Raw genomic sequence first — 108,220 nt, 5'->3', positions numbered from 1 at the left:
TGCGTCCACAGGGGCGAAAGGTTCGGCGCCAAAGGCAAGAGTGAGAGCCCGAGAGCCAATAGCGGGGCTTGCCGGTGGCCACGTGACCTCGGGCTGTTTAAAAACGCGCACCCTGCGCGGCTCCTGCAACCTGCAGGGTCTGGGAGACCCGGGGCGCGGCGGGTGGGGTCCCTGTGGCTCCGCTAAGCTCGCTCCGCGCTCTCTTGGGGTTTATGTGAACCTAGAATGGCCTCATCGGCTCCGAGCGCGCTCGCAGCACAGCCCGGAAGGGACGTGACGCTCGAAAATGTGTTGTAATACTGTGAAAATTAATACCCTGGGACTTCTTCCTTTCGTCTGCTGAAAATCTAGGCAGATTTGGACAATTGCAACAAAAAGATTTAGATAAGAATAAAAGCTTTTTTATTTTCTTTAACAGCCTGAAAGATATTAGGTGCTAGCAGCGCCGTTTAGATGTATCTAATCTGATCACTTTTAGGAAGGAAAAAACTTTAGTTAGAAATTGGATCTCTGGGCCGCTGTAAAGTTACCTGCCCCTCAAGTCAGTCGATCCTTGCTGCCCCTCCCGCTGCTGTGAGCTGTTCCAGCCCTAATTATTTCTAGATTGAACTGTTTTTAATGACCTGCTAACTTCATCCTTTTCACCCTTGGTGCTGGCAAGGTCAAATCCTTTGCAGCTCTTGGAATTTAAAAAAAAATAAAAAGGAAAAAAAATCTCTCAAACATTTCTCTGGGATTAGTGTCTCTACAGTGTCAATTTCTGTGGGATTGGAGGCATATTAATAATTAAAGTTGAAAGCCTCCATTTCCTATTCCATAACATAAGGGTGATAAAAATCACTTCATTTTTAGAATTAAAAATGGAACGTATAAAATAATTCTATTTACTCAAATTACAGAGATGTATGCCCCTGAGACTTCTATGAAATTGCAGTCTGGCTGACATCTTGTGATGAGACCTGGGGAGAGGACCCAGTTATGCTGTACCCAGGCTTCTGACCCTGCTTCAAAAAATTCTGAGGCTGTAGACCTTTCAGAAAAATTCAACCTGGTTTACAGTATCTGGAGCAATAAAGACTCCAAGAACAGGGAAGCTGAAGTATAGGGCAAGGACCAAGTACACATATGATATAGACCCTGGAGGTCATAGTTTCTCATTCTCCTCCTGATACTCCTTCCATTGTTAAGACAGTCCAAAATAAAGCCCTATCTCTAAGCTATTTTCAGTTCACAATCTTTTATCATCCCTGGAAGGGATCACAAATGATTTTATCTCTAAGTTACTTCTCCCGACCTCTTAAAAAGGACTTTTTTTAAAAAATGTGTGCCCTATCTATCTTCATTCTTAGGGTGGACAGATTTTCCATGGGTACCTCCCAGTCCAGTGATCAGGAAGGAAATGTCTCATTATCACTCAGTTTATATTCAATTCTTATGGTCCCCAAGAGATAGAACTGGCACAGCAGACGTGATCCCAAAGTATAGTTTTCTCTTGGTGACTCCTGGTACCGTCAGGTCCCAAATCACCTAAGAGAAAACCTAGAAAATTCTCATCCATGCAAGATAGAACTATACCATTTGTGGGAAGATGAGACTCACAAAAGAAATACAAAAATTTTTATTACTTCCTTCATAGATATATAGGAGATACTGCAAAACTTTTGGGGGGAAGTTTAGGGGAACTTCGGAGGAAGCCTTTTCAGATATCAAGTCCCAAAAGCCAAGATAAAGCCCTTATACCTCATAGGAAGTAAGGATCTTCATCCCTGTACTGGATGATGTTGGGGAAATTGTCATTATTGGAAAAACTCATTCAAAAACAACTGCCTGAAAAATCGCCAATAACCTTCACTTTGCTTCCCTATGTGTGTATCTTTACGCCATGGTAATCTTCATGTTTTTATTTTTTAAAAACTCAATCTCACATAAGCATGTGTCAACATTCTACTTAACTCATTAATGAGAGACTCAGGAAGATGACAAATCTGGTTTAAATTTAGATAGTCATTGAGAGAAAAAAGAATGCTAAAATATTATTACTAAATCAGTCACAAAACTGGTAAATGGACACCTGGGTGGCTCAGTGGTTGAGCATCTGCCTTTGGCTCAGAGTGTGATCCTGGAATCCCAGGATCAAGTTCCACATTGGGCTCCCCTCATAGAGCCTGCTTCTCCCTCTACTGTGTCTCTGCCTCTCTCTCTCTCATGAATAAATAAATAAATTCTTTAAAAAAAAATTCACGTTCAAGTTTTTGTGTGGAAATATGTTCCATTCTTCTGAGTATGTCCCCAGATGTGGAAAGGCTGGGTCACATGGTAACTGTCCATTTAATTTTTTGAAGAAGTGCCAAACTAATACCCAAAGGGGCTGTGCCATTTTATATTCACACCAGCAATGTGTGAAGGTTCCAGTTCTCCTTTTCAAAATTTGTTATTGTTGTCTTTTTGTTTAGCAATCCTAATGGATGTGAAGGATTTCACTGTGGTTTTGGTTTTCATTTCCCTAATGACCAATGATGTTGAGCATCTTTTCATGTCCTTCATGTTAATTTATATATTTGATTTGGAGAAATACTTGGTCCATTTTAGAATTTGCCTTATTTTTGCATTGTGAAAGTTCTTTGTATATTCCAGACACTAGACCTTTAGATCAGATACAAAATTTCCAAATATTTTCTATTTGTTTGGGTTGTCCTTTCACTTTCTGGATAATCTCCTTTAAAGTACATAAGTTGGGATCCCTGGGTGGCGCAGTGGTTTAGCGCCTGCCTTTGGCCCAGGGCGCGATCCTGGAGACCTGGGATCGAATCCCACGTCAGGCTCCCGGTGCATGGAGCCTGCTTCTCCCTCTGCCTGTGTCTCTGCCTCTCTCTCTCTCTCTCTCTGTGACTATCATAAATTAAAAAATTAAAAAAAATAAAAATAAAAAAAAATAAAGTACATAAGTTTTACATTTTAATGTCATCTGATTAATCTATTTTTTCTTTGGTTGCTTGTAGTATTGGTGTCATATGTAAGAAATCATTGCCTAACTTTTAGTCCAAATTTAATAACTAAAATCTATGAAAGGAGTCACTTCACTACTTCATACTGCCTGGAAAACATTTCTACTAGAAATCTCCAACACTCACCCCTCACCTCATTTAGGCCTTCACTCAATTGTCAACTTTTCAGAAAGGTCTCCTTTGACCATCTTATCTAAAGTAACACTTGGTTACTCACCATATTTGATACTGCTCATTTTCCCTAAAACACTCTCTGTATGACCTTCCCTCAGTCTCTGTCTCTCCTCTTTTTCATTTCCATTTATTATATACCTCACTCTCACACTGGAATATATGTTCTTGGAAAGAAGGAATTTTTGTTTACTTTGTCAACCGAGTAACTGTTGGTTACTCAGTGTCCAGCATAGACTAATAAGAGGTGATCAATAATACTTTGTTAAGTAATGATTCTCCACATCTCCAGTGCAGTGTTAACAAACTTTTTCATCTTTGCCAACCTGAAATGTGAAAAATGGTATTTTAACATCTTTCAAATCTGTGATTCTATTTCTGTGAGTGAAGTTTAGCACTTTCTCATATATTAAAAAATAATTGGGGCACCTGGCCAGCTCAGTGTGTAGAACATGTGACTCGATCTCATGGTCATGAGTTTAAGGCCCACATTGAGGGTAGAGATTACTTAAAAATAAATAAATAAAGTGATTTTTAAAAATTCATCTTTATGTCGTTCTATATAAATATCATTTTCAATAGATTCTATTGTAATAAATGAAGTAAATATATTTCTTGAAAAGGGTTATAGATGTTGTAGTAGAGTTTGGTCTTTCTGTACTTCATCAGAGTTTGAAATGGTGCTTGTTGAATGAATGAAAAATGACTATCAAAGAGACAAGAACGAGAAGGTGAACACAGGCTCTGTGAAACTTTTTGAGTCCTCCTAATTGAAGAGGATCCTGTAAGCTAAAATATGAAGAAGAAATGGTAAGCTTACTTGGCAGCTGCTCATGGACCTTATTTTAGTTTCCCCACTAGCAGAGCCTGAGAGTAGGATTTGGGGGCAGGGAGTGATCCCAGGGAGGAGAAGTGATAGAGTAGGAAGTGACAAAATAAGAAGGGAGAAAAGTAAGCCTGGGTGGCTCAGCGATTTAGCGCCTGCCTTTGGCCCAGAGTGGGATCCTGGAGTCCCGGGATCAAGTCCCACATCGGCTCCCTGCATGGAGCCTGCTTCTCCCTCTGCCTGTGTCTCTGCCTCTCTTTCTCTGTGTCTCTCATGAATAAATAAAATCTTAAAAAAAAAAAAAAAAGAATGGAGGAAAGTGGATAATGTGTGCAACGGTGAAATTTTTGCTCATATAGGCACAATCAATCCCACTGGGAAACTCCTGAGGAAATGTGTACAACATGCCTCAGGATTGTCACACCAAAGGACAGGGAGACTGAAGCATTCATCTGCCAGTTCCCATCTCCCATTGATTGAAAGTCACCCTTGGAAGCATAACTCCCCCATGCTTGGGAACTGTACTTAGCTGTGCAGGCTTTCCCAGCTTCCTAGATAGAATGAAGGCAGGAAACCAGATAGCTGTACTGGCACACCATTGAGGAGGGAGTGTGTTAACTGGAATCTCTAGTCTCCTGCACTGAGAGCATGTGTATGGCCTTTGTGTTGTTATTCTTTAGTCTTCTATTGGCTTTGACCATTTCCACATGCTTTTGTCTTATTTCATCATCTGTTTTTCACACTCTTTAAACGCTAGACTATTGGCCACTCCAAGGTGTATCATAGAGTCCCTTGGAATTATATAATGACACACACATTTGTTGATTGTTTTTTATTCATTCATTCATTTGTCACAAAATGTGATGATCGTGGTTCTGCAAAAAAGGAAGGAAAATACACGTGAATTTATACCTAGCTACCTTGCCTTTTGTTGTCCAAAGTCCTGGATTTGCCTTCATCCCTGCATTTGTGCATCCCAGAGAAGGAAACTAGATAGTCATCAGCCCTAGACCAGATATCCAGGTAAACATTAGCTACAGGGTGTATTGAACCAAAGAATTAGAAGTCAGGAAATAAAATCTCTGCTGTCTACAGATAATGTCTGATATATGTTACCTTCTGAACTGATTTGTTAAAAGGAGAAAGAGGGGATGCCTGGGTGGCTCAGTGGTTTAGCGCCTGCCTTCGGCCCAGAGCGTGATCCTGGAGTCCCGGGACTGAGTTCTACATCGGGCTCCCTGTGTGGAGCCTGCTCCTCCTTCTGCCTATGTCTCTGCCTCTGTGTGTGTGTGTGTGTGTGTGTGTGTGTGTGTGTGTGATGAATAAATAAATAAAATCTTTTAAAAAGAATAAATAAAAGGAGAAAGGAGTGGTCATTGGGGTCCTGATTATATTACTCAAGCTGGCTTTATAGTCTCAATGACTTCTGTGGGAGGAAGGCTGGTGAGTAAATTATCTGCAAGAGGACTGTGTCCCTGGGCCAAGGTTTGGTCCTGATTGGTCTAGACAACACCACCAAGTACAACTATGTAGAATGCACTGCACAGCTCCTAGGGGTACCATTCCCATAGTTGTACAGTATGGAGAACTATACATAAAAATCTCAAATGGAAGTTCTTCCTCACAAGAAAGACTGTGAGGAGAGAAAGTTGGTAGATGTCTGTGCTCATTGAATGGTGCCAAGCAACTGACCCCTCCCCACAGGACTTTGCCCTAAGGAAGATATCAAAGGATAGAAATCTGGTGGGTGACATACTAGTCTTCCTTACACCAGTGAGTTGAAAATAGTAGTTGTGGCATCAACTCTATATGGACTCTGTTAAACAATTCATGGATAATACCAGATAATTCTCTCAACGGCCCATTTAAAGATGAAGAAATTGAGTTAGAACCTTGGGCAAGTCACACAGGTTTTCAGGTCAGTACTACTCCAAGAGCACTCATGAATCCTTGCAGCCTTGAACTGCTTGTACCAATTCACAAGGAAAGCAGTGCAGAATTGAGAGTAGGTTTTTTTTTTTTTTTAACAGATTTTGTTTATGTATTTGAGAGAGAAAGAGCATAAGCAGGGGGAGGGTCAGAGGGAGAAACTGACTCCCTACTGAGCAGAGACCTTGACTCTGGGCTCTATCCTAGGACCCTGGGATCATGACCTGAGCCAAAGCCAAGGGTAGGCTTTCAGAAACTATAGTAATTTAATATCCAAGTGCATGATCAGGGAACTTATCTTGTTGAACAGGCATAGACCAAGTGCTGTCCATGAGTCATGTGTTTGAGAGCTGTGTATGTAGTAGGACCATGTTACCATGTGTGATATTCAAAGTTAGTTGGTCAGTTGTAAACTGAATGTATGTAAAAATCTGAGAAAATAAAAATATTTCTTCAGATTAGTTGTTATTTTTACCTATTAAAAACATATTTTTGTGAAAACTGTCTTTAAAATTTATCATTTAAAATATATTAGCTAAAAAAATATATTAGCTAAATTTAGGAAGCAAATTTTCATAGTAATATTTAACTATGATTTACAGGTGTCAAACTACACTCAACTACTTTTAATCAAGAAAGAAAACATACTTTTCTTACCATGTAAGCAACAGTAATACAACAAATGATGACTAATGAAAGTGGTTCTGAAGAAATTAAAATCAAAAGAATTTGAACCAGTTTTACTTGGAAGTATGTTTCCCCACATGTTGAGCTCAGTTTTGTAGGCAAAATTGATACTGAAGTCCTGAGACTGTAGTGTGTTATCTGCAGAGATATACTAGCTGATAAAGCTAATAAATAAAGTCATCAAACTTAGGTAGCATTTACATAAAAAATAAAAAAAGTAAGTTCAAAACCTTAAGAACACTTTGAGAGAACCATTGAATTTAAAAAATTGATAGAAGCAGAAGTTCAATACATGTAAACATTGGAAATTTGTGTCTTATGAGGTAGCATTTTGAGATGCTAAAATTAAAAAAAAATAGACAAAGACTATCTTAAAAATCTTGGAAATTATGGCTGACTCTGTACCAAAGAAGGTAAGTCAAGTATTATTTTTCATGGCTGGACAAATTTATCAACCAGCTAATGACATGGCAGATTAATTCACAGAAGAAATACAGCTAGTAAAGTATTTTTCATTCCAAGTTGTTGAATGCACACATATGCTAACATGATAATTACTTTGGTATGTAGGCAATTTGAACATGATGGAGATATGAGGGAGAATTTTTTTTCAGCTTCATTGATGACAAACACAACTAGCAGTGAGTGGTATAAAATTATGAAGAATTACATTGTTAATGAATGTGGTTTAAGTTCAGTGTAGGAATATGCTGAACTGTAGGAATAATGGTGCAGCTGCAGTGACAGAAAAACATCCTGAAATTATTACCCAAATTAAATAGATTACATGAGAATGTAAATCAATCAAATGCTTCATTCATCAAGAAACTTTTGCAATAATGGGGGTGCCTGGGTGGCTCAGTAGTTGGGCGTCTGCCTTTGGCTTTGGTCATGATCCTGGGGCCCTGGGACTGAGTTCCTCACTGGGCTCTCTGCGGGGAGCCTATTTCTCCCTCTGCCTGTGTCTCTGCCTCTCTTTCTCTGTGTCTCTCATGAATAAATAAATAAATAAAATATTTTTAAAAAGGGTTTTGCAATAAAAACAATTCAGTTGAATTAAACTGTATCTAGCTCATAGTAAAAAGTATGAATACACAAAAGCTAATGTATTAAATTTAAGATTATTCTCTTTATTATGTGATAACATGGAAGCTGATCAACAATCGTTGTTGCATAGTGAGATATGGTGCTTTCTAAAGAGGAAAGTCCTATTAGGAATGTTTGAATATAAAAGAAACTTTTGATGTTTCTAGAAAGTAAAAAGCATCCACCTTTATAAGGGCCCAATCTTTTGGAAATGTGTTTTGAACAAAGACTTGTTTATTTATGTGATATTTTTGGCATCTTTGATGATGTTACTACCTCTAAGCAAGGAAAGACTACAATATGATTTTCAGTGGCAGATAAGATCAAAGAATAAAAATAAAAGCAGCTTGGAAGAATGGAGTTTCACCGGACTGTTACACCATTCTTCATCATGTAGCAGCAATTGCCAAAAATGTAGATGATGATCTTGATAATGCACATCTGTAGAATGATTAAGTCATAAGACTTACAGATTTGACAAAATTGTTTAAATTTTATTTCCACCAAACCATTGCTTTCATTGGCACTAATAACAATAGCCAAACTATGGAAAGAGCCCAAATACCCATCAAATGATGACCAGATAAAGAAGATGTATGTATATTTACACACACACACATATGTACACACATACACACATACAATGGAATACTACTCAGCCATCAAAAAGAATGAAATTTTGCCATTTGCAATGATGTGGTTGGAGCTAGAGTATATTATGCTAAGCAAAATAAGCCAGAGAAAGATACCATAGAATTTAATTCAGATGTGGAATTTAAGAAACAAAACAGATGAACATTCAGGAGGTAGGATAAAAGGAGAGAGGGAAACAAATCATGAAAGATTTTTTTAAAAGATTTTATTTATTTATTCATGAGAGACACAGAGAGAGAGAGAAGAGGCAGAGACACAGGCAGAGGGACAACCAAGCTCCATGCAGGGAGCCCGACGTGGAACTTGATCCCGGGTCTCCAGGATCAGGCCCTGGGCCAAAGGCGGCGCTAAACTGCTGAGCCACTCAGGCTGCCCAGATTTTTTTTTTAAAGATTTATTTATTTTAGGGTGCAGAAGGGCAGAGGGAGAGGGAAAGAGAATAGCTAGCAGACTCCTGGTGAGTACAGAGCCCAATGCAAGGCACCATCTCATGACCTGAGTCAAAAATCAAGATTTGGATGCTTAGGGACTCCTGGGTGGCTCAGCTGTTGATTGTCTGCCTTTGGCTCAGGGTGTGATCCCAGAGTTCCAGGATCTAGTCCCGTATTGCGCTCCCTGCATGGAGTCTGCTTAAAAAAATAAAGTCTTAAAAATCTTTTAAAAAATAACCTTAAAAAAGTAAAAAAGGATTGGATGCTTAATTGACTGAGCCACCCAGGTACACCAAGAGAGACTCTTAACTACAGAGAATAAACTAAGGGTTGATGGAGGGAAGTGTGTGGGAGAAAAGATAGATGGGTGATAGGTATTAAGGAGGGTACTTCTTATGATGAACACTGAATGTTCCATGTAAATGATAAACCACTGAACTCTACTACTGAACCAATATTGAACTGTATGTCAACTAATCAATTTTTAAAAAGATTTTATTTATTTATTCATGAGAGACACAAAGAGAGAGGCAGAGACACAGGCAGAGGGAGAAGCAGGCTCCATGCAGGGAGCCCAATGTGGGACTCTATCCTGGGACTCCAGGATCATGCCCTGGGCAGAAGGCAGGCGCTAAACTGCTGAGCCACCCAGGTGTCCCCTAATCAGAATTTTTAAAAAAGATAATTTAAGTGTCCAATTGACCCTTGAACAATAAAGGTTTGAACTGTGCAGGTCCACTTATATGCAGTTTTTTCAGTAAATACAGTACTGTCAATGTATTTTCTCTTCCTTATGATTTTCTTAACATTTTCTTTTCTCTAGCTTCCTTTTTTGTAAAAACACGGTACATAATACATATACAAAATATATGTTAATTGACTGTTTATGCAATCAGTAAGCCTTCTGGTGGACAGTAAGCTATTATTAGTAGTTAAGTTTTTGGGAAAGTCAAAGTGATTTTCAACATCAAGCAGTTCAGTGTCTCCAAACCCCATGTTGTTCAAGGGTCAGCTGTGTAACTTTACAGGATAAATTGATGGAACTGGCAATGGATAGAGAAGTGAAGATGGATTTTGAAAATCAGAATCATTTGCTTCATTTTGAATAATAGTAAAAGATGAAAATCCTGAGCTTCATGAAATTGCTTTAAAATTTCTTCTTCCGGGGATCCCTGGGTGGCTCAGCGGTTTAGCGCCACCTTCAGCCCAGGGTGTGATCCTGGAGTCCCGGGATTGAGTCCCAGGACAGGCTCCCTGCATGGAGCCTGCTTCTCCCTCTGCCTGTGTCTCTGCCTCTCTCTCTCTCTCTCTCTCTCTCTCTCTCTGTCTATCATGAATAAATAAATAAATAAATAAATAAATAAATAAATAAATAAATCTTTAAAAAAAAGTTTCTTCTTCCAGAGGCACCCAGATGGTTCAGTTGGTTGAGCAACTGACTCCTGACTTCAAATCAGGTCATGATCTCAAGGTTATGAGATAGAGTTCCAAGTTGGGCTCTGTGCTCAGCAGGGAGTCTGCTTGAAATTCTCTCTCTCTCTCTCTCTCTCTCTCTTCTCCTCCCCCAGGATACTTAAGGGCTCTCTCTCTCCCTCTCTCCAAACTAAATACATAATCTTTTTTTTTTGTTGTTTTTAAGATTTTACTTATCCATTCATGAAAGACACAGAGAGAGAAAGGCAGAGACACAGGCAGCAAGAAAGCAGGCTCCATGCAGGGAGCCTGATGTGGGACTCAATCCCGGGACCCTAGGATCACACTCTGGGACAGGGTGTGAGGCAGACACTCAACCACTGAGCCACCCAGGTGTCCCAATAAATAATCTTTAAAAAAAATTTTCTTCTTCCATTCCCATCAACAAAGCTCTGTGAGACTGGTTTCTCCACTAAAGGTCTTACTGAGACAAAACATAAAAGCAGTTTCAACAGCCATTATGCCTTGCGAGTAACATTATATTCCATTCTGTCTGGATTAAATAGGCTAACAAGGTATTAGCATGTGTACTTGTCCATTAAAAACCCATAATTATTGATATGCTATTTATTTGAAGTAGGGAATCACTATATTTCACTTATAACTTTTTTGTTTAATTGATTGCAGAGCAACAAGTTATGAGGGCAATAGCAATTCTCTGTTAATCTGTAATATACACATTGAATGGACATATATAGATTTTGCATTTATTTTACTTTTTTCCTATGTTGTGTTTTGATTATATTTATTGAAATGTAATTTTGTCTGTTGTATCTAATAATAAAAATTAGGTTTTTAAAAATTTTGTAAGTAATATAATTTATCTAATAATCTATTCTTTTGAATTTTACAAATGGATCGATTTGCAACAGATAATATTTTTAAACACTAATTTTTCACCATAGTTTGAGAAGCTCTACGTGCCACCTTTATCTGTAAGGTGAGGATAAACTTCCTACTTGGATCCATCACAATTTTGGATGGTGTAAAGTGCAATGAGTTAGGAAAAAAAGGACCACTCTGTCTACAACCATACCTTCCTGAATGTGTCCGATCTCGTCTAATCTGGGAAGCTAAGAGTATCAGGTCTGGTTAGTACTTGGATGATGGAACTCTGCCTGGGAATACTAGGTGCCTTAGGCTTTTTTTTTTTTTTTTAAGGAGCACTTCCTCTCTGCAGAAAAGAAAAGCAGTTTGGAGTTTCACTTTTTCATCTTTCCCACTAGGGGGCAGTCAAGAAGTACTTATAATTGTCAGATCATCGTAAGCCAAAATTGCTCTTAAATCAAGACACTGAAGCATGTAGGAAAGAATACAACAGACCAAGAGCAATTACCCAGTGACCATTCATTAAGTGTAGTTAGCCTTATTGAACTGTGTAGTTAGCACTATTGAACTGGACTTTTAAAAATGCTTAAGATGGTAACATTTGTATTATGTGTATTTCACCACAGTTGAGAGAGAGAGAGAGAGAGAGAGATTGAGAGAGAGGAGCCTGGAGTAAGCAGGAGCCGTCCACACCGACAGTTCCAGCTCTCAAGATGTGGAGAGAAGTGGAGGGACACAGGCTGGTGCATCACAGGGGTTGTTGAGCATCTTTGGGACACATACATATACGCACACACATGTACTTTTATTCTGGTATTGCTCTACCCCAGTTTTCCAAAGCCAACTACTTTAGCACCTCACTTCCCATAATTAGTTCTTTCAACATTTGCTGACTACCGCCTTGTTCCAGCCACTTTGGAAGGGTCTGGAGTATAGCTGTGAAGGAGCTTCAGCTCTCAAGGGGTTTAGAGAAGATAGCTCGGCCTCTAAGGTCCTGCATCTCTTTCAATCATTGGGAAGTGGGCTACTTGGAGCTGTTTCTCAAATATTCTCTTGAAAAGGTGAAAAGACAAGGAAGCAAGAGTAAGACGAGTCAAAGAACTAGACCGATCTAGAGTTGCCTTGACAACTGTATCAGAGGAAATGGCCAAGCCCTTGAGGTGCCAGGGCTGGACTTGGCCAACTGTCCGTGGAAGGATATCACCTTTTGACTCTAGCAGAACTTCACTGAAGTGAGTCTTTGAAATCCAAAGGAAGTGGGGCCCACGCTTTGAGGAACTCATCCCACATCTACTCCAGCCTTGTTCCGATTCTGTAGGAACACAGGATGTCCTCATTAAAGGCTGGCTGAGAACTTTGGGGGCAGTGTAGGGTACGGATTACGAATCAAACAAGCCTTAGTTAAACCTCAAGCTGTGCCTCATGGTAGCTCTGTAACTTTGCACAATATCTGTCTATATCTCTGAGCCCCAGCATCTTCATTTTAAAAGTAGAAACAATAATATTAGTAGCACCTCAAAGGGCGTTGTAAGGATGACATTATAAAATGTATGTGAGGATGCCTGGGTGGCTCAGCGGTTGAGCATCTACCTTTTGCTCAGGGCGTGATCCTGGGGTTGGGGATCGAGTCTCGAATCTGGCTCCCTGTGAGGAGCCTGCTTCTCCCTCGGCTTATGTCTCTGCCTCTCTCTGTGTGTCTCTCATGAATATATAAATAAGATCTTTTTAAAAAATATATAAAATGTGTGTGAAGTTCTCAGCACAGTGCATGCAGTAAGCAAATGATAATGCTGGCTTAAAAAATAGAAGCTGAACTAAAGTTCAGAGTGCATTCTATCCAACTCCATTCTAAGGATGGGAGAACCGAGGCCTGGTAGCCTAGTAATGGTGTGGAAAGATGATAGATTTTGGAGTTAGACTTGGTTTGAATCCTGGCTCTATCAAGGAAGAAGTTCCCTTAATCTCTTTAAATCTTAGTTTCCTCATCTTTGCAATGGGACAATCAGGTTGTTCTGAGAACTAAATAGGAGATATCTTGTAAAGTACCTGGTACTTGGGCCTGGCATATAGTACTTGCCCAATAAAATGTTCCTTTGTGTTCTTTCTTTGGTTGTCCAGCATATCATATTTGGTCCTGACTTTCTTTCTTTCTTCCTTTCTTTCTTTCTTTCTTTCTTTCTTTCTTTCTTTCTTCCTTCCTTCCTTCCTTCCTTCCTTCCTTCCTTCCTTCCTTCTTTCTTTCTTTTTCTTTCTTTCTTTCTTCCTTCTTCTTTCTTTCTTTCTTTCTTTCTCTCTCTCTCTCTCTTTCTTTCTTTGTTCTTTCTTCATTTTAAGTAGAATCCAAGTCCAGGATGGAGCCCAACATGAGGCTTGAAGTCATGACTCCGAGATCAAGACACAAGCTGAGATCAAGAGCTGGATGCTCAACCAACTGAACTACCCAGGTGCTCTGGTTCAACTTTAAAAATGCAGGCCTTCGGGAGTTCATGGTGACATTCATGATGCAAAAGTGAAAGTCAAGCATATCTCAACTCCGATCCAATTCCAGACCTTGGACAAGTTACTGATCCTTTTTCTGCTGTATTTAACTTGTCTGTAAGATGAAGATAATTATAGTACCTCACTGCTGGTGCTGGTATGAGGATCAAGCTCTTTTGACGTGTCCCATTAATGTTTATTATCATGTCCTATAACTATATCTCTGATCTATAAGACACTCTCAGATAGATAACTAGTAATGCTTATATTCAATCATTCATTCATTCATTTTTTGATCATTCGTATGCCAGGCTATTATCAAATCTGGGATTCACATAATTAGACAAGATGCCCTGCTCTTGAGTTGCTCACAATCTACAAAACTGGAACAATGGCTACCTGATTGTATGTCAAGAGCTCTGAGGAGATACCAGATCACAAACAGTTGAGAGTATAGACTCTATGGTCAGACTTCAGCCCTGCCACTCTGTGATCTTACCAGAGTAACTTAACCTCTCTTGTGCCTCTATAAAATAACATAAAATAAGAATTATCAATCCATTTCATTCATGGGGTTGTTACGCAGGTTGAATGGTTCCGTGGCTGCAAAGAACTTGGAGCAGAGAGAACAAGTGAGAGATTGGCACATTGTGAGAACACGACGTGGGCTTCTTCAATCAATAGAAGCATAAGCAGAAAAGACATCGGCAACATTCAGGGGAGAAGGTAGAGTCCTAGGGGAAGAAACAGGGAAACCCAGAAGAAATTCAGTGCACTTTCTACACTTCAGCTCCCCTATATTTCATATCAAAATATTCCCACTAGCCAAACCTGGAAGGGACCCTGGAGAGTGTTTTGTCAAAGACTCACAGTTTACAGATGAGAAAACTCAGGTCATGTGAGGGGAACATAATAATGGACCCCTAAATATGTTCAAGTCCTAATCCCCAGAACCTATGATTATGTGACCTTACATGGCAAAAAGGAACTTTGCTTTTGTGATTAAATCGAGCATTTTGGGTTGGGGAGATTATCCTGGATTATCCAGGTGGGCCCAGCCTAATCACAAGGGTCCTTGTAACGGAAAGAAGGAAGCAGGAAAATCAGATAACTCAATGTAATGACAGAAATAGAGATTGGATGATGTGGGGCCAATGAGTCAAGGAACCCATGCATATATGAACATGAACTTCTGCTTTCCCCAGGCTCCTTTCCCCCATGGGTGCCCTTCCATTGATCTGAGCCTTCATTCCCTGGTGATATTTCCAGGAACCAAATTTGCTACTTTCAGGTTCGATAAAGTGCCCTCCCCCCATTCTTGCCTTTAGAGAAAAATCCCTGGTGATATTTCCAGGAACCAAATTTGCTACTTTCAGGTTCGATAAAGTGCCCTCTCCCCATTCTTGCCTTTAGAGAAAAAACCAGAACTTTTACTCTCAGAAGTGGAAACTAGGAGTGCCGACAGGAAATGAGTGATATTAGCTATCTGGAGATCTTTTCAGGAAAGAAGTCACCGTAGATGAGATTTGTGAACAAAGCGGAGGAGATTTGGGAAATGTAGCCAATAGCAGATAAGCTATTGCCTAACTGTCATGGGTCCTTCGTGAGAAAGACGTGGTGGCTGAAATGGAAAATTGGTGGGAAACAGTAGTCAGAGCTTGTGCCTACAGAACTAGACACAGCAGAGGAGGCCTTGAGAGGCTGGGAAACCAAATTTATACAATTGGACAGGAATATCCCTGGAGCGGAGAAGAGAAAGTAGTCAGGCTACTGCTGCTGGTTCACCAGTGATCAAGAAAACAGGTGCTACTGGATGTGGTAGGTGGGAACATAAATCGACATCAAGTTTTTCAAAGGCTCTTTGTTAGTATCCACCAACCCTCCTTTAGGAACCTCATCATAGGAGGCTAATAAAAGACGTTCAGCTGCTAAGATGTTCATTTTAGCTTTGTTTATCATGGTGAAAATGCTCAACAGTAAGGAATTGGTTAAATAAATGATGGTATGGCCGTATATAGTAGGACACTATGCAAAACATTTTTAAAAAATGGTGGTGTCAAAGACTATTTCAAGACATGAGATGTTAATACACACTCATAATTGCAAAGAATGGGTTTGGGACCCCTGGATGGCTCAGCAGTTAAGCTCTGCTTTCAGCTCAGGGCATGATCCTGGAGTTCAGGGATCAAGTCCCACATTGGGCTCCCTAAAGGGAGTCTGCTTCTCCCTCTGCCTATGTCTCTGCTTCTTGCCCTCTCTGTGTCTCTCATGAATAAATAAAATCTTAAAAAAAAAAAAAAAAGAAAAGAGTGGGTTATAAGATGGCATGGGAGTAGGATCCCATCTTTGTTTTGTTGTTGTTTCAAGCAGGCAAAGCCTGGAAGGGCACATATTAAGATGTTACCAATAGTAACATTATGGGATGTTCTAGAGTTTTTTTTTTTTTAAAGATTATTTATTTATTTATTTATTTATTTATTTATTTATTTATTTATGATAGACACAGAGAGAGAGAGAGACAGGAGGAGGGAGAAGCAGGCTCATGCTGGGAGCCCGACGTGGGACTCGATCCCGGGACTCCAGGATCGCGCCCTGGGCCAAAGGCAGGCACTAAACCGCTGAGCCACCCAGGGATCCCCGGATGTTCTAGTGTTTTACCTTTTCTCTTATAGAATATTTTCGATATTCAGTAATTAACATGAATTACCTTTGCAAATGCGTTATCTATAAAAAATAATTAACAGGAAGTGACCACTTGGTTATATTTACTTTGTGCCTGGGTCTTCCCATATGTTCTGTCACTTATACTTTATTTTATTATTTTTTAAAGATTTTATTTATTTATTTATTTGAGAGAGCACAAGAGGGAAGAGGGTCAGAGGGAGAAGCAGACTCCCTGCTGATGTGGGGCTCCACCCCATCACACCAGGACCATGACCTGAGCAGATGTTTAATGGACTGAGCCACCCAGGCACCCCTCTCACTTACACTTTAACACAGTATGAGTTAGGTGTTATTGTACCCATTTTATTTACAGGGAAACTGACACAAAGATTTTAGGCAACTTGCTCGAGGTCGCACAGTTAAATAAGCGCCAGAGTCACATTTTCAAACCAATTCCTTTGCGCGGTAAGGCCACCTTCTTTCTACGACACATGTCCATTTGCGTCCCTATAAAGAATTGCCGGGTCGCTCTGTGCTCTTTCTGTGTTCTGAGTGACCTTCTGCTTATGTGGTAGCCTTAGCTTGCCTTATCCTCAGGAGGGAGAACAATACTGCTGTTGTTGGGCAGCCCGGGTGGCTCAGCAGTTTAGCGCCACCTTCAGCCCAGGGCGTGATCCTGGAGACCCGGGACTGAGTCCCACATCAGGTCCCACTTCGGGATCCCTGCAAGGAGCCTGCTTCTCCCTCTGCCTGTGTGTCTCTTTCTGTCTCTCTCTCTCTGTGTCTCTCATGAATAAATAAATAAAAATCTAAAAAAAAAAAAAAAAGCCGCTGCTGTTGGACTCAAGGAATTGCCTTATATAAATGAATACCTTCATTTCCTATTTCATTATTCCCACTCTTGTTATGCTTTAGGGTAAATTAGTCCCTCCAGGCCTGATTAGGGCTGGGGGAATTGGTGGGTCAAGGCCCAGGGTCCATGCTAGCAGGATCTGCTACACTGACTGCTCTCTACCTCAGTCTCCTTCACTCTAGCTCCTAATGGGTCATTTGAAATAAGCTATGGCTTCTCTAAGTACCAGAAGTTGGGTGACCCCCCCACATGTGTTAACCCAGGGCATGGAGATAAATGCTCAGTCTCCATTGTGCAAGTTGACCTGGGGAGGGATGTATCTGAATGGACTCAGTATCCACACCACTTAGCACAACGCTTGGCATGGAGAAGACACTCTGTCACCATAAAATGTATCCATGGCTACGGGAAATCAGCCAGGTCACTCTCCTTCCCAGTAGCTGCCTCTTCTCTCTCCTTAGGTCAAACACTGTCCAAGTGGCAGAGAACTGAGCAAGACCTTAGTATTTTCTGAGGACCTCCAGTATGTCCTACTATCCAAAATGACTAAAGGGAGGGTGACAGAATTGAACTATCGAGTGCCTGCCTGGGACCAGCATACTGCGCTTTCCAGTATTCATTCATTCAACAAATATTCAACTTGTTGAATGTCTGTGAGCTAAGCCTTGTACTGGATGCCACAGAAAATAAACAGGGATATATAAGGAGCTTCTTACTTGAAGCATAGGATTTTTTAAAAAATTATTTTAAAATTATTATACACTAAAAAATTGACTTCTTTTCTTCTGATGTATGTATGGTCCATGCATCACTTGGATTCATGTAACTGGCATCACAATCAGGATGCAGAACAACGTGTAGGAAGTTTAATTTCCATTTGGCTATTGAGGAAATTGAGGTCCAGAGAGCCTGAGCAACGCTCCAAGGACAAGCACCCTGGTGTTAACACAGATGACAGAAAGAAATAGCGATTTTGCTGTGGAGTCTGAGAGAGGCTAAGTAAGGGATCTGGTTCCAGTACTGGTCCTTGAAGTGGAAATTTACACTTTGTCAGGGATGATTGCAAACATCAGTGAAGTCTATTCTCAAAACTTTGAGAAAGCCATTTGGGAATTTAGAATTTAGCTGCGTCCAGTTATTTCCTCTCTGATTACCTGCCTTAAGGTAATCAGAGCTTGTCTGGAATAGCTGATTTTAATTATGAAACATTTTGACTCATTTTCTTTAAAAAATATGGATACATAGAAATCTTTTGCCAATAACTCCTGGTCATGTCCTTAACTGTCACTTGATGTACCCAAAATGAAACAATCGTTTTTTTGACTCCTCTCTTGGCGAAAGTGTACTTACCTGCCCTCATCACAAGCCCACTTTTAACTTGATGTGTTTAATGAGTGCCATACTGGAAACTAAACATGTCACTGTTGTGAAAATTGTAAATTAAAAGTCAATAAAGTTGATTAAAAGGTCGAGTCTCTTCTAAGGAGTGTCATGCACTCACAACATCTAATACTTCTATTCCACCTCTCAAATCACCCCCTATGGTTGCTGAAAGCACTTTGGAAGTTTTTTCACCCAGTGTTTTAATTTTAGTTTATGTAATTAATAAATACACATGGTCAAAAATGATATTAAGCGACAAATAATCTCCCTCCCAGCCCCCGATCCTCATCCCTTGGCCTCCCTTTCCAGAGGCCAACATGATGACTGGTTAACTGTGTATCCTCTTGAAAAGTTACTAAGCAATCAAAGGTATTTTATTTACTGTCTTTAGAATATGTATTTATATATTGCCTAAAAGAAATACACCATTCCATGTTTCTTGAGTCTATTGGTTCAAGTAATTCAAGAGTAGGTATCAGGGATTCGAGGACAAATAAAGCAGCTGCGACTTTCAAAGAGCTCATAGTAAAGCCAAGGGGAGCTTATGTGTAACCAGGACTGAACACAGAGTTTTTGGATTTGCAGCCCACATGCCCCTTGGTCCTGCCCATTTGGTCCTGACCTACCCACCACTGCTGCCATCTTGTGGCAATGGCTGGTTTTCCAGGTGTATTTACAGGGCTTGTCTCTGGCCTCTAAGGCAGGGCTGGTTTTCCAGGTGTATTTACAGGGCTTGTCTCTGGCTTCTAAGGCAGGGCTCAGCTCACCTTCCCAGTGCAAAGGGAAATTTTTCTCCTCAAAGTCCCTAACAGGACCCAGGAGCTCCACTTCCACAGCTGGTGACCTCTAACCAGTAAGCGGTGGAATAAGCCTCGTGAAAAATTTCCTTCCAAATTGCTTGGAATTCCCACCATAGCATGCTTGGGTTGAAAGGGACCTGCGTGAATGACCCACCTCCATTCCAGACTTCACCTCCTACACATCCTTCCCCCATTATGGGGTCTTCCGGCCTCTGTAGGTGTGGGAACACACCAGTGAACAAACACTCCATCCCTGGGGCAGCCCACTCAGTGGTCACCCAACACAAAGCGTTGGAAAGATCTTTCCTAGATTAGCTGACATATGTGGCCCACGGACATCGGCCCACTGTTCCCACAGCAGGATTATCCAGCACACAGACCCAATATAGCTTATGGAATCAGCAAAGTGGAGGCCACTGAAAAGATTATTTATTTTTTCAAAGAAATTGATAATTGATAAAATAAAAAAGGAGAGAGAAAAAAGTTCTAAAATGGCCATCAATGGAAAAATCAGAACTTTACTGAACTTCCTTGTATTTGTTTTTAGGATTTACATTGTTTATTTTGTATTACTTATGAGGATGGGAGTGGGCAGGAAATATCATAATCTTTAGAGGTTTAAGGCTTCTAAAGATCTTAAACAGGCCCCATGGTCCTAGATTCCACATTTACCCAAAGGAAGTCACCTCCTCTGATAGCTTTTCAAATATTTGAGGACTTCCTCCACTCTTACACTCAACTTTGCTGCAGTTTGTCAGCCTCCAGGAAGCCCTTTCTGAGCAATTGAGAGAGAACTGGGGATTCCCCCAAGACATACAACCCCATCTGTATTTGTCTAACTCGGTGTCCTGACCCACGTACAAGGAGACAACTATACCCCTGAGAGGGTGCCCACACAGCGCCCACAGAGTCAGTGACTACTCCTTTACTTCATGGCTGAAGCTTGAACATCCTCCCACTTGTCCCCATCAGCCTTACATCACCAGTCTGGAGGGATGGGGATCATCTCTTCGCCTCCTTACACATCCCCAGGAAAACCAGGCTCTCCCATTAGCCATAGCAGGACTGTGGAATGGGGCTGAAGTTGAGAGTTGGTGCCCTCAGCCTGGTAGGATGAGGGTATAGGAAGGGGTGACTAAGCCTCTCTAGCAGCCTGGGGGGTCATAAGTATGATGGCTCTTATTACTAAACAGGGCATGGCAGAGAGAAGGCTCTGGAGAACAGGGGACCCTGAATGGAACAGGAAGTGGTCACTGTGATTCAACCACAGAGCTTTTCCCTGAATGTCATCTGTTAAGAGTGACACAGCTTTTGGGGAAAGTCACTAGGCTGAGGTGGGGGTAGGGGTGGGTGGAGAGACGTCCAAGTTATGGGCTGGTGCTACCACAGAAACTGGGTAGCAAAATCAGGAAGGAGAGCAGCCTCCTGCAGCATTGGTATCTCCAGGGAGCCACTGCCAGCATGAATCCCAACCCGGCAGGAAAATGCCTCTCTGTAGAGGGGGACAGCCCCCAGGATCTCTCTACCTTCCTGGGGTCAGAGACCCTACTTACCAGAGCTGCCATCTGGATGGGTTACTTTACTCCTCTGAGCCTCTATTTCCTTATCAATATAATGGGAATAATAATGGAGCCTATTACCAGGGCTGTTGTGAAAAATCAAATGAGATGTTATATGATTATCACTGAGAAGAGAGATTGACATAAGGTAGGTGGTAAGAAACAATAGCTGTTATTATTTTGTGTTTATTATAACCAGGGATTCCCAGAGGTGAAAGCTTAGCCTGAATAATACATTTTATTTTTTCTCTTGCTGCATTTTATTTTTTAAATTTAAATTCAATTAATTAACATACAGTGTGTTATTGGTTTCAGAGGTAGATGTTAGTGATTCTTCAGTCTTATATCATACCCAGTGCTCATTACATCATGTGCCCTCCTTAATGCCCATCACCCAGTTACTTCAACCCCTCACCCCTCTCCCCGCCAGACACCCTCAGTTTGTTTCCTATGACTAAGAGTCTCTGATTTCATCTTGTTTTATTTTTCCCTCCCTTCCCCCATGATCCTCTTTTTTGTTTCTTAAATTCCACATATGAATGAGATCATTATGATAATTCTTTCTCTGATTGACTTATTTCGTTTAGCATAATATCCTCCAGTTCCATCCATGTCATTGCAAATGGCAAGATTTCATTTTCATTTTTTGGATGGCTGAGTAGTATTTCATTATATATATATATATATATCTCACATCTTCTTTATCCATTCATCTGTTGATGGACATCTGGGCTTTTTCCATAGTTTGGCTATTGTGGACATTGCTGCCATAAACGTTGGGGTGCAGGTGCCCCTTTGGATCACTACATTTGTACCTTTGGGGTAAATACCTAGTAGTGTATTGCTGGGTGGTAGGGTAGCTCTATTTTCAACTTTTTTTTTTTTTCAACTTTTTGAGGAACTTCTATATTGTTTTCCAGAGTGGCTATACCAGCTTGCTGAATAATCCATTTTAAATAAAATAAATCTGAAGTGTCAAGAGAGGCAGTGATGTCTCCACTGTCTCAAATAGCTAACCAGAGGCACAGCTGTGCATAGAGCCAAGATCTACTGCTTATCAGCCCCTTTGTCTCTCTTTCCCTTTCCCCACCCCTCCTTCTTCATCACACCATTCACTTTATCAACCATTTTATGTATATCAGTTAACTCCCATAAAAGTTAAGCAAAATTGTCCCATCTTTCAAATACTGTGTCATTCAGAATGCTTCTATCCATCTTCTCATCAATTTCTTTAGAACTCTGCCCTCACCACCCTCCCCTTTCAGGGAGTTCTAGATTAAATCTCCCCCAGAATTCTAATTCCTCTTAGACACTGTGTCCTCTCAGCGATTAGTGGACAGCTTGATATAGCAAGTACTTCTGCAACCATCAAAGATCAACACAAACATATGGGAGAGGAGGACAATATAGGTCAAACATGGGTCTTTCAGGAGCGCCTGGCTGGCTCAGTTGGTAGAGCATGCAACTCTTAATCTCAGGGTGGTGAGCTCAAACCCCACGTTAGGTATAGAGCCTACTTAAAATAAAAATAGAATAAAATATTTTTTTAAATGGATCTCTCAAATCATAAATCATAATTTTAAAAAATTATTAAAAATACCTTTTTAATAAACATAAAGTAGTAATAACCGCACCTGTTTTTTCGAGTGTTTATTTTATGCCAAGTTTTCTTCTGGGTGACTTACAAGGAATATTTGTATTTTAGTTTATTTTTATTTTTTAATTTTTTTTTTAAATTAATTAATTTATTTATTTATGATAGTCACACAGAGAGAGCGAGAGAGGCAGAGACACAGGCAGAGGGAGAAGCAGGCTCCATGCATCGGGAGCCTGACGTGGGATTCGATCCCGGGTCTCCAGGATCGCGCCCTGGGCCAAAGGTAGGCGCTAAACCGCTGCGCCACCCAGGGATCCCTATTTTTTAATTTTTAAAAAAGATTTTATTTATTTATTTGAGAGAGAGCGACAGAGCATGAGCATGAGCACTATTCTCAGCATGTGAGGAGAATTCCTCAACAGCTTCCATTATTCCAGGGTTTTCCCTGGCTGATGGCAGCTTACGCAAGCAGTAGCAGCTTGTGGGCAGTTTCTACTCTCAGGAGATGTGCAGTCTCAAATAAAGCCACAGAACACCAAGATGGGGGGCCAGGTACATCTGAAGACAACTAGTCAAACATATTCATTGTGTTGTTTTTTTTTTTTTCATTGTGGTTTTAAACACATTTCTGAGAGGATACCTACCCTTTCTGGTTTGGGTCTGATCCCCTCAGTTTCAGTGTGAGACTGAAGGTAGTTGGCCAGGTCTGCAGTGTCAAGTCTAAAATCCTAAGGGGACATTCTCAGTCTGGGGGAAGAATTGCCCCCTCCTCTCTCTCTAATCTCTGAGACCTGGTCACTCATCTCTCCTTCCTCTGGCTCCTGACCCTGTCTCTCTTACACCAGCAAGCTTTGTTGCAATTTCCCCCAATAAACCTAGGCATGTCATACATCTGGACTTCATATTTTCTCCCCTGCCTTGAACACTTCTCCTGTACCCTCTACTTGCTGTCTGAGGACATTCCTAGGGAATTAAATACATATTCCATTTGGGTCTGTCTCCCTAGACAAACTGTGACTGGAATTTAGTCTTATTTATGAAAATAGGCTGCAGGCCTACGGGCTGTAGTTTGCTGATTTGATTTTTTTTTTTTAATTTTGCATTAAAATATTATTTATCTTGGTCACTGAGTTTTTCAGCACCCCCTTTCCTTAGGTTTTTGTACTCAAAGCAAGTGCCCCACTCTCCTGACACTATTCCCTGCCCTGTTTGTTTGCAACCCTAAAGCCCCAGCATACTACTTGATAAATGAATGAATGAATGAATGAAGTGGAAAGGACACCAGATTGGAAATTGAGAGCTCTGAGGTCCAGGCTCTGCCACTAATTATGTGATCTAGGCATGTTCTTTAACTCTGCAGACCTCAGTTCTCTCGTCTGTAAAATGCACAGACTATATTAGATGATCTTGCAGGGTTTTTTTCTGCAAACACTCAAGAAACAATTCATAGGTAAAATTATGGATCAAACATAAAAAGGCAGACAGCTCCTTGCCCTGGAGGTACTCACACTTGAATGAATTTAGTAAATCTCTGAGCTGTACATTTTTCCTCTGGATAATGGTGTGCTGCTTGCCTCAGGCTGCTGTGAGGCTCAAATGAGAAAAGGTGAGCATCCTGCATTGTATTACTCCATAGCCTCTCAAACCTTGAACCCCAGGACTTGCTTTCACACTTTTCTGTAAACCAGTAGGCAAAAGTACTAACATCACACGCTTGTCCTGCATTGTGGGGAGTGGCTGAGTGCCATGATTTCAACCCCACCAGGCCACTTATCGGCCTTGTGTCTTTGGGCAAGTTACCAAACCTTGCAGAGCTGCCATTTCCTCACCTGATGAGTGGGAATGACCTTTGAGGAGTCTCCTATCTCACAGCCTTGCCATGAAAGTGAGTGGAGACTGGCACTGCTGGGGCATTGAAAATTGACAAATGCCAGAGCTGGGAAGCCACACGGGGACCCCTCCTGCCACGAGTAAGTTTTATGTCCTCCTTCCCTCCCGCCCTTGCACCTACTCTCAGAAAAGCGAACAGAAACTGCTTCTTGCTAACATGGGAAGTGATCCCTGCCAGGGGAAACCTTATAGCAAAGGAAGTGAAGTGGCATTTCAGGTGCTGCGGGTCGGAGGCGGAGGATTTGGGGTTGGCAGAACTTTCCTGACTCATTGATCCCACATCCAATAAACAAGGCCCCGCACGGTGTTTCTGAAAAGCTCGGGCCACTCTCCTCATTGGGTCATTCCTTACAAGAATCTTGGGGTAGAGCAATTCACTTCTCCTCAGGCCTCACGATCCTCCGGCATGAAATCAAGGAGTTGGACAAGCTGCCCTCTGAGCCTCCTGCGCCTTTAAGATTTTCATGGGGCTTTGGAAGGGAAGGAGGGGAAACACTGAGTATTTCATTTCCCTTTGCCCTTCCTCCATAACCTTTCTGGGCCCTGGGCAGGCCCAGGATGGATCCAGGAGCATGTGGGTGTCCGGGCCCAGGAGACTGGGGAGATAAAGGTAAGCGCGCTGGTCCCTCTGGGTTGGGGAGCCCGGGGAGGCTGGGGCACACCCCCTGCCAGCCCCACCCTCGGAGCCGCCCTGGCTGGGCGCAGGTGCCTATTGCACAACTCCTGTCCAGGGAATGCAGCCCGGGCAGTTCCCACGGGGCTCTCAGCTCAGGGTGGGACCCCCCCCCCTCCTTGGCAGGTGATCAGAATCACATCTCTGCAAAATATTAATTATTGTTGCTTCCAAAGCCCCACCACTGGCGGTGCCAGGGCCCTGCCCAGGAAATACAAATAATCAACATCATTGGCATTTTAGTCACCCCCGGTGGGGGAGCCAGGCCACGTGACACACACACCCCCAGCTATTTTTTTGAGCCAGATCCACTTCCTGGAACCCAGCTTGAAACCCACAAGTGCCAGGAGGCTGGTGGGGGCCGGGGTGGGTGGGAGTGAGTATGGGAGCAGTGGGGAAGATGAAACTCTAGGGGATGAGAGAAGAAGAAAAACTTAACAAGATTCTCATTTTTGAGAAGAGGTTGAGAGATGTAAGAAAATTGCCCCAAGTCCCAAGCTGGGGCATTTTCAATGACACTAAAGGCAGGTGATTTCATAGGCAGGATTAACCACGCTGGTCTAATCAGGGGTTAAACATATTGGGAACGTGAGAAAGCAGTGGGCAGGCCAGCGGTGGCAAGGTGGCAGTGCGACTGTGGGACTCATACTCTTGGTGGCAGTGAAAATGTCCCCTCAAAACACAGTGAGGTGGTGTGCATCCAGGAGGGTCATGCCCCCCCATGACCTGCACCAGAATTGTGGGAATTTTAAGAGACAGACTCTTAAAAGTTTCTTGAAACAGAGTGTTTCATTGGTGTCAGTTAAGCATCAGTTATTATTCCAAAGAAACATTCCAGAATCAGAAACAGTTTTTGAAAAAACATTCATAATTTATAAATGCATACCACTCCGTGTCCTTTCCTGCTTCCCCAAATGATGGAAGTAACACTTGGGGAATAATTCTATGCACCCCACAGGATATTTTGCTGTTCTTAAGAATAATGATTATGAAAAGTGCTTATTTTTTTTTAAAGATTTTATTTATTTATTTATTTATTTATTTATTCATGAGACACACACACAGAGAGGCAGAGACATAGGCAGAGGGAGAAGCAGGCTCCCTGAGGGGAGCCTGATGTGGGACTCAATCCCAGGACCCCGGGATCATAACCTGAGTCAAAGTCAGACACTCAAACTCTGAGCCACCCAGATGTCCCCCAAAGTGTTCAATAACATAAGGAAATACATATGCTATAAGGTAGGAGGCACAACTGTACACACAGGACAATCATAGCTGTTTGAAAGGAGAGAAAGAACACAGACCAATACATACAAAACAGACTAGCAGGAAACACCAAGATGTTGACAGCGGGTTTTCTGTGGGTGGCAGGTGATTTCTTTTCCTTCTTTCAACTTTCTAGTATTTTTCAACTTTACTGTCTATGGCGTATATTACTTTATAGTAGAAACTAGCTATACTTTAAAAGAGAGAAAGTGGATGATAATAGTAATATAACAATAATTATAACAACAACGGTAAACCAGCATTTACTGAGCATGTACTGGGGGTCAGGCACAGTGCTAAGCATTTTACTTGCTTTTAAAAAAATCCTCATAGCACTACTGTGAGGTGGACATAATTAATGTCTCTTATTTTACAAAAGCTCTGAGATATTAGGGCATGCCCTGGACATTGAGTTTTTGGTTGTTCTGGATCCAAAGTCCCCTGGCTAGCATGAAAGACTTGCCCTTGTGTGCAGGCTTGAAGGAAGGAGACATGCCCCCCTGCCCCCTCCTATCCCTGAGGTCCAAGAGCAAATCCTCCCACCTCAAGCTGACGATGGGTATGGGGACCTGACCAGGATGCTCCTGCTTAAGGCCTGGACCTTGGACCCTTGAGTGCTGAAGGGTTAGAACTCTGCTGTGATATCTGGCTGCAGTGACATCAAGATCCTAATCAGACACTTCCTGGCCAAGGAATGATTTTGTGCCTTCTGCTGCTCTGAGCCTTGAGAGCTGCCTTCACCTCTGCTCCTTTCCTGAGACTAGTGCCTCTTGAACCCCTGCCAATTCCATTGCATTTGATTCTCTTCTTTGTTTAAAACATCAGGGTCTCTTTTTATGGCTTCTTATTCAAGAGCTCTGACTAATATCAGTGATTCTCCAGCAGGTCTAGAGCAAATGGTGGAAGCAGGACTCTAATCCAGATCTATCCATCTATAGCCCAAGCATTTAACTAATCCTCTTGTACTACCCACGCTTCCCCTCTGAGGATGATAAATATTTCTTGAATTTCTAGAAAACAAACCAGAAACGTCATTTTGAAATTTTTCTCAAAAAAGAGGGGCCTGCCACCTACCCTCCTGCCACTGGGGCCTGGCAGACCAGTCCTGAAGGGCACTAAGCTCAAGGCAAAAGCCAGGTCAGGGAGGAGACAAGTCACGTCTCCAGTGACTGCCCTGCAAAAGGATCTGGGGAGGAGAGGAAGCAGAGGCGGGTCAGGCCTCATAGTGCCAGGGAACTGACTCAGCATAGGGTCTCCTCCTCCAGAAACCTTCTTTGACCTTCGGCGTCTGGGAGAAGAACCCCAGGTTTGTTCCCCCCATGGCACCCCCACCAAGTTATGATAGTTTGTTTACATATCTACCCCCATGCAACTGTAAAGCACTGGACCTTTCCCCCAAAATCTCTTCTCTATCCACATCAACGGTATTGGGATGAATGAGGGAATGAATGAATGAAGGGCTCTTCCCATCCCCATGCCCAGCAGTGGGAAGCCTTATTAAACCCTGGAATTGGGATTCCCTGGATGGCTCAGCGGTTTGGCACCTGCCTTCAGCCCAGGGCATGATCCTGGAGACCCGGGATCCAGTCCCACTTCGGGCTCCCTGCATGGAGCCTGCTTCTCCCTCTGCCTGTGTTTCTGCCCCCCCCCCCATGTCTCTCATGAATAAATAAATAAAATATTTTTTAAAAACCCTGAAATTTTTCCAAGGCATCTTGGTAAAGCAGAACCACCATGGGCTTTGGCATTGACAAATCTTGCTTCAAGCCATGGCTCCCTTACCTATAAGCACATTCTTCCTTGACGGACCTGGTCCTGTAATTCTTCATCTGCAGCAGGGGGATAGTACCTAAACTCTCACCCCAAGTGAGTGGGAAAACAGAAAAAGTGGTTGGCACACAGCAGAAGCCTTAGTCTATCCTAGCTCACTTCCTCCTTCCAATATCAGTTTTGATTTGCTTCCTTCTTCCTGCCCTTCACCTGAGTAAATATCCAACAGTAGGGAAAAGGCTAAATAAACTGTGGCAAACCAGTAAGAGAAAATGTTAAGCAGTCAATAAAAATGCTGTTTAACTAATACTTTTTAACGGAATAGAAGATGCTCATGTACTCATTTGAAGTGAAGAAAAGGCCAAATTATTTATACAGTATGACCTCAGCCATGTGAAATGAGTATGTATATACATGCTTGTACATGCAATAGGCAATTTCTGGAAGGATAGGTAAGAACTTCTCTAGAGAGGTTTCTTCTGGGTGGGAATAGAAAGTTGGGTTGGACTGACTTTTTCTCTTTATAACCTTCTGTCCCATTTTATACATATACAAATAGAGAATATATAATCTTATAATATAAATAAAAAATTTGCCATGATTATGTATTAATCTACCCCCCAAGATGCAGAAAACTTAGAGAGGAAATATTACAGGATTTCAACAGTGGTTATTTGGGGAGTGGTGGAATTATGGAATTAATAAAATATTTTCTCCTTGATATTTTTCTATATTTCCCAAGTGTTCTGTGATGAGCTTATAGCTCTTCTATAATCAGAATTAAAGCAAACATAATTTCAATAGCTTCTCTGGAATAGGAAGGAGGGGGAGGAGGAGCAGGTGACTGTGTCCAAAGGGCCAAGGGAGCCTGAGGTGGAACTGGGCAGAGGCAGTTGTATTTTTGGAGACCTGTGGTTCCTGCTGAGTCAAGTAGCTAGTTGTTTGGCCCCAGCCTGCCAGTGGAAGCAGGAAATGCTCCCACTCCTGCCCTGGCTCACTCTTAGTCATCCTCTGGGAAAGCAGGGTAGAGGAGGTTGCAGGAGGGTAGTTGGGAGTCTCCATCTGCCCCTAAAGCCTCCTAGGCAGAGAAGTCCTGAAAAGGAATCTAAGACCTGGCATCTTATCCACCTGGCATTGTCACCTTGGGGTGGGCAGCAGCTGGGAGTGAGTAGCAAGGTTTGGGGGAGGGGTGCTGGGGAACTGCCTTTCTGGCCTTTGGCAGGCAGCGCTGCATCCCCCTGTGGAGCTGCTGTGAAAATTAATTAGCATTTGTCCAGGGCTTTGAGATTCCCCAGATGAAAGACGCAGCAGAGGAGTGTCATGATGAACACATATTTACGGTATGGACTTTCATCCCAAACACTCATCATGACAATCACGTGCTCCCCTCCTAATCTTCCCCTGCCCTGACATCCTGGCTTCAGAACACCAGACGTTAAACATCAATATCAAATACTGCTGAAGGGGAGGAGGGACGGGCAGGGGACCACTGATGCCCCACTGTCCTGTATTTCAGACAGGTAAACTGAGGTGCCCCATCCCCCTCCTCCACAGGCTGAAAGGAGGAGATTATGACAAGATTGAGAAAAGGGAGGTAAGAAGACTTGGAGAGAGGGGTTGTGGGTTACTCTATCCCAGAACCCAGAACTCTGCCCCCCTTGTGGCCTGGTGCTGAGGGATGGAAGGAATCATAGAACTCTCTGGCTCAGGGCATGCTGTGCCAGGTAGGTTCATCCCCTGATGTGCAAGGTAGACAGACTGCACTCCGACCTCTAATTCCTTCAGCAAACTGAACGATTCTCTGTTGATTGCTCCCTAACACTTGACCACGGTGAATTCTGTCATCTGGCTCTGGGAATTTAGGTGGAAAACTCTTTGGTTTTCTGGATTCTTCCTATTCTTTCCTCCCAATTTTGTGCAAGATAATTGATTCCCAAAGCTGCTTAATGTGTTTCTGGGCAGGTGTACAGAGCAAATCCAATGGAGAAAGAACCAGGAAGGGGCCGGGCCCTCCCTCAAAGAGACTGCATTCTTATTGGAGAGTTGGACTTTCCCTTGCTTACGAGACATTTAAACAACATACGGGGTCAGACAGATGAAGAGAAGGCCTGAACCTCCAGAGGAGTAGGACAGTTGTGGACTAGAGAACTCGGGAGACTTTCCTAGGACCCACAAGTAGGGAAATGCAAAGGGACATGGCCTCAGTGGAGACAGTGAGGAGGCCAATGAGGCCAGAATGGAAGGTGCAGAATGGACAGGCAGTTGGGCGGGCTGGGTGAGATTGTGAAGGGCCCTTGAACGCCAAGCTAAGGAACTGGGATTTTTGTCCAGAGGGTAATGAAAAGCCCCTGATGTTTCTGAGCCAGAGAATGAGATGATGCAGTTTGAGAAGAGGTTAAAATGTTTTCATCAGGAGGTGAATTTTCACATCTCTGAGTCAGCTGCCCTACCATGAAATTCACCATTTTCATGTTCAGTCCAGCCGCTGAATTCTATTTCAGCTAATGACACACGTAAGCACAAATGTCACCTCCCCCGGTTGCTCTCTGACACACTACCTGGTGTTATTTTCTTCATAGTACTTATCACCTTTGGAAATAATCTTGTTTAGACACTTGTTTACTTCCGTTTTCTCTTGTTGTCCTTAGAATGTAAGCAAAATGGAGTAGGTGGGGTACTGTTTCCTATTTTGTTTGCTGTTTCATCTCTAGCACCTAGGACAGCACTGGGCTGGTGGCAGATGCTCAATGTGTATTTGTGGAATGAATAAGTGGATTGATAAATGGTACTCCCATTTTCTCAGCCATCTTGGCCCCAAACCCCATGGTGATTCCTGACTCATCCTTCTTCCTCCTCTGCAGAATTCGCTTGTTCTTTCCCATGTCTGTGGATGGTGTCTCTCCATCTTTTCCTCTCCTCATCCACCACCTTTGCACTTTATGCCTCTATCCGCTCAAACAATTCTAGACTCCTTAAAGGCAGAAGCTCTTCATTATCATTTCCCCAGGGGACTCAGTACAGGACCTGGGCAGTAATTCCCACTGATCCGGTCTTTAAAGTTTTCCAAGTGCTTTTTACATGATCCTGCTATACCTAGGACCGGAACTTCAATTCTCATTTCTCAACTGCACTTATTCCATTATTATTCAGATTTATGCATAATCGTTGAATGAATGATTGAATGAATGAACTCTGGAAGTGCTCAAGATCAATTGTAGAGGGAGAAACTAGAAGCAGGAAGGCCTTTTGAGGGTAAAAAGTTGGTCCATATGGAGAAAAGGAGAATGAGTGAAGGAGGTGTGGTGAAGGGACAGCCAAAAGCTGGGGCTAGAGAAGGTTGGCTCCTCTATTACTCTATCCTATGTATTAAATACCCTCTCCCCCTTGTCTTGTTACTTAAGATGGAAAGACATGGAGCCAGAAGAAGACACTAGAGATGAAGCTAAAGGGACAGAGAGATTCTGAGTCCAAAGAAGACATTATTTATTGGTTTGTGAGCTATTGTGATGATAAGCAATAAGTGTTAAATATATAAGCAATTCCACTGGACAGAAATTGCAGAGGACAGTGGTGCCTGGCAGGCTCACTTGGTGGAGCATGTGACTCTTGATCTCAGAGTGAGTTCTAGCCCTACACTGGGTGTACAGATTACTTAAAAATAAGAAAAATAGGAGCACCTGGGTGGCTCAGTGGTTGAGCGTCTGCCTTCAGCTGGGGTTGTGATCCCAGGGTCCTGGGATACAGCCCTGCATCAGGCTCTCCACAGGGAGCCTACTTCTCCTTCTGCCTATATCTCTGCCTTTGTCTGTGTGTCTCTCATGAATAAATAAATACAATCTTAAAAATAAATAAAAAAAATAACTAAAAAGTAATTTTAAAAATTTTTAAAGAGAAATTGCAAAGGACAGAATGTATAAAGAAAAAAGAAGATGAAAATCACCAGTTTTTCCACCATCCAGAAAAAGTCATTCTAACATTTGATGTACATCCTTTTAGACTACATAAATTTAAACATCAATATAAATATAAGTATATATACACTTATATTTACATAATTGTATTATATATGTTTATATATTTTGTTGTATATATTGTGTATACAGTAGATGTATTTTATATATGTAACTAGACACTCACATTTGTTTTTTTAATAAAATGGAATACATACAGTTTTGTAACCTGCTTTTTGTTCACTTAATAATACATAGTGAACACAAAAGAAATTTTATAAGCCCAAAGGGCAGTTTGAAAAGATAACCTCTGGGATAAACAGGAAGCCAGAGAAGATATATGAGCATAAAGTGAGTGGCTAGGTTCTGTGGTTTTGATAAATATTATTAAAGCAAATAAATCTTAGATGTCCTGCCAGGTTAGGTAATTATTAGCTCCCTATCAGCAAGGTCACTAATTCATAGACTCACAGGATGTTGGTCTTAAAGAAGCCTTTGAGATGATCTAATTCCATCCCCTTGACTTAGGTATTGAGAAACTACAAACCCAGAGACATTAACTAATGTGCCTAAAGAGGCATGACCAGTGAGCCATGGAGCTGGAATGAGAACAGAGCCCTGACTCCCATTCCAGTGCTCTTACCACTAACCCCCATTGATCAACAGTGGTGCTCTTCAGCCACAGGCCCTGATGTATTGAAAGGAACAGGGAGAGATAAGGCCCCAAACCCAGTGATTCTCCAGATCTATGATATCATTAGAACTGTGTGTTAGGAGGGTGGCAAAATGTCCTCAAGCAGGTCACTGGGGAGTCATAGAATGTAGTACTTGAGAGTGCTTGGTTCTGATGTCAGACCAAGACACCAAACAAACCTTGGTTCCTTTATTGATCTCTCTGCGTGACTTTAGGCACTTTATTTAAACTTTCTTGCCTCCATTTTCTCATCTGTAAAAAGGGAATAGTGGCAGTATCTACATCAGATTGCAGTGAGATTGCAGAGATAATGCACACAAAGAGCTCAGCCAGGTGTTTGTCATATAGAAAGAGTCCAACAAATGTGAGCCATCATGATTATTAATGTTCTGGCATAGGAGGTCAACACCCTCGTAAATTTTAAAGAGCTTAAGGGCACATCACACTTGTCCTTGACTGTGGCATCTGTAGGGAAAAGGGACATAGAAGCCCACCTACAGAGCTGCGTGAGCCCTGGCCACTATGAAGGCAGTCACCAAGAGACACTGTCATCCAAAGGAGGCTATGTGGCTTGGAGTGGAGCTGTAGGCAGCTGGGGACTCAAGGACTTTCTGGTATTCTCATTGAAGTCACCCCTGAGATATAACAGTGAGGCCATCCTCAAATGGGTGAGCCTATTATTATACAAATAAAGGATCCAAACAAACAAACAAACAAACAACAAAACAAGAGGATCCATTTTTTCCCTTTATTTTTCAATCTATTTAAAAGATAAGCAATTTTTTTTCAAGCAGAAAAAACGACAAGTTATTATGAGGTTTATCACTTACAAAGAATTCAATTCACTATGAGAGTACAAAGACTAGGGAGGAGGACATGTAAATGTATTATAAGTTCTTTCACTATATGCAAAACAATAGTACTATTTGAAGGCAGTGATGCATTAAAGGTGTGCATTTTAAGCCTTAGCACAACCATTAACAACAACAAAATGAGTATAACCAGTAAGCCAACAGCAGAGAAAATGTGAAACTATAGGAACTATTCAATTTGTCTAAAAGAAATCAGGAAAAGAGGAAAACAGGTATAGAGAACAGAGAGGGCAAGTAAAACACAAACAGAAAAATAATAGATTTAAGCTCAACATATTGCTAATTACATTAAAGGCAATTTAAAAGAGGTAGATTGGACAAGAAAAGCAAGACTCTACTACATGCTGTGTATAAGAAAACACCTCTACATATAAATACACAGATAGGTTAAAAGTAAAATAAACAGATGCGCCATGCAAACACTAACCCAAAGAAAGATAGAGTAGTGATATGATATTAATATCAGGCAATATAGACTACAGAACGAGGAATATGACCAGAGATAAAGATGGACATTTCACAATGATAAAGGGGCGAATTCATCAAGAGGACATATCAGACCTAAACATTGCTACACCTAACAGAGCTTCCGAATACATGCAGCAAAGACAGATGGAACTGAGGGGCTGGCTCATCTAGCTGGCTCAGTCGGTGAAGCGTCTGAACTCGTGATCTTAGCTCAGGTCTTGATCTCAGAGTCAAGCCCTGCAATGGGCTTCATGCTGTGTGTGGAGCCAGGTAAACAAACAAATAAAACAAACCGAAGGGAGAACCGGGTAAATTCCAGGCACAGTTGAAGACTTCAACACTCTTCTCTCCGTAATTGATAAAAGAGTAGACAGACTCAGGAGGATAGAGAGGACTTGGATAACATGATTAATCAACTTGGCCTGACCTTTCATAACACTCCACCCCAAAACAGCAGAATGCACATTTTTTCCCCAAGGGCACATGAAATAGTCACCGAGTCAGACCATATTTAGGGTCATAAAATTACTCTCAATAAATTTAAGTGATCAAAAATAAATAAATAAATAAATAAATAAATAAATAAATAAATAAATTTAAGGGATCAAAATCATACAAAGTATGTTCCATGACCACCACAGAATTAAACTTGAAATCAAAAACAATGATACATGATAAATAGATAAAAAAGGAAATCGGAATATGTTTTGAACTGAATGAGAATGGAAACACAACCTATCAAAATTTGTAAGGTGTTTACAGGAAAATTCATGGCTCTAAATGCTTACATGAGAAAAGAAAACATAAATCAACGACAGATTCTCACCTTAAGGAATTAGAAAAGATGGGGAGCCTGGGTGGCTCAGCGGTTTAGCGCTGCCTTCAGACAGGGCCTGATCCTGGAGACCCGGGATCAAGTCCCATGTCAGGCTCCCTGCATGGAGCCTGCTTCTCCTCTGCCTGTGTCTGTGCCTCTCTCTCTCTGTGTCTCTCATGAATAAATAAATAAAATATTTAAATAAAGAAAAAGAAACTAGAAAAGCGAGACGCCTGGGTGGCTTGGTGGTTAAGCGTCTGCCTTTGGCTCAGGTCCCAGATTCCTGGGATCGAGTCCTGCATCAGGCTTCCCTCCGAGAGTTTGCTTCTCTCTTTGCCTGTGTCTCTGCCTCTTTCTGTGTCTCTCATGAATAAGTAAATCAAATCTTTTTTAAAAAGAAAAGAAAAAGAAACTAGAAAAGGAAGAGCCAATTGAACCCAAAGTTTTAAATGAGAGGAGGGAAAAATAAATATGTGTGGTCATCAATGAAGCAGAAAACAGACATGTACAGAAAAATCAATAAAACCAAAGAACCTAGTTCTTTGGAAAATATATATAACATTGATAAATTTGTAACCAAATTGATCAGGAAAAAACAAGGAAGGACAAAAATTACTAGTATCGAGAATGGGAGGGAGAGGGAATACTACTCTAGATCCTAGGACCAATATGATCAAAAGGAAACATTGAAACTTTATGCTAAACAATTCAGCAACATTGATGAAAATGAACAAGTTGTTTGAAAGGTACAGACTAGCAAACCTCAGGTAAGAAGTAGGTGACTGGAATTAGCTCTATCTCTACTAAAAAAAAAACTGAATTTGTATAGCTAAAAAGCTTCACAAAAAGAAAACTTTAGGCCCCAGTGACTTCACTGGTAGATTAAGGAAGAAATAATACCGGTTCTATTCACTCTCTTACAGAAGTTGTTTATATCCCTCATAAACACAGGTACAGAAATCTATAATAGAATATTAGCAAGTAGAACCCAGCAATACTTAAGAAAGATAATATGTCATGGTAAAGTGGGGTTTATCCCAGAAACACAAGGTCTGATCAACACTCAAAAATTGATCCATGTATGGGCACCTTGGCTGGCTCGGTTGGCAGAGCCTGACTCTTGATCTCAGGGGTTGTGAGTTCAAGCCCCACAGTGGGTTTAGATATTACTTAAATAAATAAAATCTTAAAAAAAAATCAATCCTTGTAATGAAATTAAGAAAAGAACTCCATTTACAATGGCATAAAACATACTTAAGAATACATTTCATGACAGAAGTACAAGATGTATATACTGAAAACTACAAACTCTTGAAGTAAAGAAGGTTTAAGTAAATGGGAAGATGCCCCATGTTCATGGACCAGAAGACTTAACATCATGATGGTAGTACTCCCCAAACTGACCGACAGATTCGACACACACCTTAAGAAAACCCCAGCGATTTTTTGGCAGAAATTGACAAATTGCTGCTGAAATTCAAAAGATCCAGGATAGCCAAAACAATCTTGAAAAAGGAGAACAAAGAATTGAAAGACTCATACTTCCCAATTTCAAAAATTATTACAAAGCTAAAGTAATCAATATTGTCTGGTAAAGGGGTGCCTGGGTGACTCAGTGATTAAGTGTCTGCCTTTGGCTCAGGTCATGATCCCGGGGTCCTGGGATCGAGTCCCACATCAGCCTCCCCACAGGGTGTCTGCTTCTCTCTCTGCCTATTTCTCTGCCTCTATTGCTTCTCGGCCTTTTGGCTAAGATCAAGTGTACTATTTCTCTGCCTCTCTCTGTGTGTCTTTCATGAATAAATAAATAAATAAATTTTTTAAAAAGTTGTGCGGTACTGATATCAGGATAGAAATATAGATCAATGGAATATATAACTAACTTTTAAATCTCAATAAAACATAAAACTCATTTAAAGAAAATTTTCAGTAGATACTTTACTAAAGAAGACCTATGAATGGCCAGTTAGTATTTAAAGTAATTGTCAACATCATGAGTAATTATAGAAATAGAAACTAAAAAATCCAACGGGTTACCACTACACACTACCAGAATTGCTAAACTCAAAAAAACTAACAATACCAAGCATAAGCTAGAATATAGAGCAACAGGTACTTTCATTCATTAATGGCAGGAATGCAACTTACCATTTGACCAGAAATATGTCCACAAATGTCCATAGCAGCTTTATCCATAAAGCCAAAAGCTGGAAACAACCCAGCGAATGCAGAGGCACAAAGAAATTTTGGATATCAACAAAGTAACTCACATCTTGATAGTGGTGATATATGTGCATACATTTGTCAAAACTCATTTAGCTGTAAAATTTAAAGGAATTTCATGCTATGTAAATTATACCTTAATAATATAATGATATGGGCAGCCCCGGTGGCTCGGTGGTTTAGCGCCGCCTTTGGCCCAGGGTGTGATCCTGGAGAACCGGGATCAAGTCCCATGTCAGGCTCCCTGCATGGAGCCTGCTTCTCCCTCTGCCTGTGTCTCTGCCTCTCTCTCTCTGTCTAATAAATAAATAAATAAATAAATACACAAATAAATAAAATCTTTAAAAATAATAATATAATGATATTAATAATATTATAATGATTTTTTAAAATAATAAACATCATTATTTAATCGTTCTGAAGCAAAGGCATAGGTACCAGGGGAACATTTAGTATGGAATCCTGAAATCTGAGAAGATTTCCCTGAAGAAGTGAAATCCTGAGTGAGGTACTAAGGAGATCCATAAACGAGCAAGTGGGAAAAGGAAAGAAAAAAGCAGAGGAAGGAATGTATGCAAAGGTCCTGAGGTTTGAATCCTCTCCACAGTAGCCTTTCCAATAGAAATCCACTCTGCTTGCCCAACCCTCACACCAGTGGGTAGTTCACTGCTGCAATTATTGTAATTAATAACATGACCACTGTTCATTGAAGACTTATTGTGTCTTTGACTTCATACCAGGCAATTATTCTTCATCATGTTTAGTCTTCAAAATTGTACCCATGAGGTAGATTCAATTAGTATACCCTTTTATGGATAAGAACTTCAAGGCTGGTAGACATGAGGTAATTTGTCCATGTCCACACATCTAGCAAATGCCAGAGCCAGAATTCACACTCAGGCTTGTGAAACTCCAACCCCTGAGTTCCTAGCCACCACCCTATATACCTTCAGTCAGACAATTCACTGGCTCTCCTCTGCAGGCTGCACATCTCTACCTCTCTACTAGCTCTACTTCTTAAAATCTAGTTTCCAATCCCTTCATTATCCATTATCTGTAAACACACCAGGTTGTCCACATCCTTCTTGAAATTCAGCTCCCAAACCTAACAACTCAGTAATAATGTTGGAAGAGAAGGCTGTGGCTGTCAAGTTAATGAACTATTGCAATAAGATCTCTTGAAACCCCGTTCGAAAGAATAAATAGATTCCATAACCGCATTTACGGGACATGGAGACACACAATTGAGATGCTTTTTAATTTCGTTTTCTGGAAAAATGTGGTACAGAGGAAAGAGTATGGCTTTGGGAGTACGATGCAAGTTAGGTACCTTGGCTCTGACATCTGTAAGCTCTAGCTATGTAGCCTTAGGTTGGGTATGTAACCTCTCAGTTTTCTTATCCATAAACAGAGCTAACAGTATCCATTCTACTGGGTGTTTGTGGCCATTAAGTGGGAGAACATATGCAAAATATCCCGCATCCAGCCTACCCATTGTAAGTGCTTTTTTAAAGATCTTTTAAAAGATTCTAAGTAGTTAGTTTCCCTGAATCTGGCAGCTATGCTTCCTTATTCTAAGTCTACTGCTCTTTGACTTGAAGGCTGGAAATAAACACTTTTCGTCTTCCTACCATAGAGATATATTTGAGGCTTCACTATCTGAGAGGTTGTTCCTCTCAAGCAGCACATTTTCTCCTGGCTGCTAGAGAAGCCCGGAATGAAAACTGTACAGATGCTTCAAGGGTCTATTTTAAGTTCCCACCTAGTGGCTTCTTGGTTTCTGCAAACTTTATAAGTTAATGGTGGTGGGTGTGTGGGTGTGAAGCAGTTTGATCTACTGCTATAAATAAATACTACCAGAATATTAAATTTAGGTACCATAATTCATCACCTTAGGGTGCTCACTGGCAGTAGGACAAGACGAGTAGGGTTGAATTTCATTGTGCCCAGGCTATATAGCCGTCTCCTGGGCCTTCTTAGCTAATACTTAGTTGGCTGGCTTTGAGTCCTTTACATGGCATGTTAGTCCTTCTAGCTGAAACTGCCCTGTCTATAGCCCTACTCAGGGAGTCTGATCTAGGCAGGTCTCTGACTTTAGTGGAAACTGATTGGTCCCAAAATGGATGCCTGACCTATGGGCGGTGTGGTGACATGAACTCTGACCAACGGGGTAGCAGTCATTATACCCAGGAAATTGTTTCCTTGAGGATTGGGAGGGAACTGGTAAATGGCATGGGGTAAAGGAGCTTGTGTGTAGAGGATGGCACAGGGTTTGAGGGAGATGGAGAGCCCAGCTTCTGGTTCTGACAGTTTCTCATTCCCAGTTTTCTGTTTATTCATTCCTTTACTCAAGCGACGCTTAACTAAATACCCACTGTAAGTCAGGCTCATGGTAAGTCCTCTCTCTCACTCTTTCTCTCTCTCTTTTCAAAAAAGATTTATTTATTTATTTATTTATTTATTTATTTATTTATTTAATTTTTGAGAGAAAGAGAGAGAGAGAGTGCTGGGAGAGAGGAGTGGAGGGAGAGGGGAAAGAGTCTCAAGCAGATGCCCTGCTGAACATGGAGCCTGATGGCAGCTCGATCTCACGACCCTGAGATCATGACCTGAACCAAAATCAAGAGTCTGATGTTCAACCAACTGAGCCACCCAGGGACCCCCTGGGTCCCTCTTGAAATGTAATGTAATCTTTGTTTTCCTGGTGCTTCTAGTCTGGAGGAGAAATATATTAATAAAATGATCACAGACAAATGAATACTTTTTAAACTTTGGCAAAATATGAAAAAAAATATAGATAGGGAGCTATGAGAGATGAACAGAGACATCTGACCTGATCTGGGACTCTGGGAGGGCTTCCCTGCAGAGGGAAAGTCTGAGTTCAGACTTGAAGACCAGGGGGAGTTATTTAGTTAAAATTTGAATTTAGGGGAGAAACATGTTCCAGGCAGAGGGGGGAGCATGGATAAAGGTCCTGAGGCAGGAAGGAATGTGGTGTGTGTAGTGGCTGTCAGAACGCCAGTGTGTGGAGAGCAAATAGACATTATTTTCCTTAATGTGGTCTGAGAAGACTGGGCAAATACAAGCCCAGTGGACAAAAGCATCGAGTATACATACATCTCAGGTAGGTGCTCGGAGGGGTATGAGATCAGTGACATAACTTCATCTTCACTCTACTGTTTACAGGCTGTGTGACCTACCTTGGGCAACTTACTCAATACCCTGACGCTGTTTGTACATCTGGAAATGAAGATAATAAAAAAATGTTAGTACAGTTGTGGTGAGGATTAAATCTGACAATGCCTCTGTGCCTGCCTAACTTGGTTTGTGGGGCATGGTAGGTGCTTACTACACACCTTTGGTTGGCCAAATGACTGAGAAAGGACTGGGCTCAATAAAAACACTTTTAAAAAAAAAGATTTTATTTATTTATTAATGAGAAGCACACAAACACACACACACACACACAGAGAGAGAGAGAGAGGGAGGCAGAGACACAGGCAGAGGAAGCAGCAGGCTCCTTGCAGGGAGCTGGACGTGTGACTCCATCCTAGGTCTCCAGGATCACGCCCTGGGCCGAAGGTGGCGCTAAACCGCTGAGCCACCCGGGCTGCCCAATAAAAACACTTATTTTTTCGTATTCCAGTGAGGGTGGAAGTGGGGGTGGGGGCCAAGGCTAATACAGCATTCAAAACAAGTTAGGAAACAATACAAGAGAAACTACGGGATGCACCACACCAGAGCTCAGCTCTTCGCACAGGTGAACATGGCCACGTGTACAGGCTGCTATATGCAGGGAGCTTGCATGAAGTATGCTGGAGCCAGAGGGGAGAGGTTGAAGCTGGAGTCTAGGAGAAGGGAGTGGGGAAGGGGATTGTGTGGGGCCTCAAAGACCAGCTCCAGTCTGGGGCTGAAAGTCACTAATACTTATGAAGTCCTTAAGTGTAGGGCCACTTGGCTCTCATCCTGCCCTACTGAATCCCAGGTGCTGGCAGGTGCTCAGTGCTAAATGGATGGAGCAGCGCTGGTTATCTAAGCACAGATCACATCCCTCACATCGGGTGTGTAGACATCAGGAGGGGCTGTGTTGTGGCTTGGAGCAATCTGTCCATCTGTTCATGGGTTCTCCCTATCAGAGCTTACTGGCAGCAGAATGCCAGGTTGAAGTGGAGGGCAGTCCCAGAAATTGAGAGACAAGGACCGAGGGCCCGAGCCATGGGCCTTGGAGTCTGTACAGGATTTATTCCAGAAAGAATAGACCTTGGCAGAGTTACTGAGAAGGCAAAGGAACCTAGTTGGGTGGATGAATCCTCCAGAATGAGATGGAGTAGCAGCACTGAACATAAACAGGCTTCTCTCCACATGTACTCATACACCACTTCATTCCATAAATGCATATGATATGTCTCAACTTTACTACCCAAGGGTTGATTTGTATTTTTTTTTTTTTGTAAGTCACTGTGGAAATAGAAGTAAAAGAAAGTTGGGAAGTTTTAACGGAGACAAATGCCATAACGTCATTGTGGACAATCGTATAATTGTCACAAGGAAGGTGAAAACTTTCATTCTGCGCTGCCTAGTAGGCTGAGCAAGGAAGGAAACAGGGCAGGCTGAGCTTTATGGTGTTCAGAAGATAAACCACCAGCAATCCAGAGATTGCTTAGGGTTTTGAGGCCTGGACAGTATTTTTCCAGGTCCTCGCACAAAGGAGACCAGCAGGTACACAGGGCTTCTGCTAGCACGCTGGCATGGGGCTGCTCGTACATTTCCTGCCCCATCAGGCCCAGCTCAGGAACAAGGGTGGACCTCAAGGTGCTCACCACAGACCCAACTGGGAAACAATTGGGGGAGAGCTACTATCTCTATTCTCCCAGAACTGTTGCTAGAGACTAACAAAAGTGTTTCGTCAAAATCTGGGGATGAAGGAGCCAGACAGCACCAGCTTCAATTCCCCACCTGGCACTGGAAGCCAGTGTGAAGTTGGTCTTGACACAGATGGAGGTGTAATTAATGAGATTATTAAGGGAGTGAGAGTCAAAAGCCATCCCCAGCTGTGGGGCTTCACTTGGCTTACCCTTCAGTGACTCACGGGCTTATGAGCAATCCTCATACGCCTGATTTAGAGGACTTACTCACCCTTCAGAGAAAGACTTTAATGCAATAAAGCAAATGTCAGCAAGTGGGACGCAGCTTAGCACATCACCCCAGCCTGCACCCAGCTTCCCACCCCTTGGCTCTCCCTGCTCCAGGTCCCTGTGGCCACTGCGCACCTGGATAGGCTTCCAGGCCACATTCCAAGGCGCGAGCAGAGGCTCAGGGATTTGAAACCCCGGAAGGAACTAGCCCAAGCCCTGGAGCATTTCAGTCCAGCAGGGCTGAGATTAGCTCCAAAGGTGTTAGGGTTAGGGGTTATAGGGCAAGGGCTAGAAGCCAAGACTTCAACGCTTCGTGGCCAATGTTCTTCATTTTGTGAAATCCCCACTTGGATTATGCAGATTGAGGCGCACAAGGTGAAGGAAATGCAGCCTCTCTAGTGCGAATGGAATTCTTTCCAAGGCATCTGTGGAGGGAGTGGTGAAAACGAAAGGCTTGCAGAGAGCAAGGCCTCAAGCCAAGCCTTGGAGGTGACATGTTTAGAAAGAGCCAGGCTCCCCTGGGCTAGGCTGCCATCTTGCTATTTGTGGACATGGTGCCTGAGAGGGGAGCTGGCCAGCTCTTTGGGTCCCCCAGAATTGAGGGGTATGTTTAGAATTCCCACATCAGGTCCTGATTAGGAAAACAGGCCCCAAGAGTTAGGCTGGGACAGAGGCCTCAGCAGGTGTGGGAAGAAGTCAGTATTGCTCCTACCTTCCTCCAACAGAGGAAAACAACTGAGTAGGCAAGTTGATACAGCCTTGGACTTAAACCTACTCACTCACTGAGGGAATTCCCTGGCAGAATTAGTTCCAAGGGTAAAAAAGAAGGGGAAGAGATAGGCCTGTATGGTGAACTGTCACCTAGTTCACTTCTCTGTCCCTCGGGCATTTTTCCAAATTTTACTGAGTGTTTCTGCCATGTGCCAGGCACTAGGAGGCTGACCACAAGCTTGGCACTCGGGTTTGCTACAATCAAGGCCTTGAGCTTTAAGGGACCTTCGGGATCCTCTAGCTCATTTCATTGATGAGGCATCTGAGGTTCAAGGAGACCACCTTGCCCAGGTTTGTGGGAGTGAAGAGCTGTGAGTGGGTGGATGCTCTGACCACCTCTTCATGTGGCCTGCGCCTAAGGACTCCTCCTACAAGGGAGCTTAGGGAAGCCTCTCAGTTGGAAAGCAATATTCTGTATCCCTAAGATCACCAGCTCTCAAGCAGACACGCAGACTCACGCCTACAGTAGCATGTCCACCATCACCCTAGTGCTCACCTGGAAAGAGTGTTTGGATCCAGTGAAAGAGGCTGGGTCCTCACCTAAAGGTACTCCTACCTTATTATCCCAACTTACCAGCATGAAGAAGTGTTTTCTTTTAATCTTTTTATTTTGCACTATAAAAAAACAACACCCAGTAACATACTGCTTTTCTTCACATTCATATGGATTTTAGGAAATTATTGCCTTTTCCCCTGGAGAGAGAAACTACAGACAAAAAAAGTACCACATTACAAAATCTGCAAACCCCAGAAGTCCACAGCCTGAAGACAACCCCCAGGGGTAGGGAAGAAAACATGTGTCACAAGAGACAAGACGAGCACACATTAAGGAAAGCAAGCTGGGGAAACGACCAGTTCAATGCCAGTGACCCGGACACAGCGGGTCCCTTTTACTCTTGGCACCCACAGCCACCCCCTCAAAGGGGTGATTTTTGGTCTAAGGTCTGAAGAGCTCTTTTCGAATGACACAAGAGATGCTTTGAGGAGGGGGGTGACGAGAAAGGTTCAAGTATGAATAAGAATCATGCGAAGTCCAAAGTTAGGGAAGAACCCCCAGTGGAAAGGACACCCAGACAGGTCAACGTCTTGCTACTTTAACCACCTGCCTTCACACGGGACCCAAGAGGGAGTCTCAAAACCATGTGAGGGTTCAAATAAGCATCTCGATCTTGTCCCTCCACACCCTGGAGGGGTTATTTTCCTGACTGGGTGGTGATCAGCTTATGCCCTGAAGCAAGAGACAGATGCAGAGACTGCCAAAGTTAAAAAAGTAAGGTGGAAATTGTGCTTCCTTCAGAACAACTTGGCTTCGTAACTGCCTTTTCTCTTGGTCTAGCAACTGCTCTCTCCCACGTTGCTGTGGGTATTTATTGCCTTGCGCTTGAAATGAAAAGGCGAGCTTGGAGGTGCAGGGCCTGGGCGGTCCTGAGAGGGCAGGGGGTCTGGAAGTACAGTAGTCGGCACGTGCTGTGCTCTCATAATGGCTTGGCCTTCCTTCGGTCCCCAAAACCTATCCCCACTGTACATGTGAAGTTCGTTTGCAAGCCTGGTGACCACTCACTGTCCCACTGGGGTGGCGGGCCAGTGAGGTGTTCAGTATTGCACAGGTATGAAATGTCCACGAGTTTAAAAAAAGCAGAATCACAGTTGTTCTTGGGGCTCAGCTGCTTCCCCCATCCTGGTTTTAGCAGGATGTGGCCGTGGCCATGGGGCTCCTGCCGAGCTCTGAGACTGTCGAGTGGGTGGGCATGGGTGCCAGCACCGAGGTAGGGAACGTGCAGTAGGAACCCTGCATGTCAGGGCTCAGTGTCTGCAAATGGGCGAGGAATGAAGAGCCGGCTGCCTCCCCTTGGCAGGAAGGAGCCTGAGGCGTGGAAGGTAGGATCTCAGACTCATACTGCAGGAGCTGGCCCATGAAGCCAAAGTTGGGCGAGACCACACTCCTCCGCTGCTTGATGTAATCGAAGGCATCCTTCAGGCGGAACTGCTTGGCCTTCATGAGGTAAGCCATACAGATGGTGGGCGAGCGGGAGATCCCAGCCTCGCAGTGGACCAGGACCTTGCCTCCCTTTTCCCTGACACAATCTAGAAGGAAGAAAAGACAGTGAGGAGGTGTTGGGACTGAAACCCAAAGGCAATGCCAAAGATACAAGAATTAAACACAAAAGTGACCTAGTTATCAAAACATCACATCTGCCCAAAGGTGGAGGTTCCCACAGAGTCTAATGCTCATTGGCAGGGACAGAGCTTTTGGGGTCCCAGGAGAGTCTATCCCCATGTGGGACCTCTCTAATCTTTAGAGGTGCTTCCCTGTTCTCCAGGATACTTGCATAGATTTTGCCCCTGAAGGTGCTAGACTGGAGTAATAATCCCTTCCTGGAGATGCCATCCTAACTTGGTTCCTGAAATGGGTTTCAAGAGGCCACTAGAAAATCCTTGACATTGCATGCAAATCTACTGGGTATGTATATTTTCCTGAGATGGTCGCAGGTTTAAAGACTGGCTCAGAAAAGCAATTCCTGCCTCTTGGGATCTGATTCTCATAGGAAGCACCTAGCCCCGCCCGTCCTGCTAGAGGCCTACCAGCCTCCCTGGGCACCCTATCTGGCTGTGCCAGGGCGAGATGTTTGGCTCAGCTCCCAGAGTTCCCACCACCGAACGTCCAATGAATAGTGCACAGCCACTAATTACAGCCCTGGCTAAGTGACGCTTACTAGACCAGGGGATTGAGATGGCTTTCGCAAACTCCATCTTGCACAACAATGGGAGACACTGCTGTAAATCTACCACCACGAGTTAGCATTCTTTAGCTCAATATGTCAAGGGGGTGGCCTCCTTTTCTGTTCCACTCCTCCCCCCACCCCGGAAGAATTACAACAGTTAAAAAGGAGGGGCAAAAGGTTACACATATATGTACACATCAATTAAAAACCACAAAAAAACAGTCTTTCCAATTCCCTGTCTTGCTAGTGAGGAAACTATTACAACATCACAACACAGGAAGTCTGATGTACCTGGCACTGTGAAAGGCCACAGTACACAAAAACATGTAAGATTCTGAAGGGCAAATCAAGTCAGCTCCCTTACCTCCCTCCCTCCCCAAGTTCACAAGTTTGAAAAGATCAATTTGGATCAAGTTAGGGAGGAACCCTGGAGCTTCCCCAACAGAACCCAAGTCCCAAAGGCCATACTCAGTGGAGCTCATTAGAGGTACCCCCAATTTAGTCTGACTCAAAAAAACTTCCTGTAAATTTGTTCAACCCTCAACCCTTAGGATTGTAGGGTCAGGACTCCCGATTTCCCTTTGCTCCTTGTAGACTAGCTTTTCATTGCCCAGTGACATGTCCAAGAAAGCAAAGGGCCTAGAGTTGCTTCTGTTCTACCCCTCAGGACCGGTCTTCCACGTGGCCTTCCTAGGAGGGCCCTGGGAAGGTGCCAGTGCATGGTATGGGCTCAGTTCCCCCTTTCACCAGCAGGGCAAGGAGTCTGGGGAAAAGCATCCTGTGCTTTCAAAAGGCTGTGGGGGTTTGTGTGGTTGTGTACATAATACACAGGATGGGGAGGGAGGCTTCTGAGAAATGGATGGGGGCGGGTTTCATGAGCTCACGCAGTAGCTATCTAGGTAATTAAATAACAGGCAGAGAAGGGCAAGGCATTCCCAGGGTCAGGGAGACAACGTCAAGGGTTTCCCATTCTGAACCTATCATTTGGGCTGCCTCTCAGAGATCCAAAGGAAACCTCTCAGCCCAGAGGCTCAGAGCCCCAGGACAGGCTTAGCCCTCTGCCTCTGGTGACTTTCCCAACGGGTTTCCTGTAGAGGAGAAACCACGTGTGATGAGCACAGGGCTCACCATGTGGCTGAAGGGCTCTTCTTAATTGCTACCTGCCCTAAATAGTTATTGCTGTGCCCAACACCTGCATTTCTGTGTTTCCCCCTCTAAAAGCCCTCAAGTCAAGGTAAGGAAAAAATCACGTCTCAGCTTCAACCTCCACGCATGTTAAATGGAAAGGGGAGGACAGGACACAAGGTTGGGGAGTGGTGCTTGCAAATCAGAAATGGAAAAAAGTCAGCCTAGCCACCGAGGTGGGAGGAATTGGGGGTGTGGGGGAAGCTGTCAAATAAGGGAACAATCCAGGCTAGGCTGAAGAGACAGAAACCCAAAGCCCAAAGCCCTTTCCAGGCAGAGACCAGAGGTTTCCAGGCCTGCACAGGGGAGCGAATGATAACTGCCTAATACAAGGTATAAGAGATGCCAACTTCTCTGTGCACAGAGCATGGAGCTTGATCAAATGCTATCCTTAATCCAAAATTAGCTGAAAATGCAAAACAAATTGCCCCTAAAGCAGTCTGCCAAAAACTGTGAAAAGCTGCCAGGGCCCTCAGGGCTCAGTGTGTAACTGGTGCTCTCTCAATCCTTCTGTTTGCTTTTTAAAAATACCCCAACCTACGTAGAAGCACAGTTAGGATGGTTCTTTCCCTCCCTTGCTTCCCTGGCGTGGAGCATTACGCACGGACACACTCTGCTTCCCGCCCAGCTAGGGAAAATAACAAGAGCAGCAGTGAGTGTTGCCATAAAATTATATTAATTCATTTATCTTGCAAATTAAAGCTCCTATTAATAGTAACTTGAATCCTCCCCTCTGCCTCTTTGGTGGCTGCATCTCTTCCTGGCCCCAACGCCTGGTGGTTGCAGATACGAGACACTTTTCTTCTTGGCAAAGGGAGCCTCCATCAGTACCTCAAAACCAAGAACAGGTGCCCCTTTGGGACACCCCCAAATGACTGAGGGCGAATGACCGAACCTACCAATGAAGTCAATTGCTTCTTGAAAGTGGGAGCTAATGTCGGCTGTGTGGCTGTCTTCCACAGGGATCCATTTGTAGTGTAGGTGGGTCGTGCAGGACTCGGAAATCCGCCGTGAGACATTCAGCAGGGCCGTGATGTGCAGGTTGGCGAGGAACTCGCACTTGGATGCATGGTAGGCACTTCCAAGGTAGAGGAATGGAAGGATTTCGACGGGGCCGCCCTGGAAAGAAGGGCGAAGGAAACATTGGATTAACTCACTCCTTTAGGAGAGGAAACAAAACAACCCTGACCTACTTGTCATTAAGGTGGGAGGTTCCCTTTCTGGTTTCCAGGTAGAGTTCAGAGCCAGGGTAGTTGAACCAGGAGTGTGGGTGGAGCCTCCATCCTGGCCGACTTTCTACCCGACATTGCTGCCTTGTGACTCAGTGATGGCAAAGCCCACACAGCAAAGATTTTCATTTTCTTATACATATTGAGGCGAGAGGACATGCTAACAGCCTTCCTGTGCTGATAAGGATGAGAAGATGTGCGTGACGGGAAGAACTGAGAAGCTTACATTCAAGTTCTAGCTGCTCCGACAGCACCAGGGCAAGTCTTCTAACTGTGGGGCAGCCTCGGTTTCTTTCTAGATGAAACAGATGTCAACAAGACGAGTACCTCCACTTTATAGCTCCGATGTTCCTACAGTGTTATTTCATCAAACCTAGAGTATGGATGATTGGTCCTAACATACATGTGGGTTTCAGAGATGTTAAAATGTGCCCCAAAGGGGTGCCTGGGTGGCTCAGTAGTTGAGCATCTGCCTTTGGTTCAGGTTATGATCCTGGAGTCCTGTGACTGAGTCCCACATCAGGCTCCCCATGGGGAGCCTGCTTCTCCCTCTATGTCTGTGTGTCTTATGAGTAAATAAAATCTTAAAAATAAATAAATAAAATGTGCCCCCAAGAAAGGATGCTTCTTGGAAGTGGAAATGACCACTGTTTTACCTAGAACCCTTAAAGAAAAGCTATTTAAGCCAAGGGGAGAGGGGTTTCTCCTACCCCTGATCTTCCTCACGTGGGGCTGAGCATTTGTGAGAGATGCTGACATCATCACCCTTTTGGAAGGCCACCCACACACCAGGTTTCCAGTGAAGGAGGATCCCAATTAGAAGCAGAGACCATCTACCCTGAGGCAAAGTTAAAAAGAACAACAGCTTGCCGGTCAGACTCTGGCAGTCTTAGCACCTCCAGGGTGGCAAGAAAAACCCAAGTTAACTGCAACAATGGGAGAGTCTAGAAATTTAGAAACACTGGGGTTGGGGGGACAGTGGCTGTGTCTTTGGGAGCCTTTCTCCCCTCATCCACCCGCTTCCCGTATTTCCATTTCCTGTCCTGAAATAAAAGCAGAATGGAAACTGCCAGACCCGTAACAGGGAAAGGGGCATAGGACGAGGGGAAGGTAGAAGAAGGTACCCCCTTCTTCTCCTGCCAGCAAAACGCAATTTGCAAATTACCTGGCATGCGGTGTGTGCTTTTTCTTTCCTGAGAAAAAGTGTTTAAGCAAAGGCCAGTTTGGCCACTTGGGGGAAGTTATAGAGGAGTTTACAAACTCCTCTGTAACTCTAGTTTACAAAAGATAGAGTAACAACCAGTATATACATATATTTTTTTAAGTAGACTCTGCACCCAGTGAGGGGCTCAAACTCATGACCTTGAGATTAAGACCTGGGCTGAGATCAAGAGTCTGATGCTTAACCGGCTGAGCCCCTCCAGGTGCCCCATCTGGACTTAACACTTCAGATGTACCTACATGGATGTCTCCCTCTCTTTAGTGCCTGGAAAACACGGACACAACAGGCCTGGGATCTTATCCAATTACTTCTAAAGCCTAAAACAACAACCCCCTGAAACCATGTATCTTTCTTTTTCTGATCCCTCTGTTTAGACTCCAGAGGAAGAAACCAACGGCCTTCAGAAACCCCAAAGGTTAATGCGAGCTTGCCTGGCTTCTCTCAATGCAGACGCGCTTCTAAGAAATAGCACTCATAGCACTCGGGGGTTCCCCAGATGAACCCTAGAGACACATCAGGGCCTCCCCAGTCCTCTCTTGGCCAAACGTCTGCTATGCCTTTACATCCTGACAATTCTTGTTTCTCTTTCACTTTCTGTGAAGCGAGGGTAAACCACCCAAACAAACAAAAAACAGAAATCCAGTGAAGCCACATGCCCATAACTTGAATGTTAAGGGTTCAAAAATTAAAAAGTAAATAAATAAATAAATAAATAAAATACACTGTATTTTTTTAATAAAGGAAAACAAACAAAATAATAACCCTGGCACCTTGCCAAGCTAACAGACTTCCTAACCAAGGATCCCATTCAAGGAAAGCCACTTGGCTTTACTGGGAAGTTTATTCCCAGGGGCAGAGCTCTGCTCATGACAGGCAGTCATTTTAGACAGCATCCAGGCATCTTCCTTCTTTAGGATTGTGATATGCAATTATTTTGGGGGGAAAACCTGAAAAGATCCTTCTACCAACTCAGGTGCCCAGAATGGCCCCTTTCCAAAAGGAATTCTGCTTCTGTGGAAAACAGAACAAGGCCCTGAAAAGAATCAGAGTTAAGAGAAGGGAGGAGTTCTGGGCCTACTGTTACCAGGAGCCCAGCTACAGGATTCTTTGCAAAGAGATCATCTCTGCTGTGAGATACATTTTTTCCTCCCCCTCTGTAAAATAGGAAGGTGGGCTTCGCGCTCTGGTTTCTGCCAGATTTAGATCCTTGCCCGCCTTTCCCTCATCCTCCAGCACTGGAGGGAAACCCTGATTGAGTCTTCCACATTTTCAGCCTTTAAAGAGTTGCTGGAAAGTAGAATACTTTGAAGGAAAAAACCCCACATATTTGTAGGAGCTTGAAATTCTCTACGGTGTCTCTTGATCTTCTCTGGGCTTCAGAATTTATGGAATTGTAAGCACCAGAAACCCTTGGGGCCTGCTTCGCCATCCAAATAGCCATCCATTCCCCCAGCCCTGTTTCGGTTAAAAATAACAATAAGACACATCTTGACAGGTCCTAGGTTGTTGTGCAAAAACTGCAGAGCATGAACAATTACAAAGATTAACACAGGAAGCCTGAAAGTCAGCTCTGAAACATCTTCAGGGAAACCTAAACTAGTATTTTGAAGCCTCTCTGCACTTCCGAGGCCAGCTAATCATAATGTATCTTTCACTTCCCCTTTTCTCCAGAAGCTGTCAAGCATCCTGTGGCTCGGTTTGCTCTTGTCAGCTTGTTTGCTGGAAAGAAGCCCATTTACTCTTGGATGGAAACTCAACTTGGCAAGCCATAGCTCTCTGAAGCTAGAGGGCTCTGCCAACACTCTGATCCACAAAAGAACGAACCAGTGCCACCGAGCGAGTGGGGAGAGGAAGAGCCAGGGGGCCGAGGAAGGAACAGAGTCAGCAGCCAAGACAGCACTTCCACACCACTTACCTGGTCGTAGGCTGGCCTGTAGCTGATGCTGAGCACTGGTTTCCCACACTGGCTCATGAGGGCTTTCTCAGTGTCAACCTTCTCTTGTGAAATGGGTTGTACATCCACACAACACTCAGGATATTCAGAGTAGAAAGTCTCATATCCCCCTGCAAGGGGTTAAAAAAAAAAAAAAAAAGATAGATGTTAAGCATTGATTTCTCAGGCTTTCAGAAAATGTCCAGAATTAATCAATACCCTCAGTGTGGAAGAGTCAAGAATATTAAGCTAACATAGATTCTGGTCTTATAAAATAAAAATTGAGCCCAACCAATGAATAGCTTTAAAACAGAAATGGGCCACACACACACACACACACACTCGCTCTTCTAAAAAGTTATAGTTCAGAGAGGCAATCATTAACTTTTTGTGTCTATCAGAAGCAGCTGAAAGGAAATCTGACATCTGGCAAATATTAACCAAATCCCTCCAGAAAACAAAAGCTATTTTCACTCGTTTGTCTAAAATGCAGGTGTGATTATGCAGAATTTCATTCATTTGCAAGAGACGCCTAAATTGGTCAGTTTTATCCCTGGCCCATTAGCTCTGAACTGGATTATGGATGGAACCCCCTCTATTCATAAGGGAATGGGGGCTAATATGAGGTTTAAACTAAGAGCAATTAAACAGCCCTGCCCTTTCTCACTCCCAAGGTGCTAAAGAACACTGCTGATAATCTTCTCTATAGGTCCAATTTTGAGTAATCAATCTAATTACCCTCCAAACCAAACTAGAGGCACGAGGCCCTTAGAACTTAATTCTCAGTCCCAATAAGTAAAAACTCTCTCCCCCTCAAGACTACCTACCCTCCCTTTCTACCTTATTAACTTTCCCTTCTGATCTTCCCCAAAGCATGTCCTCAGATAAGAACTACCGGCAGGTAGGACTCTGTAAAAATCCTTTATATTACATTTAAACTTCTCCAGATGGGAAAGTTCAGGTAAAAGCTACTGTGACCAAGGCACACAAACTTGGGTATATTAAAGCAATCTCAGGCCCAGCACTCAGTAGGAAAAGAACCAAATGAAAAACATGCCAAGTGCTACCAGGTGAATAGGCCAGCCGTCACTTGGGGAAACCCTCACTCCCAATCCAAAAGGACCTAAGGGGCTTCTGAGAGCCCCCAAAAAACCCTTCTATATTTTTCTGACCCGAATAATTCACTTAGGGTCAAATCATTGATTAAATATGCATCCTGAGACTGTGTATTTTCCACAAAGTCCCCTCTTTCTTCTGTCTCTGGGTGTTGTGATCGCCCCACAGTGGTTTTAAACCCCTGCAGTAGACAAATGGTTAATGGATAGCATGGCGGTCTCCAGCTCCCTCCCAGAAGCTGCAGCCAATTCCTAGAATGAGTCATCTTGCCATTACTGCTTCCTCCCAGCTTGCTGGAACTGCCCCCGCCCCCATGAGTACACTCCAATCTCCTCTGTGGTCACTTCAACAAAAAGCCCAATGGGCCTCCCCAGATCAGCTTCTGGTCCTCCCAGTCATGACAGGAGCCCACATGTCAGAGAATGACTGAGGTGGGAGGCAGTAGTGTTTGTGGCTTAGCTTCCCCCTCCCCTCACTGTAGCCCCTCGTCCCTTTCCCTCCTGGGCGGCCCTTTCCCTCCTAGGAGGCAGAGAGAATGTTCGAATTAGTGACCCACAGCTTTGTTGAAAGAGGTGACCCTCGTTAGTAAATCACTTCCTGTGCTTGGGCCTCCAATGTTTTGGGTTCCAGGAGACAGAGTGATATGGGATGGGAATCGGGAGTAAGAGTGGCCCAGGCCCTCCCCAACTTTCCCAAGAATGAGGCTTGGGAAAGAGAAGCCTTCAGGCCACCACATCTCGTCTTTAAATAGCACACTTAAGAGATGGCTGTCAGGACAGACAGGAGGTGCGGGTGTGGGCTGGGTTCCGCCTGCCTGTTGACAAAATAAGGCAGGCAAGCCAAGAGTCTCAGTGTAGTTGAGGGACAGATAAACAGGATCCTGTCTCTTCAAGCTGGGGTCAGGAGTCCTTCAGATTAGGTGGTGGTCTCTTTCACCCAGTCCCCTCAGAGGCATGGACAGACAGATCATTCTTCCTTGGTGCCTCACTCTTGAGTTGCCAGAGCTGTGGCAATTCTTTCAGCTGCTTCAACCCTCTTCAGAGTGATTCCGCTTTTGATCACTGCTGCATGACCAGGGGAACAGAGAAGGTGTATGGACACTGTATATAAATACACAGTGACAATGCCATTCAGTCATCTCATTTTAGTGTTATTTGGGGACGGGGGGGGGGGTGCGGTGTGTGGAGGCTAAAGGAAAGTATGAAAGGCATTGCCCCCAAGATCTGAAATGCCATTAGACTAAAACCTGAATTCATATCTGGCCATGATGTAGAAAAGTAAATAAAATTTTTCTTGGGCAACGACTTAAGTTTTGTATTGTTGAAACAGTGAGTATCCAGCAATTTCTACTGAAATTTAAAAGGCACACAACGATCAACCTGGCAATTCTCAGAATTTTACTGAAAGATAGTACACACACCAAGCGTTTGGACAAAAATATGCCCTACCACACTGCCTCAAATAGTGAGGTTGAAAGAAACCTACTGGCTACCAGTAGAGGACTGGTTTAAAAAGTAAAATGGACATGTATGCTCGGATATGGACAAGTCTCCCAAAATCTAGTTAAGTGAAAGAAGCAGGAACTGGAAATATACAAAACCATCCTTTTTTAAAGATACTCATGGAAAATTAGCTTGTCTAAAGATGAACAAAAAAAAGTTGGTGGCTGTCTCTGGAGAGTGCAACCGGGCCCAATGGTGTGCAGAAGACACTTTTTTCACTTTTTTATAAAAGTGCTTTTATAATATTACTTGTTTATGTTACTCTCAAAAAAATTTTTTTAGACATGAATTTTCCCAAGATGTGAGTCTATAGAGCTCCTTCTTTCCTGTGGCAGTAACTTCTACTAAACAGTCAGCATGCCCCCCCCAACCCCCCCAGAGGGGTAGGGAGCAGAGGCAGGACCCGGAGGGGTTTCCTGGAACATTTCTTTCATGCTACAGGGGAGGCAGTAGCTTTTCCTGTACCCGTTACTAAGAACAGGACACAAAACCACATCAGGAAGAAAAAGAAATCCCAGGCTAAGTGCGAAAACTTCTGCAGAGCTGGGAGGGCATCTCTCCATCCCCTGCAAGCTGAGATGACCATCTTCTGCTTGTCATCTCCCTAACAGGAATCAACAGGGGACAGTCTGTAAGAGGTGCTAATGGAGGTGGGGGCTGCACGTGTGATCTCCTGGCCTAGAGTGTGTGAAATTCCCCAAACTGCATGGTTTTAAAACAGGGCCCTAATCCTCAGCTCACTGCATCCGAGTTCTGAACCACATCCCTGCTGTGTCTCAAGGAGTCCGCAACAGGGTTGGCAGGGCCTTGGGGCACAGCTCGGCTGAACTCTCATCTCTGCACTGTGGACTAGGTCTTCTACACATCGGAGATTACAAAGGACTCAAGACAAGGCGCGAGAAGTCATAGGAAGGGATCCAGAAATCAAAGCTCTGTAGTCTGAAAGTAAGTCACCCGCTCACTACGAGGCTCAGAAGTCAAAGTCCTCTCTCCAGCAGGTGTAATGGGCGGACTGGTGGGGCACCTTCTGGGGCGACTCAGACCAAAGGCGACGGAGTCCCTTTGGCCACCAGCCCGCTGCGCCTCTCCCAAATCCCGGCCGCCCCCCACCCCTGGCAGCCGTCAGGGAGCCAGCCCCGGGGATGACCTGGGGGCCAGGGGCGGGGGGCAGTTAAGGGAAGGGGTAGGAAGGGTGGGAAGGCTGTCGGTTCCAAATGGAGCTAGAGAAAGACCTGGGAGGGGAGACGGGGAGGCCGGAGGAAAACAATAAAAAGCAGTAAAATGCAGTGGAAAGGAAGGGGAGGGGCTGGCCAGGGTCAAAAAGGCAAGAGGGGTCGGCGGAGACTGCCAGGCACACGTTAACGGTGCGGGCGGGAGGAAGGGGGACGCCGCGGCGCCACGCTCCGGGGGGGGGGGGGGGGGGGGTCGGGGGCGCGACCCGCCGATCCCGCCAGATGAGGCCCGGAGCAAGGCTCGGAGCCCGGCCCCCGCGAGGGCGGCTACGCCGGCGAAGCTGGGCGCGCGCGGCACGAGCCGACGGCCCCCGCCGCGGGACCCCCCCCCGCCCCGGGCCGACCGGCTGCCCGGAGCTTTCGAGGAACGCGGGTGGGAGGGCGAGGCTGCGCGGCTGGCACGGGCAGCGGCCTCCCCGGCGCGCGTCAGCCCTGGGTGCAGACTGCGGGGGGCGGGGTGGCGGGGGGCGCCCCGCACGAGGAGCGCACCGGAGCCCCCCCCCGGGCCGGCGGGCGGGCGGGGAGGGCGGGGGGGGCGGGGGGGCGGGGGCCGGGCGCCCCGACGCGCTCACCTTTGAGGAAGTAGACCCGCGGGCCGGCGGGCAGGCAGGCGAGCAGCGAGGTGAGCACGACGCGCGCGGCGCTCTCCTCGCGCAGCTTCTGCCAGTGGCGGCTGCCCTGGTCCAGCACCACCACGGCCGCCACGCCGCCGCCGCCCTCCTGCAGCAGCCGCGCGCGCGCCGCCTCGTCGGGCAGCACGTAGCGCGCCGACACCGCGCCGCCGCGGGCCCGCCGCAGCACCACCGAGTTGAGGTTGACGTTGAGCGAGCCGCGCACGCTCGAGGCGGCGAAGGCCAGGTAGGGCCGGCAGTCGAGCACCACGCAGCGCGCCGCCGCCTCCTTGCGGAGCATCTTGCGCAGCTGGCGCCCGTCGAGCGACGTGACCTTCATGCCGCGCGCCCCGTAGGTGCCCCGGCGGGGGCCGGCCGGCGAGGCACGGGGCGGCGGCCCGCGAGGCTGCGGCCGCGCCACCGACCGCCCGAGCCCGGCGCCGGAGCCGGAGCCGGAGCCGGAGCCGGAGCCGGAGCCGGAGCCGGAGCGGCCGCGCAGCTCTTCTTTCCCGCGCCGCACGCTCGGCAGCCGGCCCGGCCACTCGCCGCCCCAGAAGCCGGGGATTCCGCCGGCAGCGCCGCGTTTTATGTGAATGAGTGTGCGCCCCGTGACGTGGCTGCCCATATAAGGCCGGATGGGCCTCGCCCCGCCCCCTGGCGGCTGGCCCCGCCCCCGGAGCGGGCCGGAGGCGTGGGGCGGGCGCGCGGCCTTACTCAGCCGGCAGGAGAGGAAGTGGAAGGCGCCTCCCTCGGCTCTGCGGCCGGCGCGGGCTCACTCACTCGCGCATCACCGGGGCCGCCGGCGGGTGTCAGGAGCGCCGTGAGGCCGAGGTGACCCACGCTGTGCGGGAAGAGGGGGCGGCGGGGGGGCAGGGCCTGGCGCCGCGCGATCCGCCTGGGAGTCTCCTACACGTCGGTGCCGAGGCTGCTGGGGCCGAGCCGGGGCACGGAGCGAGCCGGCGCCGAGGGCAGCCCCCCCCCCCCGCCCCCGCCTGTGCCCCCGGGGCAGCCGGTGCGGGAGCCTGGGCTTCCCCGAGGCCTGACGCGGGAACGACGTGCTTCGCGCTTCGCCTCTAGGCATGAGTTACGGAAGACTCCAGATTGGGTTGGTGTCGGTGACCCTTGGAGTGCGGGCACGGCCACCTTCTGCTGGGTTCCTTATACTGTTTCCTCCACGTTTCTGTGCGCTTGACGTTTTCTGTAATAAAGGTAACCTCGGGGATCCCCGGGTGGCTCAGCGGCTCAGCGCCTGCCTTCGGCCCGGGGCCTGATCCTGGGGTCCCGGGTTCGAGTCCCGCTCGGGCTCCCTGCGTGGAGCCTGCTTCTCCTCCTGGGTCTCTCATGAAAAAATAAAATCTTAAAAAAGAATAAAATAAAGGCAACCTCAAAGTCAAAATGGAGAGAAGAGCCAGCAGTTTCTCTCCCCAGATGGATTCTGCCCTCAAAGGATGGGCAGTCCTTTTTTCTCTGTAACACTTAACAATAATGAGAATAATTGGTTTTTTTATTTTTTATTTTTGAGGAGCCGTCTTCTGGCCCCTGGAAAATCTATCACGGAATCGGCGGCAGCGTCAACGTGCATCCGTTGACGGAGCTCAGTCCAGGCAACTGTCCAGGTGGCTTCTGGATTTGGGGGATTATCTGTGGATCAAGCCTAATCCCAGGCTGTCTGCTCCCCAGCAGTCCCCAGCAGCTTCAGGCTTCCCATCCCCAATCTTGGTGAGCTGGGCACGTTCACCCATTCAGCAGGCATTCGTTGAGGGCCAGCTTCGTGCCAGGGCTCCGCTGGCTGCAGGAACAGGTGTGAGGGAACCTGCCTCCACTCTCCAGCTTGGTGACCCACCATTTTCGTTTTATTAGCTGGAGCAGGGAGGGAGCTGCTCAGTACAAAACAGCCTGCCTCCACGAGAAAGGTGCTTGTTTACTACAGACACAGGAGAATGAGGTTTCTAGAAGGAAGCAGAGATCAAATTCTGAAATCAAATGCAATCAAACCGGACGCTAGATAGTTGTTATTGGGTCACAGCTGCATTCAATCTGAGCACTGTCCTGGCCCTGCCCCTGGAGCCCTAAGGAAGATGTGATGTAGGGGGGTTCTCTCTCTTTGGGGTTATTCCTGCCAGCCTTCCCTGCAGTTTGCACCTGCCTCCAGTGTCACCAGCAACATCCACCACCAGATGTTTCAGCCCAGAGCCACACATGTATGGAGCACCCACATGGCCCAGCTCCATGTTGGGTGCTGGACACCGGAGTGAGCAAGACTGGTTGCCCCCAGCCCAGAGAGGAGGCTTGGCACAGCCACAGGCCTCTTTAAGGTCCCGCAGTCAGTATGGAATAGCATCCAGGGTGTGGGGAGTGGGGGGGCCTGAGAGGGCCTCCCAGAGCAGGAGAGGAGAGCTGAGGGAAACTTCAAGGAATGAATTGAAGTTAGCCAGGCCACTGATGGGGGAGGAAGGAAGGCATTCCAGGCAGAGGAAACTGCTAGAGGTAAAGAAAAAACAAAATGCTGGCTTAATGTGTGCTGGAGGTTTGTGAGAGACTAGGACACTCTGGCATTTATTAGAAAATTAAGCAGGGTCAGGTGACAGAGGGCCTTGTGTGTCATTTAAGGCATTTGGATCTTACCCTCTGGCTGGGGCAGCCCTGGATGAGGTGTCTTACAGTGACCTGGTCGGGGGGTACATTTATTTGGGAACCTCTGTGAGGCAGCACTGTGGAGGATGGATGTTTTATTTGAGAGTGGGGGTAGGGGTCCAGACTGGAGTCAGGGAGCCAGATAGGAGGCTTTTGTGGGTAATCCAGGCCTGAGCTGATAAGGGCCTGCCGGAACTTGGCAGTGATAGCAGCGATTGGAGAGGCCACACAGATGGGAGAAACATTTAGGAAGTAAATTGCCGGAAGGGTCGGGATGGGGAGACAGAGGGTGACGCCAAGGTTTTCAACTGGGGTAATTGGGTGAATGGTGACACCTTTAGATTAGGGAACCTACAGGAACAGATCTGGGTGAGTAGCAGCAGGAGGAGAAGGGGCTGAAATTCAGGCATGTTAAGTTAGAGGTGATCAAGGACTACCCAAGGGGGTGCCCAGTAAGCAGCGGGGTGACCTGGCAACTAGTGCAGAAAAGTCATCTGTCAGCCTCTCCACATCCAGCATGATCACCAGATTCCAGGACTCTGCCTTCCAGATTTCTCTTCTGACTTGCCCTTTCCAGTCCTGGGGAAGGGCTTGCTTCATGGGTGTCTGACCTGCGCAGCTACACAGGGCCCCTGCTTACTTTAATGCTCTGCTGTCACTCTTTTGAAATTCTTAACAATTTTTGGACGAGAAACCTTGCATTTTATTTTTTGTACCAGCCCCCATAAATTATGTAGCTGGTCCCACCCCTGGCTGTAGTTAAAGGGCCCCATTATCTCCCATGCTGGGCTGTATAGTCGTGTCCTGTTTCCCAATCTCCAAGCTCTCTCCTTGCTCTCTCATCCTCTACAATGTGATCTTTTTAGGCATAGATCTGAGCATAGAGCCCACCTGCTTTGCTCTAAAACCCTCAATGACACCTACGCACTGTCTGATAAAATCCAAATTCCTTAGTGGAACACCAAGGTCCTTCTCGTTCTGGCCAGTTGGCCATAACCCACTTCTAACCTTGTTTCTCTCCTTCCTTTCTGCCCCTCCTTCCCCCCACAACCCAGGCTCTAGTTGCTGCCTATTTCCCAAACTTGCCCAGCATTTTACTGCCTCTTCCCTTCCTACAGTACTATAAGGCCTTCCCCATTCCTTCCCAGAGGGATCCTTCCCCTTCACACACAGCTCCAGAGCTACTGTTGAACCTCCAAGAAGCTACCCCCTCAATCCCGAGCCTGTTAATCAGTTGCCCTCCTAGGCAGGGGGTGGTGGGGTGGTGTCTCACCTTTGTGCAGTTTCTCCCTCCCCCAACCTGACAGATGAGTGTTATCTGTCCTGCCATTAACCTGCAGTCTCCCAGGCCACACTGAGAATTTATTCCACCAACTGTGACTGCGTCATAACACCTAGCACATGGTAGGAGCTGGATCAGTGTGGTAGAATGGAATTCAGTGCTTGCTGAGACTTGCAGCTGGCTTTTTAGGAAGCACCTGGGAAGAAAGTTGGCCACAGTATGGAAATCAGAGGCTTAGTCCCTGGGTAAGGAGACCAGATAAGAAGCTGTGGACACACTGACCCCAGGATCAGAAACTGTACTTTATCAACTACAGGCCAGGCAGAAAGAGGAGGGTGTCTGAGATTGGAGCTGTAAATAATTATGCCTGTCCACCCTACTGCTTTGAATGGGGGAAAGGATCGGTTCAGGGGGAAAAAAAGCAGAATTCAAATTAATGCTGTGAGATGTACATGAGGGAGGACCTTGTTCTATTCATACTTCTCTTACCCTTGCCAGGTACTCTCAGAGGGAGACAAGATTTTTTAGGTTTCTTGGTGCTTGTTTGAGCAGTCATCCCAACCTTGAAGCTCTGGTTCATCATTGTGATCTGGGATTCTTACCCTTTGGAGGGTCATGGGTGCCCCTTCTAAAAAAGATGTGGGCGCAGCCCGGGTGGCTCAGCGGTTTAGCGCCACTTCAGCCCAGAGTGTGATCCTGGAGACCGGGGATTGAGTCCCGTGTTGGGCTCCCTGCGTGGAGTCTGCTTCCCCCTCTGCCTGTGTCTGTGCCCCCCACCCTCCTGTCTCTCATGAGTAAATAAATAAAATCTTTAAAAAAAATTTTTTTTTAAAGATGTGGGCCTACAGCATTCAGCTTCCAATGTCAGGGTGTTTCACGGACCTGGGAACTCCTGTGTCTGTGTCTGCTCACTTCAGTCTCAGTAGGAACTTCTAGAATTCTTCCCCAGCCCTGCTTCCCATCCCCCTGCCCATAAGATGGACCCAGATGGCCTGTGGTGATGGATCAGAGAGTACCCAAAAATGCCAGGGAGGAGCCCAGAGCAACCCCAGGGCCAGCCTAAGGGTCCTTTCAGAAGGGTGACTTTGCCTCCCCCCTCTTTGTTTCTGATGATGCAGGTAGCACGTGCTTATTGTGGATAAGGGAAGTGCAGGGAAGTGAAAATGCTGCTGCCCCCCCACCCCCCTTAATAAAAGCACTGCTGTCTCTCAGGCTTATGATCCCAAATCAAGGCTGCCAGACAGGTCTGGATCCTAGACTTGCTTCCCACCATCTTGCATAAAGGAAAAAGCACTGGACTAGGAGTCAAAGATCTGGATTCTTATCCAATCTCCGCTGTAACCAGCTTTTATTCTTGAGTTAATATTTGTAAAATGCTTTTTGTGTAGGGTGGCTATTTTTCTCCCCATGGACCTCTTTCTCCCTTGCCCCCAGGTTTCTTGGAATCAATACAGTGCTTCCTCATAAGTCCAAACAGCACTTGCTGTGTGACTGTTGAGAATCACTCATCCTCTTAGAGCCATGGTTTCCTCTTCTATAAAATAGGGACATTAGTGTCTATTTGCTAATGGTGACTGATGATGACAGAATGTACATAAAGCCGTATTACATGATGCAAGCAAAAGATATTTGTATAGCTGTTGTTGCTAATACTATCCATCAGCAAAGCATTTCCTTGGTCAAATCCTGATGCACTGGGTACATTCGGTTTCCTCTTCTGTAAAATGGGAGTGAAAAGACTTTTCTAATGGCACAGGAAAAAAAGTATGGGGGTAGGGTATGGCAGGGAAGAGGTGCCTAATTCAGCTGGCAATCAAAGGATTGTAAGATGCCTACAGACTTGTTCTTCTGAAAGTCTACTGAGTACAGGGAAATATGTAAGAGTAAAAATCCCCAGGGCAGCCCCGGTGGTGCAGCAGTTTAGCGCTGCCTGCAGCCCGGGCGTGATCCTGGAGACCCTGGATCGAGTCCCACATCAGGGGATTAAATAAAGTGCCTACAAAAAGCTCTCCTCTGTGTGCCTGGAGCACAGTGAGGCCCTATGCGAGCTATTATTTTTCTTTGTGACAAGTGATGAGTAGCACCAAAGCACAGAACCTTGGTAGTAAGGAATTTTAATTCTACCTTGAAATTTTCCAGAAAGGAACTTACTGTCTCGGGAGACATTTTTGAATGAGGCCAAAAAAGGAAACAAGCATGTTCTGAGATATTATGAGATGCCAGGGATGTCCTGAGCACTTCACTTATTCTTAACAACCACCCTATGATGTAAGTACTGTTGCCTCCACTTTACAGTTGGCCCAGATCACATAGCTGGAGCTAACTTCCCTGTATCTTCCATCCTTTGCTTCTAGGTCAGAGAAGTACACAGTATAAATCTACACCCTGTTTGAAATATTTGAATAGTCATCTTGTCCCTACCCTGCTATCTCTTTTCTAAGACAGTAATCCTCATTCCTCACAGTAATAGTTTTCCAGACTCCTGGAAGACTTGTTTATTTGCCAGAACTCTTTGCTTGTGATCCCTGAATGAAACCTGGGTGCAGCAGAGAATGTCCATTCATTCAAAGTTCTGGGTTCTACCAAAAAAAAAAAAATCCCTGGATATGATTAGAGAAAGGAAGAGATGATGTGGGAGAGAAAGTACCAAAGCAAAGAAATGCAATTCTTCCCCTTCCACTGAGGAGCCACAGACTGACTATCTCTGAAGGATAGGAGCAGGGTTTGATCCTCCTATCCAGCCTCAGCTCATTTCTTATTCTGCTGTTCAAATTTGGTCATTTTTGAATGCTATAGGAAGTGGGCTGGGGCGGGAGGAAGTTAGAAGGAGCAAGTGTGTGGTCTCCCCAGCTTCAACCTAGAGATTCTAGATTCCAGGCAGAAAGATAAATGGCTGTGGCAACTTGTGTGTGTGTGTGTGTGTGTATGTGTGTGTGTGTTTATGTGTGTGTATTTACTGGTGAGTGTGTGCCCTTGAGTGAGCCTAATATTAACTACACAGTAAGATACCCTGGGGACAAGGAGGATGGGAGAAACCACCCAGACTTGAAATGTCAACAGACTCTGGGTAGAGCTCTTTTGGCTGCCTCTTCCCTTCTCCCTCGCTCCCTCCCTCTCTCTTTTCCCCTCTCCCTGAGTGTCTTGTGGTGTTTGAAGATGTTTCCCAGACTCCAGTCTTTTCCCACCTTCATGGATTTTGCAATATCTGAATACCTCCTCTATCATTCCCAAAATTAACTTTACAGAGACTCATTTAAACAAATAAACAAACAAAAAATCCCTTATTCTGTCTTAAACAAAAGGATCTGGGGTTTAATAATCTAATCCTATTTTCGGTAGTAAAGATTAAAATATATGACAATTCAGATGGGAGATTTTCATCTGTGTGCTACCTACAGTCACCTCTCTTGCCATCAGGATGCCACTTCGTCCTTGGGGAAACAGGAAACATTTCCATGCTCTGGAAATGGCCCCCGTGTAGCCTTGAACACATGGTGGAAACTCTCCTGAGCTAGCTACTTGAGTCAAGTTGGGATAGTTAGTAAGTTGTAAAGTAGAAACCAAACAATAGGCATTAAAGTACCTTATAAAGTGCTGGGGAAATTATTTTCTATCAGTAATTTCCTTGCTCTTAGGAAAGGTGGGGTCTGGAATCCTATCTCTCCTGGCCCAGAGCTAGTGGAAAACATTCCTTGAGCAAGGTCTTTGACCAAGAGGACTCCTGAGCTTTGCCACCTGACCTGCTGTGGGGACTCTGCAGGCAGGAGCGACTTCCCTTCTCTGTGTTGCAGTCTCTTGGCCTCCAAAGTAATGTCAGTTATGGCAGCACTTCATAAACTTGATGTGCATGAAATCAGAGGAACCTGCTGAAACATGCAGATCATCATTGTGTGGCCTGAGAGCCTGCATTTCCAACCAGCTCCCAGGGGTTGCCGATACTGCTGGTCCACAGACCGCGCTTTGAGTAGCAAGGAGTTATAGTACTTAATGTCTAGAAGTGTTGAATGGCTTAGATAATACATTCTAAACATTTGGCCTGGTGCTTACGTCAGAACTTATCCAATAAATAGTAGCTCTATTGTCAATATTAGAGTGATTATTGTATATGGGGAGAGCCAGGGTGCGTTGAGAGGTAACCCCAGATAGAACAGAAAATGATGAAATTTACTGCATCTGTGTGGTTTGGAAAGAGCAAGGTACCAAGAGTCAGGAGACCCAGGGTCAAGTCTTAGCTTAGAACTCCTGCTATAGCTGTCTTAACCTTTTTTTTTTTTTTTTAAAGATTTTATTTACTCATGAGAGACACAGAGAGAGAGGCTGAGACATAGGCAGAGGGAGAAACAGGCTTCATGCAGGGAGCCCGACATGGGACTCGATCCTGTGACTCCAGGATCACACCCTGAGCCAAAGGCAGGCGCTCAACCGCTGAGCCACCCAGGCATCCCTGTCTTAACCTTTCTGAGCCCGGTTTTCCCCTCCACAAAAGGGAAGGGGGATCGAATTGGATGGTGTCTAAGGATTCTCTCAACTTTAAATCTAAACTTGAGGCCAGTAATCCCTGCTTCACCCTCACCACCAAAAAGACACTGCTAACAGGCCTGACCTTGGCCATAACCTTGAGCTGCATCTGTTACAGAGATGGGCCTGCACCGAGTTTGCCTTGACTACAGGGAAGATGAATAACTAGAGAACTTAGCCTGGTGCCCTTGGTATTCCTGGAGCGCGGGTGACATCACCCCTGGAAGCCTCCATGCCTCAGCCAGCTTGTCCAAAGTCCTCCCTATTAGGGCAGGATGATTTGCAGTGTAAGTGGGAGCAAGTTTGCTGCGTGCCCAGAAAAAGGATGTAAAAGGACGGATTTTCAACATTCTATCCCACTGCTTCACCGCACTGGAAGCAAAGATGATTCACAACCAAACTCCTTGTATGTATATATCATGCCTAGCAGATGCCAGCCCCTAAGCATGTCGCTCCAGGCTCTGGCCTCAAGACCCAGGCAGCTAGACCCCTCAAGAAACCTGCTTCTTGCTGGAAGAAATGAGCACCCAACAACCTAGTTCCCAAGAGAACAGGCCAGCTAAAATGCATAAATCTGATAGCCTCAAGCACTTTGCCAGTGCTACCCCACACAGTTCATTAACCCACATGTCTCTGCTGAGATCTCACCATGAGAAACATCTATTGAGCACCTGCTGCATGCCTCTGGCTAGGCAAGTTCACCTAAATAACTTATTTAACCTGTGAATTACATCCCAATGAAGGAGAGCTTAGTATAGACTGGGAGCACTCTGGTTCAGAGAGTCTAGGTGACCTGTTCAGGATCACACAGCAGGACATTCAAGTATAATGCCCTGAGCAAACCCACCAGGTTGGGCTGACCCCTCCCTTCTCTTTCCTCTGTTATAAACTTGCGTCAAAGGCCCTGTTCTTTGTGGTTGCATTCGATTATTTATTTTTCCCTCTCTCCCTCCGTCCAAAAAGCCAGCTCCTAAGGCCCTTGCAGCCATAATCTCTAGCCTGTTCTGTAGCAGGAACAGTGTCTTACCCTAGTAAGACACTTTGCCCAATGAATAATGAAATGCAGTACGGTCTTAGCACCCTACTGCCCAGTTCTGGGCTGAGTCGGGAAGGAAGAAGAAGGAGCTCAGGACTTCGTTCCGACTTTAGGGGCCTACTATTGGGCATTACGCACCTGATTCTGAAAGAGGAGGGTCCACAAGTCAGGCTGGGCTTGGTTATAGATTCAAGAGGCCGGTGGTTAAAATCGGAGGGAAAGGAAATGGTTGAGGGCCCAAGCAGTCAGGGCAGGCTGGGGAAGGGTGTAAGGAGTGAAAATCGGGGAGCATTTACTCAGGCAGAGAGGAGAAAGGCTCTGTAGCTGAAAGAGACAGAATAGGAGGCAGCACAGGAGTGGGAGGGGGAGGCAGGCAGGTGTCGTCTCCAGGGAGATCACCCCAGTGGGGTGCAGGGGGGCTCTGGGACCCGAGAGAAGGTGGGGGCAGTTAGATCTAGGAGAAAACACCCGCTTCGTGTAAGCAGGTGTTATGTATATGGTGTCTAAAAACGTTTATTACCCTTTGACCTAGTAATTCCACTTCTGGGAAGTGATCTTAAGGAAAATCTCCAAAATCCGGGGGAGGTAAAGCTATATTCACAACAGTGTTCATCACAGAGCTATTTATAAGAAGGTAAAAATGGAAGCAGCCAAAACATTTCTCATGAGAATGGTGAAGAAATTGGTATATCCAGCAGCCGTGAGATGTGATGTTTTCAAAGCCTCTGAATAACATTCAGAATCAATTATGTTAAAATGTTAAGGGAAATGGCAGATTACACATAATAACAATAGCTGCCTTTATGGAGCGCTATTTCCTAAAGCCACTTCTACATGCTTTCCCTATTGGCCTCATTTAATCCATACAACAGCCCTGAGAGGGTGCAGTTACTCCCACGGAACAGATCTGGAGACTGAGGTTCACCCTGGTAGGGAGGGGAAGCCCTGTGATTCGTGCCCTGGTCCCACTCCACTGTGTGCTGACTGCCACCTTAGGTGAAACATCTGATAAGGAGACCAGAGAGGAACATATCAAACCCTACAACCGATCTTTCAGAGTGGGAGGTGGGGGAGGGGTGATCCTCCCCTCCTCAGTTTTCCAAATTTTTCCTTGTGAAGTTGTGATATTCCTTTTGTATCTTTGCCTATTTTCAGTTCTTTATTCTGCTCATCATTCTGTAAACTCGTTCCCACCCCACCCCACCCCATTTACCAGTAGATCTCAGTGACCCTGTCATCTTGTGGATGCCCTTTATTCTTTGGGGGAGGGGCCCCCCTCCCTGTGCTACCCCACTGTGATTCCACAGTGTACATTTTAGCATGATTTGTTTACCTGAGTCTCCCATTGAAGGACATCTTTCCTGATATCCCTTTGGACAGAGGGTTGCATTTGTTTCAAGAATGGGTTGAAAAAAAGAAGTACTTCCAGGGGGCTACACGTGTGGTTTTGGCAGATTGGGGTTAGTGCTCCAGATTCAAAGACTGTCCCTTTTGGTAAGTGGCTGGCTGGAGGGAGTGGGTCTGTTTGAAGGATCAGTTTCTCTGGAGTCTTAGGTTTCCGGAAATAATATCCCTACACCCCACACTCCCCTTGGGGCAGCTCTATCAGCTGACTCTCCTTGGCAGGTGTAGGGCTTTTCTCTTTGGGGGAAGTTACAGATTAGGATCCCCACCCTTGATTCCTATTGACAGGCAGCTAATTCTGTTTAGCTGTGGGCAAATCCTCTTCAGGAAGTCATTTCTTCCAATGCCTGTGGGCCACCAGGATGCAACACTGAGTCTATTTCATTCAATTCCACCAACTTCCCTGGAGGTTTGTTACAGCAAATGTAGTTTGAAAAACCAGAATGTTAGCCAACTTCTTATACTGGCTGTGCAGCCTGCAGCCAGCTTTGTCAGAGCCCTGGGCTGTGTGCTTCATTTATACAGAATAAGGGGCTGGAATCACAAGATTTCAAACAGCTCCAGCCTTCTGCTATGATTCTTTGAGGCCTTAGACACAGTACTGCATCCTATTAGCTCTGTGCTCCTAGATGAATTATTAACCCCTCTCAGTGTCAATTTCTCATCTTTAAGATGGACATAGTGAGACATACCTGATAGGATTGTGCAGAGTAAATGAATTAACTGCCAGGAGTTTGGCGCCTAGCACAGTGGCTATGCCTGGGAGCTGAGCAGTGAGTCATGCTTCTCATACTTAAGGATCTGAAGAATGGAAGCCCTTGGGTCTCTCGGCCCAGTCTCCAAGGTGTTTCCTGGGGCTGCTCTGGAGAGCTTGTCTTTGAGAACCTCTTATCCACGTGGGAAGCCTATTCATTTCTTAGCCAAGGTGATGGTACCCTAAGCCACTTAAGCTAAAAACAAAAGCAGCAACAACCAAACACCCCTTCTACAGGCATCTCTGGACCTAGTTAAGAGTCCAAACCCATAGAGCTGCTCTCTGGCCAGCACATATTATATACCACCTCTTGCTTCAGCCTTAGCTTGTCTTCATGACATCGCTCATCCTGAGCCCTGGCAGCCAGTGCAGCAACCTAAAACTCCTGGGAAGGGAGGCATCAACTTAGTGAAGTTTAAAGGTCTGGTCCAAAATGTATTATCAGAGAGAGAGAGAGAAAAAAAAAGTGGGACAAAAAGTCTGGCAGTAGTATTGCAGGAAAAGGGAAAACCCGCTTACCCAGAGAGGTGTGTGTTTTCATATTCTGTAGACCTTTTTATGTACTTAACGTGCATTGTGCTGGTGTAAAAAACACTCTAGTATAAAAGTTATCAGCTATCAGCAGTTTCTTCTGGGCAATGCAGTGGACTCTCCTTTCTTACTCTTTGCCTTTCTAATAGCACATCTTTTGAGACAGGCAGTTATTGTAGTGGTTAAGAATGAGAGGCCGCTGGAGTTAGACCATCCAGTTTGGCTTCATACTCCGATGTGTGTCTCTGGATCAGACACTGCAGTTCCTGCGGCTCATCTGTAAAAGTGGGATGACAATAATAACAAAACCAACCTCACAGGGGTGTTTGGAGGATTAAGCAAGGAGATGCCTTTGCTTAGCACAATGCCTGGAATTCAGGATGCACTCAGAAAAGGTCAGTTGTTATTATCACTTGTATAACTTGTGTGATATATATATATACATACACACATATGTACACACACATACATATATATAAATATTTACATATATATGGCTTGGGCCCAAGGACAGGGGTATTGTGAGGCTGCACATGCATTCCTGTGACATATATAGCCATAAAAACAGAGGCAAGAAAAGAAAAGAGAATGTTAATAATACTGGTTAATAACCAGCTGGTTAATAACCAGCTCTGAAAGCCCTTGTGCTGTGTGATCTTCTCTATCTTCAAAAGTGGGGGAGTTAAAGGAAATACTGATGCAGGAAAGGGTAAAATGTTTATAGGTCCAGCACAGAGTCCATCCCCCCCTCCCCCTCCACAAAGTGCCCCCATGGGTTAGATGGTGATAGAGCTAGAAGTGACTCAGGTTTGTCCTATCTTTTGAGCCAGGAGCTTCTGGGAAGGAATCAGAACAGTTCATTCATTTATTCAGTGAGTGCTTGGTGAGTGTGGCTATGTGACAGTCACAGACCTAAGCCCAGGGATGCAGCAGTGGGCAGAGAAGACCTAAACAAAACAGCAGACAAACAAATAAAATCTCATAATCAGAGGGCTACATTCTACTGGAGGTTGGTAGACAACTAAGCAAAATGAGTAAGACTTGTGGTATGTGGGATAGTGGTAAATGCCATGGAAAAAAAATCTAGCCAAGAAGGGTTTTAGGAATTATTGGGATGGTTGCAATTTTGAATAGGGAAGGTCTGGAAGAGCAGATAACATTTGTAAAGACTCAGAAGTGCAAGAGAAAGCCCTCCAGCCCTCCAGGAGGGGAGAAGGGTAAATGCAAAGACCTGGAGCTGGAAGCAAGGACCACCGCAAGGAGGGCTGTGAGACTGGAATGGAGTAGTTAAGACCAGTGGTCCCCAACAGGGGGTGAGTTTGCTCCCCTAGTTGGCCCCAGGACAGTGTCTGGAGACATTATTTGTTGTCAGAACTTGTGGTGGGTACTACTAGTGTCCAGGGATGCTGTCCTCCGCTGCTTCCCCAAGAATTATCCAGCCCTGAAGATGGCTAGGGCCAAATCTGAGAAACTCTGGTTTAGATGAGTTGCAGGAGATCATGTCCGGGAAATAAGGAGCAGAGGGTTAGAGGATGGGCATGGGGAGGGAGAATAGCCATGTAAAGACTTGGCTCTAAACGGGATGGGAAACCATTGGTTGTAGATTAAATATAAAGACAATGTGTAGCCAATGGTCCTTGATCTTGGTTCCGGGTGCTGGTTCCCTTTGGCTTCCTCAACGTGGCCACCACAAGGGCTGAAAAGTGGAAAACAGGTCATCTCCAGTCATTAAGTAAGACTGAATCAGCATGTAGAAACCCTGCTTTGCTAGGAAATCTGGATTATGTGAGAATAGCCCAGCGTTAGTTGCTAGGAACCCTGAGAAGTCCTGACTTCAAGAAAGTGAGCCTTCCACCAAGTATTTAGGCTGGTTGTAGAGCAAGGCCAGTGTTGGATGTCAGTCTTGCCTTCTAAAATTTTTAATGTGTTGAGGGATGGGGGGGGGGGGGCGGAGAAAACACTTCTCCTCCACTGAGACCTGGAAGATTCATGCAGGTCCTGCTGAGTACCACAGGGCTTGCTGGGAGCTGAGGTTAGAGCAGTGAATGAACAGATGTGTGTGAGGAAGGGAGTCTGGGCTGGGAGATGATGTACCCAGACCCCACAACGTGATGAGATACTCGTAGTCACAGATGAGCATGGGCACTGACGGGAGGGCGGAGTTCAGTCTTGGGTGGGAGTGGGACCAGAAGGTGGTGTTTAGGCCATGGAAGACGAAAGAGCTCAGGAGGTGCAGTTATGGGGGACGAGCACCAGTAGCAGAGGGCAGAGTGAGCCAGTGTTTTCAGGAGCTCAATTTTCTGTAGCTTTCTTGGTCTCATCCTGTAGATTCTTATGCAGGGCTCCTCAGGTCCTACTGCCTGCCTTTTACACAGGGCCCAGGGATCTGTGGACCAGGGATTTCTCCCAACAACTGACTACACATTGAAAGGCAAGGTTGAGGCATCCAGCCTCCAAGAGAAACACACCCAAATGCTGCTGCTTTGAAGGGCAAAACCAGAGGAGGCTGGCCTGCTGAGCACGGCCACCCTGAGGGCAAGGGTCCCCAGCCTTGAGAGACCTGAACAGCACAGGGCAGGGGGTGTGGTGGTGAAGTTGCAGATTTCTGGATCCTGTCACAGACCCTTTGGACCTTGCACTCACTCTTAAGGAGGCCTCCATCTGGAGATCCTGGAGATCCAGAGCCCAGTGGAATCTCTATAACCCAGACATTCATCTCTTGGCCACGCTGCCCTCCCCTTTTACCCCTGGAATCTCAATAGGAAGAGAGTCCCACCCAGTGTTCCATTTGCTCATTTTAATAATAGTGGTTGCCTTTTATTGAACACTTATTGAGTGCAGGGCTCTGTGCTGAGCACTTTATGTTTATTATCTGCCTTCATGCCTCATGACAATTCAGTAAAGAAGGGAAAATTCCTGTAAGGAAACTGTGGCATAGCAGTCAGGGCAGAAGTGGGAGTGGACATAGCATAGTCTTGCTTGATCCCAAACCCAAACTCTTAATTTCTCTGCGCCACGTCCCTCCTGACGCTGCCCTGGACATGTCTATTGCTTGTCTCTATAGCCAGAGTACAAACTATTTAGAGCAAAAATTGGATCTTAGGCTGCTTGTATTCCTCAGAGAGAATTGCCTTAAATCAACAGGGATTGCCTTCTCAGAAAGAGCTAAGCCAGAGCTTTCTCTGGACCTTTTTCCAGGCCTGCAGACCCCCAGCTCCTTAGATAGCAGCTCCTCCTTTCTCCTCCCAGGCAGAGTCAGTCCTCTCCGGGCTCCCAGGGTTCTAATTCCTCTGCTCTGCAGCACTTGCCAGAAGGGTCTTGTATCTGAGTTCTCAGCCTGCCCCTCCTTTTGACGCATTCCTCCTGGGCTGTGAGCTCCTGCAAATAGTGAGGCCAACTTCTGGCTATCTGTCCCACAAAGCAGCACAGAGTAAGCTCAGTGAATTCAAGGGGTGCTGATTGATAGCATTCTGATTCTAGATCTCTGCAGACATAGACCATGGACTGTCATAGTCGTCGTCGTCGTCTTCTTCTTCTTCTTCTTCTTCTTCTTCTTCTTCTTCTTCTTCATTTTTATTTTTTAAAAAGATTTTAACCTCTGCACACAACATAAGGCTCAAACTGAGCCCCGAGATCAAGAGTTACACACTCTTGACTGAGCCAGCCAAGTGCCCCTTCTTCTTTAAACCACATTTATTTTTATTTGACTTATTTTTATTGGGCACCTACTATGTTCTAGGCTGTTCTAGGCGCTGGCTCAAGTGCTAGGAATTCATTAGTAGATGATAAATGAGTTCCCTGCTGTCATGGACCTTCCTGGTAGCGGGGAAGACAGGTAACAACACATGGATATCTCAGCAAAGCCAGCCTCTGTGGTCGGGGTTGGAGAGAAGGGAGAGTAAGCAGAGCAGGAACCAGACTGGCCTTTCTGAGGAGCTGGCATTTGAACTGATGATGGGATGATTAAAATGAGCCAGCCATGTATGAATCAGGGAAAGAACATTCCAGGTCTAGAGGCCAGGACCAATGTGGCTTGTTTGAGTATTCACGGATGCCGCTATGGCTGGAACTTAGTGAGCAAGAGAGAGAGGTAGAATAGAACTTGGTTGGAAGTTCAAAATGGGTCTTTCTGAGCTAAAAGCAAATTGTCGGCAGGATCGTGTTCCTTCTGGAAGCTGTTTCCTTACCCTCGCCAGCGCCTAGAGTCTGTCTGCCTCCCTTGACTACTGGCTCCCTTCCTCCATCTTCAAAGCCAGCAAGGGTGTGCTCAGTCCTTCTCACACTGAGTACCTCTGACTCTCTGGCCTCCCTCTTTCACTTATAAGGCCCCTTGTGTTGACATCAGGTTCAGGATAATCTCCTCACCTCAAAATTCTTTTTTTTTTTTTTTTTAAGATTTTATTTATTTATTCCTGTGAGACACACAGAGAGAAGCAGAGGCAGAGGCAGAAAGAGAAGCAGACTCCCTGCAGGGAGCCTGACTCCATCCCAGGACCCCGGGATCACGACCTGAACCAAAGGCAGATGCTCAACCACTGAGCCGCCCAGGTGCCCCTCACCTCAAAATTCTTGATGTAATCATATCTAGAAAGTTCCTTTTGCCATAAAGTTCACATACTCACAGACTCCATCTTTAGAAGGGCATCCCACCACCAACATGAACGTGACAGGACTCTTGATTTTGTCCCCTAAATTTGCTCTTCCTCTATCTCCCCTGTCTCAGAATATGGCACCCCCATTTATCTATCCCAAACCTGGGGTCTTCCTTGATTCTTCTTTCCCTTGTGTCCCACCCCTGCCACATCTGATGCATCCAAAAGTCATGTCTGTCCACTTCTCTCAGCTTCATCTCTTACTACTGGTCCAAGTCCCCACCACCTCCCACCTGGACCCTGGCAGTGACCCCCCCCCCCATCTGATCTCTGCTTCTGCTCTTTTTTTTTTTAATTTTTTAAATTTATTTATGATAGTCATCACAGAGAGAGAGAGAGAGAGGCAGAGACATAGGCAGAGGGAGAAGCAGGCTCCATGCACCGGGAGCCTGATGTGGGATTCGATCCCGGGTCTCTAGTATCGCGCCCTGGGCCAAAGGCAGGTGCTAAACCGCTGCGCCACCCGGGGATCCCTCTGCTTCTGCTCTTGCCTCTTGAAGTAGCTGATGATCTTTCATCATCACCTTGCTTAAAGCTCTCCAATGGCTTCCCATCTCACAGTTAAATCCAGTTTTTTTTCACCAGGGTTTGTACGATGTTGCATAATCTGAGAGGCTTCCAGATTATCTCCTATCCCTCTTTCTTGACTCCTAAGGTAAAACATAAGCTGGGACTATTTGCAATTATTTTCTACCCAAAACAGCAATGATGCCTTCTATTAATTGACTCTCCTCCTTTGCTCCAAGTTAAGTATTCAATCCTAAAGCAACCCAAGAGAAGCAGGTCAGGATTGGATTCCAACAATGATTTTACTTGAAATAACATAACATAACCACTAATAACTGTCCTTCTGCTCCTCTATCCAAGTACTCTAGACCTTTCCTGCAGACCCTGATCAAGGGGCTGTGAACTATAAGAATAGTGCCTGATATACCAGGACCTTAGCACTGGCCATGGGGAGTGAGGCTTTAGGGAGAAAATCCAAGTCTTCAGGAGATTTCAACAATAAGGAAAGTGGTGCCAGTGAAGCCTCTTGCAGGAAGCTCTCCCTGATTGCTTTGGCTCACAGAGCTCTACCTATCTCTCCACACTTACAGTTTGTTTCATTTACTTCCCAACAGGCTTTACAGAAGGCATTATCATTTCACACATATATTTCAGACATAGCATGTGAGCTCCTTGAGGGAAAGATATTTTTTTTTGCTTGATTTTATACTGCTGAATCCTGAGTATCTAAAAAGGGCCTGGCACAAGGTAGAAACAGGAAGTATTAGTTGGGCGACTATATCCTTCTAGCCACCCACAGATGCTAGAGTCAGTCCTGGCCAGGCCCTGTCCTGGCTTCCAGGGATGCAGATGTGACCCATATCACTGCCTGCCCTCTGAGTTTATAGGGGAGACAGACAGACCCACATATTCACTGCATGCAACTAAAGAAAGGTGGTGGGCATGAGCAGGGGGACTGGACCTGCTTGTTGGAAGGGGAGAAGGGTACAGAAGGAAGTTAGTAAGGCAGTTGTGTGGTCCCTAGTGGGACGGGCGGCTGTGGGGATAGAGAGCCACCACTGGGCAAGAGTTTGGGAGCCCAACTGGCTGAATGTGAATCCTCCCCCACCACTCTCTAGCTGTGTGATCTTGCCCAGTTATTTAATCTTGAGAAAAATGCAGCTTTCAAAACCCACTGCAGAGATTCTGATCTAGCAGGTCCAGGCTGGCTAGAAGCCTGTGTTTTTTGTTTAGTCTGTTTTGTTTTTTACAAGCATCTCATGATTTATTATAGATTGCCCATAGACTATACCTTGAAAAATAGTCACTTGCAGAGAGAGAAGGACAAGACAATCAGCAAACTGGAGGGTCAGGCTTGCATCTCAGTGACATTTACCAGTTTGAAATCATAAATTGTCATTCAGAGTTAGACATTATACTACCTACTAAGCACTATGGAGGAGGCTTCAGGACAGTGGCCAAGGAGAATATCCAACAGGCCTTGTCTCCTCAGATCAGACTAGGACACTCCCCAAGGGCAGATACTGAGGCAGTCTGCAAATGTGCATTAATTGACTGATGGATTTTCTAGCTAATCCCTACCCAGCTCTCCTGAACCCCACACAGAGGTTCTGGATGGGTCACATGAACTCCAGCCAGGGCCAGGTTGGTATGGGTGTCTAGGAGGTAAGTGCCCAGCTCTGGTGTCTTTGCTGCTTGACTTGAACCAGGACTTCACTGCCAAGAACCCTGAGAAACCAGATGCAAGTAAGTCCTTGGGAGATGTGAGTGAACTTTCTGAGCTTTAGCTGAAATGCAAGGTCTGAGTGTTACCAGGGTATTCTTCATTTATTCATTTCATAAACATGTAAGCATCTGTCAGCTGCCATGGTAGCCTGGAGATATAGGCATGAAATGAGTGTCTGTCCGTAGTGGGGTTATATTCTAGAGAGAAATTAGATAAAAGCAAATAAAACATATAAATTTAAATCAGAGGGTGATAATGACAGGAAGACCATAAAAGAAAGTAATAGGACAGAGAGCAGGGGCGGGATTCCTTTTTCAGTTAGAGCAATCAGAAAAGGCTTCTATAAGGAGATGACATTTATCCTAAACCTGGATGAAGGGGAGCTAGCCATGTAGAGTCTGAGGGAAGCATGTTTCAAGTGTAAGGTACAGCAAGTGCAAAGGCCCTGAGCTGGGAAAGTGCTCCAAATGTAATACACACTGTCCTCTACAGGGTCCTCAGCAAGGGGTCATTTGGCCTCTGAGTGGCTGCACTGTCTGGGGCCCATGGCTCTCATCTCATGGACTGTGTAAGTTATGACATCTTGGCTATAGCTATGGAAAACATTGATGGAGAACCTCATGCCAACTCCTCAGGTAGGTACAACTACTCTATGTGGGAAATTTTACTGAGATTCAGAGTGAAGCAAGTTGTTCAGGACACTTATCAAATAGAAGAATGAGGATTCAAATCTAGGGCAAACCCTACAGCCTTGGACTCATAATGGATGTGTGGCATTGTTAATCTCTCTAAAGCAGGAACTTCTGGGCCTAATGGTTCCTGCCTCTCCTTAGGCCATTAAAATGGTCCCAGGGCCTGCTGGGCACTGGTCCCCATGCTGAGCCACCCCTCTGGCATGTAGCTAGCTGAGGGCTATGGTCTAGGGGTGGTGAGCCAAATCGACCCGGCTGGAAACCATCCTTCCAGGCAATTCCTTCTAGAAGGAAGTCCTGGCCCAGAGCTGTGTTCTCTTCCCAGCCTGCCCCCTCCATGGCCCCAGACGTCTGCTTGAGTCAGCCCGAGGCCTGTGTGGGGGCGTCCTCCGTACTTCTGCAACATCCTGTATTCTGCCTTCTGCATACCTACTATTCATTCCCAGGGAATCCCTCCCATTAGGGTTTGTTTTTACACCCTGGAGCTGACCAGCTCCCCAGGGTCACCCAGAGCCACTCCTGCCTCACAGAGTCAGTCTCCTACCTCCAGGGAGACTGGAGGAGCTTCCCAAGGTGTCCACTTCTGCTCCTTCTTCAGCCTAGATTGTTAGGACCTTCTCTTCCAGAGAACCTCCCTGCTGTCTCTGCTCCTTGAGTGCCTGTTCCCCTTGCTGCCTGAGCCCTGAGAGTGGGTGTCTGTTGTGTTTGTCTGGCATCTTTTCTGCTCCTTCCTCTGATGACAGCACTCCCTTGTCTCTAGGGAGCCACCCCTCCTCCACTCCCTGAGATTAGATGGGGTCTCTAAGCACCTCATGCCCTTTCTCCTGGCCATCGTGATTGGCCCAGGGATGGGCATGTGACCCAAAGTAGGCAGGCCAATCAGAATCCTTGCTTGGGATTTTGTATATGGAACATGGGGAGAAAAACCTCTCGGTCTTTCCCTTGGGTTTGCTAAATGGGCATGATGCAAGCCAGGCTGGGATTATCTCCATGCATCCCTTCTCCTGTTACCAGATGGAAGCTATCTGTCTGCAGTGGGAGAAAATGAAGCCAACAGATGAAGAGAAGCACAGAAGAAGATGTGAGTTGCTCATTATTTGAGTTTTTTGGAGTTCCTAGACCTGGCCCCACCTCAATTAATGAGCCAGATTTACTTATTTACTTATTATTTACTCACTACTTACTTCTGCTTGAACTAGTTTGAATTAGATTTCTGGCACTTGCAACCAAGAGTCCAAACAAGTACAAGATTCTTTCTTATACTATCATATGCAAAGTGTCTTTTTGGGAGTCTGTGCTTCTCTCTTCTCATGTAGATGGCAATCTCCTTCAGAGCTGGAGTTATTTCTTTCTTTAAAAATGTTTATGGTGGGGGCGCCTGGGTGTCTCAGTCAATTGAACATCTGGCTCTTGATTTCAGATCAGGTCATGATCTCAGGGTTGGGATGAAGCCCTGTATTGGGCTCTGTGCTTGCACTCAGTGTGAGGTCTGCTTGTCCTTCTCCCTCTGCTCCTCCTGCCCCCCACCCCCACTCTGCTTTCTCTCAAATAAATAAATAAATAAAATCGTTTTAAAAAGAGTTTATTGTATATTTTTATTTTAAAGGACATAGGCAACAGATAAAACATAATAATAAAATGAACACTAGTAACCTGCTACGTGGCCTAAGAACTAGAGTACGACTCAGACACGACCCTGTCTGCCCCTAGGGGTAACAACTGTCCTCAATTTTATGCTTAGTATTCTCTTGCTCTAAAACAATTTTAGGACACATTTATATGACCTCCTTGGAACAAAGTTCTTTAGCTTTGATTGTTTTTAAGCTTTAGAAAAAATGGTTTAATATATGAAACTCGCTTTTTTTTTAAACACACCATTTGTTTCTAAGATTCATCCATCTTCTTGCACGTAACTATACTTCATGTATTTTTACTACTGCATAATACTACCTTATAGGTACAGACCACAATTCACAATTTTCCCCCTCTCCTGGTCATGGACATCTGGCTTTTTGATAATTTTACTATTATAAACAATGTTTCTTTGAACATCTTTGTACTTGTCTTTCACATTGGTGCAAGAGTTCCCAGGGTGTATACCTAGGAGAGGAATTCATTGCTAGGTTATCAGTGTGTGCAAGTTCAACCATACAAGATAGTCCCAAATCGTTTTCTAAAGTGATTGTACTTGCTTATCCTCCCCCACCACCTTGTGTAAGAGCCCCCACTGCCAACATCCCAACCAACTTGGTGCCCTACTTCTGTCTCCCCAGCTGAACCTAGAAGGGTTTTGGACTTGTATGATAAAAAATGGTTCACTTAGAGCACCTGGGTGGCTCAGTTGGTTAAACATCTGCCTTCAGCTCAGATCATGATCCCAGGGTTGTGGGATCGAGCCCCACATCAGGCTCCCTGCTCAGCTCAGCTTCTCCCTATCCCTCTGCCTGCCACTCCTCCAGCTTGTGCTCTCTCTCTCTCTCTCTCTCTCTGTCAAACAAGTAAATAAATAAAATCTTCTTAAGAAATGGTGCATTTACTGATTGTCTTCAATAGTAGAGTGGATGGATAGATGGCATGAAAGACATAGTTGGAAGCTGGAGAAAATGTAGAGATCATCTTCAATCAGAGAGGTAAACTACTGGCAACTCCACTATCTCAGATGATCAGTGCTGAGCAGAGATCTCTCTCTGGGCTTCTCTGGGCCAATGTCCTGGGACCCTCCTGGAGGCCTTCGTGATTGCCTGATTCTGACCCTCAGTGCTCAGCAAGCTCTTTACAGACACAAACTTCTAGTATGGACCTGCTCTGGGGAACTCGTGCCTGGCCTGCCCACCTTGGAGCATTCCAGAAGGAGCTTTTCAAATGCCTGTTCAGGCATGTCCCATGAGCCCGGGGGGGTGGGGGGGACTTTGAAAACCCACTCCCTTGGGAATCCTATCTATGAATAATACCCTCTACATCCAGACGGGCCCTGATGTCCATTTCAAAGCACTCAGGTTTCCTTGCCCAACTTTACTCTAACTTTTTTCTTAAAATTTGTTTTTTTTTATAGGCAAGTCTTAGTACCATGGTAGAACTTTCTCACTGTTTTCAGCCACCTCCAAAATTCTTCATCTTAACACATACACACGTACACACGTGAGTGTGTGCACACACATACACACATCCACGCACCCTCTCAGAGCACGCATTCCTCACTTCGAGTCCAAGGCCTACAAAAAGAATTTTCTGTTGAAGGTCAGCAGCTCTGATTGCATTTCTTTATTTAGCACATTGTTTTTGCTGAAGCTGATTCCATTACCTTTGAGTTCACGGAAGTGGAGCCCATTAGAAGAGTCGGCAGTCAAGAGGCTCCCAAACAGGCTGAGAGATGCTAAACTTAGGTTCATTTGGCTACTGTGGTTTATTGACAGAGACTTCTCTCTCTCTCTCTCTTTCTCTCTCTCTCTCCCAATTTTAATGGAGCCTGCATTTTCCTGCTTTATAGCCAGCCACCAACCTGTTTAGAGTGGGAAGAAAGGAAACTTGGGGCTTCAGTCCCAGATGTCAACATGCACTCTTATCTCTGCCTTTAAATTCCCTACTCCTCCAGCAAGTGACCTACTTCCCATGGCCCTAACAGGGCTCAGCAACACCCACATCCGGGCCTCAGGCTGGCCCAGGCAGGCATGCCGAAGAGGCAGCACTGTGTCTGGTCCTGGTGGAGGGGGTTGTAAGATCTGACCATTGACTGGTCTCTTGGCTTCTGACCTGTGCGTGTCCTTCACCCATCTTGATTGCCAGAGCCTGTGTGTCTGTGGAGGCAACTACTGCCTTCTCTGGCACCTGCTTCCTCCCTGTGGGCCCTGCCTATACTACTCCCGCCTATGGTTCCAGCCCTCCCTGTGGCTCAGAGTAGAACTAGGACACTGGCTTTGTCCTGGGGCCAGCTCTCTCATCTACAGAGCGGGAGTGGAAACATCCACCATGCCACGGAAGGTGGGCTGACACTTTATGCACAAATTGTCAGGCGTCTTAAGATTGGTGAAGATGAATCATTTGGACAATGTGTTGGGTTGACATCGTGAAGGGGATGCCGTCAGGGCCAGCTAGGGGTATGACTGGGAAGGGAGTTGGTCCAACGACTCCAAGCAACAATTTGTCAATATTTATTTAAACGGGGGGGGGGGGGAAACATTTAATTATCTTTTGAGCTAGAAATTCCACGTCTAGGAATTTATCTGATGGAAACACCAAAGACCTACATGTGAAAGTGTTTGTTGTGACATGGTTTGTATTAGCCCAAACCTGGGAGTTATCTCAATACCTATTTTTCTATCAGATACAGCTGCGTAGCCACTAAAGAAAGCATGAAATCGTATTCACAGACTCATATGAAATGATCTTCATGAAATATTGTTTGGTGAAAAGATGGTACAATTATCCTATCTTCATACTTGAAAGTAGTATATGGTCTATATATGTCTACATATGCTGACAATATTTCTAGACAAAGATGAACAGGTAACAGAATATTTTATAGGGTTGAAAATGAGGTGGAGGAGCAGTTACTTCTTGCTGTGTGCTCTTGTACTCTGAAGTCTTTGTCATGGGTAGGTACAAGTTACACACAATTTGAAATATAAAAATGAATGTAGGCTGTTTTTTATTCTAATTACAGGCTTTTATTTCTGGAACACTTACATGTCCACAGGTAGTGGCTCTGACAATGACCTTTTTAAGAATGGAGAGACGTGATACACATTAGGAAACAGAGGAGGATGTGGGATCCCCAAAGTTTGCCCCTGTCCACACCCAAACCAAAGCTGCTAGTCTCCTGTGGCTTTAAGCCCAGGAAAGGGACCCTCCCCAGATCCCTGTCACCATCACTCTGTCTCCTAACCCTGGCCACACATTTGGCCACCCACTGGCACCCCTTCTCAGGCTCCCAATTCTATATTGAGTATCACTTGGTGGATGCCAGGCCTCGGGCTCAGTGCTTCACATGTGTTAGTGTCAAGGTATTTGCTTTCTGCCTCCCTGCATCCCCACAGCTGGCACAGTGGGCCAGGTCTCCATAGCTTCCTCAGCTTTTGCCCCACTTCAGTCCGCTCTTCACACAGCTGCCTGAGCCATCTTTCTAAGCCATAAGTCATAACAGTTATTGCCCTGCTTGAGCACTGGGTGTTATTCTATATGTTGCCAAATTGAACACCAATAGAAAATAAATTTATAAAACAACAACAACAACAACAACAACAAAACCTTCCTATGGCTTCCTGTTGCCATACAATCCAGATTCATTACCATGGCTGAGACCCAGCATGACCTGGCCCCTGCCTCCCTCCTTTCCTCACCTCTCCCACTGCCCCTCACTCTTACTGCTCCAGTCACACTGGCTTTCTTCCCATTCCTTGAAGACGCCCAAGCAGATTCCTGCCCCAAGGCCTCTGCATTTGCCATTCTCTCTAACTGGACACCTCTTTAGCTCTTTGCATACTTGCCCCTCATCATTAGGTTCTCTGCTCAGTGTTTCCAGTGTATTCTAGGGAAACAGGGCACCCCTCCCCTAAATCCACCAACCATTCCATCCTATACCGATTTATATTCTTATAGTATTTATCAGTGATGGCAGCAACCTTTGTGATTTGTTTGGGATCTTTTCCATAGAATTTCAATGCCATTCCTGTCTCTATGTCCATGGTGCTCTAACCGGTGCTTGGAGCATGGTGTGACTGCTGCCAGTGTTTCCGAAGTGGGTGGGTGCAGTACCTGGCACATTGCAGGTTCTCAGTGTTGGTGGGATCTCTGCTACTTACTTGCTGTGTGGCCTCAGGAAAATCACAATTTCTGCAGCTGTGAAATGGAGCAGGCTGGGAGTCCGCAAGCAAACAGAGGACCTCTCTGAGCAGAGTGTTTTGGTTTTTTTCTCTGAGTCTATTATTCTAAAGAAGTTGCGTAGAAACGCGGACTCTGATTTTCCAGCTGGGGCCGTTTTCAGCCCACCTTCCTGCTCTGGAAGCAGCACATGTGCCTGGGAGACTCTCCCGGGAGGGAGGGTTAGCCTGGAAAATATCCCAATGCCCAGGGGGAGTGGGGAGGCGTCTCTGGGGGTGTAGAACTATCTCTTGGAAAAGAATGTGGGAAGAAAGCCTGGGGGAAAGGAACTCAGACTTAAGGGAGGTAGTGTCGGCTGAGCCCTCCGACAATGTGTGATGCTCACTGTGGGGACACAGAAAGAATGAAAGATGAACATGACTATTACTATTACTGTTGCTAGGTCCTGGGCACTTCTGTGAAGGGAGGAAGCATTTCGAACTGCATTTTCACAGTTCTCTGCCTCATTTCACCTTCACAACAGCTTTCGGGGCAGGTACCTTTATGAACCCTGCTTGGAGCCAAAGAAACTAAGGCAGAGAGGGAGTCTTGCTGCAGAGCCAGGATTAAATGCATTCAGACTCTTCCAATTTTGAGATTTCTTGGAGCTTCCCAGTCTTCTTTGCTTTCACTCAGCCAGACCTGTTTCCTCCCAGTTACCAGCAGGAGAACAACCACTCTGAAATGAACGGAGCTGTTGGCTTGCTTTGGAGGGAACAGGACTTGGGAGAGAAAGGAGCCTCCAAGGCCCGGGTTTGCAGGAGACTCCTGAGGTGCACCCCAGGGGCCGCCAGGTAAGGGAGAGAGTGAGCCAGGGCCAGACCCCAAGGACTGCCTTTCCAGCTTTGAGGCAAGGTGGCTAAATCTCCACGCAGCTTACAAGAGGCCCTGGAGGAAGTGGGACCTTTGGAAGGGGTGCAGCCCCTGAGAACAGAGACAGCTGCCCAAAGCAGGCTCCCACAGGCTGGGAACTGCAGCCTTCTGGGGCTGGATCCTCTGGCCCTCTCCTGACCCTCTAGGGGTGGGGCCAGGCCTCAGATCACAACCTTCCAGCTGGGGGACAGGCCCAGCCTGTAGGTTTTTCCTCTAGAGCCAAGTCTTAGGGGCCATGCCTGACTCAGAACCACACCTGGAGCTTGGGCCTGCCGCCTATAGGGGTGACATTCTCCACCCTGACTCACTCCTTTCCCCAGAAGGACACACGCAGCCTCAACCATTACTGCTAGTCCTTCGGGATAAACACTCGAGGTCAAATCCTTTGTTCAAAGTCTGCAGGGAGCTGACATGACATGTCTCATATCTTCACGGGAATTTATCCACTCAAGGGTGTGTGGGAGCAGATGTACTGTTCCAGGGGCTGTAAGGGACTGGGAGTGGCCCCTGAAGAGGACACCGGGGAATACACTAGAGAAACAGGTCCCAGTCAGGCCTTGGGGCCAGGCCGGAAGAACAGGTGGTGGAACCTGGAGGCAAAAAAGGAACGGAATTAGGTGGTTTTTTCATTAGATCATTAGGTTTTAGGCAACACCACTGCTGGAGTTAGTCCGCTTTAAAAACCGGATGAAAGCAGTGCTATCAGGGTTTGGTGCTCTGGGAAAGGCCACCTGGGGTCTGCACGTGTCTTCCCCCTCCCCCAGCCCCAGCTCCGGCCCCCTTCCCAGCACCTCCCTCCCAACCAAGGTTCCGGAGTGGCCACCCACAGAGCAGCCTCAGGGCTGGGCGCTGAGTCATAAGGCTGTGGTGCCTGCCAGGGGGGGCCAGGGTGGCAGATGGCTTGATGTGGGCGTGACTGACGGGAGGGCAGATGGGAGGGGGCAGTGACCCCGGGGCCCAGCAGGGAGGGATCTGAGGAAGTGACCTGGGAGCTGGGCCGAGCCCTGCAATGAGCTTTCCTTTCCTGTGTGTCTTTCCTCCCGTTTTCCAGGGATGCTGTTCTCCTGGGGCAGCCGGCGTGGCCAGGTAGGGGTGGAAAGTGACCCCGAGGGGCTAAGGGCCGAGACCCAGGGCTTCCGCACCACCAGCCTGACCCGGCTGGTCCAACCGTGGGAGGCAGAGCCTGGCTGTGTTTATCCAGGCGGGCGCTTCCGGAGCAGATGGGCGCCTGTCAGTGCTGCCAGCCAGGAACTGGGCTGACGTCCTCTCACTGCCAAGTGGCAGGTGACTCGGGGGCCTGGAGGGGAACATGTGTTTGGTTTGGCTGTTTATTAGGGGAGGGCTCTCCGGGCTGAGAGCTGCCTGCACACCTGAGGGAACCCAGGCCCAGCTAGCGTAGGACAAGGTGCCGACTCTGACCCCAAGACGCTGGGCCCTTCTAGTTCCCGAGAGCTGGGTGTCGTGGGAAGGGGGCTCCAGGGTCTCCCTGGAAGCCGCTGTTGAACTCTGCTTTATTAATCTTGCTGTATTAGGTTCCTAGGGCTGCCATAACAAAGTACTACAGATTGGGGGCTTAAGCAACCCAGATGCATGCTCCCACAGTTCTGGAGGCTGGAAGGCCCAGATCAAGGGTGGGCCAGGTCAATGCCCTAGGGAGACACTGTTCCATGCCTCTCTCCTGGCTTCTGGACATTGTCAGCCACCCTGCAGGGTCCTGGCTTGTAGATACATCATCTGTCCTCCGCCTCCCTCTTCATTCACTTGGCCTCCTCCCCTCTGTGGCTCCTGTGTCTGTTCTCTTTGGAAAGGACATCGGTCATTGGATTAAGGGTCTCTGCCCCTCCAGTAGGACCTCAGTTTAACTTAACTGTATCTGCGACGACCCTCTTGAGGACCTAATAAAGTCGCATTCTGAGGTGCTGGGGAGGACACTATTCAGCCCGGGAACTTGGGTTGCTCTCCTGCCTCACTCCTATACCAGTCTTTTTCCAGTTTCCTCCCTCTCTGCCACTTCCTCGTGCCCAGGCCTGAGCCAGCAGAAAGGGTAAGGCTGCTGCTGTCCCCAGCCTGACTCTGGAGCTGCAGCTGTTAATTAGAAAGAAAGCACTCTAGAGAGGCAGGGTTGTGTTGTTTTGTTTTGTTTTGTTTTTTAAGATTTTATTTACTTATTTGACACACAAAATGAGAGAGCATGAGCGTGGGGGAGGAGCAGGGGCAGAGAGAGAAGCAGGCTCCCCGCTGAGCAGGGAACCTGACTCCGGGCTCAATCCCAGAACCCCAGGATTGTGACCTGAGCCAAAGGTGGATGTCCAACCCACTGAGCCACCTAGACACCCAGAGGCCGGAATTATTTTGCTGATATGCTCTTCCCCATTAAGAGGCAACCAACTTACAACTGTGATTTTTTAATCCATTTTGGGGTTTCAGAGGCTTTTGGGAATCTGAGAGAAAGTTTTGGACTCCCACTCAGGATAAATGCATGTACAAGCACAGCTCTTTGGGTGGTGACACAGCCTTCCAGTGCCCTTCTGCCCGCAGGTTCCAGGGAGTGCCCTCTCAGGGCTAAGGAATGCCTGCCCTGGAGCCAAAAGAAGCCCCAGCTCCACAGCATCCTAAAGCTTGGGAGTTCAGGGGTTGTCAGACTAGTCAAGGACCAAAGAGGATTTCTTCACATTGGGTCATTATCTGTGTGTGTGTGTGTGTGTGTGTGTGTGTGTGTGTGTGAACACCCTCGTGTGCGCATGCCTTGCATGCTCTGGGGTAGGGTAGGCATCACTGGGGGGGACGTAAGAAAAGGAGGAGAGTCTGATGTGGTGTGAACATGTATTTTTCTCTTGTCTCAGTAGCCACCACACTGGAGACACTGTTGAGTAGAGGCCCAGCCCTGGCATGGCTCTCTAAAATCTATTATTAAATGGGAGGGTGTGGGGAGTTGAAGCATAATGCACCTAACATTATCCTGCTTGTGTAAAAACACCCACACTGTGTGTATGTATATCTATAGCATAAATATATATATATACACACTTGTACAGAGACCTTCCAAAGTATAAATAGAAAACAGTGGCTTCTTCTGGGGAGGGGTCTAGCCCTGGAGGCATCAAAGGAGCACTTTCCTTGATGCTCCCTATGTTTTAGTATGGTTTGACTTTTCCAGTAAGAATGTATTAAAATGTTAATTGTGTGTTAAATAAGTTAACAGCTTTTCAAAGAAAGGCTCTTGATATTTGGGGGCTTCAGATCCCTTTGAAAAGCTTGTGAAAACCATGGACCTGCTCTCCACCTGTGCACCTGCCCAATATAAGAACCCCAGGCTAGGGGATCCCTGGGTGGCTCAGGGGTTTAGCACCTGCCTTTGGCCCAGGGCATGATTCTGGAGTCCCACATCCGGCTCCCTGCATGGAACCTGCTTCTCCCTTCTCCCTCTGCCTGTGTCTCTGCCTCTCTCTCTCTCTGTCTCTCATGAATAAATAAAATCTTTAAAAAAAAAAAGAAAGAAAGAAAGAAAGAAAAGAACCCCAGGCTGGAGGGAAGACCAGTCTGCTGGTCCTGAAACTGACCCAGCTCCTTCCCCTGGAGGAGCCCACCTCCTTCTACAGCCAGGCCTCAGGGATGTCCTGCCCCCCTCTCCCCACTTCACATCCAGCACCCAGCAAATTCTAGCCTAACTGTCCTTTGGGCCAGTGGTTCTCAAACTGGAGGTGATGGAATCACCCCGGGGGCTTGTTAAAGTGGATTGCTAGAGCTGAGATTTCCTTTTCTAACAAGTGTCCAGGTAACCTGATATGATGGATCCTCCTGCTAGACTTTGGGAACCGCTGCTGTAGGTAAAGGGCATTAGTTGTGCCTTTTAGGGTTCACCTGGAATGCGAATAGGGGCTTCAGTGGGGAACAAAGGCTTGTCCCCTCTCCTGTGTGGTGGTGAGGGGAAAGGACAGTATCCCTGGGAATTGCTTGGGGGCAGGGAGAAGGGGGGAAATCTTCTACTCTTTGGGGTTAGGACTAAGAGGTGCCTGCGCCAGAAGACCTGTGATTGTCTCAGTAGAAGGGGATCATGCGGCTCAGGGCTCCACTCCTTTGCGTCCCATCAGCCTGTGCCTCCCTTCTGCACTGAGACAGAAGGTGGAGCCGCAAAGGCAAGGACAGGAGGGGTAAGAGGTAAGGGAGGGGCTCTGCAGCCCCTGCGCTTCCCTCTACTCTCTTCCAGGCCCCGAGGTTCTGGTGAATTGAGAGAGAGGGTCTTACCCACCCGCCTCCCCTCAAGGAACTTGACTGAACAAATCAGTGCCCCTGGCACCTGGCCCAGCACCTGGCACGCAACCAGCGCCCAGCACCTGTGCACTGAAGGATAGAAAGGTAGAGGCTCAGCCCCACCCAGCATGCGGGACAACCAAAGCGGGAAGAAGGGGAAGGTTTCCTGGGGTGATTTTCCACTGCTTCCTTTTCTGTGTCTTACCCTCCAGCAAGTCCCAGTTCTCCCCTACTCCATGGGGAGCAGCGGTGGTGTTTGTGTTTTTTTCCCCTACAGTGAATGTGTCCCACCCTGGGGGTGGTTTAAGGGAGGACTCACAGCCCCAGTGAATTAAACCCCAGGGATGGAATGTGGAGCCTCAGGGCTAGTGGAGTTGTGCAAGGTCAGCTTCAGGAGCAATGGGTTCTTAGAGGCCTTTCCACCCCAGTCCACATAGACCAGCCCTCTGGAATCTCTCTTTGGGCCTCAGTGGGAGTCCTAAAGATGCAGGTTTCCTGGGGGCTCGCTTTGGGGGAAGTGTTGCAGGTGCCACCACTGCGGGGGCAGGGAGTGTTGTGGGGGGTGGGCTGTGTGTGAGGCGCTTCTGGGGATGAGCTCAGCTGTTGTTTGGAGCATCCTTGTCCGCAGGACTGCCCCTGGAGTGATGAAAGAGGGCCAGCTGGCCAAATTCTAGCAGAGGCAGAGATAAGCGGCCTCACTGGATAGAGGGGCAGCGTCCATGGCTACCTGCCAGCTGAACCGGAGGAAGGGAGACTCCGTGAGGGGTGCAGCCTGGTAGGCCTCTGTCCCCCAGTTCCTTTCACCTGCTCATGTTACTTGAGCTCTGGCATTCAGAGAAGGGCTTGCCATGCCTTCTTCATCCTTCCATCCTCGCCACAGCACAATACAGGGAGACTGTGAACCCACTTAACGGGAAAAGAAACTGAGGGAGACAGTGTGGCTCAGGAGCTTGCTCTGGCTTCCACGGCCTGACTGCCTTTCTTTCCTGACCATTCCTCCCATTGCAGTTAGATTCCCAGTCCTCAAGGTCTGGCCTTCCTTGTTTCTCAGGCCTCTTTCTGACCGTGTCCCCACGCCCACTCCTCCCTGATCTCAGGTCGTCCCGCACCTCCCGAATCTGGATCAGAGGCTCCAGCACCCTGCAGATGTGCACCCACACTCCTTTCCCCACCTGCTGGGCATCTCCATCTAGGCATCCTGCCAGAGCTCAGCCCACTGTGCCCAAGCCCACCAGCTCTCCAGACTTCTCTCTGTTGATAGCACCCCTGTTCGTGGCCACCCACGTCCTGAGGCCTCTCTCTTTTGCCTCCATCCAGAACACATAGGGCTTTGTGGCACGACAGACACAGATGGGGCAGTGACATCCCACTTAAAACTCTTCTGGTTGGGGATCCCTGGGTGGCTCAGCAGTTGAGTGCCTGCCTTCGGCCCAGGGTGTGATCCTGGAGACCTGGGATCGAGTCCGGTGTCGGGCTCCCTGCATAGAGCCTGCTTCTCTGTCTGCCTGTGTCTCTGCCTCTCTCTCTCTCTCTCATGAATAAATAAATTAAACCTTTTAAAAAAAAAAAAAAAAACTCTTCTGGTTGCAAGCCACAGAAAATTCCTACTGGAACTGCTGTGATTGATAACAGACCAAACTGAGACAGTGTCTGACACAGCTGAACCCAGCCATTCAAATGGTAGCATCATGGGATGTCTGGGTGGCTCAGCAGTTGAGCGTCTGCCTTTGGCTCAGGGCCTGATCCTGGATTACCGGGATCGAGTCCTGCATCAAGCTCCTTGCTTGGAGCCTGCTTCTCCTCCCTCTGCCTCTCTTTCTATGTCTCTCATGAATAAATAAATAAAACCTTTAAAAACAAACAACAACAATGAAATGAATGGCAGCATCAGGTCTTTCAGCTCAGCACACACCCCGTACTGGCTCTGCCCTTAGTCCCACGGGGGGGGGGGGGGGGGGGGCAAAATGGCCATCACCTGCTGTCTACACCCTCTAGGACAGGAAGGAGGAGGCCAGGGTGTCTTTGTGAGAGGGGCAGCAGGGAGATCACAAAGTGTAAGAGGCAGACAGGCGCCAGTCCTTAGGGCCCTTCCTTCTCCCCTTGCAGGGCCCCAGGAGTCTGTGCATGTCCACCTCCTCCAGGAAGCCCAAAAGCCCTCCCTGCCCCACTGGTCCAGTCTCACCAGTTTTCCCAGCTCTCTGTGGCAATGAGCTAGAATGAGAGATATGTGAGCATTGCAACATCCTCTCTCTTTGCCCTCGAGGAACTGGGAAGATAGCATCTATATGGACTCCACAAGAGGGTTAGCAATCCAGATGGTGGGCAAGAGTACCAGGTGAGGACTGAGGGGAGGTGATGGGAGGTGTGGATGGCCGAGGCTAGAGGGTGGGGCATCAGGGAAGTGTGCACATCCTTGGTGCAGTATATCGAAATGACAATCGAGACAAGAAGACCTTGCCTGTGCCCACCAGTCCCAGACACTGGATGGTGGTGGGGGTTACCCAGGCCCTTTGTGGGGGAAGGAAGCTTAGTCTCACAATGCAGCCCAATGCTGACCACTCATCCCCTGCCCCCACCTGGATTGGGGTTGGAGCTGGGGTCTAGGGATAGTGGTTGGGATCAACAGTATTCTATTATTGGTTTCCATGAACAAATATTGACTGGGTACCTGCTTCGGGACCCAGTGAACACAACAGGCAAATTATTCATTTACCAATGGATTTTTTGAGCATCTGTTACTGGGTTCAAGGCTCCATAGAAGGGAAGGAGCTCAAAGTAAAATGAAATGCTTGGTTCCAGAAACCACATTAGCCTAGGTTTTTGTTTTTCCACTTTTAATTATTGATGACAGCAGCTTCAGGACAGATATCAGAGAGCTGCTTCCTGCTCTCAGTCATGAAAATTTTGGTTTGGCCTGGCTTTTAACTAGAATTATTCCCTCTGATTTTCCCTACAAAGAGTTTTGGTTTTTTTGTTTTGTTTTGTGTTTAAGATTTTTTTTTTTTACTTTATTTTTTTGGGGGGGGGATTTTATTCTTAAATAATCTCTACACTCAGTGTGGGGCTTGAACTCATCACCCCGAGATCAATAGTCGGGTGCTCCACGGGCTTAGCCAGCCAGGTGCCCCTAAAGAGTTCTGAATTATATGAATAAATGTGCTTGTAAAATTTGGAGGGCAGATACAGTCAGCTTTCATCAGCTTCTCTCTTTCTCTCTCTTTTTTAAGTAACATATTTCTTTCTCTTTTATTTCAGAAAAGAATCAACAAGAAAGTTTAAAAATGATCCAGATAACCCCTGGTTCTTGCTTCTTTTAAATGCATATGGAGAAGAGTTGAAATGCTATAGAAAAACAAGGATGTGAAGTAAAACTCTCTCTTTGCTTCCCTCCCCCGTTCCACTTCCTCTTCCTAAAGCCTTGTGCCATTCACGGTTTCTTACATATCTCTCCGGAAAAGGTTTAACGCATTTGTCAGCATCATAAATGCATTATGTATATCCTATTCTTAGAAGAAGGTTCTCCCAGAAGTTAGGAGAGGTTGCTCTCTCTGCCCGATGGTAGTTCATTTTTATGGGGTTTTCTCCTGTCCTGTCCTAACTGCATTTAAGAACCAGTCCAAGGAACCAGGTGTCCTGTGTAGCCCAGCCTTGGGCTAACTGGGTGACATCAGCAAGTCACTTCACCTCACTGAGGCTCAGTTTTCTCATGGTGAAAATGGGGATTCTGGTGGGGGTGCCTTGGTAGTGTGCCTGCAGCAAGGCCTGGTTAGCTGGGAGGCGTGCCATGCATATCAGAGCATTCTCTTAGCCCCTTTTGTAAGGAGGCAGGGCTGCCAGTTCTAAATAAATGTTACAGAAGGGCCTGTCAGCAGTTGCCCCTCAGAATGACCTGTCACTTCATTTCCCGGCTGCAGGAAGAAGAGCGTGGGAGTCTCCTGACAGGAGATGACGGGGTCACACGAATTCCTCACCCTCAGTGTTGGCTCCCACCCCAGGTGCTCAATTGATCCGACTCTGGAAGGCTGGACCCATCTGTCCTTGGCTGGGAAGGAATCCCTGCTAACAGCTGGCCAGGCCCCTGATATATGGCCCCTGTCACCCTCCCCCTCTGCTTGCTCTGATCTCAGGTTTTAAGATCTCTGTGACCCCTGCTTCAGGGGGCAAACGGCTCACAGGAAAGGTCTCTAACATCCTCTGGGGGCCAGAAGGTGACTTGGTTGTTGTCAGCAAAACTGCGTGCAGGCCCAGGAAGGCAGAAGGAAGGGCGACATTTCAGCCTGTGATGGGGGACTGTGATGATGGCAGAGGGGGACGGAGGCCCTTTGTGGTGTGCTAGGAAGCATCTGCCACAGCACTGCTCCTTTGCAGGTGTGGCATCCTTGGCCCTCCCAAATGCACTCCCACTTTGCAGATGAGGACCCTGAGACTCAGAGAGCTGAGCCAAGTTGCTATTCAGTGAGTGAGAGAGAGGCAGAGCCAGGACCGGAGTCTGACCACGGAGTTCAGAGCTTGTGCTCTGCCTCTGTGCCAGGCCCGGGTGGGGACCAAACTGGGCCCCCAGAACTCAAGGCCACAAAGGGGCTGCCCACTCACAGGTACCCTTCTCTCGGGGTCTGCTTTTATTAGGCCTGCTTTCTCAGTATCCTCAGTGTCTAGAACAGTGCCTGGCACACAGTATGTGCTCAGGCAATCGCTGTGGAATAAAGAAGAGAATGGATAACAAAAGTGGCTGATTATCAAAATAGATGACCCCCCCGCCCATACTCCAAGGCTGATGCTCCCTAAACTTGTCTCAGAGTCCTGTGACAGATGGTGTGAGCCTAACGCCAAGCCACCAGCCGCAGTTTGGAAAGGGCCATGATCCCCACTTTCTACCTCTCTTTAGCAGCCTCTTTGCCTTCAGAGTCACACCCTTCCTGCTCTGCAGCACACGGCGAGGCCTGTGGGTCCCCAAGCCAAGGCTGCCCCTGACCAGAGGGGTGAAGACAGGGTGCCCAGCAACATAGCACTTGTGTCAGGTCACACGGTGTCCCCTGCTGGCCTCCCAGGGCTGGGGGAGGAGTTGAGGGCACAGTGGGGTCAGCCCTGGTTCTGTCCTGCTGAGGCCCTGGTCCAGCTCACGGGAAAGTCAGATGCCTGCAGCCCGGCCTATGAGGAGCACATATTAACAGTAAGGGCAGGAATTAAGGAGCATTTGCCACACAGTGGGCACAGGTGCCTTCCGTGAAGTTTTCTCATTTAACTCTTCCAAAACCTTAGGGGCTCAGTACACTTATCTTCATTGTGCAGATGAGAAAACAGAGGTACCTAAAAGTTACAATCTAAACAGTTGTAAGTGGGATTTGAATCATGGTGGTTCTTTTCTTTCTTTTCTTTTTTTAAGATTTTATTTATTTATTCATGAGAGACACACAGAGAGAAGCAGACACAGGTAGAGGGAGAAGCAGGCTTCCTGCAGGGAGCCTGATGCAGGACTCGATCCCAGGACCTCAGGATCACACCCTGAGTCAAAGGCAGGCGTTCAGCCACTGAGCCACCCAAGTGTCCCTATAAGTGGGTTTTGAACCTCAGAGCCCAGCTTCAGAGTTGTGTTTGCCTTCCCCCTGTTTGACTGCCAGTAACTACCGTCACTATCAGGGCCAGGCCTCTGAGCAGCCTTCCCCCAGGGCTGCTTTCTCGGGCTCCTAAGAAGTGCTCTACAACCGTTGGGCCCTGCCTGTGCACCATTCAGATGAGCCACTGTCACCTCTGAGCAACTGGGGGAAGAAACAGAAAGCCAGCTCTGGGGATGAGGATAGGGATGGTCAGGAAAGGCCCAGGGGAGGAGGAGAGCTGGTGGAGAATTGGCCACCCACCCAGATGACGAGGCAGGGTACTCTGGGCAGGGAGCAGAGTGTGCAGAGGCATGGGCACACAGGGTGTTTGGTGGAACGGGGTTCAGTTAGGGAGAGAGTGGGGCATAAAAGGGGAGAGCTTTGGGAGATAAAACTGGAAGGCTTACACGCAGAGCGTTAGGTCTGTATCCCTTCTCTAGGTGTGCAGGCTGAGACCAGTATTTCAGGCACCACAGCACCAGAGCTAGCCGATGGTAGTAGTGGGGGCCAGGCCCTGGGGGACATGCTGCACATGCACTCTGCCCCCCAGAAAATCCTGTGAGACATGGCCTCACCTTTAAGGCCTGGGAGCTTCCTACAAAGTCCTGAGCTTCCAGGTAAGAAGTCCAGCCCCTCTGCTGGAGAGAGGTGACCCTGATGGCGAGAGAGAGAAGCCCAGTCATCCCAGTGTCCGTCCCAGGCCTCATCTGTTCCCCATCTCCCTCCCACCAGCTGGATGACCCCTGGAAATAAGAATAGAAGTGTTGGCCCAGTTGATGGTGCCCAGCAGAGTGGAGATGAGGTATCTCCATCATGCCCTACTCATGCTGCAGCATCATGAACAAATAAATGACTTGTCACACACCACTATGTTTTGGGGTGCTTTGTCACTTAACAATAGATATTTGGAACAGAAATTGGTCAGGAAGCTATCCTTGGAAGTGCTGAATGAAAGCACCCAATGCCAGGTGAATCACTAAGATGCTTTTCTCTTTGTCAGAGAAGCCTTTCCAGGTGGACCAGAGTGGTTCACCCAGGCCACTCCAGGCACTCTTCTTTCTGACTCACCTGTGACTGTTTCCCAAGCCCTGGCAGCAGCAGCTTTCTGGGGCCAGGGCCAAGGGATCCCATGTTGTTCCCCACCCCGCCGGGAGCCTTGGCTAGAGCTCCACACACCGCGGGGCCCAGAGCGCTGCCTGACTCCCACCACTGGGCTTCTTCATCAGGCCTTCATCCCAAGCCACGTGCTAGCAGAAGAGAAACCTTCAGAGCCAAAGTGCCTGGTTCAAAGCCTAGCTCTGCCACTTGTTCCCTATATGACCTTGAACAAATCCAGCCACCTCTCTGAGCTTCCATCTCCTTATCTGTAAAATGGGGAGAATGCTACTTGACCTTGTGAAGGTAAATGAGATAACATTTCTCAAGAGCCTTACACAGTGCCTGGCATAGAAGTGCCCCCCCCCCCCCATCTATATTCTTCTCTCCTTATTTGTAAATGAAGGGAAAAATTTTAGGTTCCAGTGACCCTTCCATATGTCATATACCTAAATCCTCTTCTCCACAGGTCAAGCCTGGAGTTTGAGTATAAATCATTGTCTGTGTTGTCTGTGGCTGAACTGCCAAGGGCCCATTGCAGGTCTACTGGGTTGAGGGAGGGAGCAAGCCCCGCTTTCAGATTTGGAGACCTGGGCTCCAGCCTGCCCCCTGCCTTCTAGCCCAGCGGCTTTGGTATGTCCTTGACCCTTTGTGCAGCAGGGGTTAGTAGTTCCTGCCCTATCCTGGCAGAGTTGCTGGGAGGTTCATGGGCACCAATGGACCTGGAAGCACTTCACCATTAGCATGGTGTCAAGCATGCACCTAGATGATACCATTTTTAATCCTTTTGGTAGGACTTGGTTCCCTAGAGCTATGTTGTCCCAAATTAAATAAAATTAAAAACCCAGTTCCTTAATCCCACTAGCCCCATTTCAAATACTCAGTAGCAACGTGCGGCTGGTGGCTACCATATTGGATAGCACAGATAGAGAATATTTACATCATTACAGGAAGTTCCATTGGACTGCACTGCACTAGAGTTTCCCCCAAAGGGACAACCAGTAGGAATGAGAGACAGTGATGAAGAACAAGGAAGTTTGAGCAGAAATAGGGGGGTGGCATGGATTCTTTGGATTGTTTTGCAGACCAGATTCAAGGATGGTCATCATGTTCGACTACTTCCCTGCTAATAGCCACGCTGGACAGCTTCTCTGGAAACAAAGTTTTCTCACCATGAAATTAGGGAGCACAAGGGCTGACTCCAACAGGAAGTAGCCAGAGGAGGCCAAGACCACAGGGCCACGCTAAGCACTGAATACTGATTTATCCTCTGGCATGGCTGGTGGTTGGGTGGGTCCACATGCTGACAGAGCTTCTCTTTCTGTCCCCAGTGCAGCCTGGTGGAGAGGGTGTGCCAGGCAGCAGGGCAGCAGTGCCAGGACGATGATGTCTGAGTCTGGTGCTAAGGGACCAATTAGCCAGTCATGGGGTGCATCCCATGACTCTGCCGCCAAACCACGGAGGCTCTCTGAGCCCCGGATCCTCTCCCAGTGAAGGCCACGGCACCGGGAACGCAGCACACGCAGGATCACCAGCACCGGCCAGTGTAGTTCGACCAACAGGCCATGGCAGGAGAGGCCTGGAGAGCAGAAGGGAGAAACTCAAGAGCCCACTCCGTGAGGGGCCCAGTGGGGAGAAGATGCCAGGGAATATACATTTTCTGCCTTGCCAGGTAGGGTTCCTTCCTGCCCTCCCAACTTGACACACGAGCCATATCCGTGTAGGGACGCAGACTTACGTGCAGCAGGCACCCAGACACGCGCACACAGATCCACCCAGAGATGGACACAGACACAGACACCCAGACATGGAAGGCGATGTGGCCTCCTGGGTGCAGGTACACGTGCACAGGCACCAGCTACCAGCGGCCAGAATGCCCCCTTTTCCTCCTACACAAGAAGCCTTCCACTAGCCAAAATGCCAACTGTGTGTCTCCAAACAAAAACAGTCCCAGGGGCCTCCCTGGCCCTCACTGACTACAAATTTATCCCCTCTCCCCTTCCCCCCACCCCCCGAAGTGCCACAAGCCCCCACACCCCGCACACGGGCTGGGGGAGAGGGTCACCTAGCTGGACACGTGGCATCTCTGCTCTCAGCCAGAAGCTCCTTCTCTTGGGACAGTGAGAACGTGAGAACACAGCATCTGTTCTTGGGGCTCCCCCGGGCACACCTGCCTCTCCCCCTCTGTCCCCTTGTAATCTTCACAGCAGCTTTAGTTTTCCCACGGGGCTTCTGGAGCAGGCAGGCGGCATGACAGGTGACAAATCAAAAGTCATTGTCTCCTGAACAGGTGTGTGCCAGGGCTGGGGGGCAGGGCGGGAAGCCAAGCTTGGGGTAGGAGTTCCTAGAAGTCTGTGGAGCCCTGGAGTGTCATGGGTCTGGTCTGGAACCCTGTTTTTAGCAGTTGGTCAGTCACAGCTGCCAGAAGCTAGGGCTGATTTCCTCCCCTGCCCCAGTGTAGGGCTCACTCACCGCATAGGCTGTCATGGACTTGAGCTACCCGCTTAGGGCCAGGCTTTCCTCCCAGGCCAGAGCTGTACAAGGAGTTCTCAGAAGAAGCCCAGTTCCCATCCGCTCAGCCCCATGTTTTGCTGCCCACCCAGCAGCTGCCGGCAGACATAGGTGCTGGCAGGCCCAGGTGATCTGCAGCTTTCAAGCAGTCGGCCTCAAGGCTGGCAGGTTATCAAGAGCCTCAGCCCCAGACCCAGTGAAGGTTTAAAATAAAGTCACCCACCCGTCTCTGAAACCACAGGAAATATCTGTGCCAACTCAGGGGATTACATACTGCCCTGCTTCATGCCCTTTCATAATCAACAGAGCAAGATTTTTTATTTTTTTATTTTTTTATTTTTTTTTATTTTTTTTTAATTTATTTATGATAGTCACAGAGAGAGAGAGAGAGGCAGAGACACAGGCAGAGGGAGAAGCAGGCTCCATGCACCGGGAGCCTGACGTGGGATTCGATCCCGGGTCTCCAGGATCGCGCCCTGGGCCAAAGGCAGGCGCCAAACCGCTGCGCCACCCAGGGATCCCAGAGCAAGATTTTTTAAATGATAACAGATCACTTTATTTTTATTATATTTTTGAGAGGAGAAGGTGGGGAGGGACAGAGAGAGACTGAAGCAGGCTCCTCGCACAGCACAGGGCCTGACATGGGGCTTCATCTCACAACCCTGAGATCATGACCTGAGCCGAAATCAAGAGTCAGATGTTCAAGGGACTGAGCCACCCAGGTGCCCCAGTAACCGATCACTTAAAAATAACAATTTAAAAATGCTAACAGTTAATATTATTTACACAATAATAGTTCATTAAAAAATTATAATGACTCTTTAGAATGTAAGCAACAATATAAACCACAAAGGCAGGTACCTTTGTCTATTTTGCTCACCGATGTGTCCCAGTAACCGAGGCCAGTGTTTGGCACATTGCAGGCACTCAGCAGGTATTGCTGAATAAAGGGCTTGCTATGTGCTGAGCACTATTTAAGGGCTTTTCAAATATTAATTCATCTGATCTTAACATTGTGAGATGGATGATATTATTCCCATTTGCAGACAGGGAAACTGAGACACAGAGAAGCTTAGTAACCTACCCAAAGGCACACATCCAGGAAAGGGAGATTTCATGCTCAAGCAGCCTGGCTCTGGGGTCTGGGTTTCTGACCACCATCCTCTCACTGCCTTGCTTTTTTTCTTTTTTAAAAAAAGATTTTATTTATTTATTCATGAGAGGCACAGAATGAGAGGCAAAGACATAGGCAGAGGGAGAAGCAGTCTCCTTGCCAGTAGCCTGTTGTGGGACTCGATCCCAGAACCCCAGGATCACTACCGGAGCCAAGGCAGGTGCTCAACCACTGAGCCCCCCAGAGCCTCTCACTGCTTTTCTTGACGGCAACATCATGTTAAAACTCTTCTGCTATTTCATTGACCATAGTTTTGTTTCATTTCTTTAACAATGATGTGTTGACATTTATTCCTCCCACCAGACTACCATTTCCCTGAGGCCAGTGGAGGCAGATGTGTCTCAAACACAGAAAATGATTCCTAGTCGTAGAACGAATGAGTGGATTTCCTTCCATCTCACAGTATTTACGTGTCATTCACCAAATGGCTTAGGAGTTCCTAGAGGGTCAGGAAGGAACCAAGGTATCAGTGGCTAAAAGCACAGGCTCCAGAGCCAAATGGCTGGATCTGGATCTTCTCCTCTCCCCCTTAGTAGCTATGTGAACTTGGGCAGATTACTCAACCTCTCAGGGCCTCAGTTTGGTCCTGTTTTTGCCTGTCAAATGGAGATAATAATGGTTTTTGCCTTCTAGGGTTGATGTGAGAATTAAATGAGATAATGCTTGCTCAGAGCTTGGCACACGGTAAGGGCTCCATAAATGGCACTTATTGTCACTGTTAATAGGGTGGTGGTGTCACTTCTGCTTACCCTGTATCTGATGTGAAGTCAAGGCCGCCTATTAGCCCTTCCGCAGGCCACAGCCAGCAGCTCGTTGGCAGGCGCCTGCAGCAGGCATGACCCACTCCTCCCCATCTGTCAGGGTGAGTCCTTCGCTGGTTCCGGTCAAAGCCTACAACCTACTTATTAGGTTAATTAGACGCGACACCTTTCTAAAGATACCCTGGCTCCAAAGCCAGCCCTAACATCTGAGCCGAGGACCCGAGGATGTGGCGAATGACAAGTTCTCACGGGACCTCCTGTTGGGGTGGAGGGGGCAGGAGGAGTCACCCATCCCTCTCTCGGGATTATTGGCTGGCTCCTGGAGTCTTCTTTGGGTAGGGTGGCCCAGTTAAATTTGAATTTTACATAAATGCCAAATTTATATCTTAATAAAGTAAGTCCCCAATATTACCCAGGCATGCTTATATTTAAAAAGTATTTGGTATTTGCCTGAAACTCAAATTTCTATGGGCATCTCCTTTTTGTGCCCCCTGAAGCCGGCTGCAAGCTGTAGGGCAGGCAGGAGCATGAGATGAGGGTACGGGAGGGCACCCCACCCAGCTAATTGAAGGAGCAGGAGCAGGAGCAGGACGTGGTCGGGCCCTGCTCCCCACAGCCCTGGCACCCGGGCCCCACTCTGGGCCTCCTGGGTCTGAGGTGAGGTTGCCTGGGGACCAAGTGGAGCCTCCCTCCCTGAGGGAGGCTCTGCTGAAGAACAGGGCGCTGTTGCCAACTCGGAGTTGTTTGCACTTGAGCAGCTCCCTCGGGCACAGGCCCCCTTCCTGGTTAACATCCTGGATGGGAGGACCAAGAACAACAGCCTTTTTCCCCAGAGAGGTGTTGACATGCAATCCCAGGAGCACAGCAGGTGAGGAAGGGCTCTGAGGCCCACGCGGTACAGGATACGGAAGACCCTTCCCTCCTATTATCTGAGGGCCCCCGAGAAGATGAGGGGTTTGTCCAATGTCGCAAGGGGAGTCGTACTGGAGGTAACCTAGACCACTGTCTCTGGACAGCCCATTCCCATTTCTTCTTGCCCACCTGATTATCTTTCTGTGCCTGTTGAGAGCAGTTGTTGCCAGAACAATTTTGATCCTCAAACTCAACAATTGAACTAGACCCATCATCTTCCTCCTCCCACCTGTGATTCTACTTGTTTCTACAGCTCAAGACATGGTAGCCCATCCACCCAGCTGTGCAAACTAGAAACCCAAGCATCATCCTGGGTGCCCCTCCTTCCCCTTGTCCTATCAATCACTAAGCCCTGTTCATGCCATCTCCTTTGCAGCCCTTGAATTTGCCCACCACCTGCATGCACACAGCCATCATCCCGCGCCCAGCTCCCGAGTCCGCTGCAGACTGGCCCCATCTCCAGGCCACTCTGCCCCAGAAGCAAACAAAACATCAATCTGCACATGCCCACCTCCACCCTCCCTTCTTACAGGTCCATCACTGGCTTCTTATTTCTAGGGTCAGAATTGGCCTCCTTCACATGCTTACAAACTTCTTCACCAACTAGGCCTGTCTGCCTCTCCCCCTGCTCTTTCCTCCTGTGGGAATCCCTCCCTTCACTGTGCAGTGGACCAACCCTCCTTCACTCCTTCCATGAACAAAGCTGTCTTTTGCTTCAGGGCTTTGCAAGTGCCGTGTCACCTGCCTTCCTCTGCTGTTCCCTACTTGTCCTATCTGTCCATCAGACCTTTTGTGTGTAGGCTCCATGTCCTTCAGAAAGCCTCTCCTCATCCCTGTCAACCCTCAGAGGCTGAAGTGGGGACCTCCCCTGGGTCCTGGGTAGGCAGAGGCCAGGTCTAGCATATTCCCTGCTACACCTATAGTAACCAGTGTGGTGCCTGGCACACATGAGGGGCTCACTAATTATGACTTGCAATCATTATTACCAACGTCTGGGTCAGACCAGATGGTAAGCGCTGGGAAGAGAAAAAAAGAAAGGACAGGTCGGCCCAGCAGTCTTTCATTTCCAGCCACACAACAGACTTGCCTGGATTGCTTTACAGAAATATTGATGCCCAGACACCACTCCAGAGATTCTGATTCTTTTGATCTGAGATGAGACCAAACATATGGGTAATTTTAAAATCTCTTCTGATATTCTAATGTGCAGCTGGGGCCTGGAAGCCCTGAGTGAGGTCTGAGTGTATGGTCTCAGCTCAGTAAATTCTTGCTGACTGGTGTCCATTCCTACTACTCTTTGTTGGGAGTGGGAAGGGGGGTGGAGGGAAGGGTGTCCCCAGCCATTTACCTCTGTGCCCTAGATTCCCTTCCCTGAGGAATGGCTCCCTGAGCTAAGGACCTGCTCTGCCTGCTGCCTCCTGCTCACCCCATCCATATACACCCTCCCCATGGAGCCCATCTGGCAACCCAACGTTGGATCTATGGGGAGACAGCCAGGCCTGGAGGAAGCACAGGGGCTGGGGTCTAGCCCAGCAGGCTGGGTCCTCCATCTCCTGCCAGAGTTGGCTCCAGGGGAGTTCAGTTGGTTCAGTAAATATTTGCTGAGCATCCAGGCTGAGCAGGGTACTTTGCCAACGGCTGGGGAGACAGAGGTGAATCCAGGAACCGAATCTGACTGAGGATCAGTGCCATATCTGGCCCTGGGCGGGAGCTCAAAGAAAAATTGGCTGGGGAGTGAAAAAGTGGCACTGGCTGTCCGCACCACTAGCCTCTGAATCCACCTCCACTCTCTCCTGAGCAAATAGAAAGCTGTGGGCACCGTGTCCCCACCACTGCCACCCCTCCGAGTTTACTATGGCCCAGGGTGACTGGAGCTGTTGCATCCGATTCTCCTGGGAAGCTTGTTAAAAACACAGGTGCCTGGGCCCAGCTCCAGAAATCTGATTTGGAAGGTCTGGGGTGAGGCCCAGTGCTCTGCACTTTCAGCAAGCTCCCCAAGGGATGCTAATGCAACAGGTGGTTGGAGATTTCAATAGGTAGCTGCCTTTAAGCACCACATCAATGTCACTTCCCCAGATTGGCTGATGCATTTTGGGGAAGAAGGGAGGTGAACAGTGGCTCAGGGCCCAGCCCTACGTGGCTCTGCTGGACTTGCTTCACAGCTCCCATTCCCTAACATTCTCCAAGTGGACCCTGGGGGCAGTGGGCTGTATGATGTGATTAATCCTCATGCCAACCAGGAAAAGCTGGTGTTATCCCCAATTTATAGACCATAAAGTCAAGTTACTTTTCAAGGTCACATTGCAGAGAGAACTAAATTGGGGTTTGGGTTCTCGGGTTGCTCACAGACCCTGGGAGAGATTAACTTGTACAAACCACCAGCAGCTCCAAGCAGAATGAAATCAATGTGCCAGGAGAGGTAAATAAAAGTGCTCAGCAAGTGCAGAGAAAGAAGCAATTAATGCCTACTGGGGAACAGTGGGGGACAGTCCCCAAAGGAGGTAGAGGCACTGAAGCTGGATCTTGCTAGAGGAGTTCAATTTTGATATTCAAAGAAGCAGGAGGAAGGAGTATCTGGGTGGCTCAGTTGGTTAAGCATCCAACTCTTGATTTTGGCTCAGGTCATGATCTCAGGGTCCTGAGACTGAGTTGCCAGTCAGGCTCTGCGCTCAAAGGGGAGTCTGCTTAAGATTCTCTCTCTCCCTCTCCCTCTGCCCATGCCTACCCCTCTCTCTCAAATAAATAAATAAATCTTAAAAAAAAAAAAAAGGAGGGCAATCCCAGGTGAAGGACATGAGGTGAGTGAAGTCACCAAGGTGGGAGACACATGCTGTGTGGAACAGTGAATGAGGGGGGTGCTGATGGGTCACAACAGAGGGTATACCGAGGGACATGGGAATGACCACAAAGGACAGGTCCTCCTAGGCCTCTTTACCTGGTGGGCATGGGGGAAACAACCAGAAAGGTCTGAATGGGGGAAGTAACAAAGCTGATTCAGCTTCAAGGAGGTGACTTTGGGGAAAGAAGGCTGAATGCAGGTGAGGAGGCCATGCAGGCAGGGACAGTGAGTTACTGTGCCTCCCCTGGTCAGTTTGTTCATCTCTAAAATGGAGATGCTTGTCCCTCTCTGACATTGTGAAGATGGAAGAAATGGGAAGATGGGAAAGGTGTTGGTGAGACCCCTGGCACAGAGGTCAGCATCAGGGCGTGGGGAGCCGTGTGGACAATGAGGTACTTTGGCTGGAGACTCCAGGAGCGCAGCCACAATACACGGCATCCAAAGAAGATCTAGGACCCGTGTAGACCCAGATGTGCCACCGGAACCTGCAGAGAGACAAAGACAGAGATAGAGACAGAGACAGAGACACAGAGAGGCAGAGACAGAGACAGAGAGAGAGGCTCATGGGAAGCAGGACTGCAAACAGACCTGTTTCTCCATCTGAATAGACCCCAGTGGCCAGGATTTTGTTTCCTACAGAGCTCAGGGGCAGCTGCCCTGAGCCAGCATCTCAGGGAGGTCTTGACCAGCACCAGCCTCTTCTCCAGCTGGAGTGGACTATGGGAGACACTATAGTTGGAGGGGCTCAGGGTCCCTGGGCAAGAGTGATGTGAGGATGACTTGGTCCAGAGGGGTGTCTGAAGGTGTCCAGTCCAACTTCCTGCCTTGGTGTGAATCACTCCTGCAGTGTGCCCAAGAGTGCTACCACCATCCCTCTCTCTCCAACCTTGCCCCAGCCCCTAAGTCTTAGCCCACTTGGGGCCGTTGTGCCACCCATGTCAGCCACTTTAAGCCTCACAACTCCAGGAAGAGTTTTCCAATCCTAATTTTCCCAGTGAAAAAACAGCATCAACAAGTCAACACAACTAGCAGGTAGAAGAGCTGGGATTCAAACCCAGGCTTTGGATGCTAAGGGCTGGGCTTTCACCCAGTGCGTCATGCACCTACCTCTCAGACAGGGGCCTAGCTGTCCTTAAAGACCACACATCTGGACGTCAGAACACTAAGAAGCCAGTTATGTAAGGGCAAGGTGTGAGTTTGTGAGCTCATTGGAAAATGCTTTCTGGAGGAGGCCAGTGGCCTCTCTGGGCTTGCTTGGTTCCCCCAAGGGTAGGGAAGCTGTCTTTCCAGAAAAACACAGCCCTGACCCAGGCCTGTTCCCTCCTCCTACCTGGATTCCTTCGGGATCTGTGGGTGTTCAGTCCTCAGGAGTGTGGAAGAGCACATGCTGTCCTGAGACCTTTGACTTTGATCCCTACATATATAGGCCACTTGTTCTCAGAAGAGGGTGGTGTCATGTTCCTGTCTCTTAGTGCCTGAGGCTGCAACATCCCCAGAGTCCACTGTGTGGGCCTCACCATTGTTGGTTGAGTCCAACAATTCATATTGCTCAATGGCACACTGGCCTCATGGTAGAAATTTCCCCCACTTGGTGGACAGACCACACCTGCATTTTGCATTTGTGTAACCAAAGGGTCCATTTAGTCATTTCCACCCAAGCAAGGGCAGGAGATTTCAGAAGAGCCTGACCTTGTCTGTGGAATAACCACACTTTCTTTTCTTTGTTTCCTTGTTCTACCCTCTTACGTTCCCATAACTTCTTCATCACTTCCATGTGAAGCAACCATTTTAACGATCTCCCTGCCAAGCCATTGCCTCAGTTCAGGCCTCCTCAGCTGTCTTTGTTCCACTGACAAGGGAGACTCTGTATCCCAGGACCCCTTTCTCTGAATGAAGCCCATTCCTCTCTGTTCCACCCTACCTGGGGCCAGAACTGTCCTTATTGCTTTTGTTTTGGATTTTATTTAATTTTTTCTTTTTTTTTTTATTAAATGTTTCTTCTTCTTCTTTTAAGATTTTATTTATTTATTTGACAGAGAGAGAGCATAAGTAGGGGGAGCGGTAGGCAGAGGGAAAGGGAGAAGCAGACTCCCCACTGAGCAGGGAGCCTGATGTAGGACTTGATCCCAGGACCCTGAGATCATGACCTGAGCCAAAGGCAGATGCTTAACCAACTGAGCCAACCAGATTCCCAGTTTTAGGAATAATTTTTTTTTTATTTCTTGTTCTGGGAGATGAGTTCTTTTACCACCTTCATGCATCATCTCCTCTTTCTTCCTCCATCCTCCCAGTACAGTAATACATGGTCATTTGGTTATGTCATTATCCATAGTTGACCTTTTATAACCATGTAAACACTATGGCCAGCTGATCATGTAAAGGAGTAGGATTCTTATTTTCCACCTTTTCTTTAACTCTGGGTAGTAACAACCTTATGGGCAGTATCAGGCATCACAGCCTAGTGATCATTTGGCGCAACAGACCCCAGCCCCTGACATCACCAAACCAAACACCCAGCTTCTTCTCATGAAACACTGGCAGTCAAAATAATGGTGTCTACAAAGAACACATGGTCCCAAAAACCCATTGGTGTTTACTTGCCTTACATGTCACTGAATGGTGGCTCTGAGGTATATTTCAGAGTCAGAGCGCATGGGTGTAGATTCAGCATCTGCCTTCTGTGGCTATGAGACCTTCGGTGAGTTATATGTCCCTTTTGAATTGTCCCTTTTTGAGTTTGTATCATGGAATTAAAAGTTGGAACTACCTACTTTATAGGACTCTGATTGGGATAAAAGGAGATGATAAGATGATATATGCCACATCCTTAGCACGTGGAAAAGCTAGCAAAGAGTGAGCGTGTTATTGCCACCAGGTCAGTTATTAGTAGGGGCTCCTTTAGTGGGTATCCCAGAATGAAGAAACAGCATGCTTGAGTGCTGGTGGGATTGCAGAGTGCTTAACATTCCTGCACCTTGCCTCCCGGAGAGCCGAGGGGCTGTTCTGAGGAGCACAGTCCCTGAGTGCTATGTGGGGCCCCGGCTGGGTGCTGGAGGAGAAAGGTGTAGACTGGTAGGGTCCCTGGCCACCAGAGAAATGAATGGTGGCTCGTTTCCCCCCTGTTTTCATGGATCCCACTTTATTAGAACATTGCCCCGCAACATGGACCTCACTCCTATACTCTCACTTCCTCTCCTTGCCCCTAGGAGAAGGTGGTGCATCTGACTCTTACTGGTTCCAGGATGTTAAATCAGATCTAATATGTGCTAATTTTAAGAAATTCAAACAGTGCAGTGCAGAAGTGTATCATATAAAATTAAACATTTTGTTGGGTGCCTGGGTGTGCAGTCAGTTAAGTATCTGACTCTTGGTTTTGGCTCAGGTCAGGATTTCAGGGTGTTGAGCTCAGGGTGTTGCAGTAGGCTCTACACTCAGTGCAGAGTCTGCTTAAGATTCTTTCTCCCTCTCCTGCCCCTCTTGCCCTGCTCGTGTATGCACACATGCACACACACTCTCTCTCTCAAGTGAATAAATAAATCTTAAAAAAATTAAACATTTTTCCCATCCTAGGGGTGACTGCTGTTAATAGTTTACTGTGTTCTCCAGGATTTTCTTTTCTGTGCTTTAAAGTGTGTGTGTGTGTGTGTGTGTGTGTGTGTGTGTGTGTAGAACTGGTTCACATACTATACTCAGTTATTATGACAAGGCATATACAATAATAAAATGACATCATACCATGCACTGAATTCTGCTACTTGCTTTTTCACATAATATGGTATCATAGACCCCTTTCCAGGGTGACAAGAATATCTTAGCTAGCCCACATATATATGAACATGCTCTTGGGTATATCTTTGTGTATTTGTGCTAGTATGTTGTAGGGCAGAGTTGTAGAGGGTAGGTTTCTACAGAGTTAAGATGAAAGCAGTTTGGGAAGGGAGGCCTGGCTGGCTCAGTGGTTGGGTGTCCTGGGATCCAGGATCAAGTTTTGTTTCGGGATCCCGTGGAGGGCCTGCTTCTTCCTCTCCCTGTGTCTCGGCCTCTCAGTGTTCTCTCATGAAAAAGTAAATAAAATTAAAAACTACCGTACTGTTTAAAAAAAAAAAGAAAGAAAGAAAAGAAAACATTTTGGGAATGGCTTATTGGTGATTTCCTTACCAGCTGCAAGATGACCCTTCTGGCTTCCCTACCTCCCATTCCACCTCCCTCTACCAAGCCACTATTTTTCCAGAGAGTGTTTAATCTGGGCCAGAGTGAGGCAATGGGAATGCCTCTTGGGTATGACTGAGATCATTGAATCCTCCTTTGCTATCAGTTCTCATGGAAAATAAAAAGGCTCCAGCCATTTGAGATGCAGGGAGCATCTGGACACTCAGCCCATGCCAGAGCCTGCATCGTCCCCCTACCTCCGATGAGGCTAAAACAGCTTATAGACCAGAAATGACTGGCTTGTCCTACCTTTGGCCTTTCCACAGAGGTCCCAGTTTCATGAAATGAAGAAACTGAAACTCAGAGAGGAAGTGGTGTATGCAAGGCTTGCCCTTGACCACTGGGTCAGAATCTGGGTCTGTGGACATATGGGAGGTGGGGAGGGAGAATGCAGGTGCAAGTACAGAGTTGGAGAGGGGAGCTACATGCAGGCCCTTCACCAAATTATCCCAGTCAACCCCAATGGCCATGCAAGGAGATAGAGGCAGCGCCATTCCCATTTCCCAGATGAGGGATCTGAGGAAGATTGGGGCATCAAACCAGATCTGTCAGATGTCTAAACCTCCCCTGTCCTCTTTCCCTCAACCTCCAGAGTCTGAGATCCAGGCTATAGCCTTCACACTTGGGGATTCCAGATAACCAACAACCCTTCTTGGTGTTCCTCTCCAGAGTTTGGTTCCAGAAAAGACACCTACTCTGTTCCCAGCAGGACACCTAGAGCATCCCAGCCAGGCTTCTGGAAGCCTCATTTCCTTTCACACAGAGCCAGTCAAGCCATTGGGCAGCCCCGACCATGAGATGGGAACACCACATCTTCCCCACCCCTTGGTGGGCACTCTTGGTGACTTCTCAAACATCACATAGCAGCAAGATCCAGCTGGTGAGAAGAGCTCCCATTTCCTCCTTCTGCTTCCCTTGGCCAGCTTGCCAAGCCTGTCCCCTCTCGAGGAGCCTGCCTCAAGGGCAGGGAGCTAAGCCCCACCTGGGCTCTATCAGCTTGCCCTCTGCTCCGTGGAAGCTGGGGACTCCTTGGGCAGGGCTTTCCTCCCTAAGGTTTCAACCTCCTGGTAAAACAGCAGCCCTGGTTGCTGGGCACCGTCAACAAAACACTCCCTACAGGACAAGCCCTTGCTGGAGATTTAGAACAAGGGTGTCCAGAGAGTAGCCCCATTTCCCAATGCTAGCTCAGAGGGAGAAGTGGGGCTAGCTGGGAGGCAGCTCCTGCTGCCTGGGTGTTGGGAGCAGTCTTCAGGAAATGTGGTCTCCTCCTCAGATCTCCACACCTCCTTCCTCCCCTCGTATTTCTTGGAAGGATGGGCTACCCAGGCAGAGAGAGAGTCCCCTTTGGGCCCCAAGCATCCTGCATGAGCCCTCTGAGGGGAAGCAGGTCTGGTGGGTACCAAAACTGGCTCACAAACCAGCAACAAAGCCCAGCTCCTCCCCACCCCATTTGTCTGGTTTGGGTGCAATTCACCCTATTATTGGGTGGCAGCAACTACCACACAACTTCCACTGCTCCCAGATAAAGAACATTCCCTCCCTTGGCTGCAGGACCTGCTGCCTCTCCTGTCTGGTTTAGTGACACCCTCCCAGCTACACTGTCAGGACCCTGTCCTCCCTCTCCCCTCCTCTCTGACCCCCTCTCTTCCCCATCCCTTCCCCCTACATTCCTACCTTTGCACAGGCTGTCTCCTGACTGTGTCCCCACCTGGAAGGCTATTTACCTAGTGAAAACCTGTTCCTTCAGATCCCAAGTTATTTCTTCAGAAAGGCCTTTTCTGAGCTTCCTGCCCATGGAAAAGCCCTACTCTCTCCCATCACAACAGGAATGATACATTTATGTATAACTATTTGATGGTTTTGCCCCCCAGCCACTTCTAGGAGAGCAGGGATCTCTTTTGCTCACTATTATCTCTCCATGTCTGGCACTTTGTACAAGATCAACAAACAACTGAATTAGTGGATGTGATAATACTTCAAAGGCTAAAATTAACAACACAGGAAATGACAGATGTTGGTGAGGGTACAGAGAAAGGAGAACCCTCTTTCACTGCCGGTGGGAATGCAAACTGGTGCAGCCTCTCTAGAAAACAGTATGGAGGTTCCTCAAAAAGTTAAAAATAGAGCTACCCTACAACCCAGCAATTGAACTACTAGGTATTTACCCTAAGTTACAAATAGAGTGATTCGAAGGGACACATACACTCCAATGTTTATAGCAGCATTGTCAACAATAGCCAAATTATGGAAAAAGCCCAATTGTCCATCAACTGATGAATGGATAAAGGAGTGGTATGTATACATGCATACAGACGTGTGTGTAGAGAGAGAGAAAGAGAGAGGTAGAGAAAAAGAGAACAGAATATTACTCAGCTATCAAAAAGAATGAACTCTTGCCATTTACATGACCTGGATGGAGCTAGGGTGTATTACGCTAAAGAAAATAAGTTAGTCAGAGAAAGACAAATATCACATGATCTCACCCATATGTGAAATTTAAGAAACAACACAGATGAGCATGGGGGGTGGGGCGGGAGAAAAAGATAGGCAAACCAGGAAACAGATTCTTAATTATAGAGAACAAACTGAAGGTTGCGGGAGGGAGGTGGTGGAGGATGGGCCAAATGGGAGATGGGGGTTAATGATGAGCACTGGGTGTTACATGTAAGTGATGAATCACTAAATTCTACTCCTGAAACCAAT

The 108,220-nt window shown here is 46.7% G+C and overlaps 1 protein-coding gene, 2 long non-coding RNA genes and 1 pseudogene across 4 annotated transcripts; 3 read left to right on the top strand and 1 right to left on the bottom strand.

Annotated features, from left to right (window-relative positions):
• The first annotated feature begins 36,553 nt into the window (after positions 1 to 36,553).
• On the top strand, positions 36,554 to 36,707 carry LOC112918246 (U2 spliceosomal RNA; annotated as a pseudogene).
• Positions 36,708 to 43,542: 6,835 nt separating this feature from the next.
• On the bottom strand, positions 43,543 to 56,288 carry DUSP5 (dual specificity phosphatase 5). Its single transcript, XM_072739999.1, has 4 exons — positions 55,668 to 56,288; positions 51,228 to 51,376; positions 47,761 to 47,980; positions 43,543 to 45,038 (listed from the first exon to the last, which is right to left on the bottom strand). Exons 1-4 carry the CDS (start codon positions 56,044 to 56,046, stop codon positions 44,638 to 44,640), a joined length of 1,149 nt encoding a protein of 382 aa, XP_072596100.1. The 5' UTR covers positions 56,047 to 56,288; the 3' UTR covers positions 43,543 to 44,637.
• Positions 56,289 to 72,787: 16,499 nt separating this feature from the next.
• Positions 72,788 to 82,086, top strand: LOC112917841 (uncharacterized). Its single transcript, XR_003234560.2, has 3 exons — positions 72,788 to 75,385; positions 76,457 to 76,523; positions 81,955 to 82,086. It is a non-coding gene; the product is annotated as an uncharacterized lncRNA (long non-coding RNA).
• A 1,045-nt stretch (positions 82,087 to 83,131) lies between these two features.
• LOC112915993 (uncharacterized) lies at positions 83,132 to 92,052 on the top strand. 2 transcript variants are annotated; one of them, XR_003234232.2, is made up of 4 exons: positions 83,146 to 83,257; positions 86,379 to 86,527; positions 88,529 to 88,757; positions 89,678 to 92,052. It is a non-coding gene; the product is annotated as an uncharacterized lncRNA (long non-coding RNA). The 2 variants fall into 2 exon arrangements; XR_011997576.1 differs by lacking the exon at positions 86,379 to 86,527 and having other exon boundaries at positions 83,132 to 83,257.
• Positions 92,053 to 108,220: the final 16,168 nt, after the last annotated feature.

This window comes from Vulpes vulpes, chromosome 15 (assembly GCF_048418805.1).
Source record: "Vulpes vulpes isolate BD-2025 chromosome 15, VulVul3, whole genome shotgun sequence".
In the NCBI taxonomy this organism is placed as follows: Eukaryota; Metazoa; Chordata; class Mammalia; order Carnivora; family Canidae; genus Vulpes; species Vulpes vulpes.
This window is presented reverse-complemented; position numbering and strand designations above follow the sequence as displayed.

Excerpts from the sequence above, each read along its gene's own strand:
- DUSP5 (XM_072739999.1), bottom strand. The coding sequence starts at position 56,046 with ATGAAGGTCACGTCGCTCGACGGGCGCCAGCTGCGCAAGATGCTCCGC. Across the intron at positions 51,377-55,667 it reads GCGGGTCTACTTCCTCAAAG|GGGGATATGAGACTTTCTAC; the intron begins GTGAGCGCGTCG and ends AACCCCTTGCAG. Across the intron at positions 45,039-47,760 it reads AGAAGCAATTGACTTCATTG|ATTGTGTCAGGGAAAAGGGA; the intron begins GTAGGTTCGGTC and ends TCTTCCTTCTAG.